At 43.9% G+C, this 144,179-nt stretch overlaps 1 protein-coding gene and 1 long non-coding RNA gene across 2 annotated transcripts; one reads left to right on the top strand and one right to left on the bottom strand.

Annotated features, from left to right (window-relative positions):
• The first annotated feature begins 1,294 nt into the window (after positions 1-1,294).
• Positions 1,295-84,810, top strand: LOC120225680 (solute carrier organic anion transporter family member 3A1-like). Its single transcript, XM_039223869.1, has 11 exons — positions 1,295-1,390; positions 2,395-2,486; positions 4,823-4,926; positions 14,751-15,014; positions 30,249-30,413; positions 35,732-35,930; positions 38,163-38,301; positions 51,682-51,857; positions 56,037-56,101; positions 75,444-75,686; positions 84,133-84,810. Exons 1-11 carry the CDS (start codon positions 1,295-1,297, stop codon positions 84,213-84,215), a joined length of 1,626 nt encoding a protein of 541 aa, XP_039079800.1. The 3' UTR covers positions 84,216-84,810.
• LOC120225679 lies at positions 58,703-74,949 on the bottom strand. Its single transcript, XR_005526855.1, has 6 exons — positions 74,272-74,949; positions 73,673-73,760; positions 72,753-72,891; positions 71,630-71,758; positions 59,536-59,603; positions 58,703-58,804 (listed from the first exon to the last, which is right to left on the bottom strand). It is a non-coding gene; the product is annotated as an uncharacterized LOC120225679 (long non-coding RNA).
• Positions 84,811-144,179: the final 59,369 nt, after the last annotated feature.

The raw sequence follows: 144,179 nt of genomic DNA on the forward strand, positions 1-144,179 counted from the left end.
TGAGCACTGAGTGTTATGTAGAAACTAATTTGACAATAAACTATTTGTAAAAAAAAAAAAAAAAAGCTACCTCAAGTCATGAAAAAAATAAAATAAAATCTTTGAAGATGAAAAAAAAGAAAAAATACATGAACATACAAAAAAAAAAAAATATCTTGTGGTGCCCCTGTGAGTTCATTGTGGTACTACCTGCCTCCCCAGGTTCCGCGGCACAGAGTTTGGGAACTGCAGATTTACACCAATCCGATTTACAGAGGGGACCTGTGTTCAGACCAGGACGCTGGAGCTAGATCCCCACAGAGGACATCCCATTCCCTCTGGGCCTTTGCTCAGTCTTCACGTGCCTAGGAAGCCAGGTGATCACCAGGACGTGCTGGCAGAGGAGGGGACTCTGAGCGGCCAGTCGGTCTACGCCCTGGTGTAGCTCGAGATGGCAGCTGCTTCCCAGTAGGAACCCTCTCTGGGGCCTGGCGTGCTCCCGGTGCCAGCCCCCCTCCCCTGCCGGTGGCTTTAGGAGACAGGCATGGAGGGTGGTAATATTTTGGAAAGAGGAGGCCTGAGGACCCACATGTAATTCATTGTAATAGAAGAGACGCAGGCATCCTCTATTTAGCTTTCAGTCAGACGCTGTTCTAAGAGCTTTATAAATAAGTGAAACATTAAATCCTTGGCACAGTCCTGTGAAATGGGTCTAATATCGTTCCCATTGTACAGAAGAAAAAGGTGAGGCACAGGGAAGTTCAGTATACCTTGCCCAAGGTTCGCAAAGCTCGAAAGTGGTGGAGCTAGGTTTTAAATACAGGGGGGCCATGATTCTCTTCCTGAACTGTCTCTAATGTCATTTTCCCCTTTGCGTGTGGGGGAAAGCTGGCTTGTGATCCGGCTGTGTGGCTTTCCTAGCTTTGGGTTGGGAGTGAGGTGTGAAACCTCTCTGAGATTGTTTCTTCTTCTGTGAAACGGGCACAGTAGATTACCTGAGTCATTGAAAAGGCTACAGGAGATTATAGGTGTAAATGGCTCCAGGTAGTAGGGTGGAATGGGCCCTTCACCTTTAGCAGCTTTTCTGTGACTCAGTTTCTCTTCCTCTCCCCTATCGCCCCTCCCCTCCAGTGTTGGTGACTCTGGCAGGCAGCAAGGGGCAGCACTGAGCCATGAAGCACGTCCTCTCCTGTCCTGAGGCAGTTCCTGTTCAACACAGGGATTGTGGATTTTAGCACTGGACAATCTTTTCCCTGTCCATTTGGGCAGAACATTTGAGGTGGTTTCATTAATAAGAATAAAATCGCAACCTAGGATGATGAATCGAAAGGAGAGCAAGAAAGTGCATTCAGAAGTACCCATCTGTAAGATCCTAGCCCGCCTCATGCCCTCTCTGGGGAACAGCATTCCCGTAAAGACCCAGGGTTGTGCTCTGCGATGCTGCCTTGATTTGTCTTGTTAGCCTAAGATATTACTGAAGTGGAAAAGGGGTGTTTCCTGATGCGTGAAGACACCCCCCACCCTGCCACCGCCCGCATCACTGCTGGATTCTTCCATGGAAAATATTCAAGAACTTGTATTGGAAGTTTCCTCGACATCTCTCTGAGGAGGAGCTGCTTAGAAGATGTGTCCAGAGGTTTTAGCTGAGTGGGGGGTAAATGCCCTTCATACAAAAATACATGTGTTCAGGGCAGCTGTGTGGCTCAGTCAGTTAAGTTTCACACTCTTGATCTCAGTTCAGGTCATGATCTTGCAGTTCATGAGTTTGAGTCCCACATCAAGCTCTGAGCTGATGATGCAAAGCATACTTGGGATTCTCTCTCTTTATCTCTCCCTCTGCCCCTCTCCCACTCTCTCTCTCTCTCAAACATTAAAAAAATTTTAATACATGTGTTCTCTATCTTCCAATTGTTTTTTGGAACTGGGTCCTATCAGGTTTCTCTGGCATTGTGGGAAGACTCCATCCTGTGGAAATGGAAAGCCACAGCTGCTCTTGGGCAGCTCCATCAGTTAAGCATCCGACTTCGGCTCAGGTCATGATCTTACCGCTCGTGGGTTCGAGCCCCGCGTCGGGCTCTGTGCTGACAGCTCAGAGCCTGGAGCCTGCTTCGGATTCTTGTCTCCCTCTCTCTCTGCCCTTCCTCTACTCACACTCTATCTCTCTCTCAAAAATGAATAAATGTTAAAAAAAATTTAATTAATTAATTAAAAAATAGAAAATGGAAAGCCACAATCCCAACGGCTTGGAAACCCTCGTCCTTGAGTGGAGATCTTGGCTGATGGAGAGGACGCCTCGGTGCATGGTGTCTCCACAGGAAGCCTGTGCCCACTGGAGCTGCCAGAATGGATGACTGGCCTGTGGGGGGCTCCCGTGGGCAGCCGAGCTTCAGGGATGCCCCTTCTTCTGTGTTAAAGCTTGCCACGAGGGCAGGAGGCCTGGGACCTGGGGTCCTCAGCTGTTCCGTGAAGACTGACCCGTCCGAACTCTCCACTGCCCCCAAGGGGGGGTGAGAGTAACAGAATAGTCTCCACAGCCTCTTCAGCACATCCATTGTTTCTTCCAATGATACTCACAGCTTAGTCCTTTGACCTATTAAGTGTTAGCTGTAATTTGCATTGCTCAATCGCTAGGGGAGGCATCGGTGGTTATTACATTGGTTGGGGGTTCCATTTAACGGGCATGAGAGAAGGCGTTATCCCAAGTGGTAGTGCGGTGTCTGGGGGGCTCAGAGGGTCTGCTAGGATATCAGCGGTGAGCCACATGGGTAGTTGCAGCGCCCTTGGCAGGAGAATTGTGTTGCTGTCTCCTGTGTCCCTTCCTTTTGGAACTACCTGAGCAGATGGTTTGCTCGCTGAGCCATCTTTTAGCGTACCAGTGACTGACCAGCGGCTCGCTTCTGCCTACAGCCTGGAGGAGAGGATGTCGCTCTTGCATTGGACACCCCCCTGTCCATGCCTCCACACCTGCCCCCTGGGGCTTTCTCCACATCTCTCCCTGCTTCACTTTCCTCCAGGGAATGGGCCAAGAATAGCTCTGGTCCCTAATTCTTTCCTGCTAATGAGAGCCTCCCCCGCCCCCAATTCTAGCCCATATCTAAAAGATGCCCATATTCTAGACTTTTCCAATAATTTCCCAAATGTTCTCAACTTTCTCCACTTGTTTATCTTAATCTAATTTGTGACAAATCAGAACCAGTGCACTAATAAGGTGACTCTTGATCCTCTCAAGATTGTTATAAACAGGAGTAGCTGTGAAATTGGGGGGTCTCTGGCTGGCTTCGGGAGAGGGTATTTTGAGACTCTAGAACTTCTATTTGAGACTCTAGAACTTCTAGATTGCTCCATATCACAGAGTAGGATTTCACCGAGAATGGAGTTAGCCCCATTTCCATGATATAAACCGTTCTCTTTTCATTCCTTCCTTTACCAAACAACATCCCCTTCTAAGCTGTCTTCAAGTGATTGCTTTGGGGTCTGGATTTCTGTCTATAAATGGGGAAGATGTGGCTTCCTTTGCCGAGTATGTATAAACCAGATGAGCTCCTGTCTATAGTGTATGTTTTCTCTCCATCTCTAAGACAGTGAGCTCTGGAAGGCTAGGTTCTTAACTGTTTGGTTCAATGCTGAATCTTCATTCCTCCAACTACTGCTTGGCTCTTAGAAGGAGCTTGATAAATATTGAGTGCATGAATGAATATTTGAGTGGTTGCATGAAACACTTGGAACCCATGACATCACCAAGAGAATCAGGATGAGTTAGTCTACCCCTGTGAGCAGACCACAGGTGCTCTCCACTGAGCTCAGGTTCCCTTTGATTGAATTCATCCCCAACCTTGCTCTTCATGTGTCCACGTGGACCTGTTAGCACCCATCTTACAGGCAATCTGCTTGGGTTGGATCAAGCCACGTATTGCTTGTCTCCACAGCCAACCAACTTCTTGAAGGAAAGGCCACTTTTTCACTCATATTATTATTCTCAGGGCCTTGGGAACTGTCATTGCTCAGAGAATGTTCTACGAAACTGCAATTTAGTTGAATAGATACAGCCTGTGGGTTTTCGTCTGGGCTTGGTACTTCTCCCAGAATGAATAAAAAGGTTTGTGCAAAATCCCCGGTTCCATCTCCATCAGATACTTAAGTTCATGTCTAGTACTGTCTTCTCAAGTCCTATGGAAAAGCTCGAATCCTGAAAAACTATTACAACAATAGATAATAACTCCAAAATATGGAGAGGAAGCTGCAAAATTAAAATTAATACATCTAATTAAATGTTCTCAAAGCGTACCATAATGTCAGCTCGGTTTTTTGCAAAATTTAATGCCCATAAACATTTTATTACATTTGAAAATAATTTGTGGTTTTGCCTTTTCTCACTTCCCAACAATTCTTGAATTTGTACAGTGAGTGCTGAGAAATCTTAGCCAACCGTAAATTAAATGAATTACATAAAGCCAAATAAATGTGAAAGCAAAATTATGGAAGTCCTTTCAAAAATGTTTACGACAGAAACAATTTAATGACAGACGTGGGTGTGTTTTAATTTGGTTGATACAGTGTGGGAGGGAGTCGTCTAAAAGTAAGTGCTATCAGGACCCACGAATATTTCAGAGCAACCTACCAAAAACCAGAGAACTCTTGCATAACACAGCTCCAGTACTGGGATTTTTTTTTTTTTTTTTTTTTTTTTTACTAATTCCTATAATGTCATTTGTATAATCAGATTTCCCATCTGATCAACGTGAAATAATATCCTTGACCTTGACTCTTTTGGTCATCTGCTGCTTTTTTTTCTTTTTCTTTTTTTTTTTTTTTTTTTGTAAATCTAATCTTTGTTTCATCTTCTTTCAGGAATCCTGTTCACGATGCTGGTATTTGGACCAGCCTGTGGATTTATCCTGGGCTCTTTCTGTACCAAAATCTATGTGGATGCAGTCTTCATTGACACAAGTAAGGAGTGTATCTCTACTTTTTACCACCACCTGGGAGTATACGCTCCATCATAAGGGAGTCTTCAACCTTTGGGTTCTAAAACCTTCCTACTAAGGGGCAGGCTCCGTGCATGGAGCTCTAGCTGCTGGCCCGGCAGAGGTCAAAAGAAAGAGCTTGAGGATTGGCGTCTACCCACAGTCTGAGTAATCCCTGGAGTTGATCTTCCTCCTCAAATCTGGATATTCCTCGTCTGTAAATTAAGGGTGACAATAATTATATCTGCCTTGTGAGGCTACTATAAGAATTAAATGAGAGGACAGAGGTGGAAACATCTGGCATTTTCTCCCCAAATGCTGGTCCATTAACGTATTTGAGAACCCTACTTTCTCCATGTGCTCTGGAAATGCAAGTGGACCCATGAGGTCAGTGAGACAGAAGATGTGAAACTTCTTTCTGTAAGACAGTGTTGTGGTGGCCTTTATGAGGAAACAAGCTGTACCTCAACACCGTTTCAAGCAACACTTACGTGTTCCTAGCAGGAAGAGCAAGGGATTTTTCAGTTTGCTCCGCACCCCCCACCCCAAACCCTCAGCACACTTTAATCTGACAGTGGGTTAGTTAAGATAAACTAGGTTGTACAGGAGTAACACACAGTTCCCAAATGTTAAGTGATTTTATTTATGTATTTATTTATGTAAAAAGTGTTTGTTTATTTTTGAGAGAGCACAAGTGGGAGAGGGGCAGAGAGAGAGGGAGACACAGAATCAAAAGGAGGCTCCAGGCTCTACACTGTCTGCGCTGAGCCCAACACGGGGCTCGAACTCACAGACTGTGAGATTATGACGTGCGCCAAAGTCCATCGCTTAACTGATTGTGCCACCCCTTAAGAGATTTTATGCAACCGAAATTTATTTATTGGGCACACTGCACACCCAGTGCAGGCTGGCAGTGTTGGAGAAGATGAGACTCGGCTCATCAGGGTCGCTCCAGGACCTGTCTCATGGAAGTTTTATCCCACCCCAGCCTGCACAGTTTCCCAGGCAGGAAACCAGGCTGTGGCGAGTCACGTACTTCAAGGTCTTGAAGCTTCTCCTTATATTTCAATGGCCAGAGCAAGTCATGTGGTACATTAGTCTTCTTGTGCTGTGTAGCAGATTACCCCAGACCTAGTGACCCCAAACAACAGACCATTATCCTGTTAACAGTTCATTTCTGTGGGTCTGGAATCCAGGAGCAGGTTGGGTGGTTCTGATTCGGAGTTTCCCACAAGGCTGCAGTCAGGATGTTGACATGGTCTCCAGTCATCTCAGAGTTCAGCTGGGGGAGGTTCCGCCTGTAAGTTCACTTCCAAGGCTGTTGGCAGGCCTTGGAGGATCCAGTTTCAGGCTCACATCTATGGGTCTCTCTACAGGGCTCCCTCATCAGAGTCCCCCCAGAGCAAACAACCCAAAAGACGGTGAGAGGGAGTGGCAAGGTCAGAGCCATGGTCTGTTTGTAATCTCCTCTCAGGAGTGACAAGTCATTGCTTCTGCATTCAGGGGGGTTGAAAGCAAGCCACTGGTTCTAACTGACACGCAGGAGAAAGGATGTGAATACCAGGAGTAAGATCATTGGAGGCCATCTTGGACACTACCTACCACATGTGGTCAGAACTCGGCTAGGAGCCCAGAACAGTGCACTCCATTTCTGTGCGGTTCAGCGAGCAGAGAAGCCATGATTCCTTTCTCTCAGAGAACAGAGTACAGGAAGCCATTCCAACTTCTCCTCCTCATACCAATCTATTGTCAGGATCAATAAGAGCTCAGTTCCTGGCTTCTCACTCCATCATCTCTTGGCAGTGCTAAATTTACTAATTCACCCCAAAGAAATAATGTGGTTTTAAATCCAATCAAGTTGCTTTGTGATTCACTCCATTAATCCCACTGATATATTTACTTGTAGCTAATGATGTTACAAATTTCCAAGTGGGGAGGGGAAAAAGGGATCAAATGCAGCTTTATTTACTTATTCTTTTAAGGTGCTGAGTTTATTCAGGAGGTGGTTGGGTGCTGCTGTTTGCAGCAGTTGGTTGACCCTTTGAACCCCACTCCTAGCAAGCCCGACGAGAGGAAGCCTGGTCAGAGAAATAACTCGTGGTGGGAGTTGGCTGCCATTTTGATTGCATGGATGAAAAAGCTTCCACCACTGTGGTAAAGGCAGCACAAGATAGGAATTGCCAAAGAAGATAAGGGGAGGGGATTGCACACCCTGTGCAATGGGGAAGCCTGCCTAGAAGGAGGGGCCACGTGGCCAAGAAGCATATTCTGCCCTCTGTGTGTAGACAGTGGTCCTTTAGATGAAGGCAAGTGGGTTACCAGAATCTCTAAGCCAGAAAGGATGTCAGACCATTCTGTTCCAACCCTTTCATTGTACAAATGAGGAACCTGAGGCCTAAAGGGGGACAGGGATGTACCCAGTCCAAGGGATGTATCTGTATAAAACCCATGTCTTCTGAGCAAGGGAGGCTCTCTGCTGGGAACGAAATAGCATCTCTTCTCTGTGCCTGGAATGACCAAGGGGTGGACCTTCCATTCATTCATGGTTCTCCTTGGTGTGCCATACATGCCTTTGCTCAGGCTGTACCTCAGCCTGGAGTCCTGCCCGCAGGCTCCGGCAACATCTGTCCTCATTCTCCTGGCCGGTGTGAAGTGACATCATCCATGGTTCTGGGCTCACTGGCAGTTTGAAGCCTCCCCGGATACAAGACAGATGGGCGCATTTCTAGTCCAGCTGGGCATCTTGCTGATGGCAGCCTACCCCCACCCCACCCCCATGAGTTAATAGCAGAAGTCCCATCCAGCGTGTCTGTAAGAAAGAGAGGGACGCACTGTGAGTCACCACCATCTTTTGTTTGCATCCTTTGCTAAGGGCTCTGGGGGCGCTGAGGCTGCTCTTTACCAGTAGAGGGCGGAAGAACATAACTTATTCTATTGGAGAGCAAGCCCCAATTCTATAGTTGCCTGCAATTTTGATGATTTCTAATCTCGTGACTAAAACTTGTTGTTCTCTCTGGAGCAGATTTGGGCCGTATTTTGAGAATGGGGGTCTTAATTCTTTAGGGATGAACCTGTTCTATTTTTTCTTCACCAGTGAAGACAGAGCCTCTCTTTAGGGCTATCCAAATGGAAGCATGAATGTAAAGGGCCAGGCCCACACAACCATGGGTTTCTGAAACCCCAGCTGAGAGCCGGGCAGGGGACTGGGGAAAGCAGTGGTCTAGAACTTGTGAGGAGGTGGGCAAGCCAGAGGCTCTCATGCAGCAGTTGGAGGAGAGAGCATGCCCTCCGTGCAGCCTGGCCACAGCTCAGGAGACAGGTGGAAAGGGAGAGAGCAGTGAGGGAGGCGGCTTGCAGTCTGTGTGGAGGGGAGGTGTTTGGTTGTAGGAACAGGCCACCTGCAGGGTAGAGAGACCCCGTGGACAGCTCTCCAGGAGGGCTCTGATGGCCACGTTGAGACACCAGGCTCCCTTTGCCCCTCTTCTTAAGAAAAGGTGCCTCTTCTGACAGCCCACGGAATGAAGGATGCTGTCTCCAGAATTGCTTTTTTTTTTTTAATTTTTTTTTTTAATGTTTTATTTATTTCTAGGAGAGAGAGAGAGAGAGACAGCATGAGCAGGGGAGGGTCAGAGAGAGAGGGAGTCACAGACTGAAACAGGCTCCAGGCTCCGAGCTGGCAGTCAGCACAGAGCCCGACGCGGGGCTCGAACCCATGAACCGCGAGATCATGACCTAAGCGAAAGTTGGACGCTTAACCGACTAAGCCACCCAGGCGCCCCTCCAGAATTGCTTTTGTAGGATGTCTTTTCATTTGTAATTTTCAAAAATGTTTGTTTATTTTTGAGTGAGAGACAGAGCATGAGCAGGGAAGGGGCAGAGAGAGAGGGAGACACAGAATCTGAAGCAGGCTCCCAGCTCCGAGCTGTCAGCACAGAGCCCGACGCAGGGCTCAAACTCAAGAACTGTGAGATCATGACCTGAGCTGAAGTCAGACACTTAACCGACTGAGCCACCCAGGCGCCCCATGTAGAATGCCTTTTCAAAGTGAAACCAGTTGAGAACCGAACCTAGAAAAAAGGAGGAGTTGGTAACAGAGTGCACCTCCTCTTAACAGTGGGCTTCGCAAAGGAAGATTGATAATGGCAGCCATGAACTGACCTCTAATGAAGGCTGTATGTATACATGGCCTCATATGAACCTCAGAACATTCCCATTGGAAGGTGGGTCCTGCTGTTACCCCACTTAACAGATGAGGTTCTCACGCAGTGATAATGACTTCTGAGCTCCACTGCTGCAGTCAGACCTCCGTTTAAATCTCAGCTCTGTCACTTCCAAGCTGTGTGATCCTGAGGGCCTTTCTCCTCATGGGTCTGTGCATGGGTGACAAGAGTTAATCATGCACAGCATGTAGCACAGAGCCTGGTGTATACCAAGCACACAGTAAGCGAGAGGTTAACTCATGTCCTCAGCTAGCAGGATTCAGACCCCAGGCTTCTGACTCCAAACTGGGCAGCTAGCGTCCCTGGAATGTCTCCAGGACTTTTGCGTGAAGGCTGCCCCCTTCCGTGGACAAAGGCCTCGCTGAGATGACCTAACCTGGTCAGCACATCCGTACAGACCCATCCGAAGGGGTGCACCAGCTGGTCCCCTATGACTACGTGGTGTTTGCAGCTGGAATAAGATGTGTCCGTATGTTTGCTTCGTGAAAAAGGTCAACCAGCCCAGAGCCTCCCACTCTGCCACTCTAGAGCTAGCTGCTGGATTCGTCAGATTCCTTCATGTTAGACTAATTAGCTCAACAGCTGGGATCCTGAACATTCGATGCCGCCCTCTACCCTCAGTGCCTCTTTGTCTCCAGTTCCTAATTTGGTCTGTAACTTAATGATACTCTTGGAATGCTTGAGTCCCACAGCAAAAGCTTCACAAAATAGGTTAGACACGTAGGTAAATGGACTGGGAACAAAAGAAAAAAACTGCTCAGAGAGCCACAGTGTCACTTACCCATCAGCGTGGCCCAAGAGTAAGAAGGCAGTGTCCCAAATTTGCTTTGATCTGCTCTTCTCACAGTCTCGGATATCCTCAGGGACTGGTTTGGGTGTTTGGTTCATTTTAAACTGGTTTGAATCTGTTCCCAGTGATTGTTCTCTCCTACCTACAGTGGTAGCCATTCTCTGAAGTGGGAGAAAATCTCAGCCCCATATGTTTACATGACCTTCAACAGAGGAAACAAACAGCCACAAAAGCTTGCTCAGCCTACCCAATGAAACCACGAAAAACACTCCAAATGTTGGATTCCAGGACATGGCAGGGTTAGAAAAATGGCTCTCGTAAAGCAGAAATCCTTCACGCCTATAGGCAGCTAGGCAAAGGCAGGCCTGGACTGTGCTGATCTCACGGTGGGTAGACCTCTCTGCCACGGCGATGCTTTGCTTCACTTATTCCATGCCTGGAATGACCAAGGGGCTGATGATGCCTGGGTAGAGCTTAGCCAGTCTGCTCCGAGTACCCTGAGGATGCCATGTCTTTGCTCGGGCTGTTAGCCAAGCCTGGGATACTGTCCCCACCCCATTCTTTCCAATGCCTTTTGTTTTCTTTTATGTTTCCAGTTTCATTGGCAATTAGATATATCAAGTGAGACAGATGGGTGCTTCTTGGTTTTGTGCTGGGTATCTTACTGACCACAGTCTTCCAGAAAACACTGACCCTGCTGTACAGTTTTTAAGATCAAGGTACTACAGGAGTAACTGGGTGGCTCAGTCAGTTAAACATCCAGCTCTTCATTTCAGCATAGGTCATGATCTCACCGTTTGTGAGATCGAGCCCTGCGTTAGGATTTATGCTGACAGCATGGAGCCTGCTTGGGATTCCCAATCTCTCTCTCTCTCTCTCTCTCTCTCTCTCTCTCTCTCTCTCTCTCTCTCCCTCTCCCCTTCCTCTCTCCCTCTCTCTCCCTCTCTCAAAATAAGTAAACTTAAAGAATAAAAGAAGAAAATAAGATCAAGATACTACATGGGGCCAAATTGAAAGAAAAGAAGCTTTCACCCCATTGCCCACCCACACCTAAAACAATACTTTCACTATTTCAAGCCTGCCCAGGATCACTGTTCTTTAAGAGCATGAATTTTTATGCCCTAAGCCTTTTGTACTAGTCAGGGTAGGCTTGGTTCTGCTGTGGTAACAAACACCTCCAAAATCTCAGTCGCTTAGAATAACACTGAAGGTTTGTTTCTCACTCTTGCTGTGTATACTGCACGTTTGCTCATCGTAACCTCTTGGGTACCATCTCAGGAGGGGCTTCCGTGCTTCCATGATCAGGCAGGGCAAAAGAGCATGGCAAGTCAGACACCAGCTCACCAGTGGCTCTCCATGGAAGGGACACGTGTTCCGTGTGCACATTTCAATGGCAGAATTCAGTGGTGCGTGACCACGCCCAAGTTCACCCTAAGGGAGACGTGATCCTCCTGTTCTCGGAAGAGGAGATCGGAATGAGGATCTCTGTGACCTCGCCCACCCTGTTCTTTGCCAGCCAACACGGGCAAGTCTCCCTCAGCTCTGGTAACACTAGCATCTGCTGACCCGTGATGACTGGCAGGCAGGTGAGGGGGTGGATTTTCTCCGTCCTTTCTGAAGAGGTGCCTCAGCAAAGACTTCTCACAGACTGGGTTCCAGTGTGAGTTGTCTTCCTGTGAACCCCAAAAATTGGGACTGAAACTCCACCTCCTAAGCCACCCTGTACCCGAGGGCAGTCCCTTGTTTCCCTGCCCAGTGCTTCAGTTAGTTGAGATGGAGAGGGAGGGAAATCAGTACTTCCTAAAATGGTCAACTGTGATTTTCCTAGATCTATGAAACCCCGCCCCCTCACCACACCTTCCTGCAGCCCCCGCCCCCTCTCCTGGCGCAGGTAACAGGCAGGCCTTGGTCTGACACATGTCACGCGCTCTCTCCTGTCTTACAAATTATGAACAAACACTGGCTTTCTGTGCACATGCATATACCTCCAGGGAGCGAGTTGACACATTCGCATAAACATCCACCTCCCAACCACAGCCCCTCTCCCTGGGATGTTTCCTCACACGTAGAAGAGACTCACTAACTTCCGAACTAAAATATGACTCTCTACGTGCTACTAATTTTGTTCCCGCAAACAACTGCCAGGATTTCTCTCTCTCTCTGCTGGCTCACATCTGCCAGCTCTCAATTCCCCCTTTATGGAGCCCATTGACAATGGAGGGAGATACCCGGACTCCCTTCCACATCTTCTGTTTTCATTCACTGCTTGGCAGCTGGTGAAGAGACACTGTTAAGTGACTGGTGAAAACATTCCTGCCTATACCAGAGGCAATCTTACTTCCTTTTCTCTTCTCTTGTTTGCATAAAGATCCTTTGAAGATCACCTTGGGTTTCCTCTTGCCTGTTGAAAGCATTCCCATACTTTAAAAAAAATCTGTTTCAGGGGCACCTGGGTGGCTCAGTTGGTTGAGAGTCTGACTTCAGGTCATGATTTTCTGGTTTACAAGTTTGAGTTGCGCATCAGGCTCTGGGCTGACAGCTCAGAGCCTGGAGCCTGCTTTGGATTCTGTGTGTGTGTGTGTGTGTGTGTGTGTGTGTGTGTGTGTGTGTGTGTCTGCTCCTCCCCCAACTCGTGCTCTCTCTCTCAAAAATAAAAAAATAAAGTTTCTTGAAATTCTCATTCCTGCAAATATACACGTACAAGTAGAAATAATAGGAGCTGCCGTTACAAAGAGCCCACTGTGTGTCACATGATTCCTGCTCCTTACCTCTATTCCTTGCAAGCCGTCTAGGTGGATGTCAGCTTTATTTTGCAAATGATCAAACGAAGGTTCAGAGAGGGTAAGTAGCTTGCCCAGCCTCACGTGCTAGTGAGTAGCAGAGCCGTGACTCAACCCGAAGCCTGCTAAGCTTATCCCCTTCTCTTCTCTGACGTGCAGCTACGCAAAAGCATCTGATCCAGTGTAATGCCCTAGGGGCAGCTGCTTGGTTGATGTCAAGGCCTTCAGAACAGAGACCACTGATGTCCTAAAGGCCAGCTTACCACCTGCTGGCAAAGTTGGTGGTCTTAGGCCCATTGCACAAAGCGTAGGAATTAATCATCCGCTCAGGGAGCCCAAAACAAAGCCTCCTACAGCCCTGAGGGGCCATGTAGCAAGTGATAAGGAGCATGGTCCTTGGCATCTGGATGCCTGTGTTCCAGTGTTGAACTCTGTGGACTTGGGCAGAGTACCTTAACTTTCTAAGCCTCAATGTTCATATCTGTATAAAATTGGGATCATAAAAGACTCTACCTTGTAGGGTTGTGGGGAGGGTTGACCAGAACAGTTAAGAATACACTCCGTATAGAGCCCCTGGGTGGCTTAGTTGGTTAGGCATCCGGCTCTTGATTTTGGCTCAGGTCACGATCTCACCATTTGTGAGTTTGAGCCCTGCATCGGGCTCTGAGCTGATAGCACAGAGCCTGCTCGGGATTCTCTTTCTCCCTCTCTCTCTGCCCCTCCTCCATGTGTGATCTCTCTCTCTTTCTCAAAATAAATACACATTAAAAAATATATATATACATATATACTCTGCATACTGCCTGGTGCAGAGTAAACCCTCGGTAAATGATGGCTGGGATTTTCATTAGCAGTAGCCGATGAGTCTTCAGGGAGAGAGTTTTACAAGTGGCGAAGTCCTTATCCGGCGTCTGTGGTCATTTCTCTTCCCAAGCCTGTCCACCCATCTGTTAGCTCTATATGCCATGCCCCTGTCTCCCAAGAATTTCCTTCTGTGCTCCAGAAGCATGGTATTATCACCAAAGCAACATTTCTGAGCAGCTCGTCTGGGAGTGCTCTATGAAAAGCAGTTGTAGAGAAAGACCAAAAAAAAAATCTACCAAGGGGTGAGCTATAGTTTGTCTTCATGACTTCAGCTGGAAAATCACAGAAGCAGTAGCACAGACAACCATAGCACATGCACACTGCCTTAAAGCATTAAGCTGGCTGCAAAGCTCTCTAATAAAGGACTGCCCCAAGCCACAGGCCACCACCAAGATTTGAATTAACCTATCCATTGGCAGTTCAGAAACAGGACCCTGGCCATAAATAATGGGCTAAGACTGTTGAAATGCCCAAGCACGTTGCCAGGGACTGTGCTGAGCACTTTATATCTGGGGTGGTTCATTTCATCTTCCCCACAAACTCCTTGTCATAGTCAACCTGCAGGTCAGCCAGCGAGGCACCGAGAGTTCAAATCCCCAGCCTGGGCTTCCTGCCGTGAGAAGCGGCAGGGTTTCACTCCAGGTGTCCTGGCTCTTGATTTCATCCCATGCCACCCCTTGTGATCTGGGAACCCGATTTAAGATGGGGGCTGGGGTGTGGAATGGCATGTCACACGAGCTGCCGCTTGAGGGGTCCTGGAGAGTAGACACTGTGTGGAAATATACCCTCAAATGGCAAATGCTTCAAATGCTTCCATACCTTTGTGCATTCTCCCGCTCACCTTGGCCGCGCTGCCAAGCCAGTCAGCCCCAGCCTTAATTCACAGGGTGTCTGGCTTCTCACTGTTTTTGTTTGGACTGATAGAAACACAGAGGAGACAAGAAAATTAAGGAGGGAAAGCAATCAGCCTTCAGCTTCGGGAGAAACAGAAGCACTGGTGTGGAACAAAGGGCTTCTTTGCTCGGCATCCGGTCCCCCCACAACCCCCAGGCCATTTCCAGAGCCCTCTCCTGTCTGTGCCGCTGACTTCAAAGCTCAGCCAGATCCTGGCCATGCTGCAGCCCCCCGTCCTCACTGCTTTTTCTCGTTGCAGGTAACCTGGACATCACCCCAGACGACCCCCGCTGGATTGGAGCCTGGTGGGGCGGCTTTCTGCTCTGTGGTGCCTTACTGTTCTTCTCTTCCCTCTTGATGTTCGGGTTTCCACAGTCTCTGCCCCCGCACTCAGACCCTGCCATGGAGAGCGAGCAGGCCATGCTCCCTGAAAGAGAATACGAGAGACCCAAGCCCAGCAACGGGGTCCTGAGGCACCCCCTGGAGCCGGACAGCAGTGCTTCCTGCTTTCAGCAGCTGAAAGGTAGCGGTGCCTTGAATGTGGCGGGGGAGGTGCCAGAGTGATGGGGTTGGGTAGGCCGTTGGGGGAAAGATTCACTCTCAGGACTGGGTGCTGGGGGGCTCAAGGTTCACTATATTTGTTCCCATGGTTTGCCTTCTCTGGTTCAGTGCTTCACTTTAGCCCTGAGAATCAATGACCTGGTGCTTCAAAAAACCAGTGTAACTGCCACTTAGCAAAGGGGCAGCAGACCAGTCTCCCCAGTGGAGACCCCAGGGGTCATCATAGCACCTGCTCCATCATAAACAGAAATGTCCATTGGAAGAAGGTTCTAGATCTCTCATGGCACCCTCAGACTCCTTCAGGCTGCCGGGTATAAGTGCATTGGAGTGGGAAAGGACTTTGGAAGTAGGGCTTCCTTTGCCTGCAATAGACATTCTTCAAAAGCCACGTCCGAAGTGCATTTCCTTTGCTCCATCCACTCCATGAAAGATGTGTTCCTCCGGAAAGAAGTTATTAACTCCATCTTAATAACAGAGTCACACTTGAGAACACGGCGAAACTCTCCTGGTTGTTTTTAAAAGAAAAAGAATATGCATCTCTTCTGACAGAAGGGCGAGACACACGCGCTGATGTGGAATGAGAATGAGAAGCAGCCCCCCGCCCTCGCCCCGCCCCCCTGGTCGTTTCCACGTTTGGTAGATTCTCTTCAAGGCAAGTGTGCTGCCTTGACACAAGCCGCTTGGTGTCTGTGGCGGCCCCCTCCCCACTGCCAGGTCTGCGCAGGGACCCTTAAGTCACAGGACCCCTTCATGGGGTTCCCTGGAGAACCTGCTGGGTTTTTGAAGCAGGCAGGATGGAGGCTGGGGCACTCCTTGGTGAGGCAGGGCCGGGAGGAAGGTGGAAGGTCGCCTCTTTGCAGGGGCCCGTCAGCATCGGTGGTCAGTTTAGAAATTGGGTGACAGTCGGGGCACCTGGTGGCTCAGTTGGTTGAGCATCCAACTTGGGCTCAGGTCGCGATCTCATGGTCGGTGGGTCCAAGCCCCATGTCCTGGCTCCCTGCTGTCAGCTCAGAGCCTAGAGCCTGCTTCGGATTCTGTGTCTCTCCCTCTCTCTCTACCCCTTTCCCCGCTTGCACATTCTCTCTCTCTCTCTCTCTCTCTCTCTCTCTCTCTCTCTCTCTGTAATAAACATTAAAACAAAATTTAAAAAGAAAAAGGAAATTGGGTTTCCAAGCTTTACCGAGCTTTTGTATAACGAAGCGCGCCTTCTCTGAAGATGCTTGAGAGCCACGGGGAGGAGCTGAGGCCGCCCTCTGCCCAGGCCCCTGCTCCGCTCTTCACTAGAGCTGGGACAATTAACTTCTCCACGCTTCATTTCCACAAGTATACAGTTCTAACAGCATTCCTAAGTGACAGTGTGACCGGCAGAATTAAAGCACTGCCTGCAGAAGAGCGTTTCCTAGTGCCTGTTCATTAGAGATTGGAAGAATGTGTGTTAATTCCCAGATGAGACTAATTAATAACCTAACGTGATGTCTGAATCCATGTTCTGGAATCGTTTCCACCCAAGGAGAAATTAGGAATTGCCCAAAGAAGGTCTTAAAAGCCAACACTCTGAGTTCCAGAATCCATAGGTAGATGAGAAGGCCACCTACCTTGGGTCCTCAGAGGGTGCCTTGACTTGGACCCCCAAGAAGTCTTCATAGAAGAGTCCCCCTCCCCCACTACCAAACAGCTGGTTAGAGGGTGTTGCCTACTGTTCCCCTAATGGCTCAGACAGCCACACAGAATATCCCAGTAACCAGAGACACAGAAATAAACAGGGCTGACACGAGTGGCCTTGCAGAGGTCATCCTGGACAGACCGAGCAGTGGCAGCCTTTATGGGTCTTTCCTTGCCCCAGGGTGATTGATTGCAAGAGCTCTGATGACGAGGGCTGCACCAGTAATCTCTTACCTTTAATCTCCAGGGGTGCAAAGATGAAAAGTACATGCCATCAAAGGACTCACCATCCAGCCTAGGGACAGACCAGCCAGCCGGCAGAGGCAGCCTAACATGGAAGGGACCATAGTAGTGGGCAGCAGAGGTGGCTATGGAAATATAGCGGACGGGCAGGGGAGAGCCCGCCTCCCGGGTCAAAGGCTGAGGGATGTCACGTCTTCAGAATTCTTGGGTTATGATCCAGTTGCTCATTAACTCCGTTTGTTCAATTTAGTCCGCATGTATTGAGCCCCTACTAGGCTCCAGGGACACCGTGGTAACCCAGGAAACCTCTGTTCAGGAGCTGGCATCGTAGTAGCGGGAGGCACGCAAAAGTCAGAGTTCAAGCAATGGCCGGGTGAGCGTTGGACATGCCATGGCTGAGCTATCCAGTATGTAGTTGAATAGACAGGTCTGAGACTCATTCTAGGCCATAGTGATCACAAGTTGTGCCCTGTGTATCCACGGGCTCCACTTATGATAATTAATGATTTTTAATTTAGAATCAGCAGTTCCCAGAGGCAGTAGGTCTGTTAATGTACCTAAAGAATGTCAGGAAAGGGAAAGCAGCGTGTCTAGAAGAATCCCCAGGAGCCAGGATTCAGGAACGTGAGCTATTAGGCTAATAAACAAATTTTACGTGCACAGCACATAGACGGGGGTCCATGGTGGTTTACATCCATCACATTTCCACGTGAGACAATGTTTCAGCCACATGGACATTTCTGCCAAAGCACCACGTGGTGTCAGCCAGTGCTCCCAAACTCTTGATCCCATTTGCAGCCTTGAAAGTCCCCGGAGTCTCCAGGAAGCATGCTGCATGTTTATGGGTACAGATAAGCTAAGTGGCATCACACGTGGAGGAATTAACGTTGCTCTAAAAATATATGTGTTGCAACTCCACATCTGTTTCATTTGAGCTTGCAAATGGGTTTCTTCAGCCATCCGTCCGTCCGTGTGCCCTGTCATGCCTCGCAGATAAGGAAGGCCTCTGAGAAGAGCTGGCATCATGCCAAGAGCACCCTCTCCAGCTTCTCTCCTGGGACTGCAACAGTCTCCCCGCTCCTGGGAGAGCCGTGAGGCTGCTCCTCTGGGTTCACACTCAGCTCAGCCAAAACTTCCTAATCATGCAACCTTGGCCATGTTGCTTTAGCTCCCCTTAGCTTTTCACCTAGGGTGTCTGGCTGATACTTCACTTATTCCTGTTTATAGATGAGGAAACCAAGCTCCAGGGATATAGGAGTTCAGGCCTGTGGTTCACTCTTCAGGGCGCTCTCCCCGCCCCCCTCCCCATCCCAAAGTGGGCTTTACTGAGGGTCTCCTTGCAACAAAGTTGTCCATCTTCGGGTTTGCAACTCTGATAAGAAGAGGAGAGACAGAGGGACACCTGGGTGGCTCAGTTGGTTAAGTGTACGACTTCGGCTCAGGTCATGATCTCACAGTTCATGGGTTCGAGCCCAGCATCAGGCTCTGGGCTGAATCTTTGCTCAGAGCCTGGAGCCCGCTTTGGATTCTGTGTCTCCTCTCTCTGCCCCTCTTCCTCTCACACTCTGTCTCTCAAAAATAAATGTAAAAAAAAATTTTTTTAAAAGAAGAGGAGAGACAGAAAGCCCAGGGTGGTGATCTAGAACTGTGTAGAGAAGCTCTTGCTCCTTGCACAGCCCAGAAGCCCCCAGCTTGTACTGACTGTCACATAACTGCTTGACAAAGCAGGCAGCAGGCAACCAAATGCTTGGGTTTGTTAAGCTCTAGCATCTTCCTGGGTGGGAGTCTGCAAACCCAAGACGCATTTCTGCATCTCAGCTGTGCCACCAAGTAGTTTTTTTCTTTGTGCCCTGTCTCTGACGCCCCTCTTCCCCAACCTTGTTCTTCAGAGCATTTTGCTGATTCATCTCTTCCCACCACCACCCCATCCCTTCTCTGTGCCGGGCACTGTGTCTACTCCTCCTCTCTATGCCAGAGCTGGGGCAGGGGGGCAGGCGGGACAGTGTGGCCTCCTGAATCTAGATGCTCAGAGTTTGCGAAACAATTTGGGAAAGTCTAGACCCAGAGGGAGGAAGGAATTCAGGAGGCTGTTATACACAACCGTAGTTTAATCACCAGCTAGTGTGTTAAATCTCACGTCTGTAGTTTGTGTTTTATTTGGATATTGTGTCTGGCGTCCGTTGCCCTAGAAGGGCTCTGATGGTTTGCATCCAAGCTCCTTCAACAGCCACAGGCTCTACACCTTCCCCATCACGTTCTGTCTGGTTCCTTGAAGACATCAGGCACGCTCCTCTTTTTTTTTTTTTTAATGTTTGTTTGTTTGCGAGAGAAAGAGAGACAGAGCACAGGCAGGGAAGGGGCAGAGAGAGAGATAGAGACACAGGTCCGAAGCAGGCTCCAGGCTCTGAGCTGCCAGCACAGAGCCAAACTCATGAACTGTGAGATCGTGACTTGAACCAAAATCGAACACTTAACCGACTGACTGAGCCACCTAGGCGCCCCTCCACTACTTCTTGTGCTACATCCTGGGGCAATAAATGGACTCTCTCTTTAAGGAAAGGTAGCATCAGCAGGTGCTAGCTGACTTTGCAACAGAGTGTACTTGAACTCCAGCCCTGCTTGCAACAGCACCGGCGTACCCTAAAACAGTGGGTCTTCTAGACAAGGCTGGAGGCTAAAAGGGAGGGAGGAACCCACTCCCTGTAAGCATTGGCACGTCCTAGCCCTCTGATGGGCTTTTTAGCTGGGATGAGTGTAACTATTCCAGAGGTTTCAAATCTGAATGGAGAGCCCTGCCTTTGATCACTGAAAGAGAAGAGCAGTCAAAAGCTGAGCGCTCTTGTCTCTATGCACTTCGCGCTGACTGCCAAGTGGCCTCTTCCCGTCCGAGAAAAATAGCTGCACCGGGTGACAGCAGAGAACAGCTGAGCTGGCAGAGCTCGGGTGCGGCTTCAGGCTCAGAGCCTTAAAAACCACCACCCCCACCCCCCAAACGAGGAGGATGGTTTCTGAGTCCCCCAAGCACTTGCAGGGAGCTCCCACTGGGCCCCGACAGTCCGGCTGAAGAACGTCACTAATCTCCATGCCGACCATCAAACCCAGAGCTTGGGGGTAAACTACGTTCCCAGGTTGCCTCTGTGTGGATGTTGCAGCCAGGAATGGGACCAGGTCCCCGAACTCCAGATCCTGAGCTTTTTCCACTGTTTCCCTCAAGGAGTCACTGGACTATTAATGCGCAGAGGAGGAGAGGGGAATCCGCCCGGGGCTGATTGCACAGAGACCCTTCCTGAGCGTTGGAGAAATGTCCCCTCTCTCTGTTCCACGTTGCGTCATTGCATTGAGGCAATGCAGTCCTCAGCTCCAATGGGCCTTGACTTTCAGGGGAGATGAAATCTGCCTGGTTGTTGCCTTCTCCACCTTCTGCCCTCCTGATGCCGTCTGTCGCTGGGTTCTGCTGACTTCGCCACCTGAATCTCACTCCAGCCTGCTCTGCTGTATCCTGCACTTCAGTCGGCCCTGCCCTGCACATCTGTTTGCACACTACACGGGTTGCAGAATGCATCTGATCCTGTGACCACCTGCCGCATAAAGGGACAGGGGTGGAGCCCTTCATGGGGCTTCCCAGCCTCTTCTCACACGACTACCGCCCTGTCCCTCCACGCCAGCCTCACTTCACCGGCTTCCATCCCCGGGCTTCCTTGATCCCCAGACTTTGCACTTGCTGTTCCCTCAGCTGGAATTCTGATCCCATCAGCAGGCATCAGCTCCCAGTCATGTCCCCAAGGACATTTCCCTGCCTTCCAGGGCATGCTGCTCGCCGTGTCACGGTCCTGACGTTACCATTGCCTGAGTGAGGATTCCTTTACTCTGCTCCGCCTCTATTTTGTTCCTGCTCTAGGACATCAGTGCTTGGTACACGGTTGATGGACAGAGGGATACAGGGATCGCTGGGCGTGCGCTGCCCAGCCCAGAAGTTTGCTGCCTTCCTTCAGCTGTCCTCGCCCCCAGCCCCCACCCGGGGTGTTGGCGTGTGTTTGATCCATGCCGGTGGCTCACAGGACCTCCACCTGTGCTGAGTGCCACAGCGAACCCACAGGTGACCTGCCCGTGTCGGGGAGGGGGCTGCTGGCCCAGTGGCTCGAGCGGACTTGCCCCGGTGACTTTGTGAGCCCCCTGGCAGGTGTTTGGGTCTGGGGCTGAGTGCTCAGCCCTCCCCACTCGCTGCCCCTCCCGGTGTTCAGCAGGGGCCCCGCATGCAGCGGCCTGGCCAAGGGACTTTTCTCACACCTCCAGCTTCTAGAAGTGGGCCAGGCTGCCTCCATCCTCTGCCAGCTAGCAGCCAGCTTCGGCCACGTTTCCCTTAATGAGGGGCCTGTGCCTTTGAGCATCACGTTATTGCGAGGAGCCGGCGATCTGAGAGCCCTTGGTCTGTAGGCGAAATCGCTGAGTATTTTTGATCCTGCCATTTGTCTCCAAAACTGTGTTCTCCCCTCGTGTGGGTTTCCCATTAAAATCTTCGTCCCTGGTTCTGTGGCCAAGGAAGCCATCCACCCTCCCACACGCTGGGAACCCCGCGCCAGCCTCTGGTTCGTACCCTGCCGTGCCCAGGACCAGTCTGGCCAGTGGCTTCATCATGTTCTGACCAGCGTTCGTGGAGGATGTGCTGGGGCGTTGGGTCTGTGAATAGGACACAGGTTTCAGCAAAGCCTCTTGATTCTGGCTCAGGTCATGATCTCATGGCTCATGAGTTCAAGCCCTGCATTGGGCTCTGCGCTGACAGCACAGAACCTGCTTGAAATTCTGTCTCCTTCTCTCTCTGCCCCTCCCCTGCTCGGGCCCACTCTGTCTCTCTGTCTCTCAAACTTTAAAAAAATCTCCAAGATGTGGGTGGGAGGGAAAGATCTGGTTTTGGAGAATAGGATTTAGAAGAGGTCGTGGTAGAATATAGTCCCGTGTCCGTTCCTACCTACATTTAGCAGAGTTCCTGGTATCTGAGGCCACTCAGTAAGATGCTGGCAAAATTATAATGAGTTATGGAGGGTCGTTGCCTTGCTCTCCTAAAGTGTCTGGATTATATGGTCATTGTTTTCCAACTAGGAATTTGATTCAGCATCACCTGTGGGGTTCTTGAAACATGCCCACACTTGGGCCGCACCCCCAGAGACTCTAATTCCTTGAGTCTGTTAAGGAACAGAGAGGTGGTGGGGCGCCTGGGTGGCTTAGTCGGTTAAGCGTCCGACTTTCGCTTAGGTCATGATCTCGCGGTTAGTGGGTTCAAGCCCCGAGTCGGGCTCTGTGCTGACAGCCAGCTCAGAGCCTGGAGCCTGTTTCAGAGTCTGTGTGTCCCTCTCTCTCTGACCCTCCCCTGCTCACGCTGTCTCTCTCTCTCCTAGAAATTAAAACATTAAAAAAAAAAAAAAGGAACAGAGAGGTGGTCCAGGTACCTGGATGTCTTTAAAGCTCTCAGGCAATTCCAAGTGAACCCCCAACTGAAAACAAATGCACGAGGTGGTGAGGGTCTTTTGGGGGGTTTCCATCAGAGTTGGTTCTGCAACAGTTGCAAATAAGATAAAACTTGAGGAGACCCTCACACGAAATAAGCTTGGGACAGTGTGTGACATGACCCATTTGGAGCTCCACAGTGACATTAGCCCATTGAAGGCTCTGAGAAGGTCTGCTGTATATCCAGCACTTCAGGAGCTAGCATTAGGGAGCCTAGGCTTAGAGACAGGCATTTATATCAACTTGGGTGTTGAAAGCCACCATTTCTCTTGTGAGCGTAGCTCTCTTTCCAGCCGTGCATTCTCCTACAGGCAGAGTTTTTGGGAATGCTGAATGCCACCACTGATAAGGCACATCATGCTGCCAGAAAGGTTCCCAGGGGCTGGCATGAAGTTATAAAAGTGGCGTTCTGCTTATAAAAGGCTCTTTATTTCCTTAGTCATTTTCTGCTTGCTGCCTCTGACACGGAAAGACACAACAGTTGGATCTTAGAGAGCTTCCTGATTTCCAGGCTGCTTTCTCTGTGTCTGTGGTCCTGTTTTTCTGACTTCACCTTCCTGGGAGTCACTGATTTGAAGCTAAAGGAGGTAGCTGTCCCTCTGGGGGTGCTGGGGCTTAAGCCAGCTAATGTGCCTCCCCATTAATCTTTTTCTTTTGGTCCTTCTTGGCTGTATTATAAAGAACTGAGGATTTAAAAAAGAATTAACAGAACTGATTGGTAGGGGCACCTGGGTGTCTCAGTCGGTTAAGCGTCTGACTTTGGCTCAGGTCATGACCTCATGGTCCATGGGTTCAAGGCCTGTGTCTGGTTCTGTGCTGACAGCTCAGAGCCTGGAGCCTGCTGCGGATTCTGTGTCTCCCTCTCTCTCTGACCCTCTCCCGCTTAGGCTCTGTCTCTCTTTCCCTCAAAAATAAGTAAATGTTAAAAACAAAAAAATAGAACTGATTGGCTCTGGGTTTCCCTGGCCAGTCCACACCCATTTGGTGCTTGGGTTTTAGTCTAAATATTCATTTCCTGCGCTGATGACTTCTTGTTTGTTCCCTCAAACCATGACCTTCTCCATCCACGGGACATGATACCTTCGACCTGTTACCTAAGACGGGTGAATGGAATCCTGAGAGCTGCTTGTCTCACAGACAAGGAAGCTCCCCTGGGCCCCTCAACAGCCCAGAACAGAGACTGGGGTACAGACTTACTGCAGCAACAAGGCCACAATGAACCCGAGGCAGCCGGTCTGGGGGCCGGGGGATAGTAGGCACTCGCTTCCAGAAGGCTGTCTGGACTTCCCCTCCCACCTGGACTTTTCCTCACCCCACCCAAGAGAATGATGTAGATACTTCTAGAATCAGCAATGGAATGGACATATTAGCTAATTTTTCCCACTTCCATCATGGCCCATGAGCCTGTGGAATGTGACCCCTGGCCTCTGTTTCCACAGTTAATGTTTCCTAAGAGATTGTGACAGTTACCTTTGGAGACTGCAGTTTGTTTGTTTATTGGATTCTTTAATCCATCTTGTGTTTATTAAGCATCTGCTCTCACCAGGCACGGTGCCCACATCTAGGGATGGGGCTGTCCCATCTCTCCGTGCAGGTGGCTCCTATCATGGGAGAGAGAGGAGGATCCAGGCAAGGATGTCCCAGGGCACACTGGTGCACAGAAGACAGCCTGCACGGTGTACAGGGGAACTATCTTGGTGACTTCAAACATGTGTGTCAGGCCAGGAAACTTCCTAGGATGCACCCTACCTTGGCTTTAATCGCGTGCCTCCATTTGTGGCATTTATTCACATCTTTGTTCCTTCTTCCTTCCCCTTTCATGTGGATTTGATCGTGACCCGATCCAAAGGTTGTGTACCTTACCTCCACGCTGCTCCTTTTACCTCTCCGTTCTCTTCTGCTCTTGGATCCTGTGTGCTGGGAACTGCTTCATGATGACTTATCTTTCAGAAAACCACTTTTCCGTTGATTGGCTTCCCCATCCAGAGACCTGGAGATTTAGAAGCGGGTTCCGGGGTGCAGGCAGACCTGAGTTTTGCATTCCGGGAGAGTGGTTTTTGCAGCAGCTCAAGCAAGCCTTGGTTTCCTCGTGTCTGCGATGAGATGGTGAGACCGCCCTGCTGTAAGAGCCATGGGAGTGAAATGAAGGACCCTTAGCACGTTGGCCATCTGACATGGCTGGCCCAGCAAGCAGTGGCTGTCACTGTCATAATTACCAAACAGCTGCACACACTGGCTCTGTCTCCCCTTCTTGGGAACATTAACCGTGAGTATTGACAGCAATGTTATGAAAGAGAAAGGAGGTCAAGGCCAATTTCAGTAGAGAGCCTGAGGGCTGGAATATCTGTGAGTCAAGTGCGGTACCACCGAGGCCCACAGTGAGCACTTCCCCGGGCACCACCAGTTCCGGGGAAGGGCAGTGGACAAGGACTTGTGCCCCCAACCCCCTGACCTGTCTGGCCTTGGGCATCGCCTTGGGAAAAGCTCTAGCAGCAGCTCCCGGGAGCTCAGCCTTCCCACCCAGTCACTTCCCAGCTCCATTTAGCACGTCTGCTCACACACAGGCCTCACACAAGTCCTCCCTCCACCTTGAGGGCTCTCTTTCTCACGTAGCCAAGGAGTACTTCCATTACATTAATGATCATCGTGCCCATCGAGCGCTTACCTCTGTGTCAGGAGCCCTGGGCCACATGCCATGCAGGCACGGGTCTCATTTAATCTCTGCAGCCATCCATGGGACGCAGTGGTGTGCTCCGGGCATAGACCTTCTCAGTCTGGAAGGTGGAATTCAGATCCCGGCGACCTGGCTCCTTAAACTGGGTCCTTGTTTTATACAGCCTCACTGAGTCAGACTTTTCTGCAGTACAGGAGTCTGCAAGCCTTTCTTCCTCTCATTTCTTTCCCTCCTGTCCTGTCCTTCTCTACCTCAAAAAAAAAAAAAAAAAAAAAAAGAGCCCTGAGTTTTTTTTCCCCAGCCCCAATTATTATTTCTAAGCATTAAGCTGCACCTTCGATCACTGGGGACAGTCTGCGTGCTCAGTGCTCTAACAAGGAGCAGCGTCTCTGAAAACCAGAACCAGATTAGCACCTTGGTTATGAGCACATTCTGTGACAGCAGGTGCCAAGGTTGGAGTTTCTGCTGTGCGTCCCTAACCCTTGGAGCCACTCTCTGCCTCAGTTTCCTTATCTGTAAATGGAGGCTGTTCCTCACCCCCAAGATCCCAGGTTTGTTGTAAGGATTATATGATGTGATGTGGAAGCAGTTAGAACAGTGCTTGGCACCCAGGTAACAGAGCGTCCATCCACATACCTTCTCCAAACCTGCCTTTTTCTCTCCTGAAGGACCTACAGGCTTTCAAGAAATCTCAATCCTACAGGAATGTCTTTCAAAAACAGCAGTGGAAAACCCATCTTCCCTGGAGAACTCTCCTCTGGTGCTGTTTGCAGCTCCGTACCAGCCTGCTGGTGATAGTACCCAGCTCCCGATGAGAGGTGAAGTCTTCCCCAGCTGGTGAGGCTGCCTCCCACCCCGGCTACCAGCCTCTGAGGCTAAGTCAGTAGGTGGGAAGCAATGGGCTAAGGGGCACCAGGGGTGTTCAGTGGCCTGGTGTGGCCTTGGTTCATTAGTTTCTATTTGTCTAGGCCACCTCATTAGCTACTGCCTCCTCAGAAGGTTAGAACTTTATGGGTTTAACAACCCATTTGAATGAAGAAAGCTTGAAATACTGGGATGGCCCTAGGATCAAGCTAATTAATACTCTTTTTCAAATTGGGTCTTTGGAGGGTAGGCTGAACCTTTGAAAAGTAATCTTTTGAGAGGGTTACAAGACTTCGCAGTAAAACCCTTGGATGGAAAGAAGAATCTGGGAGCAAAATAGCTTAATGCAAGAGGAATCTGTCATTTCTGGCAGTGAATCAGCTTGGTAGTGGGGAAAAAAAGAATGTTCTTCATGCAAATAAGGTCCACTGAGGCTTCTCTGGGCCTTCAGTCAGATGATCCTCAAACTTAATGATTTTCACGTCTGATTCAATGTGAAATTAGTCATTAGATATTAAGACAAAAGCAGGCAGTCCCTCCTATCTCAACAAAAAATCTTTCCCACTGAAGTGGAATTATCTCCGGAATAATTAAAATGGTTGCTGAAGTATGAAAACATTCCGTTAACTGGAGTTTCCTTTGTTGAGAGGTGCCCTCTCCTTTCCCCAAAGAAATTGCGATGGCCACGACCAAGGACAAGGAGATACCAAGACCCAAACAATGTGATCAAAATGAAATCCTGCTTGGCATCCTGTCTGAGCCAGAGAACAGAGTTCCCAGTTCGAGGATGCTGATGATTTCAGCTCTGTGGTGGACGGTCTGCACCCTAACAAAGGAGATGAAGCCTGCAGTGAAATCACGGCAGATGATTGTTTTCCTGGAATGTCCCCAACCTGCCTATTGATGGTTGGCAATGTTTTCCAGAGTTTAGATATCTTAATTACAAAAGAACACAATGATCGGGAGACAGTGTTTTTATCTGCCAAAGATAAGCAGCTGGGGGCTTTCATATTCGCTCATTACGAGGCGCACTGTGGTCGCTTGACATGATCATACCTCTCTACAGCATGAAGCTTGGTGTTCTGTGCCACGGCCAACCAGTCCCTCATCAGGGACACATTACCCCCATCCCAGTGTGCCACACACCATAGCACACCAGCCTTCACTTCTTATCAGTAATTTATGATGATGGACATCCAACGGGCTTTTATACATGAGGACAGATACCTAATTACCTTCTGTTTACACCCAATGGATTCAACTTCTATATTTGTTTAGCAGCCCACGTTCTTAAATATTACACAGTCAACATTCCTTTAAATATTTGTACAATTCTTAAAGAATAATGTGTAACCAAGGAAAATTTCTCAACGTTTTAAACACAGATTTTAAGCGTAGACACTAGACATTAATCTGAAATGACATTTCTAAAAAAGTCAGATTATCTGAAATGTTTGAAACCCTGCAAAAAGAAACAAAACACATGGAAAGGCCAGTGCCTTTGGGAAAAAAAAAAAAAAGGTGTGAGTGAATATTATAGATTTAAAGTTTCTGAGTGTGTGTGTGTGTGCACGTTCTTGTACATGGTTACACCATCCAAGAGTTGCCTTCTTAAGGTTTTAGTAAATTTTATGAGAAACTACTGCAGAAAAGCAAAGGCCACCAGCCCTGGTCATTTTTTTAGCTAGAATGTAGGACTGAGTTGCTCAGCCCACAGTGATTCTGAGTGTCTAGTCATCTGATTCCATTCCCATAAGAGCATTCTTTTTATTATGCCAAAGAATCTTTTAAAAAATTTTAATATTCATTTTTGAGAGAGAGAGAGAGAGAGGGAGAGGGAGACACAGAATCCAAAGTAGGCTCCAGGCTCTAAGCTGTCAGCACAGAGCCTGATGTGGGGCTCGAACCCACGAACCGCGAGATCATGACCTGAGCTGAAGTCGGACACTTAACTGACTGAGCCACCCAGGCGCCCCATGTCAAAGGATCTTTAAATCCTTCTCTGTACGTTTTCACTTTTGAAGCTTGGTATCTTCCATGGAAATGATAAATTTTAAGCTGTGTGTATCTGCCACTTCCTGACCCATTGTTCTGTCATGTTGATGTATTGAGCTTGTCTGTTAACATTATTAAAAACTTATGTAGCCCCTATTATTATTTTATTCTAATTAGTTGGGCCATTTAGAGGTTTCATCTCCGAGGAGATGAAATTGAGTCTGTGTAATTAGCTCTCTTCTTTAGGACAGCTGGCTAATTCATCACCTTGGGATGCGGTGGTAGACTCCTGGCTCACCTGTTTATTTTGTGTGACCATGAACACTGATTGGTTCTTCCTAGACTTAGAATAATACTTGCTTCATCTGGGACTCAATTTTATCTTTTCTGTTTACACAGGTGGAAACATGTATACTACATGCCAAATACTCTATATCATTAACACAGCAGGACAGAGTGTCCCGGACTCCACTGGCATACCACTTTTATAATTTTTTTGCTTTATCTGCTGACCACCTGTACCATTATTTACTTAAGACGTATCTCTAAATAGCTATAAATCTACTTATTTTAACCTGGCATCATTTTAAGCTCTGAGAGCCACAAAACCACACATTTGATATACCAGTTACATTTCAGTTGACTTTTTCGTAAGGACACAGTAAAATAATGGCATAAATTTTGAAGCCACAGGGTTGGGTTGTCCCTGTACCTGCAGCACCCCCTTGTATCCCGCCAGGATACGTCATCGTACCACAGTTGAGGAGATCTGGTAGAAGGCCAAATACCAAGGATTCTAATTGCTGGAGATAATCCAAATAATACGATTGCATTCAAAGAATTTAAAAAAGAGCAACAACAACGAATCTCACATTTTTTAAAGCACCCACGTAGGGAATCTTAAGTGGTTTATGAAACCGCTTACCTTGAAAAATATAGAGCATAATAAAATAAGATTGAAATTCATGACCTCAGTAAGACCTGCCTTCTGACTCTGGTGGTGGTAATATGGTGCATGAGCCACCACATGCTCTTGCCTACCATCAGTTCTCACCTGAGTCCTGGGCACCAGGCTGGGCAGGCAGCTTCTTCTAGGTGGGACTGGATGATGAGAAAAAGCTACCTGAGGGTGAAGGGACATATGTAGCAAAGTTCTGGGGGCAGAGCATCTCTGAAGAGGCAGAAGCCCTTAGTGCATAGCCTAGCATGGGGAGGGCCTGCTTGAGGCAAGAAAGACTGGGAGCAGGCAGGCTGGACTGGAGGGAGAAAGGGGTGTAGCAGGAAGGGTCATCAGATTGCTAAGAGGCAGATATGGGTCATCAGGGAGTTTTGAGCAGGATGGTAATTTGAGTTGATCCTACTGGCTACCATTTAAGGAATGATTATGTCAGATCAGATCAAAAGTCAAGACCCAATTGGTCTTGACCCCGGTTGGGCTGCTCTCGGAGTTGCCCATGTGAGAACTCATGGAAGCTTTTCCCAAGGAGTTAGCCATAGACCTACTGGAAAGAGGTAGGGTTTGACTCAGCATATATATGTATGTTTATATAAGCATAGAATTCCATTTCTTTCTTGAAACTTCTCAAGATTGAACATTTATATACATATATATTTTTTTGAGACAGAGAGTGAGTGAACAAGAGAGAGCATGCACATCCCAAGCAGGCTCCATGCTCTGCACAAAGCCAGATGCGAAGCTTGGTCTCACAATCATGACATCATGACCTAAGCTGAAATCAAGAGTCAGACGCTCAACCAACTGAGCCACCCAGGCACCCCAAGATTGAATATCTTTTCTTAACATACATAAATAGTTACAAATATTATCCTAGGTCTATTGATATATATGCTTAGATTTACTGATGTAACATAATCAAAACACTTACAATTTATAATATATAATTATTTTCATTCCTTTGAGAAACCCCAAATTCTTTTTGGGGGGGGGGAATGGAAGTAATTTGTCATTGCTTATAAAATACCTTACTGTTTCCAGTAAACCAAGAAAAGGTGTGGTATTGTCTCCCTTGTTGTAGTTGTTCTGAGTTTAAATGGCTAAATATCAGCCTATATTTTGAAGCAAGACTTTTCACAATCGTCGGTGACTTGCAGGTGCTAGATTTCAGTCTGAGCTATTGGGTGACACCCGCTACTGTTTACTGAGATGTGCAGAAAGCATGTCAAGAAGGGACGTTGGGGGCCCAAGAACCGGTGGTGCAGCATTGACCATGGTCCTCTGCTTGTCTCTCTCTGCAGTGATCCCGAAGGTCACCAAGCACCTGCTCTCCAACCCCGTGTTCACCTGCATCATCCTGGCCGCCTGCATGGAGATTGCAGTGGTGGCTGGCTTCGCTGCCTTCCTGGGGAAGTACCTAGAGCAGCAATTTAACCTCACCACCTCTTCTGCCAACCAGCTGCTCGGTGAGTCCGCCTCTTCATCCCCCGGGGAGGGCAGAGGGCTGCCATCATGCACATAACACTGTCAGATTCACCGAGGTCCACCAAAGAAAGAGCCCAGACTCTGCTGTTCCTTTAGCAGCAGTATTCATGGGCTCTGTATGTAGAAGGCATTTCAAAGTATATTCTTGGGGTCAGATTTGCCAAAAGGATATGATGATAAAGATATAGATGTAAATACATAAAATATAAAATGTATGAAGGAAGCCTTGTGACAGGCTAGGAGGTCAGTAGATTAGTGGGAACTGCAGAATTTGGGAGAAGAGAGGATGGAGAGGGGAGTCAAGATGTATCCTGAAAGGTTACAAGGCTTTGGCCAGGCATATAAAAAAAAGTAGGAATATTCTTGGCGGCACGAAACCCACAGTCAGAAAATATAGAAGTTGGAGGCCACGTACGCCCTTCCTGACCCCTGCCCATGGCAGACAAAATTCATGCGTCATCGTATCCCTTCTTCCCAAGTGCAAGCGTGGCCTTCCCATCGTTCTCAGTAGTAGCCTATAGGGATGCGCTCCATTGTTTGGAGTTGGCCAAGGTATGGAAAACCAATTTACCCTCAGGGGAAGAGCATTACTAAGGGGAAATTAGGAAAGTGGCCTTTTCACAACTGACAAGGGAGACGGGAGAGTTAAGAAGGACTCGCAGGTGTTTGGCTCAGACAGCTGGTGCTACCATTTTTGAAACCTGGAAACCTCAGAGAAGAATCAGATCCATGGGGAAGATTAGGAGATCACTTTTCAAGCTGCCGAGCGCAAGATGCCCGTGATGTATCAACGCAGCAACCCGGACTCAGCGGGGGCTCCAGAAGGAAACCCGGGTGAGGAATAGAGGTTTGGTTGCATCGGTGTATGGATGTTTGGAGGACACCAGAGTGAACATTATGTGATGAGAAAGTGGAGACATAGAGACAAAGGGTGAGAGACCAACTATGAGGAAAGAGAGGAGTCTGAGGGGGAGTCGCAGAGAAATCCACAGGGCATGGGAGTCCAGGAAGAGATGATTCCAAGAAGGAAGCCATTAGCTTCCTTCCATTAGCTGCAACAACCAGGACGCCCTTCTGCCTGTGTCAGAGCTCAGAGCTGCATCCGACAAGTGGCCGTGAGGAGACCATCCTCTGTGTGGAGAGCAGCCCACGAGAGGGAAGGCACAGTCTGCGACCACAGAACACTTTCCCACAGCTCAGGGGTGGAGCAGAGGAGAAGTGGCCCTAGCAGGTGGGCTATCGAGGGGATCAGAGTCAAGGGGATTGGTGGAGATGGTGCATTGCCAGGAAGCGTGTGCAGGTTGCTAAGCACAGGGAAAAGAGCCAGCACAAGGGAGTTTGCAGGACAAGAGAGGGATGTGGACCGACAGCCCCGACAGAAAGACTCCTCAAGCATGAGTGTGGCCACTGAGAATCCGGCCAGGACAGCCCTGCGTTTGAGAGAGATCTCCAGCCATACGAATAACCTTCTCTGGTAAGTAGAGGCGTCTGATCATCTGCTGAGGGGAACGGTCTTCTTCAGCACTCACTGTGTCTTTGCCTAATAGCCAATAAACAAATGCAAAGGTGCTAAGCCACCATGAGTCATCAGGAAAACACATTAAAACCACGCTGAGACACCACTGTGCATCCACCGGACTGATAGCACCGAATGTTGGTGAGGATGTGGAGCAACTAGAACTCTCGCGTGTGGCTGTTGGAAGTGCCCAGTAGTGCGAGCACTTGGGACAGCTCCTGGGCAGTGCCCGGTGAAGCATATTTTTACACTAGAATCCATCCATTCCACTTCTGGGCATGTTCCACCGGAAATGAATGGTGAAGTCCATTCCTTTGGATATGCATCTGTGACAGCATTCCAGCAGCCTTGTGCATAACACCGCCAACTGGACTCAGCCCAGATGTCTGTCGACAGAAGGATGAGTAAATAAATCACAGACTGCTCATGCAGAGTCTTCGCACAGCACGAGGAAGCAAGCATTTTCATACCTGTCTCCGTGTGGATAAATCTGACAGAGTCGAAAGGCGTCAGGCACCAAAGAGTACATTTATATGAGTTCAAAAGAGGAAAAGTTAATTAAAATGATGGAGGCCTTGATGATGGGTACTGTCTTTCCAGGAAAGGGAGGAGGGCAGCCACCGGGAGCTTCCTGAGCTGCTGGAAATGTTTTAAGCTTGATCTGAGCCGTGGTTACAGAGGTGGATATGGATGCAGGAAATCATCGGCTGTTCCTGTAAGCTTGTGCACTTCCCAGGACATAATGTATCTCAACTAAAAAATATATATGAAAAGCCTACTACAGTGATGGTGCTGGGTCATAGCACGTCTTCTTGGGGGCTGCTAGGGTTGCACAAGCCTTATTTTTTTCTTTTCTTTACTTTTTTTTTTTTTTTTTTTTTTNGCCTACTACAGTGATGGTGCTGGGTCATAGCACGTCTTCTTGGGGGCTGCTAGGGTTGCACAAGCCTTATTTTTTTCTTTTTTTTTTTTTTTTTTTTTTTTTTTTTTTACTAATAACGGTTTACCATCCACTTTGGCATTGTCACTTCCACACATAGTGGCAAAATGCAGGCAGCCCTTTAGTTTCTGCCTGACAGAGATAGGTACAGTGGATCTCTTTATAATTAAAGTTGTAACTTCTTCGTTATAACCTCGGGTGTCTCTGGTTTTGCCCTCTGGCAGCCGGAGTTTCTCCATTCCTGTGCTGCGGCTCTTTTTTTTTTTTTTAATGTTTTATTTATTTCTGAGAGACAGAGAGAGACAGCGTGAGCAGGGGAGAGTCAGAGAGAGAGAGAGGCACAGAATCTGAAGCAGGCTCCAGGCTCTGAGCTAGCAGTCAGCACAGAGCCCAATGCGGGGCTCGAACCCACGAACCATGAGATCATGACCTGAGCCGAAGTCAGATGCTTATCCAACTGAGCCACTATGGTTCTTATGCTCTGTTTGCATTTGCATGGTTGCTGGGTCGGGGCTGTGTTCTATTTCAGAACAGACTCCTAAGGTCTCTATCGACAAACAAATCAATAGTCTTCAGGGCAGAAGGTCAAAACAACAATCTCGCCTTCTTGCACCTGTGTCCTTCCCAGTGACTCTGTCAGAGTGCTTGGCAGGGGAGGACCTTCCTCTGCCATGCGGAAAGGCCACCTGCTGGCCCATCTGTCAGTCCGTCTGTCCGGCAGTCCACGCAGCGTGGGTGCTCTCTCCCTGTGTCCTGCTCAGAGCCTCACTCTAATCAGCACGGATCCTGGAGGGCTGGCAGCGGGGACAGAGAGATACTCGGAGCACCAGGCAAGGCCCGCATCAGAAAGTGCTTGGCTTCTGCAGACCCAGGGGATGGTCCCCCATGCAGTCATCGCTGGGTGTTTGTGCCTGGCTCTGTGCCACCCTTGAAGCCATCAACAAATGGGACAGAGTCCCGAAAAGAGCTACATAGATGATTAAGGCGCTGATGGCATGGATTTATGCGTGAAGATAAAAAGGACTCAATCTGCATAGGTTAACGTAATGAGGATAGAGTTTCGGGGAAGTTCTGATAACTGAATGCTAAGGCGGCACACACATCAGGGAGGAAGAGAAGGCTGATGATGGCTGGGAGGAAAGGCGCTGAAAGCCTGTTATTGCCATAGTTACCATCATCACCAGGTGACACTCCCTGCGGTCTCCGCTAGGAAATGAAACAAAGCACAGGCCTGCTCTCTGGGCGTGGGCATGGCCTCCCAGTGCTATTCACACGGATCCAACCTGCTCACCATTGCATTCATCCTGAACATAAGCCTTGAGTGTCCGCTCGGTGCTCAGCACCGTGCCAGGCACAGGGAATGGTGTGGACTGAGCAGGATGGGGAAGGTTCTCGGGCTCAGGGAAGCTGCATTTGGGGAGGGGGAGAGTGAATGAGTAACAACAGAACTGAAGATGAATGAAGCGGCTTCAGACAGTGGGGAGAGCCAAGAAGACAATAAAACAGGGTGAGGAATGATAGGGAGACCCCTGGGTAGAGAATAGGACCATTCTAGAAGGCATGGGCTGGGAAGGCATCTCTGAAGGGAGTACGGAGTATGCCAAGGGGAGACACAGTGCAAGAATGTTCCAGGACCGGGATCAGCAAGTGCAAAGCCTGGGGGAACCTGAATGGGCACGGTCCATCCCAGGGAGAGAAAGGAAGAACAGTGGGCATGGGGTGAGCAGAGAGAGGCACATGGGGGCTTGATCATGAAGGTCATTTCTATACCAAGAACAAGGGGAAACCAAGTTGATAGTCAAAGAGCATCAGATAATACAGAGATCTTTGTTTTATTTAAATATGACTTGAGCTATTTTCTCTTAGAGCTCAGCCTTCCTGATTATGTTTTTCTTACCCTAATATTAAGATTAATTTGCATTCCCTTAGCACATACCAGCTGGTTGATGTAGTCGATTGACCTGAGGTCTGTTGATTGGCAAGGAGGAGGCAGCCTGCCCTGGGAAATTGGCCATGTGCAATCTACATGGTGGATAAATGACACACGGTAATTTAAAGCTGAGTATTAGATGAAGCAAATCAGAACAAAGCAAAAACCCAAAGAGGAGATTGGAACCCTAGGATCCTTCGGTCCTTCTAAAATTCCACGAGTCTCTGAGAATTAGAAATAACAGGTTTATGGTCCTGCTGCTTTGCAGATAGCTCTGTTTATAAGAGAGGGGGAAGCTTTTATGCCAATTACTCCCCAAGAGTTACAAAATCTATTGATTTGATTGATGCTACTTCCCGAGGAGTCAGCCGGTTAAAATGCCATCTCCACGGGCTGGTGAGTCCTGGGACCTTTGTTTAAACAGCCGCCAGACCCTTCCGTGAAGCCCTCCTCGGCTAATGAGAAAAGGGGAGAAAATCCCCAAAGGATCTTGAGTCCCCTTTTCCCACATCATCTCAAAAATGCACAGAGAAGCACATCAGTGCTCCATGATCTTTACTTCCCTAAAACGCGTGTGCCTGGTCCCAGTCTGTCTGCCTTTGTCTCTTGGCTGCTCCCACGCCAGCCGTGTCTTTCCCATGAGGGTACCTCACTTAGCACGATAGGGGTATGTACTTGGACTCCTACTAACTGAGGGTTTACGTGTGTGTGTCCCCCAGTTTTCTGTGGGCTCCCGGAGGGCAGAAGTAAGGCCCTTTGTGGAGACCTGGGGGTGGGGGGAGAAAATAGTGCTGCCCTGAGACCACACCGGAAATCGGTCTGGGCGGGGCTCAGCCCCCAGCCTGGCACTATCGCCTGTTGCACGGACTGGCCCTGGTTCCTTGCTAACATCCCGGGTCCTCTGTTCTCCCAGGGATGACTGCAATCCCATGTGCCTGTCTGGGGATCTTCTTGGGCGGCCTCCTGGTGAAGAAGCTCAGTCTTTCCGCCCTCGGGGCCATCCGGATGGCCATGCTCGTCAACCTGGTATCCACAGCTTGCTACGTCTCCTTCCTCTTCCTGGGCTGTGACACGGGCCCCGTGGCTGGGGTTACTGTTCCCTATGGAAACACGTAAGTCCCGCAGATGTCTGTTTGCGCCCCTGCCTGCCCTGGGGGGATGGCTGGCCGCTTCCTCGGTGGTCGGGTGACAGAGCCAGCTTTGTCCCTGGTTACCGTCAGTGGAGGGTCCGATGATCTTCTGTGCATCTCCCTCCCAGTGCCAGAGAATCCACGTGGACCCTGTGGGTGGAGAGAGCAAGGCCGTTCCACTCCACAGCTGTGTCCCAGGGTGGCCTGGAACCCGCCCCGAGGTGGGGGGGGGGAACCATCCTCTCTTCACTCCCCACAGTACTCCTACCATGTTGAGCATTTGACTTTAGGAGCGATTAGAGATGATACAGAAAAATTTTATTTTAAAATTCATCTTAAGGGTGCCTGGGTGGCTCTGTCGGATAGGCGTCCGACTCTTGACTTCAGCACAGGTCATGATCTCAAGGTCCGTGGGTTCGAGTCTCTTGTCGAGCTCTGTGCCGTCAGCGCAGGGCCTGCTTGAGATTTCTCTCTCTCCCTCTTTCTCTCTGCCCCTTCCCCACTCATTCGCACCGTCTCTCTCTCTCTCAAAATAAATAAATAAAAACTTCTTAAAAATTCAGCCTAAAATGAAAGACAGACTAGATTTCAACCATTCCTGAAATTATCCGAAGCTATCATTAGTCTCCCTTAGTAACTGTAAGGTCTCATCCACCGGAGGTATTGATAAGTATGGGAGGGAGAAGGAGGTGGGGAATAAAAGGAGAAAAGAGGGACAAGTGAAGGAAGTTAATTCTTACGGGACACTTTTTTTCTAGTTATTATCCCAAGACTTTGACCTAGAATCCACAGAATTGCCCCAGAGGGAATTAGGGAGAGTCCAGCATCCATAGCTGTCTCCTTCCTGTGTGAGACTCTGAAGCTGCTTGGGGGTCAGTCTGGAGCATCAAGGGTGCAGCAGAATTAGCCTGCAGGATACCAGTTCCTCCTCACACCAGTCTCCTCCTCCAAGCAGGCCATCAGGCTTTCTCCTGAAGTCCTGTTTCTAGAAGATACAGGCACCCGCAGGGTCAAGCAGGCTGAATGCAAGAACACAGGTGGAGGCAGCTGTCTGTATATTCACGCATGGTCCAGGCAGTCGTGTGCCCCTCCATTCCCCTTTACGACCACCGTGGCCTCTTCTGCCCGCCCCACCCCCCAGACCTGTTTCCTCCCTCTCCCAAATATGGCACCTCCTGGCTTGTGCATGCCATAAATAACAGCTTTTGGAGAGAAAGACCGCCAGCCTTAAACTGTGCCAGCTCTCAAGCTGTAAACTTGTAGCGGTTCAAAGCATAGGGTCATACGATAATGAAGTTCTTCTTCATTAAAAAAAATTAAAAAAAAAAAAAAGCTCAGGGACTACAATCCAACTGCTAACGGTCCCCAGATTGGGAGAGCTCCAGGACCCCCTCCCCCTTTCCCATGAACAAGGTAGGTATATTTGATCAGGTGACTCAGCCTGGCTCTGCCTCAGTTTCTCTCTATCAACCCTGTGGGGTTACCCGGAGAATAAGTGAAATATAATCCGTGCAGTACCGTGAATAGCGCCTGCCACATAAATTGTCAGATATCAACGTCATCATCGTTACTATGAAGTGTTCTGGACCCTGGGAGGCTCAGCTGAAAATAACGGGCCTAGAACGAGACGCTGCCTCTCTCACGGAGCTAACAACGCCCACTCCGCCCTTTTCCTCTTTGCAGTCAGCGTGCTCTGGGTAATTGTGCCTTTAATGGTACAAAAGGAAATTTAAAATAACTTGTGTTCTTTTTCTCAGGAAGTTGAATCACACAGACAATAGTTTTTGAAGCCAGGCTAGTTGAGGCGGTGTTAAGCATCAGGAGGGTATGCCTGCTGGGGAGGGATGAAAGAGACCTCAGGACTGCCCCGAGGCGGGGAGAAGTCTGTGTTGGGCTCAGCCTGGCGGAGGTGCTGGGTCAGGGAAGGAGGCAACAGGGGCTGAGCTGTAGTGATCGTGAGCAGCATCTTGGAGGAGAGGCCAGCTGAGATAAGAAGAGGCTTCTGCCTCTGGGCAGAGGAAGCTCACAGCTTAGCACCACTGCCTCGGCTCAGCTCCCAGAGGTGGCGCTGGGCGGGTCCTTGTGGGACAGGGAAGGGGAGATCCTAGGAGCAGAAAGCAGTAGTGCCAGGTGACTCATCACAGCAAAGGACCCAGTGATCCAACTGAAATTGACCTTCCTCTGATGGGATTCCATGTTTCTGTTCTTTTCCAGCTCAGCGCCTGGCTCGGCTCTGGACCCCTACTCGCCCTGCAATAAAAATTGTGAATGCCAAACCGATTCCTTCACACCCGTGTGTGGGGCAGATGGCATCACCTACCTGTCTGCCTGCTTCGCTGGCTGCAACAGCACGGTATTGGTGATTTTCTGACGGGAGGGGATGGGGCGGGAGACTCAGGCAGCCCAAGTAGCTTAAAAGCCGTGGTCAGGGGCAGGAGTGGGCGACCACACATGTTCCATATTTTATGTACCTGCACCGCGACTGTTTCTCAGACTCCATCGCAGTCTAGTAGAGGACCCTCTGTCAGTAGAATGCGTAGACTGTCCAGTCGGTCAGCCTTTCCTGCTAAGTCAAATAGGTTTCCAGAAAGTGTCACGGAGCAACAGAAAGTTAAAAAAAATTCAAAGGAAGCTGTAGATATGGAGCCAGAGAAAAAGATTATGGTTCAAGGCACTCACAGAGGGTGTCCGTGGAATAACCCGACTCTACTGGTAATGAGCTCCCCATCACCAGAAGTATGTAAAGGAAGACTAGAATACCATTGATCAGAGAAGATAGATGTCTTCGAAACCTGAGACTCTCTGACACTAATTCAACCTCTTCCTTACTCGGTTCTCTTTGCCTTTTTATTCTCAACAAGATACCTCCCACCTTTTCCCATCCACCCTCTAAGCTTTTTTTTTTTTTTTTTTTTTTTTTTTTAAATCCGTCCTTCTCAGTATGAATTTTCCAGTTGGCCATCAGCCTGCAGTTTTCCATGTTCCCTGCATGAAAACCTGATGCTAAGGGACTGGTCACCAAGTCATGCTTGTCCCACGTTCCAGGTGTCTCTCACACCTGCCTGTCTTCTGCATCCACAACACCACTGGCCTGGTGCCAGCCCTCCTGGTCTCTCCCTTGGACAAGTGTGGCAGTTGCCCGACTGTCCTCACAGCTCCGGGTGGCCCCCTTCTGGCCCATCTTCTACACTGCAGCCAAAATGATTTCTGCAACACTGCAAAGGACCCCATGGAACGCTACCCTGTCACCTGTAGGTTAAGATCTAGGCAATACTTACCTGGCAGAGGAGATACCGTGATCAAGATCTAGGCACTGAACTGCCTTTGTAGGGGTCTTCAGCACATGTCTGTCCTCAGCCATTCTCTTCCGCTCTACTTCCTTTTAGTTTGTATTCAGCTTCCCCCACACAACGTATGTCTGTTCACACTTCTCTCCCCATTTGCCTACTCAACTGCCAATACACTACTCGAATTCCCCCTTCTCTGTGAAAACACCCCTTCCCTTCTTTAGCTTTGGTGTTCTTGTTTCTGTGGTTCTCTGTCCCTGTCTCTACGGCATGGTCCTCTCTCATTTCACCGCAGCGATCTGCTAAAAGCATTTGCCACCTGCTCTGATCTGCGAGTGTCCCCAAGGAGGACTGTCATCCAGAAGTGCTCTGTAAATGTTCAGGAATGCACAGATGAGGGGAAGCCTGAGCAAAAGGCTTGGGGGGCTGCTTTAGAAGAATTTAGAGTTGCAATTATTTGTTTCTTTTCCTTCTCACATCCTGTATCTTTTGGGAGCAGCAGTTTCTCTGAAGGAGGAGAAGTCGATCACTTATTTTCATCTCCAAAGATTTCATTTTTCTTTGCTCTTAACATTTAGATTCCTGGCCAGTTATTAACATTTTTCTATTGAGAAAATAAATCACTCTGGTGGAAGGGGGGAGTGGTGGTGGGGAGAAACTGATTTTTTTAAATTAGATGATAAAGCAATTTCTTTATGTGCCTGGAAATGCATTTTCAAAATGGATGGGGCCTTGTGAGTGGTTAAAATAAAAGTACAAGCTGTTCTTTTTCATGACAACAACTTTGTTAACATTTTAATATCCCAGAAGTTATTTAAATCAGCTCTGGTCTGTCCTGCTTTGGGAATTAAATGGACTCCGTATCCTGAGACCAAATAGGTCTCTATTTCAGAGCATTCACTGACCAAAAAAAAACAATTGTCTTAAAAATTGGATTTCCCTTGATCTTGCATGTACATGAGTCTTATTGACGAAGAGCCTAAGCAGGCCGGTGACTATTTCCAGCTGCTGAAACAGCACTGTGGGATGCAATTATTGTACAGTGAGCCTCTCTGCTTCCCTCTGGATCTGTCGTTCCTTCTCCAGACACCTGCCTTTTCTTCACATTGCTGGAGGCCTCCTGGCATCTGCTGGGGTGCAGGCAAATCAGAGAGGCTCTCCTCCCGCGATTACGAGTGAGAGATTGAGACAGCCCCGGGCCCCAGGACTGGATGGGAGTACCATTTCTCCTCCAGGGAGGCAGATCTCGCGATACCCTGCCTTCCAGCAGGTGACTGAGACCACGCCTATCCCAAAAAGGGGCCCTTGGGACAACCTTGCCTGAAAAACAACCATAACCGGACATCGCAACAGCAGCAAACTTTTCCAAGAGCCTGCGTGGGCCAGGCAACAGGCCTTCCGCATGTCACTCATGGTCCATGACGGCTTGGCCTAGAGTCAAAGAAATCTCAGGCCACCATCCAAAAATGAGCAGAAAGCAATTTCAATCTTTTAAATCTCTGCTGCAGTGTTTTGAGAGCATGCCAAATGGTGGATTATATTCCTGGTACATTCGCTCCCTCCTTCGTTCCCTCTTCCTGCCTCCAAGCTCTCAAAAAAACTTTTCCACAAACTGAAGGCTTCCTCATCCGTCTTCCCAATTTCCCTCTTTTTTCTTATTATTCCTTCACCGTCTGCTGGAGTCCTCTAGCTTTCCAGGTGTGAGTGCAGCCGTTCTGATACCTGCACCCCCAGCCCTGTGGGTATTATCTCCTCGATCCTCACGGCAGTCTGCGGAGGGGGGTGTTATTTTTACTCCCTGATTGCAGACGAGTCACTTGCCCCAGCTCACGCAGAGCATGGTGGCGTTGGCGTTAGAATGTAGATGGGTCTGACCCCAAACCCAGTGTCTTCCTCTCACTCTGTGACTTTCCTCTTTAGGATGCTTACCTTCTTCCTCCTTGAAAGGACTTCTTCATGCATGCGTGCGCTCTATACGCAAGACACTGTCTTCACAGGCTGCCCCTACTGCCTCTGAAGCCTCAACCTCCCCACTTCTCCTGCCTGTTGAGGAATGACCTGCTATGTTGGACTTCATGGGGTTCCCCGCGACACACCCAGCTCTCCCTTACCTCCAGGCCTTTGCACATGCTGCTCCTTTTATACCTCTGGGCCTTTACACGTGCTGCTCCTTGTATACTTCCGGGCCTTTGCACATGCTGCTCCTTGTATACCTCTGGGCCTTTGCACATGCTGCTCCTTGTATACTTCCAGGCCTTTGCACATGCTGCTCCTTTTATACCTCCTGGCCTTTGCACATGCTGCTCCTTTTATACCTCTGGGCCTTTGCACATGCTGCTCCTTGTATACCTCCGGCCTTTACACATGCTGCTCCTTGTATACCTCCGGGCCTTTACACATGCTGCTCCTTGTATACCTCCGGGCCTTTGCACATGCTGCTCCTTGTATACCTCCAGGCCTTTGCACATGCTGCTCCTTGTATACTTCCGGGTCTTGCACATGCTGCTCCTTGTATACTTCCGGGTCTTTGCACATGCTGCTCCTTGTATACCTCCTGGCCTTTGCACATGTTGCTCCTTGTATACCTCCTGGCCTTTGCACATGCTGCTCCTTGTATACCTCCGGGCCTTTACACGTGCTGCTCCTTGTATACCTCCAGGCCTTTGCACATGCTGCTCCTTGTATACTTCCGGGCCTTTGCACATGCTGTTCCTTTTATACCTCCTGGCCTTTGCACATGCTGCTCCTGGTTTGCCTCTGTGCCGTTACTCATGCTGCTCCTTTTATCAAGGAGGGTCTTCCCTTAAGCCCTTCAGATGCACAATAGTTCTTTATCTGCAGCTGAGAAGCCTCCTCCCCGCTCATCACTTCTTCCAGGGCTGCATTAGAACCTTGTCCTGATGTCCTCCTGAGTCCTCCGGCACTTGCTCTGTCCTGCAAGGTCAGACCCTCCTTCCCCTGTCGAACAGCTTGTTTACTCCTGCCTCTCTCTCACTGGGCTCCAGCGTCCAGCGATGGGGTTGGGGTTTTCTTGTGGACCCTTGCATTTCCAATGCCAGCCATGGCTCTGGCCCCAGGCTTCCTGAACACCTGGCTGGAGGCCCCGTGCTGTCCCCAGGGAGCCATGGGCGAGAATACTACTCCCTTGAATAGCATTTGGCAGCCAGTAGAATGGCTGGTACGGATCTCCATACTAAAGCCCCAGTCCTTGGTATGTCCCGTTCACCTGTAACTTTCGTCAGAACCTGTGAAAATTTTCCATAATTTCCATTAAATGTGACTACATCACCAATCACACAATTCTGATTATAGGGAAACCTGGTTAGCATTGGTGGCTTGCTGGTACTAGACTTTCCTTGCTGCCCTGGCTTAGCTTTTGTGTTTTATGTTCCTATGTCCTATCTCGTTGAGAGATCGCAATGGGCGTTTCCGGGATCGCGTTAAATGTACATTGCTCATTCATCTCCTTGCATCGGACTAGGAGGGGCTGACAGAAAAGAGCGTGTGTTAATTTCGTAAGCTTCCTTTGGCTTGAATATATTGTCCAGATTGTTTCTGTACCTTTCACTCTCAGAAGTAATTATTCCAACAGAAGGTGGGTTGGTGTGCTGCTGGAAGTCATATCCTTTTGATGTACTGAATAATTGACTCAAACAAAGGATTGTATCAGCCACCAGTAGAACGTTGGAAGTCAATACAAGTCCAGCACAGCAGTTTGTAGGCCGCTAATGAGAGATCACTAATCTATCCACCCCCCCAAGCAGGCAACAGATAGGTGTCGAGCACCTATTTGAGCAGAGCCCTGAGCCAGTTCTGTGCAGGGGGAGGGACGGGGAGCCCACTGTGGACGCATGCAGGTAGTTTATTGTTGACTATCATGGATCTCAGCCCTGCCTGCCTATTAGGATCACTTGAGAGCTTTTAAAATATGAAGCCTGAACCTCATCTTTAGAAACTCTGATTTCCTTACTGTGGGATAGGATCCAGGTGTCCGTATCTTTTTAAAGCACCCCTCCCCTAAATGTTTCTGGTACATAACAGAGGTTGAGAACCATCGTTCTGCTGTAGAGCATCTCCACCTCGGCCCTGCTGACGTTTGGGGATGTGTCTGTCTTTTCAGTAGCATCCCTGAGCTCCGCCCACCAGATGCCAATAGCAACACCCGCTCATTTGTGAAACTGGCAATGTCTCCAGATATTTCCACAGGTTGTGGCTGGGGGCAGAAGCCCCCACAGTGGAGAACCACTGCTCTAGGAGAGGGATGGGTTCCTATGTTCTTATCTTTCAAGAAACCGTGTCCAAGCTGACAATGAGCATCCAGCCTTCGACGTCCTTTTCGTTCTCACCTTTGTGTGTTCAAGCACTTGGGAAACAGCAGGAGACTAGGGGTGCTATATCTGCATAGTACAGAAGAAGCAAACAGTGTAGACACCCTCTCTGCCCTCCAGATGTGCTTACTGTGGCCTGAACCATCATTTCAATGGTCTGTGCATTTCCTAACAAATCTGGATTCTTGGCCTCTCTGTAAAAGTTGGACGAGAACTGACTTGGCCAAGGCGGCCTCACAGGGCAGCAACTGTGGCTGAAGCTGAGAAATGGTCAAACCCACAATAAGGCATTTGATCTCCTCTTAGCCATAGTCTCCCCCACTGGCTACCCCTTACTCCTGCACCAGTTTTCTTACCTGTTTCCTGTCTTGCCCTCAAAGGTCTGGAGTTTGCAAGCCGTCTCCTAGAACCTGACCCCATTTGTTGATTTCAAAGTCCGTACTCATTCAGGTGATGGCTTGTCAGAAGATGCAACTGTTCTGAAATAAAGCCCGATGAGGGCATTACCACCTGAAACCCTAATATATCTCAGGCGCTAGACTAGGCACTAGAAACAGAGCTGGGGGGGAGGGGTGCCTGGCAGGCTCAATAGAAGAGCATGTGATTTAGATCTTGGGGTGTGAGTTCAAGCTCCCATGTTGAGTGTAAATTTACTTATTTAAAAATAAGTAAATGAGATACCTGGGTGCTTGTTTGGTTAGGTGTGCATCTTTGGCTCAAGTCATGGTCTCGTGGTCTATGAGTTCGAGCCCCATGTCGGGCTCTGTGCTGACAGCTCAGAGCCTGGCCCCTGCTTCGGATTCTGTGTCTCCCTCCCTCTCTGCCCCTCCCCTTCTCACTTGCGCTCGCTCCCTCTTTCTCCCTCTCTCTCTCTCTCTCTCTCAAAAATAATCATTAATTTTAAAAAAATAAAGTAAAAGAAAAAGAAATCGAGTTGGAAAGGCAGGAGCTTATGTTTACTGTGAGATGAGATATAACGTATCGATAGAATTATATAGAAAGGAACACCCATGAGCAACAGCTAACCTATTAAGTGAAACGAGCATATTATAAAACAATATACAGATTATGATCCCTTTTAGTAAAGAAAGGGAAAAATCTAAATATTTGTGTATCGTTACATGGGAAGATCTCTACAGAAGATATACCACCAGCTGCTCACAGAACATTACCTCTGGCTAGAGGCTGAAACATTAATTTTCATGTTTCCTTCACATTTTCTGCAAACTCCTAAATTATCCACAATGAGCGTGCATCCCTTTTTCAATAAGGAAACAAAACTTTTTTTTATTATTATTATTAAAATAACCTGACAGTAAAGGATGGGTGGTTGAATGCTAAGAGGGATTGGTTCAGGGCGGGTGGGGCTGGGGGGCTGGCGCAGGAATTGGTTCAGGGAGGGTGCAGATGTTTCCCCCCCAGAGGAAGAGCAGTGGCAGGGAGCCTTCTCGTGAGGGAGGAGTGGGTGTCTGGCGGTGGCGAGGCACTGGAGCGACATTCCAGCGTGGACTGTGTGTGAGCGCGAGGCTGGCGGGGAGGCTTGGACTTTGTGATACAGGGACAGATCCCGTTTGCAGAAGAGAGAGACAGAGCGGGAAACACCTGATGCTCCCTCCTAGCACCAGCCACATTTGTGCCTTGCCTGCACCCCCTTCCTCAGGTGGCTGGGGCCCAGAGCATGGGCTTGCCACTCCCCCAAAGACCAGCCCTCCCCTCCCCTTCCTGCAGGAGATCATTGAGGCTCTGCCCGATGTGCTCTGGCTCCTGCGTTACAGGTGATGAGAGTGAAAGGTGAAGGTGCGGCTTGCTTTTGTCTGAGCATTTTTCTCCCTGGCCATTATCCTTCAGCCAGTGACCCTGAAAGGGAACAAGAGAGTCTATTTCTTCTTGTGGTTTTTCAATATCCCCTTTGCCAGGAGGCACGTGGGTTGTCGTGCGGAGCGTTGACGTCGCTACCTAAAAATGCCGGCTTGGGTTGGGCCAGTGAGGTGAAGAGTCTGAGCTGCCAAAGGACAGTAATAAACGACAGGAGGGTGTCTGAGAACCTCCACTGAATCGTGAAAGAATCTGTTAAGTATCTAGGACTCATAGGAGCACGCTGTCACTGGAAGGAAAACGTCCCAAACTCCCGAGGTGGTATGGCAGCCCTCTGCTGTCCCCTCATCAGGATGTGACAGCAAAGGGTCAGAGGTCTCACAGGACAGAGCACTGTGCATCCTAGCACTGTCTGCGACAAACTGTCCTTCAAAGCACAGGACTAGAGCCCAAGCTTTAATAGAGATTGCCATTTCTGCCTCATAACTGAATACATTACAGAAAGGAAACCAGAAAGAATATTCCAGAATTTGGGGGAATAACTCTCTACCTTTCCACATTTCACAGCAGACTTTCAGGACAAATAACCTCCTCACCCACCCCCATACCTGTCCCCTCGCAAGAGTCCTCTTTCAAGCCAGACACCAGATTTATTTGTGCAATTAATTGATCCAAGGGGAAAAGACGCAAACACAAACGACTTCATTTGCTGGTATTTTCGAAACACTGCAGATGTCTTTTTTTTTTTCTCCTTGTAAGACGAGCTGTCAAAATAGCATGCTTATGATTTCCTTCGTCAATAGAAAATTAATCTGAGATTCTAAAGAGTAATTTTTCTATTTTCATGGTCTCCAGCTTTATTGTAATTATTTATCCCCATCATTATATGTGAATAGAAACATTTCTCAGTCTAAATTAATGACTGAATGTGGAATAGAAGTACGATTTTCAGTGACTACTCTTCATTGATTTCTTCTTCCTTTTGTAATGTTCTGCAGTGGTTTTTTTTTTGATAGGTGATATATTTGTGTTGTTCAGAAATCAAAAAGTATAAAAAAGAGGGAGTGGCCTCTGTCTTCTGTCTCCTGTTCACCTGTTTTCCAGCCGACTATCTTGCCAAGTAGGTAATTGCTATGATTAGTTTCTTGCGCCTCCTTCTGGATTTTAACGCATATCCGAGGTCTTTCTTATTCCGTACCTCTTTGTTTGTAGGCTTTTTATTGTTAATAATTTATAGTGGCATTCTTTCCATATCCGTACGTAAAGAACACTCTTGTATCTTTTCTAGTTTTAACAGCTACATGGTCTTTCCTTGCATGGATCTGTTGGAGCCTGTTTAACCAGCCCCTGTGACGGGCATTCATGTCGCTGCATAACTTTGGGTCTTGCAGACACTGTTGTGGCTCATCTTGTACTTCTGCCATGTTGTGCCCGGGCCAGTCTGTCTGTAGGATAAGTTCTTGTAGAATTTACAGCTCCCTCCCCTTCTGTCCTCTGGGTCACCACTGGTCGCAAAGCTTTGCCCGCCCTCCTCCCGTGCGAGCACAGTGGTGGTCTGGTTATCAATATGCTGTTATCAGGATGCACTTACTTCCAGGAAAGCCAGATCCTGCCCCCACCTCCCGCCCCAATATGTGACGCCAGACAGAGAATGTTCCTGTGATGAAGGCGGCAAACATGGCATTCCTTCCCCCAGATTGGTGAGCCGGGAAGACGTTGCTTTGAAACGGGGATGGAAAATTGGACGTTTGCCAGGTCAGGAATGATGCGCCAGTGTCCCGGAGTCTGGTGCACTTTCTCAGGCCTGAAATATATTGGGGACCGCCAAGGAAAGCACTTGATTCGGGCCATGACTGTCTACAGGCGGCTTCTGAGATCCGTCTGCTCTTTGGACTGGCCGGATGGGACTGTTGTGTGCAGACAGGGTGAGAATTAGGATTCTGGTCTCTGCCATCTCCTTAGTCAAGTGGATGGTTCTGTCACATCCGGATCATCTCTGTATTTTCTAGCTTCGTGCTTCTTGGAACGTTTGCAAGTTTAGGGGTTCCCATGTAGATGCCTGGTTAATATCAGTGGAAGGAGAGCTGTTCCTCCACTTCCTTTCGGTTGAGGGTAGGAGTCTGAAAACCCATAGGTGGAAAGTTGTTTCTTGCAATGATGCAGCCTGGGCCTTGTGTTCTCGTCTGTGCTTCTTCCCACTGCATGTGGACATCTGGGTGGACGTTTCTTCCCAAACAGCTGCCTCTGCAGCCAGTGTCCCTGCAGCTCCATTAGGACGATATCCAGGTCCATCTCGTGCCACCTAAGCCCAAATGACGGATGCTTCTCCATCTCTTGCTGTGTGACCACGGCTTAGCATGTTCCCTTAGATTTCCCTCTTGGAGGGGTCACAGGAATGTCCCAGGTGCCTGCCCCCACCCCCAGACCATGGGACCACCCAGCGTTTCCTGGTCATTGTGTCAGACTGAGTCATCTGCCCAGAAAGGAGTCGTATCCATCTCCCTGCTCCGACCCTCTGGCTTACCTCCTCCCCAGCCTCTTCCATAGCTCTTCTCAAATAAGTTAAATCTGAATAAATAAATAAATACAGATTTGCCTCCAGCCTCTGGGAGGGACCCACCCATTTCCAGCCTCCCTCCTGGGCACTAGCCAGACGACATCTACATCAGTTGCGTGTCTGACTTCTGCTCTTGTGGTGTTAATGACCCTATGCATGCTCCATTTCTGTCCAGTAGGACTGCAGCTGCCCTTGGCGTGTTCTTGTCCCATCCCTTTCCCTGGCTTTGTGCACCTTCATCTCTGTCCCTTTGTCTTGGCTCAACTCTGCTGCCCACTCACTCCATTCCCAGGACATTGGCTTCATGGACCCATGCATCCCCTCCCCAGGCCAGACAGAACTGTGCAATCGCTGTCAGATAGTCTGAAATAACGATGTCTCATTTTTGTCCCATTCCATTAGAGCTGGAACACAGACCTAATCCAGACTGGGTCCATTTCAGAAGGGGATTTCTTAGAGCAGAAACGAGCCAGGCAGTTTTCCTTTCATGGTAAATACAATGCAGTCGAGGCCTAATCTGTGTATTGGGCAAAAATCTAAGACTGAGTCTTAGATTAGACCTATTGTAATAGGTCCCAATTACAGATTACTTCTTAAACAAAGCTTATCAATGACACGGTTTATTCACCAGGTTCTGATCCTGATTACTCAACTGCAGGACTCACATCACAGTCCTAAGAGGCTATGTGAGTCAGAGGTCAGTTCCTAGGGTAGTTGACTAAGCAAGACCATAGCCATCCCCATGGGGCCTGTTCCTCATGTATACCTGTGCATTCTTTGGGTCCGTGTTGTTTTTAGACCCCTACAGCTGAATCTCTCTTTTCTCTGAGGCTACGACAAGAATCAGAGACAGAAGGATCTGAGGGTTTGAGGAAGGACTTAGGATACAGTGACATGAATAGACCTTGAGATCTATTGATTTATTCAGTAAATAGCTGTTGAATCCCTGTTATGAGCCAGGCCCTGTCCTCTGGAGCTAAGGATAAATTAGGGAGCAAAATCACGGTGATGTCTGGCCTTACTAGCCTCAGAGTCACGAGGAAGATGGATCGGACGTGGGAGTAAGGGGCAGAGTCCACATTCCCACCCGGTGTCCAGAGACTTAATAGGGTTCCATGTCTCAGGCTAGAGATGCAGAGGGAAAGGATGTTGGGCAGGGGGAGGTGTGCCTGTCAGGGCTTGGTCAGGAAGCAGCACCCACGGGTATTTTGGAAATAAAGAATTGAGTGTAGGAAGTAGAGCTCACATGAACATGGGGGAGGTTGAAGAATTAAAATCTTGAAGGCTCAGAGGACCGATCTTTCCCATCCCCAGAAGCACCGGCTCAGATGGGTAAGAGGGGGGCTTGTGGGAAGATCCCAAGAAGCTGTGCTCATATGGCTGCTCTGTGAGATGAAAGGGGTTTTGGCCATGTCAGCAGGTGGACAGCCAGATCGGGAGAGGTGGGCCTGGGGGCTCTGCTGTCAGCAGTTCAGATGGGAAAATCCGTGCAAACGGATGCTAGGGCCAACTGGCACCTTCTGGGCACCTCTGTGGGCATCATGCTTGTGTCTGACCTTCAGAGTGTAGTGCCCTCTGCTTCACTTCTGCCTTCCAAATCACCTGTGTACCCCTCCTGTCCAGCTCTCACCCACGCAGGGAAGGGCATTCTAGGGAAATAGTTCCCAGCTGTAGATGGGGAGGAGTGCCAAGCTGACAGTGTAGAATCCAACTTGGGGCATTTGTTCCTGGATTCAGCATGGAGATGGCGACATGCTTGGAGTCTTGGAACGGGACGTAAAAAGTGGGTCTGGGACGGTCGTGGGCTGTGGAAGCCAGGGAGGGGAGGGGCTCAGAGGCACGCGCTCCTAGGGGCCCCAGTAAGAGAAAAGTGGACAGTGAGGTCAAGATATGGAGGCCCCCAGAGAGCTTCGCATGATCTGGCTCCTACATGTGGGGACAGAAGCCAGCTGGAGTGAGTGGGAGCTTGGAGGAGGAGATGGAGGTGGTGGGTGCAAACAGCTAGCAGAGTTTGGCTGCGAACCTGGGGTCTGGGGAGAGCAGGAACAGACTCCTCTCCTGGGCAGGAAGAAAGGTGACATTGAAGTTGTTAGTGGGGGAGCAGCCCTGCCTCCTGATAAACACAGATAAGGATTCATTGGCCATAGGCATTCTCAAACCATCTGCAAAGTTTTACCTGCTCTGTCTCAGCACCGTGAAACGCTCAGGACAATGCACATAAGACATGGTCTTCCCCCAGTAACCACGAGGTCTCCTCAGGAGGGTGGGGAAGGCTCCCCAGCGGGGTGTGGAGTGTGCCTTCCTTCTGGGGCTCCTCGGGGCTCAGGGCTGGCCCAGCCGGGGGAGGCCACTCAGGGGAAGGAGGTTTTACAGAAGAGCTAGGAAGCCCCCAGGGCAGAGGTATGTGGGAAGGGCCAGAGGGGCAAGATCTGAGCACCTCTCATGGGAATTAGAGTAAACACCGCAGGGTGCTGTAACCTGGCCACTTACACAGAGGCACCTGCTTTCGGCACAATGCTTAGGAAGAAGCATCCAGCCCCACACCACATCTGCCCACATGGATAAGCACCCCTGGGCAGGATGCAGCCATGCAGGGTGGCCCTGATGGGGTGGGGGGCTGGGGGAGGCGGGCACAGAAGGGCTTCTGGACATCCCTGAAAATATCCCATGTGACTTGATGGGATAAACCCCCCCCCATCTGTGCTCTGCTGTGGGGGAAAAGAGAAGAGGCCAGAGGGAGGGTGGAGATGGAGAGGAGAGGAAGAGCAACGTGAAAGCCAAAGGGGATGTGTTTGACCCTCAGGAGGATTTTCCTTGGCGTTTGCTCTGAAAGCAGAGCAGTCCTGAGAAGAAAAGCAATGAATCATTTATGATTGTTTTCATTTTGTATTCATTAAAGGTCTCTGCACTATTATTATTGAACCTTAATTGGCTCGGCGCCCGCGTGGCACTGCCTCTCCCAGACCCTGCCCCTCCCCTTTGCCATCAGAAATTCTTCTGATGATGATTCTGGGGCCAGACCTCGCCGGGGACCAGGGGCAGCTGGGCAAGAATCCACCCACGAGATCAAATGGAATGCAGCCACTTATTTTCCCCCTCCTCGGATCATGTATTAATAAATGTGTCTGGTTTGGGCTTTAGTTCGCTGCCTGCGATCTGCTCCCAGCTTCTGGCAGCTCTTAGCCCTCCTTGCTTCTCCTGCCACGTGAGAACTTTCCCATTAAGCTGCCTCCCCTCTTCTGGTGGCCCCCCCCAACGGGAGCAGCAACTGACAATGCACATTCTTTGTTCCAAGTGCCATACTAGGCACTGAATGAGCAACACCGTGCTGGTTACCTGATTTATTTCTTTTAATACACTTCATTGTAATTATAATGGCATAAAAGGGGACAAATTGGCAAGTAATTATAACGTTAATTTGGCAATGTTTTATCCTGCTGTGGAAGCATAGTTTCCTCTCTAATTGTGGGGGGGGGGGGGACACGTTTGTCTAGGGTAGAGCCTATTGAGGGATTCTTGAGCATGGACATGAAATACACAGGAGATGGGGAATTGGTTCTTCTCCCCATAAATATTCCTTTATTTGCATGTGTTTTGCAGCCTCCTTAAAAAGCTAACTTGTTTATTCAGGCCTAATTAATGGAATGCCACAGAATGCATAATTAGGCTGTGCCAGCTCCACCTGATGGATGGCTTTGGAAACTGGAGATGCCCCCAGTTCAAAGGACTCAATACTTCCGTTTCAGAATCTCACCGGCTGTGCGTGCCTCACGACTGTCCCGGCCGAGAACACAACCGTGGTTCCTGGAAAATGTCCCAGTCCTGGGTGCCAAGAGGCCTTCCTCACCTTCCTGTGCGTGATGTGTGTCTGCAGTATGATCGGGGCAATGGCGCAGACACCCTCGGTCATCATCCTTATCAGGTAAGCTTAGACTCAGGGACTAGATAGCCAGGCTCCCCTGTCGCCCTCCCTCTCCCCATGTCTTGCTTAGCTGCAATGCTCTGGGAGGTCCGAACTTCAGATGTTGTGTGAGTTTTACAAGCCAGCTTCCCCAGGTTGATAGGAATCAGTTACATTTGATAGGGACCTCACATGAGGCCAGAAAGCACGCCCAAGGGAGATGATACTTTCATATCCTACCAAGAATAGACCCTGCAGGTGATTTTGAATGTGGTCCTATGTTGATTTTTGCAGAGAGCAGGAGTGTTAGAGTAAAAGGAAAAAGGCATTGCACTAGCCAAGTCTCCAAGTCCAGCCCCTGTTCATCCACTGATGAGCCACATGACCATGGGCACATTTTCACTCAGATTTGTTTCTGAATTCGGGCCCAGGAGCAATGTCATTGATCCCACCGGCCTCCTTAAAGTGGTGTGGGTCACACTGAGGCCATGTGTGATTGCCCACAGTGACTGCTCTTATATGGAACGACCCATAATCTGGTCTCTCAGGACCTTCCCTGGGGGTGGGTGAGGTGCCTCAGTGGTGAGCTTTAGAGTCCTATTGTGAGTAACTTCTACATTTCCAAAGTTACCTAGATTTGGGTGAGGAAACTAGAAATGGAATGCTCCATCCACCCTGTGTCTGTCTTGAACCAGAGGAAGTGACCCCAAACACAGACAGACCCTCCTTACAGGAATGCAGCCATCTAAACAGACCAGGGCACTCCTAGGGGCTAGCAGCGAGCTGGAATGAGCTGCTTGAACGTGACCTGTACAAATGCACATTCCCAGCTGCTGTTTGCAGCTTCGCTCTCCTTCTCCCCATGTCTACCACATTTCCTGATCTCTGTTATGAATTCCTGAGGAAGAGCATTTCTCCAAAGTGCGTATGTCATCTAGAGGGTCATTAGCAAAGCCTTGTTAATGTGCAGAAGCATTAAGGCAACAATAGCAAATTGCCATTTTATACTTTCTAAACTTGAAAAATCAATTTTAAACATTATCACCCATTGCTGGCAAGGCTGTGGCAAAACTGGGCTGGGTAAAATCACATATGGCTGGTGGCATTGAAAAGCCTATCACTCCTTTCAAAGAAGCAATATAGCCTTGTGAATCAAGAGTCATAAAAGTGTTCAGATTTTTTATGAGGTAACCCTACCCCTTAACACTTAGGAAAATACTTCTCTGCCAGGAAAACAGCTTAGTGCAGGCAGATTTTTATTACAATGTTAGCTATAATAGCAGAAAAACCTGAATTGGGATAATGAATTAAATTATAGTACTGTACCATAGCTCAATGGAATAATGAAAAATTCTTAAGAATGTGAAAAGTACTTATGAAGTGAACTATTGCATTGAAATTCTGTACGGAGGTTGATTGTATATAGTAGGCATATGAACAAGACCCATCAGGTCCTAGGTACGGCTGTGTTATGGACAACTTACTTTTCATGATTACAAATTCCTCTGAAGGTGTGTTGTGTGAGTCATCCACAAAAGGCACCAAGATGCAGGAACAATGACCTTCACGACCATTAGCTGTGACGGGCCCCCTTTTGTCCTCTCCCCGTGACTTCTGTGTAAAACCCAGCTCACTGTTTGTGACTGGCAGACGGAACACAGAAAGTTGATATCTTAATCACTTCTCAATCTCAGCTTGATAAACAGCCCTTGGGGATTTTCGGGGAAATATTCAATTTCTTTAAATAGATCAGCAACAGATGGCCTACGTGACCTAGGCTGGGCCTCAGCCGTACACGATGTACATCACACGTATGTACCTATATTGACGGCCAGGGTAGTGCCTTATTCTGTCACTATCCCAGTCCATTTGGCCATCACAGATGTTCTACACAGGCACAAGGGCACAGTCTAAGCCACATTCCAGGTGTATTCCGGCCCTTGACCCATTCCAGAGCGATGGCCCCCCTGTAACCCGTGTAACGGCAGTGCTCAGAACATCCACAGGTGAGGATACAAGCTAACACCCACTGCACCACCCCCCTTCAGAGCCAGCACTGAGCTCCTGTTTTAATCACATGTTTACATCCTTATTGGCATTGCCTTTTATAGATGGGGCAGTAGAGGGCCAGAGAGTGGTTAAGCTATATTCACGAGGTCGTCAGCTAGTAAGTTGTAGACCTAAGAACCCATCCCTGGCTTTGCCGGGAACTTTCCATAACATCCAGACCTGAACCCTCCATTTTTCCATAAGTACATCTGAGAAGGAAGATTTCCCCCGTGAGAACAAGTTCCCCAACAGGATATGAAGGAAGATCTTAGTACCTTGCTCATTTTATTCCTGATGACATGATAGCTAAAAGGAAATCAAATTTCAAGTAACAAATATTCTAGCTCATTACACCAGCACATTTTCTTGAAAAGGAGAATATGCTTTTATTTGTCTTCCAATTCAATACCTTCAAGTGGATGTGCAAAAACCAGAACCATGGAGCCGATAATAGCTCCGATGAACTTGGATTTTGTAACATGCACATTCTAAAGAGAGCTGGCTGTGTTTCTGTCCAGAAACCTCGATCTCATCATTGACATTTTACAGGATCTGCCTTAATCAGCCAGAGTGGTTTCCCCATCACTCCACAAAAGTCTTACCCTACTTGTCTGTATCCCACTCTTTACAATTGAGAAGAAATGGGTGTTTCCCCAAGAATAACACCTTTTTAGTTTTCACTGAAAATCTTAGAAATACGGCAAAGATTGTAAAGCCTACATCTATGTTCACTACAGTTTGACGATGTCTTTTGGTCCATTCTACCAACAAGCCAATGACATGCCCACTGAGGCTCAAACCAGGTAGTAGCTCAATGGCTGGATGGCATTGGAGATTTGGATGAATGACCCGTGGGGTCATGTAAGAATATAATTCTAGCTAAAATAAATACATAGATAGATAGACTGATAGATCATTTATCTATCAATCAATCAGTCTACTAAATCCATGGATGGGTTATATGTTCTGGGTACTAGATATCCTAGTGGATTTAGACATCCTATTGTTAACTTTGTTTCTAACATTTATTTCCTACAGAATTGACTGCCTATGTCCTCCCTGTATTGCATGGGTCTTCCTGGTCTTTCAGCCATATTGAAATGCTTCTGGTGTTTACCAAGGCTCAGCCACACTGGACTGGCTCTAGGCCTAACTAGGTCCTTTCAGGGGTCATAGTCATGTGCTTACTTCCCCATTTCCCCTAGGGACTCTTGATAGGAATGAGATAAGGGGAAGTTTCTCTGCCACTGGTGTCCAGGATGACCTGAAGCATATGTGCATGTAGTCAGTGAAATACCTCTCCCTTCATGTTCCCTCACCACCCCACCAAGAGATAGGGCTGATCCGAGTCATGAGTGGGAGACGTGCCCACCCATCCACCCACTTAAATGTTACTCAACACATCATCACTGTACTCACAATGAACAAGTTACAGTCCCTAGCCTCAAAGAGGACAAGCATTGAGTTAAGACTGGTTTCAAGAGTAAGAGGCATTATGGAAAAGATGTTATCAGCTGTGAGGGCACCCTGTCTAGATTTGGTCATCATTTCTAAACCCCATCTACTGTCACACTTATCTTAGAAAATGTTACCCTCTGAGAGTGTTGTAGAAAATGTGCGAGAGGATTGTTCTAAGGGACTATTCTAGATAGACCAAAGCCAAGGAGAGTGAGTCCATTCAGAACAAAGAACCATGACCAAGGGGTATTGAAACTGGATACAGCCAAATGGATTATTCTGCAAATGGTCCGTCTGGGGTGACAGACCGTGATCATCTGGTTGATATCACAAAATGACCCGAGAAGGACATGGGTGTTCACGGCTCTGGCTGTTTGAAAAGCGTTAAGAAAAATGGTCTTCCCAGTTCCTCCCTCCCCAGTATGTGTATTCTATCAACTTAGGATTGTTGATGTTTGTCCTGGCAAAAGCAAAATGCCTTTAAATGAAGACTTTAGGAACCATATTTGCATGTGTTCCTCCCAATGACAAGATTAGACTTAGTATTAAAAAAAAAAAAGGGGGGAAAGAAAAAACCCTTAATTTCTAGAGAATGGCTCTGAGGGACATCAATGGATGACTCTGGGGGTCTGCTAATTAAAGAGGACTGATAAGAATCTTTTTCTTTTTTCCTTTTCATCTCTTTGCACGTAGGACAGTCAGCCCTGAACTCAAGTCTTACGCCCTGGGAGTCCTGTTCCTCCTCCTTCGTTTGTTGGGTATGTATGCTCTCCTTATTCCCTCAATAATGAATTGGATGCTTATGACCAGGTGAGTAAATATCCACGAATTTGTCCCACTTCTTGAGCTTGTCTTTTTTTCCTTCTATGAGGTATAATTAGTAATAAATGAGAAATCTTAAGTCTATAAATTTTGCTTAGCATTTAGACCTGTGCACTCTCTGGATTCTGCAGAGTTTTCATTTATATAAGCTCTGTCTTTGGGCCACACTGGATTCTCACCGGCATAAGGAGGAAAAGTGATGGCCCCAAAGGGAAAAACATTTGATGGTGTAACGTGGCTCCCTCATTAAGCAAACCCGAGCAGCTTGTGAAATGCTTCATTTATGGGCTGCCGGCTGGGACAGAGAAGCGTTCCGACAGTGCCTCACAAATGGAAACTTTGTGCCCTTTAAATTTTTCTAAACTGATTGAGTTTATTTACCTTGGGTTTCCAGGATGGGGCAAATGTGACCTTCACGCTATAGAGGCTGTGTTCCAGGGTTTGGTGTGGATAAAAAGAATGCAGTCTAAGCCTGATATTTTTAAGTTGAGAAAACAGAGGATGGGGATATTCCATGGTTCTCCCTGGGTCCTGGGGCCACACAGAAAAGGCTAACCAGGGAACCCAGCTGCGACCCGTCTCCCTTTAGACTTCTGTTGCTTTATGAACATCCCTTTGTCAAGGCCAAGATCAAGACAGTCACTTTCTTTTCCTTCAATAATGGTGGTCTTCCTTATGGGCATTAAATGGTAAATAAATGTGTGAAAGGAGAGAACCATGGCCTATATTTTCAGTGTAAAAATTAAACTCCTCATTTGAATATGTAACTGTGGATGAGCACAAAGACTGAGAAATGTATATGGAAATGTTTGTGAAAAATTGGCCATTACCCAAATGTCCAACAGCCAGGAATTAGTTACATCCATTATGATCTAGAATCCCAGTAAGATTTATGTTCCCTTTTAACATTCTGAAAAGTATTTATAGACTTGGAAAGGGCACATGACATTTGGAAGGGGACAAGGTCTATAATATACTAAAGTGTTTTTAAAGAAAAAACATGGAAAAATATTGGAAAGCTAAACACGAATATGCTAAGTTATTGTCTTTGAATAAAGACGTTATAAATCATATATTCTGGAAGTTTTAAAATTTTGAATATATATGTACCTATTACTTAAATTTTTTTAATGTTTATTTTTGAGAGAGAGGGAGACAGAGTGTGGGGGGGGGGGAGGGGCAGAGAAAGAGAGGGAGGCACAGACTCCGAAGCAGGATCCAGGCTCTGACCTGTCAGCACAGAGCCGTGAGATCATGACCTGAGCTGAAGTCGGACGCTTAACCAACTGAGCCACCCAGGTGCCCCATATGTGCCTATTACTTTTATGACGAGGTGAATTCCTGTATAATTGGCATATGGAAGAATATGAAGGAGCCATTCATAAGGTCCTTCCTGGAAAATGGTAAGTACAGGGCCTGTCACCTCCTCACTTCCCTTCTCCGCCTGTAGCCAAATATTTCTAATCAGTCGCCATGGTCGGTCCTCCTGTACCCAGGACAAGGTCTCAGAATCCTCATGACAGTTCTCAATCCATGTATGTAGGTACACACTGGGAGACTTGAGTGGCATTTTTATCTTACTTTGATTTTGTGGGAAACAGAAATTCTCTAGGTATGAAGATACCCAATTAAGACAAGTTCAGTAGGAATTCAAACTAAAATATTTAGGCCTTCCCGCAGCTTGTAGTGACTTGTAGAATTCCATAACCACAGGGTAATCGTTAGGTTGATTTTTTTTTTTCCTTATCCTCGGGAAGGTAAGGATCGTAACATGCATGGTAACACCTCAGCCCTGTCACCCTGACTTGGGCAGATAAATAGGTAACATGAATATGTAACATCAGGTAGCAAGTTGGGGACCCTTATTTCTGTAAATGGTGAAACCATTTTGCATACACATTCATTTAAGAAACGTTTATGGAGCACACTCGGTGGGCTCAGATCTCCATTGACCATACCCAGGTAAGGGGGTGTAGCCCTCTTCCTAGCAGTTGTCTTGTGAGGTGGCCGGGGAAGGTGGGGATCCCCCATCTGTGGGGTTTCTCTAGGGAAATCTGCACCTCTAAGCAGATGCTAAAGACTCAATATAGCAGGTAAAAAAACAGTGACCCTTCAGAATAATTTGATAGCACAAAAGGAAAAAAAACGCTTGTAAAATATTTCCGAAATGTTAATAATGAAAATTAGAGGATACTTGAAGACAGAATGGAAAATTATAGAGCTCGTATAATGTGACACTGTTAGGATCATTGTATGTTGCCCTCAAGCACTTCCACTATTTGTATGTCTAACCCCAGGGATAATCAACCAGGCATTATCTACAGTGGTATTTTTCAGCTTCTGTGACTGATCTCCAGCAAGAGAAGTTTTATATTATGGCCCAGTACACACATACATATGCATTAATACAGCTGAAACAAAAATTTCACACAACAAATATCCTTAATATATGTGTGTATTCTTTTCTATCCTGTGACTTTTACGAAGTTGGTCATGACACAGTCTCTTGATTTTGTTGCCCACTTATGGGTCACAAATCACAGTCCAGAGAACTCTGCTCTCGCAGGATATGACAGCTTCATCTTTTACTTGAAAGCAGCTTCTCAAAGAAGTCTTTGCAGTTGGCCTGATTCCATTTCCTGCAGCAGCACCCAATAGGATTCCACCAATTAATGTTAACGAGGGGTCAACCAAGCAATCAGATTCCGTGACATTGTCGGCCTTTGAGTTTGGCCCTTATGAGTAATGAGAATTCAGTAGAGCATCACAGTTTGGTGATGGCATCAGGACAGGTGCAGTTTGGGACACATGGAAGAGCCACCTCACCTGGCCTTGGGATGGGGGTAGGGGTGTGGGTCTGAAACTGTGATGTGTACCTTAGACATGAGGACTGAGCAAGAGTTATATAGATGAGTGAGGAGAGAGTGTTTTATATGGAAGGACTTACAGAAGTCCAAGCCCGGGTGGAAGCACCACATTTGGGGCCACGGGAAGCCCAGTGTGGCTAGAGTGTGCAAGGCAAGCAGGGGCTGGCCAAAGATGGGACATGACCTGGAAGGGTTGCTGCCTTGTCAGTAGCTTTGACCTTCATCTCTAAGGTAAATGAAGTCACTGATGGTCTTTAGGAAGTCACCAGATTGTTGTGCATTTGAGGAAAGCTGTGCGGACAATGAGAATGTAGGGATTGATCTATAAGCTGCTGGTCAGAATAACTGATGGCCTGGCCTGGGGAGGAGAGGGTAGAAGAAGAACCTTCAAGGCCTGGTCTCTGAATGAAAGTGTACTCGCCAGAGTATGTAAGAGGGAAGATATCACAGTGACAGCTCCTTAAAAAGGCTTAGATCACATGATAAATGGAGACATTACTTACTGAAACAGGAAGACCACGAGGAAGAGTGCTTTGGGAGTAGCACAGGCCAGCGCTGTCTGTAGAACTTTCTGAAATAATGGAAATGCTTTATATTTGCATCATATGTGGCTATTGAGCACTTGGGTTCTATAAATTTTAATTACTGAAAAATTTAACGTAGCCACATGTGGCTAGTGGCTTTTGTATTGGACAGTCTCTGATGTACCACCCTCAGTGAGGCAGAGCGTGAGAACATGGGGCAGCATGAGACCAGTCTTTCCAGATACAGTAAAACCCTGGTTTGCAAGCATAATGCATTGCAGAAACATGCTTGTCATCCAAAGCAATTGTATATCAAAGCGATCTTCCCCGTAAGAAATAATGGAAACCCAGGTGACTCATTCCACAACCCAAAAATATCCATATAAAGATGATTAAAATATTGTAATATAATACAAAATAATAAAGAAAATACAAAACAAAGAAAAAGAAATGAACCCGCACTTACCTTTGAAAACCTTCGTGGCTGGTGTGAGGGAGACGAGAGAGGAGGGTTATTGTGTAAGGCGACTTTCACTGTCCCTAACAGATGTTGACTATAGTACAGTATTAATAAACTCTTGTCATAGACTATTGGATGTCACTTGCAATAGGCAGCAGAGGAAAGGGTCTATATCTGCAGGCAGCCCGACCTAGAATGAACCAAAGCATTCCTAGGTTTACTCTTGTATGGAAAAGCAAAGGACTGTCCATAGTTGGTTGGAAGTGACAAAAAAAAAATACACTAGTTCCAGTTGTGGGCACCTTCCAACGTTTTGAAAAAAATTGCTGATTTCTGCCACCAAACACCGCAGCCTGAGACCGAGCATCTGAGCATGAGAGACTATCACCCACAATCCTGCAGAGAGAGGTAGAGAGAGAACCACTGGCTCATCTGTGATCATGTGATGTTCAGCATCACGAACTACTCCTGTCGGAAGACATCATTCATTTTTCAAGTAAAAATGTATTAGAAATTTTTCCTCATCTTATGGAACACTTGCAGAACAGGTTACTCTCAATCCAAGGTTTTCCTGTACTTAGTTGCGAAGAGTATAAGGAGAGAGGGTAGGACCCAGAAGTGATGTGAGATTATTTTTTTGTGTTGCTTTAAATGCCAATGGAAAGGATTTGATAGAGCAGGGGTCAGTGTGGCTCAGTGAACTTCCCCAGCAGCCTTGGAGTCAAAGTGGGAATGTGGTTGGTAGTATCAACAGCAGGTGTGGTGGAAAGAGTGTGCGGCAAAGAAATTAAGGATGACCAGAGTGGGTTTAAATGCCCTATGGTACGTCAGCTGGATAAGGAAAACCGGAAAAAGCCCAGGATGTAGAACTTCACTGATGTCTATGGAGAAGCCCAAGGCACCCAGGACAGTGGCAGAAATTGAGAAGGACACTGAGCTGGGTCAGTAAATTCAGAGGAAACTGAATGGTCTACTCCGAGCAGAATTCCTGATGCAGTCAAATCCATCCCTTTGCAAATGCCCTGATCACTGCTTTTCTCTCTGGGTGTTGGCAAACCATCTGCCTGAAGGCCTGATCCAGAATCTTGCCCCTGGGGTCTGCTGTGTGTTGTGGATGTTACGCCAAGTTAAATTAATGGAAACAAATACTCACTTAGATCCTGCTACCTCCAAGACATTGTTCAAGATGCTGCAAAGAATGTAAAATACACAGAAGGCAGCACTCTGCCCTCATGGGGCCCCAGTAGAAGAATGAAGCAGGTATGAAGAATATATAGGGCTAAAAGGGGTCTGGACCTTGAATTTCAAGGGAAAAGGAGATTTTACTTGGCTAAGTAGTTGCCAGTGTGGAGCAAATACAGTTGAGACAAGAGTGGATATACATGGAGAGTTCTGAGTTAGGGAGATCCGCCTGGCAGCAAGGTGCATGGAGGTTCTGTAAGGTGTAACACAACCAATCAAAGCATCGAAGGGAGAAGCAGCTAAGCAGAGTAGAACAGTGGGATTAAAAGGCAAGGACAAACGGAACCGTACGGTGGATGTAACATCTATTGAAACCCCTCACCCCACAACTGACTGTATGAAAGCAAAAGAAAATGAACAGAAGTGCAAGGGGCAACAGAGGATTTCAGCCCCAGTGACGGGGCGTATGGAAAAGCCTTTCATAGAGCGGGAGATGCAATCTGTCAAGTGTCTCAAGGGTGTTGCTGGGGCTGGGCTGGCCACCACAGCGTCTCCTCCCACAAATGTCTGCTCTTAGTTTTCAGAGCACCTGCTAAGCAAAAGCGTGGAGAACCTCAAGGTGCCCCCTCTGGACCCAGGTGTCATTCCTAAGCAGAATGTCCCTGGGTCTTGGGTGATTGATGAAGTACTGCAGGAGTAGCACATATGGGAAGCTCATCAAACATTTGCCGAGCTCCTCCCATGAAGTCGTGAATATAAAGAAGTTCTATGGGCAAGCGGGAGAAATGAACCCATTACATGAGTGCTTTGGAAGAAATCAGCACAGTGTGGCAGGAGCCCTGGACAAGGAGCCATGCACGCAGCCGTGAGATGATCGGGATGGAATACCGTGGGTAGAAGGCATGGAAGACCCCTCCTTCTCATCTATGCCTCCATTTGCTTATTCAGCAAACATTGTTTAAGCAGCGATGGGTCCGACATCCTGCAGTGCCGCCATCACCCAAGATCTGCTTCCCTCTCTGCGCTCAGGTGTCCTCACAAAGTCACCGTGGACCCCTCTACAGTCAGACACAGCTGGATTGGAGTCCAGCCTTGCCATTACTGGCCTGTGGGCTTGAGTAGGGTATTTAAGCTCTTTGAGCCTTAGTGACTAAGTTGGATTCCAGGGATGAAATGAGAGCAGAGTAGCACTACCCAACTTCTCCGATCCAGTAAAAGTGAATGTCAAGTGCCCATGAGCAAAATGCTGGCCAGTGCCCAAAGTCCAGGCTCTTTCTTGGCATTGCTGAAGCAGAGAGGATCTATTTTTTGCCAACCCCCTCCGTAGCTTGTGCTCGACAGGACTATAATTCCATCAGGCTGAAGCGGGATTGCACGGTGACTTCAAGTCTTGGCAAGTAAGCTGGAGAGGAATGGATATGTTTTGAAATGTAAATGGCAGAGTAATTTTCAGCTTCCATTTTGTCCCAAAAAGGTACGTGACTTTATTTTTCTTACAAAAGCCTTTAAGTTCACCTTTAAAGTTTACACCAAAGAATATAAATAGGCCCAGCTCTTTCAGCCGGCGGAACTGAAGTAAACAGCCGAAATACAAAACCAGGGGATTTAATCTCCATTAACGGATTTCAGGAAAACAGAAACCCTTTCCTTGAACAGCACCGCAGTTTTTGCATTGAAGTATGTAAATATATGTGGCTGCAGTTTGGGCCAGAGTATAATAGGAAGTAAGAATTTAATCCTTTTAATATTCTCTGTAGTCACACATAAGAGCATGGAGACTCTGGGTACCGTCCGCAACCTACTGTGGCTTCCCGATGTCCCCGTGATGGGGCAGTAGTCATGCCTACTCCATCGGTGAGTTTCTCCTCAGGAGACATAGGGAGAAGGGAAGAAAAAAAGAGAGAGGATGCTATTGCAGCCTCCAGGGAGGAGAGTGTCCTTCTAAAACACAATTTCTAGAATACTATTCCATCATCACCCGCCCTCCTCGTTCCTTAGGTAAGTGAGGGCGTAACGGAATGAAGATGCTCTGAGCAGGAATAGGCCCTTCACCTTCTCTACTTGGCCTCCCTCCTGGAAGCAGCTGATGATCCTCCAAAACACTTATTCTTATGACATGAGGGATTCTTGCCAGTTGGGGTTATCCTCGGAGTCTTGGTTTGAAGAGTATTTTGCAACTCTTTCTCTGGAGATGGCGATGTAAAAGAGGGCACGTCTCCAGGTGTCCAGAGAACAGGAACAGAACCAGATATGTTAAGAGCCCACTACACATGGGGCTTTCACAAATGCCATCACATTCAATCCGTATAAAAACTCAATACAGGAAGTATTGAGAAATACAGAAAATGTGCCCATTTTAATAAACAATGCAACTGAGATTCAGTGAAGTGGCTTCCCAGGGTAGCAAGTTCCCAAGTTGGAAGCCAGAGTCCGCTATTTCCACTCCCAAAGCTCTTATTTCCTCCCCACCACTGAGCAACCTTCAGACGTGAGCTCTCTCTCTGAAAAAAGCAACTGTCCGCTCTTTCCCCTGACAAGTATCTGCCAGTACTGCCTGAGCTGTTCTCCAAAATACTGAGTTTGCTTACAAAACTGTCTCCCAGTCTTCTCGATGCATTATTAACCCTGGAGAAGGCACTTTGCAAAGATCAGAACCTCTTTGTATGTGGGTTTCCCCCTCCACACTTTGCAAAGATCAGAACCCCTGTGTGTTTCACCTCTGAAAGCTTCAAAACCAGCCTTCAGCAAGCCATTTATTCCCAGGAGCTTAGCAGGAGGGTAAATAAGATGTTTTCCGTAGCCCTGGAAATCCCTGATAAGAAGCCCTAAAACCTTCTCTTCAAGTCAACAAACTTTGAATTAGTAAGAAGGAGATTATTGGGTTTGGGGTTTTGAAATGTCAATCCTGGGACAAATAATTAATCTCTCCCAGCTTCAGTTTCTCTGTCCATAAGATAGGGGGCGTTATAGGGTTACGGATGGGGGCTCATAATACATTTAGAGTGCCCCCACACAGTGCCAGGGAGAGGGGGAAGTTAATAGACAGTAGTTATTGTGTTAACCCTAAAAATAAAAGTTATTTACCAGCAAAAATGGGTTTATTCAGGAATAAAAAAGAATTGCAATTTGGGATATGCAAGCCATTGCAACACCACAGACTGGTCCCATTGTAAACAAAGGAGAGGAACATTATTTTTTTTTAATATTTTTATTTATTTCTAGGAGAGAGAGAGAGACAGCGTGAGCAGGGAAGGGTCAGAGAGAGAGAAAGATACAGACTCCGAAATAGGCTCCAGGCTCTGAGCTGGCAGTCAGCACAAGAGCCCGACGCGGGACCCGAACCCACGAACCGCGAGATCATGACCTAAGCGAAAGCCAGACGCTTAACCGACTAAGCCACCCAGGTGCCCCAAGGAACATTATTTTATAGAGAAAGAGGAGGAAGTTGTTAGGGGTTGTTTTAAACGAAAGCATGAGTGCAGAGTGGTGATGCTTCCTCAGTGGCTGAGTTGCTGAGATCGTCAATTTCTTGTAGGAGACGCAATGTACTTCATTCCTTCCTGGGACCTGTAATTGATGATTACAGGTTCTGCTGGGGCCTATAATTAACAGTTCTTGCTGTAATTGACAGAGTAGGATGGCTTCCCCATATTATCTTCCCCCAATCGGTGTCCCTTTATTAATTTTCACATGTCCCCCCTTTTGATCAAGATCCGTATCCAAACCCATTACTGAGCAAGAATTCGTTTTTCACAATTCAGTGGCATTTTTGTCCCTCAGTGCCAGGAAGAGTCTTTTCTGGATGTCCCATCACTTGTCCATGGAAAATGTACAGATGGGAAACCTGCTGAGATGCATTCGAATCACAAGGACAGGTAATGGAGACATCTCAGGTACTTGCATCTATAGTCCATATGTATCAAGATGGTAGGTGCTAGGGATCATGTCCTTATTGGGTATGGCATTTTTACAAAGGTTTGACAGGCAGTAAGTACAGAATCCAAAGTAACATGACCATTCCCAATTATGTGAGGGTTTTAAAACAAGATTCTAGATCCGACAGTAGCCAACTAGAAATATTTCTTGGTACTTATTCCCACGTAGGGAAGGAAAGTCCCTTGTATGGAAACAAACCCCAGAGTCTCATGTGCCTCCTGGGAATCCCATGGGAACAGAATAGTGGATACTGCAGGAATGTCCTGGAGGAATTAACTGGGTGTATTTGGGAAGATACAGTGCAGGTATAAACATGAAGCAATAGCTGGCGAACTTTTTGCAAAACAGCAAAACTTCAAAGATGTTGAAAACAGCACTGTTACCTCAGAACTGCTAGAACTTAGGTATATTACTAATAATACAGTTAAGTCGAAAATTCAGAAGCAGTGAATTTGGGGGGAGACTTCAGAGGAGTCTGTTAATGTCCAGATGAAAAAGACTTCTGTGAACCCCAAACCTTCTAACAGGTCTAGTCCAGAGATGTTATAGATGTCATCTGCTCCGGGGCTGGGAAATCTGGACTTTCAGGTCATCAGGTGGTGTGCAGGTCCAGGCGGGCTTTGGTGCTCTCGTTAGAGGGTTTTATGAATGGATCCAGGAGTCTGTTCTCTGGTGTTTGGCAGCACAGGGTTGGCAGGCAGTGCCTGACTGGCAAGGCTGAACAGAATCTTCTCTGTTGGAAAAGACACCTCCGGAAAAAGGTCAAGGTTGCAAGGTGTGAGGCTCAAGGTCTTTGTCTCCCGGTACTACATGGTGAGAAGACTGAAGCATGGCTGTTTTTATAGAATCAATTAGGCTTCTACTGTATGGAAGCATGCCTTTTATCAACGGTGGGTCAAAGTGCTACCAAACCCAAGTCAGGCTTCCGGTCCCTGAAGATGCCAGTACTCAAGAGATGAGGTTTTGATTGGAAACGAATATATGCTGTATTCAAGAAGCTGGCCACCTGGGGAGAAGGCAGGCCCTTGTCCAAAAGCCAACTCCAAGGTTTCTACCTGGCCTGGGGGGGTTATCGGGGTGTAGGGTAATCCGCAAAGGGAGTGCAGTGGCCTGCCAAATCCCGTCGTGTACAGACTCGATGATGCCAGCTACAAATGCCTGGGGCTCTGGTACATGTTTGTGACGTGCAAGGGTACTGCGTCCCACCAGAGGAAATCATCTGCATGACTATATATATATATATATTTTTTTTTTTCCTAAAAATATTGCTAGGCTAATCAGAAAACCGAGAAGGCTTCAAACAGACGTGCTGGCTTCTGTGGCCTGGCAGAGTTCTGGTCCTTCTGTGCTCCAGGCTAGTGGTCTGCAGAGCTCAGAGTAAATTAATTCTGCTGCAGACCAAGGGCCTTAGGTCAGCAAGTAAGGAAGGTATTAACCCTGAAGACCGGCTGGAGTGCAGCACTTTGGACATGCTGTGACCATCCCAACAAGGGTGGATCTGAGATTTAGAAGGACCAAGAGCAGTGCTCTCAGCCAAGGTACTGGAGGGTCTCTTCAAATTCTGCCAGTTGAACGTCCATTAGCACCATTAATACATTCGGTCCCTCAGTACCCAAGGACCGAGGGCAGGATGCACAGTGGAAGTGTTGTAAAACTGGCCAAACAGCACAGACTTGTCAAAGCACCTGACCGGTAAAACGGATTCCCTGATCACTGTGAAGTTCAGCCCCCAGGTAGGAATATTTTCTTCCAACAGAGTTTTAGCCACAGAAAAAAAAACAGTGGTCTGTCTGCAAGAGAAAGCTTCAGTCCAGGGAGAAAACCTACAAACCATGACTAAAACTATCCAAGAGATGGAGGAAACTGAAATTTACCTGCCAAAACGTGCTTGGCCTATTGGGTAATTTAAAGAGTCTTAGGGCATTGCAAACAGGTTTCTCTGCATTTTGCGTTGTGGGATGAGGGTGGGATGAGGCAGGTGGGCACATTTTTGGCCTTAATATTTCCTCAGGGTGCCTGGGTGGCTCAGTCAGTTAAACATCTGACTCTTGATTTTGGCTCAGGTTATGATCTCGCAGTTCATCAGATCAAGCCCTGCAACGGGCTCTGTGCGGACAGTGTGGACCCTGTTTAGGATTCTCTCTCTGCCCCTCCCCCACATGTGCATGCATTCTCTCTCTCTCAAAATTTTAAAAAATGTATTTCCTCACCAGTATTGGTTCATAACTGCTGTCATTTTGTTAGTAGACCAATGGTTTAATACATGTGCAATCGTAAGTGGTGGGAATTTTAGAATTTCTGGTAGGGGTGGAGTGTTAGTTGGTCCAAACCAGAGTTCTCTCTCTTTTTGTTGAACCAACAATTATTAGATTGCTAGTCCTGCTTTTCATTTTCAGGGGCCAATTGCTGAGCATCTCTGGTCAGTTTTTCCAAATGATTGTGTGGGAGAACATCCCTTTGGACCAAGACGGGGGTTTGGCTATTGGTTTCTCTAAGAGCCGCATTTTTGGTGGAAATATTAGCAAGGTGGTTTCCTTTGGCCTCTAGGGAGTCGGTTCTGGAATGCCCTGGAACCTTAATAATATTCCCAAATTGTGAGCTATGCCAAAGGCTAACTGGATTATCAGTTTCATTATTATTTGAGGTTTTACCCTTGGCTGAGGTACAAGTATGAAAGTTGGGCCAAAGGAGCCAAAGGTAAAAGGGACCGCCAAAGTGACTTCAAAAGAAGCTGCAGTGGTATTATATACCCATCACATTTACCATTTTCATCCTTTAAATAAGCACCATCAGTAAACCATGAAAAATCTGCATTGCTTAGAGGAATTTCCTATACATTGTTACAAGGAATCCGACGGGGATCCGTCAGTATTAAGCAACTGTGAGAGGTCTGGTCTGGGACGAAGGCTCAGAGAACAGCTGGGGAAAGGTCATTGAAGCGAGAAAGCTGGAGGAGGATGTCCTAGGAGGTGAGGTGACAGGCTGCAAAGTAGTGAGTGTGAGGGGGAATTTAAGACTCAGGCTTCCGCTGCCCGGGGCACAGGATGCTTAGAGCGGGTCCCGTGGCCTCAACTAAAAGGCAATGGCAGCAATGACTCTGAGGAGAGGGTTATCCCTGTGCTACACGGTCATGTTGCTGATGATGGTCCCATGTTCCGGTGGGGACTTGAAGGCATCCCCTCCCCTCTCACATATAAACAGGGAAAGGGGAAGTTGATAATTAGGACATCTGAGAACTGGGAGCCTTTATTCCACTTTGCTTTAAAATCTCAAAAGCTGTGTCTTCCTGATCTTTCCAAAGAATTGGGTCAAGTTTGTCTTTTTTTTTTTTTTTTTTTTTTTTTAAGTAAGGCATATAGAGGTTCAGTCAGCCGTAAGAGAGAAGTTTGGAATCTAATTTCAACAATAGCCGGGCAGTCCCAAAGAAACGTCATTAATTGGTGCTTAGTTTTAAGTTTTGGGAGTTTCTAGATGCCATGAAAACTACCTGGATTCCAAATGTAGTCCTTATTTCAAAACTGCAATTTCTATTTGGAGACTTTTTAAAAAAAACTTTTGTCTACTGTTGATTTTTGAGAGAGAGAGACAGAGTGCGAGTTGGGGAGAGGCAGAGAGAGAGGGAGACACAGAATCCAAAGCAGGCTTCAGGCTCCGAGCTGTCAGCACAGAGCCCGATGTGGGGTTTGAACTCAGACTGCAAGATCATGACCTGAGCTGAAGTCGGACGCTTAAACAACTGAGCCCCCCAGGTACCCCTCTCTTTGGAGACTTTATGTCCCTTTAAGGCCAAAAGTTTTAAGCAGGTAAATGCTATTTTCTGTAAAGAAGTTTGAGAAAGGGAGCAGAGAAGGAAATCATCTCTGTGGTGGAACAAACATCATCCAAGTCAACTTGTAAGGTTTGTGAAAAGTAAGAAGGGCTCTCTGTGTAACCCTGGGGCATTACTTTCCAACTATAACCAAAAAGATCCTTCTCAACTAGAATACTGAAAAATGCACTGCATATTATTAACTACAGTGAGGATTTGCTTTTAGTAGGAATAGATGTCAGTAGCATTCAAAGGTTGGAAAGAATAGAGTACTGAGGAATAATAACATTTATTGCCTAGAGGTCATGGACAAACTGCCATCTTCAGCCACTGAGTTTTTTCACAAGTAAAACGGGAATATTACAGAGGCTAAGAAGGCCTTGGACCCTGTAATCATCTATTATGGGTTTGATGCCTTGAAGGACTTCTTTGTTTATAGAGTATTGATTATTTCATGGGAGGTTTTGAGGGATCTATTTGAATCTTGTTTAGAGGTGTACTGTGGATTCTGGCAATATCAGTTAAAGATCTCCCCCTAAAAAGGATGGTAACTGATGCATTAGGGAACAAAGGATTGGTGTCCCCAGACTCAGCTCTAGTGCTGTCAGAGACGGAGCAAATAATAGGTGTCAAAGGGTCATGTTAATTCACAAGCTTGGCTACTTTGATTACCACTGTCAGGTCCTTTGGGAGAAAGAAATTCTGGCATGATATTTTTCTAAAAATCTCAGCCCAAAAAAATAAATGAGAAAAGGGTGAGTAGCCCTCAATGGACCTAAACAAGAGGGGGTAGACTCAGAGATGGGAAACTGCTGAGGTTTATGAAGGCCCCCCCACTATCTGAACTGGTTTAGGACCCGAGATGGCAGCTGCCGTGGATTGCGGGCTTGAGCAACCGAAGTGCAGTTCTGAGGATGAATTTCTTTGTCCTTATTGACAGCCAATCAGGAGAGTGGTTTCTCTGAGCTGATCTGCAGTTCCTAGGAGCCCCGACACTGGGGAATTAAGAGGACGTTATAAAGGCTGCAGGGGCCTGCAGTGCTTAACTTTGTCACAGTCTTTTTCCACGGTCCTGGCCCTTTGCAGTAATAGCAGATATTAGGGGAGGGTTGGTTGTCTCTAGAGGCATTCATTTGCCAGCACTGAAAATTGAGAACTTAAGCACTCTTTTTGTTTTAGAGGACTCATCTAGAGTATAAGTGAGCTGGCCTGCCCAGTTACGCGGTTTCCCACTCCATGTGGTCCTTTTAACAAAAATAAATATCCGTGTTCAGCCCATTAATAAATCGAGGTTAGGGGCACCTGGGTGGCTCAGTCGGTTAAGCATCTGACTTTGGCTCGAGTCATGATCTCACAGTTTGTGGGTTCGAGCCCTGCGTCGGGCTCTGTGCTGACAGCTTGGAGCCTGCTTGGGATTCTTATCACCCTCTCTCTCTGCCCCCCTTTCCATTAACGCTGTCTCTTTCTAAAATAAACATTAAAAAATTTTTTTTGAAAAAATAATAAATTGAGTTTAATGCTACCTGGGGAGATTCCATATCTAAAGGAAGACCAGAATTTTCTTTAAAGATAAGATTGTAATATTCACGAACAGGTTCACCAGGCTTTTGCGTGCAAGCCTGAATTTTGTTCCAATCAAGAGGCTTAGTAAAAGCTACCACCATCTGTTGGTAGAGTGTTCTTAGCATCCTGCCCAAAGTGAGGGGTCTGTTTCACTAACTCTCCTTCAGGATGTTCCCAGTGGGCTAATTTCATCCAGTGTTTGGCCTGGCCCTCACCAACAAGCATGTGTACTAATAGAAATCTGAGAAACCAGGTTGGTCAATTTGAATAACTATGTTAAATTCTTCAGCAAACCTTACAGAAGTCCTCAGCCACGTTAGGAAAGTCATTAACTATGGCTCACAATTTGGCCGTGTTCCAGGGAACAGAAGCAATGTGGAGTTTGTTTGGATCCTCAGGCAGATTTTAATAGGTCCAGGAGAGGAGGGGACAGTTCCTTCAGAGGAAAAAGGCAGGTTCCGTGAAAGGATTAGCCTGAGGGACCATAGGGACGTGAGGAAGCCGGGCAGGGAGTAAAGGGAAGATGGCACCAGAGATGGGATCCAAGCCCAGAGGCTGAGGCTGTGAGACAAAGTGGACAGAGAAGGGGAAAAGTGGTCTCAGCAGCCCTTTTTTCTTTGTTTGTTTGACTCAGCTAGCATATATTCTAGATTCCTGATGCCATCTAGAAGCTTCAAATTACCAATCAATACAGGCATCCCATTCCGTTGACAGTTTTAGAGCCAGGTCTGTCCAATTCAGTTTTGAGAAGAGTAAATTTAGGAAGAAGGAAAGTTCCCCACCGAAGGTCCAAATTACTTTTCATTAAGGTGGTCCATTTAGTTAGAAATGCACATGAAAAGGGACCACAGGTTTTGAAATATAAAACCAGCTGGGGTCCCAGACGGGGGGGAGGGCACTCTCTAAAGCAGTTTGATAACTGGGACCCCATTTCTTAGAGGTTTGTTCTCTAGAGAAAAAAATTCTAACTCCACAGTTTCACCAGAATGACCTGGTTCCAAAAGGAATTGGGATACTTTACCAAAGGCCAAATGAGTATTCTCAGAACAAAGCCTTAGATTGCAAATAAAGTCCGGGGATCTCAAAACACAGAGCGGAGTTTGGAATCCAAGAGGAAAACTGACCTTCAAAACTCCGAGGTCAGCAGGAAGGCAGTTCACTCGACTCTGGGCACAGCACCTGTTTGCTCACCAGCTCCCGAGCTGTTGCGGCTCTTCTCTGGACCTCACCTCCTATCACCAAACAATGGTAACCTTCAAAATAAAAAGCCCATTGACGCACCTAAATGGCTCAGTCAGTTGAGCATCTGACTTGATTTTGGCTTTGGCTCATGATCACAGGGTCGTGGGATCAAGGCCCACATGGGCTCTGCACTGAGCATGGAACCTGCTTCAGATTCTCTCTCTCCCTCTGCCCATCTCTCCCCTCTCTAAAACCTCATTGTTTTACCAGCAAAACCTGGGTTTATTTGGAAGCAGAATTGCAACTCAGGGCATGAGGGTACACCAAAACCATAGACAAGTCCTATCATAAAGGAGCGGAAGGTTACTTAATGAAGGAGGAAGTCAGAAGGGACTGTTCTGAATGAAAGTTCACTGGAGAAAAGCAAGAGTGCAGGGTGATGACAGTTTCTTACTGGCTGAGTTGCTGGGGTAGTTGATTTCTCCTAGGAGATGCAACCTACATCTTTCCCTCTTGGGGTTTGTTATTGACACTTCTTCTTGCTCTATGGCTCCCCCTTCTGCCCTCTCTAATCTATGTGAGAGCAGTTTCCCATCATTAACTTGCACCACTATTACAGTACTCCTGTGAGAGCCCCCATTGGTGTCTGGGGAGGCAATATCTTGCAGGGACAGGCCGAGCTTTTATTTGGTCCACCTGAGTGATAAACAGAATATTGGGTGGCTGCATGGGAGTACTAGCCATCAGGTGAGTTCTAGAAGGACCTTTAATAAAAGATATCCAACCAGTTCTTCCTCTCTGGTATTCTCTGCACACCTGATAGCCAGAGCTCCCCTTTGGGAATTTTAAGTCAATATAAAGATGAATTTGGTGGAAAAGCCAATCTGTTTTTCTATTCAGAAATATAAAGGGAACCTCATAAAAGTTATGCTTAAAGTATTAAATCCAGAGTTTAGTCTAAACTAGCCCCCCAGTCCTCCATATAACATGAATAAGTTAACACGAACTCTGGCTCTATGGAAAGACCAGATTTGTGCAGAACACCTCATTTGTGACAGAGCTCACCTTGACCCTGGCCGGAGGGGCAGTATTCGCTCCATTTTAAAGATCAAGAAGCTGAGGCACCGAGCGATCCAGCAACTTGCCCCAATCCCAAGGCTTTCGATGCAAGTTCCAGGTTCTGTTCTTCTCCATCACAGAGGCTCTGCAAAATATGAAAAGCTTCTCTAGGCACTTAGCTTTCTAATTTCTCTTTGAAGGCTTTTTCCGAGTCCTTCCAGGCTGTGTCATCTGGTAATGGAGCCTGACAGTAGGCAAGATAAAACTGACACCATTAGCACAAAGAAGTATGCCCTACTTTAAAGATAACACAATATTTTAGAAACTGTCACACAGCTACAGATTCATGAAGGAGTCACATCTTGGCATTTTTGAGGGATATTTTGGTCCAAGCAAGTATTAAAGAATGGCTCCTTTATATTGTAAATGTCCTCTGATGTGCTTAAAATATGACCACGATTGCCCAATGTGGATTTGGCTGCGACTCTTCCGGTCCCTCTGTACGGGGAGCACAGAGCCCCTGGGCTGTCTGTCCCTTCCCACGGCAGAGCTGTTGACAGAGCCCTCATAAGCCACTCCCCACTGCGCCCTGACAGGTGGGGTAGGACAAAGTGACCTCAAGAAAGTCAGAAGGAAGAAGAGGGAGGAACATTTGGGGGCTCTTGCAACCTCATAAAACCCAGAGAAATAAGTGAATGGATGCAAGTGATGCAATGGGGCCATAGAACAGCCAGATGTGTCCCATTTTCCCCATCTATCAATTTAAAGGAGCTCCCAATCTCCATTTCTTTACCTAAATGATGTGGAGTGTGACTTAGTTTCTCTTAAGTGGTTGGCTGGGCAGTTAGTCCCTTGGGCTCATTTTCTGTTACTTGAAAGAGGGCTTTTGTTTCGGGGTTGGGGGAGGGGGCTGGGAGAGCACTCACTAGTTGGTGAGGAAGGCCTCAGACCCTTTAAGGCAGACGATGCTGGAATTATAGGAGTTTCCATTCGGAGACCAAACAAACCTAGAAGCTGCAAAGAGGAATCAGGTTGTTGATTTACTGAATCAAGCCACTTGGGCAGTTTAATGAGGTTTCGACTAAAACTACTACCCTGGAATTTCTGGGCTAACAAGGGACCGAGCGGGGAAGTGCTGAGGCACCTGGGCTTGGGGAGGCCAGAGCTCTGTCCAACCTCATTAGCACCTGATGGGACAGTGCAGGCCCCGCACGCCCATCCCAGGCCTGACATTGAATCAGGAAGCATGGTTTCCCTCAGTAAGCCTTTCCCCTCACCGGCCGCCCTCAGAAAGGAGGGTCTGCAGCGTATGTGATACAGGTGTTTTAATTCCGGTGATTGTGAATGGCCATCAGGGACTCATGAACCACCTGAAATATGGGTGTGGTTTTTGTGGGTAGAAGTCATTTTCTGGACTAAGGATCTAAATCTCAGCAAATTCTCAGAGGGACCTTCCTTAATAAAGAGTGAAGCTCTGACACCCCCAGGGCTGACCCTGGAAAGAACACTCCAGATAGCAGGATACCCCAGCAACGTGATCTCCACTTTCTGCTTCTGAGGTCTCTCCCTGCATGATTGGCACCACATTCTGGCCTTGGGGATACTTTTTTTCTGAGGCAATTAATCTGTATTAATGAGCCATTCATTCATTTCCCATCGCACAGATGAATCAGTTCCCCCCAGCCCCCCCCCCCCCCACAGGCCAGAATCACAGGGGATGACTTCACAATGCTGATGACTGGGCCACACACCAGACATTCTAACTTCATTGTTCTAGGAGGGAGCACCTTGGATGATTCTAATGTGCAGCCAGGACTGATAACCTTTGAGCTTGGACAAGGGACAGAGACACAGAACTGAACTAAGGAGAATAGTTTTTTATCTCCTCTGCCATTTTTGATCACTGGTTGAAAGCGCCTGAAATACTCTAGTGTGAGGGTTTTAATTTTAACACTGGTTCCCAGCTCAGAATGAAAAGGATTCAATGCAGTGGTTAATATCTAGGGGAAGGGAAATTGTTAGCATGCATGCAGATGCTTTCCATCTTAAATGATACACACCTATATATGTATGTGTGCATATTATACATGCTTGTGTACATAACACGTGTACATGTATGCATGTGTGTATACACACACACCTACACATACAAAGGTTAAGTGCACTCATGTTCAACTTCTGTTCCTTTCTGGTCCCAGCTCCCTCCACTCAAACGCAGCCTTAGAAACCCCACCCAGGAACATAATACAGAGAGCACAATACCTCCTTGCACTTCCCTCTATGAAGTTGTACTTCTCTGACACAAAGAATGGTCCATTCGGGGAAAATTCTCTGCTCCTTTCTCAGCGGATGATAGTAGCAAATGCCATTTATTTTGTGTTTGCTCTGTGCCGGGCACCGTTCTCAATGCTTTTCATGGGTCCACTTAGTCCGTCTTCACAGCAGTCTGAGCAGAAGTGCTCTTATCCCCATTTTGCAGATGAGAAAACTAAGGCACAGGCAGCTTAAAGACCTTGCGCAGGTTGGGGCAGAGCTGGGATTCGGACTCCAGTCTTTGCAGCCCTGTGCCATCGAGCCACCCGGTGGGACACGGTGGGGCACACCATCCCCGGGGTCCTGTGGGGAGAGAGGACCGGGGAGGCCAGCCTGCAGAGCCTGAGGGTGAGCATGACTGACGTGTTCTTTCCCCCCTCGCAGGCTTCATCCCCCCTCCCCTCATCTTTGGGGCCGGCATCGACTCCACCTGCCTGTTCTGGAGCACATTCTGCGGGGAGCAAGGCGCCTGCGTCCTGTACGACAACGTGGCCTACAGATACCTGTACGTCAGCATCGCCATCGTGCTGAAGTCCTCTGCCTTTGTCCTCTACACAACCTCGTGGCAGTGCCTGAGGAAAAACTATAAACGCTACATCAAAAACCACGAGGGCGGGCTGAGCACCAGTGAGTTCTTTGCCTCTACTCTGACCGTAGACAATCTGGGGAGGGACCCTGTGCCCGCAAGCCAGACCCATAGGACAAAATTTATCTATAACCTTGAAGACCATGAGTGGTGTGAAAACATGGAGTCTGTTTTATAGTGACTAAGGAGGCTGAACTCTGTATTAGTAATCAAAGGGTCATTTTTCCTAAAAAAAAAAAAAAAAAAAAAAAAATCTCCAAAAAAAACAACACAGTACAAACACACACACACACACACACACCACATACACACAACACGACCTTTGTCCTTTTTCTCAAAATCAGAGCCAGACAGGATTCAGAATAAGGAGAGCATGGGATCATGTGTCTGATGTGCAACCGGCTGGGGCCCAGAGTCTACTCTTTGAAGGCACCTCATGCTTTTTCGGGATGCCGACCGCTACAAGCAACAGGCACTGCCAAGTTCAGGGAACAGTGGCGGCCCAGCTTGGAGGATGGACATTTCTGGATATACATACACACAAAACATTTTTTTAAAAGTCTACTAAAAAAAAAACACAAGTTGACAACATTGCCTGGATAAACACTAGTGACACACCTCCACGCGAGGGTGGGGGGGGCGTGCAAGTCAGGGGAGCGGGAGCCCCCCTCCTCTCTCTAACTTTTGCAATATGGGTCACTGTGTAGACGACTCACCCAGTCTGCATGTGGTTCAAGGCCCCAGAGTTCTCTCAGCGATGCTAATGGGTGATCCATGCTGGAGTCTGTAATTGGCACCTCTCACCAGCTCCATGTTCAAGACTGAGGGCCCAAGGGGGAGCCGGGCGTGGGGGGCCAGCACCTCACCTCCCCCCACAGCACCCTCCCCCTCCCAGCCCCACAGAGTGACCTCAGGAAGCAGTGGGACTCACCTGGCTATGACTGACTTTGCTCAGAGCCGGTGAAACCCAACACAGTCCAAGTCATTTGCTTACATTTGCCAAACATTTTGCCACTTAAAAAAGATGCAATGCATATGAATTTCAAACTGTTGTATGTATAATCCTCTAATACTATTTTTAACCACTTCTAAAATCTGTGTTAACTCTTCAAGTCACTGACACAGTTCTCTAGGCTGAGTTTATTATGCTGGTTGCTTTTACTTTTCTCCTTTTTTTAATGCACCAAAAATATAATGTGATTCAAGGGATGCAATTAATCTATTGTAATTTTTTTTTTATCATTTGATCCTCATTCGGATATTCTGCAAAAACAAGGATACACAGTATGTTACAAGAAGAAGAAAAAAAAAGCTTGGAGAAAGAGTGTATATGCAGCCTGCCTTTAAAAGAATCACATTTGAGACACCAGGAGATAATGTGATGAATTGCAAATTCGCCTTCTGGCTTTATTCCCCATGATTCAGTGATCGCTGTCACGGGAAGCCCTTTTATATTCATGCTTCACATTCTGAGAGGCGTTCTTTTCAACCCGTGGAGGAGACACACTTAGATGTGGGCTGTGTGGATGGGTGGGGTGCTTCTGGGGCGGTCTGTGACGGTGAATGGACCATAGGACCGTGGAAGCTACCGCATGTCCGATGCATTAACGTGTCTCTGTTTTCAGGGTCAGTCTTGAACAAAGAGGCCTTGGTCTGTTTCGAAAGTGGCTAAACCTCCAACAGCTAGCGAGCAAACCTCATTGTTTGGGATGAGAATCTTGGGGAAATCTCTTGCATTTAAGCAGCCTCAGCCTCATAAGGTCACGTCCATACCGGGACAGAGCTTATGAGAGCGCGTGCACACGCGCATGCGCATGCACACACATGGCCCAGTTAACCAGTTAATGTACCTTTTGTGATTCTTCTTTTGTCTGGGCCACTTGGGGCCCTGGGGAAGCTCTCAGGGGTTGTTCGGTTGGCTGTTTGCCTTTTCACCTCAGACACGTATTTGCAGTTCACCCGGAGGGTAACAAAAGAGTCAGGAAAGCAGAGTGGAGGCTCTGGAGAGAGGGCTGTTGTGCCAAATTTCCAACATGCATCATAAATGTGGCAGTTTGAGTGACAGCCCGAAACCAGAGAAAGCACCACCCAGCAAGGAGGACCCTTGTCCTCCTTGAGAGAAGCTTACGTTGTGGTGTGGGGCCACCGTGATCAGCTCGGGGACAGGATGCTTCCAAAACACTCCCCTATGTTTACTTTTAGTCGGTGAGCACGGGGACACTCATCAATGTGTTAACTAGTAAAAGAAGGGATTGTTCTCAAAATGATTCATAAAATGTGTACTATGGGGGTAGGGTTGTTCTGAAACGTATTGCTAACAGGCCACTGCCATCTGCATAGCTCTCCAGAACTCAGTACGCACACAGTGAGGCCCGATGGCCTAGTGTTTTCATGGGGCCATTTGTTTAACAAAGAAAAGAAAAAAGGTTTTTTGAAAACTCTTTGCATTTTTGGATTTTTTTTTCCACCTAAAATTTTAGGATGAATGAGAGGTTAGGATGTAAAAAGGAAAACACCACCAGGGTTCAGTTTTGTCAACAAGGAAGTATGAACCGAAAGCCCTCTATTACAAGATGGCTCTGAACTGTGTTATGTCACCTTTTAGAGTTTTAATTTCTCTCCTACTACAGAATAGAAAACCTAGTCTGGTTTTAGTTTTTTCCTTCTCTGCTGCAAAGAACCATTGTACATACAGCGTTAGGTCCGGCGCCTCGGTTATTTGTTTGGTTTTGAATGAATGAAAAGATTCCCTGGTAAGAACTCCACTGGACTAACAGAAAACAAAAATGTGAGGGACAGAATAAACCTAGAAAGTTAATGCTAAGCTTCTCTCTCTCTCCTGCTACAAACTCCTCCACCATCTTGGTCAAACGTGCCCAAAGATGGATGAAAAAGTCCTTCTTTGCTGCAACTTTTGACAGACTTTTGTAACTCCTACATGTATAGGCCAAGAAGTTTTTTGACCAATATTATTCCTGTGTATGAAGTAAAGACATTTTGTAAAAGAGGATTTCCCTCCAGGGGATGGGGTTTGGTGTGCACTGACAGGGAAGACCAGTGGCCTGGTCCCTTCCTTCATGCCTCCACAGAGGAAGGCTTGAAAGCGCCAAGGCACCCCAGGGATGCTGCGACTCCAGAAGGCCACAGCATGTGGGCTTTCCTCACAGCTAATGAAGGAGCAAGACAGGCTTCCACTCACGGGCCCCCCTAAGGAGTTTGCTAGTAGCGCTTAGCAGGCAAAATAATAAGGGGAAGCCAAGAGCTTCTAACGAATCCTTTGACAGACTTGTTAATGTCTTCCAAGTAGGGAGGAGTGTGCTGCTCCATAAAAACTACTTTTCTCGCCATCTTACAGTAGAATTGCTTCCTCTAGCGATGATTAAAAATCAAGTTAGGTCTACACATTTTAAAGTGGTGTCTGTCATTTAATACCTGCTTCCACTTCTCCAGTCATGACGTACAGCTACCCCTCAGATACAGCAAGATTTTCCCATCCCTTCCCCTTGGAAAGCTGCCACTCCAGAAGGCCAGAGCCCACAGGCTTTCCTCACAGCTAGTGAAGGAGCCAGAGAAGTCCTCTAAGGTGAATCAACAAAATGTTCCATACAGGGGCAAGCAGCCAGTCTCTGGGATGACCACCATACCACTCCTGAGGAACTTTCTCAGTAAAAGGATTCAGTCATGGTTGCTAACCACCGTCCCCACCCCCACCCCCCCCCACCACCATGACCACACTTCTGGAGCAGGCCATTTGTTGAGCATGTAAAATGGGGAAAAAATAAAATACAACACTCAGTCACTCACTGAGAAATCATCTGAGGAAAAGTCTTTGTTGGGTTCCGTGAGCCTGCAAGCTGGGTTTTTTGCTGCATGCTGTTCAGGTCCTTATAAGTATGGAGTCTTCTCCACCCAGCTAGGCCTGCCAGATTGGACCTTAAGCACCCTTCAGCAGCGTTCGGCAATACAGGTCAGCGTGTAGAAATCCGTGTGGCCTATCATACAGTCAGGAACAGAGGGAGAAGGACAGGATAAACTTGTACCATTTGGTGACATTCCACTTGAGTGTTGTTTGTGTATTCACTTGGGTTTGGTTTGAATGAAGGGGAAAAGCCACACGAACCATTTTTCAGTCCAACAGAATATGTGAGGTCTTGTGCTGTTCTTATCTGACCATTGACGCCTCAGGAGAAAGTTCAGACATGCAGTAGGGGCTTGATTGTTGAGCCCTCTCCGCAGCCTGCTCTCAACCATGATGTGTTGTTTCCCTGTAGGTTAGAATCCAGGGCAAATACTTCAGATGTACCGTGTTGTCCAAGAGAAGGTGCTAGTGAAATGAAGTCCAGCCTGGAAAGTTAATTTGGAACATAAACCTAGTCCTTTTCCTCTTGCTGCCCATCTTCTTGTTCATCATCCCCTCGCTTCTAACTCAGTCTAAGTTCTTGAGTTCTGAACAGGTTCAAGGGCCTAATCCCTTTGAGCAGCTGTCCCTGAACGATAGCCTTCATACCCAGCCCCTGTGGAAGATTATGGTTGCCCAGTGGTAATTCGGCAAAACAGAAGGATCTCTAACTGGTAGAATATGCAAGAAGATATTCTTGTTCAGAGGTCCCTTAGGGGGCCTGTTGCCCCATATTACACATGGAGTCAACACTATCTGCACGAACAGCCACCCAGCCACACCTCCCCTTTCTCACGTTTGTAGGCGACCTTGGAGTGCCTGGTCATCATGGCAGGAAGGAGTTACAAAGACTAAAATAGCAAATTCAGAAAAGCAAAGATTGTCCTGTACCTCAGCCAGCTGTGACTGCTCTGGGGACAGAGACAGAGTTCCTACCTCTCAGAGACCATCAACATGGTAGCTCAGTTTTCCTTTGTACGGTTGGTGTCATTTGCGGGATGTATTATGTGAACTTGATATTTTCTAAAGATGTATGTAATCGCTCATTCCTTTATTAAGATTTTGGCAATATGCCAGGACATGGACCAGATACGAAGATGAAAAAGACATGATTCCATCCTCCAAAAGCTCACAGTTCAGTGAGCCAGACAGATCTGAACACAAACAAAAAAGCAATAGAATGATAATATTAAGAGCCCCGCTCTGACTGGGCCCGAGGAGGGCTGATAAATGGTGGTGGTAAGTTTGGCCTCCTGGCATCGAGAATCAGGAAGGTTTGAGAGAGAGAAGTGGTCCGGAACTAAGAACTAAAGAGCAGCGGGTGTCCACCAGAGAGATGGGGGAGAAGGTCACCTCTACTGAGAGGGCCACCAGAATAAGTTGACACACTTTCTGTAAAGGGCCAGGTGACAAGCATTTGAGGCTTTGAGGGCGTATGGTTCAGACCACTGAACTCTGTTATAGCATGAAAGCAGCTCGTGTGTAAACAAATGTGTAGGTTGTGTTCCAATAAAGCTTTATTTACAAAGACAGGCAGTGGCCAAGGGAAGTTGTGTGCTGAGGTCTGAAGCTGCACAGCATGGTTGTGGGGAGGGGGGACTCTAGCAGCCAAGGCTGCCATAGCATGTGCCAAGTCATGCGTTGGCGGGGTCCTGCAGCCAGGTGCCCATCCGCCCTGATGTTACCACAGGAATCAATGCAGGTAGCCTCATTTTCCAGGAATGAGGTGAGTACCCCGTCACTGTCAGGGTTTGCAATTGAAGGTAACATCATCTTTCTCTCTGTGGACTGAGGGGAATTGAAACTCTAGGATCTGATCTGCATAGTTCGATCACAATATTTGTCCTTTTCTCTTAGGCGATAAAATGCAGATGAGAGGAGGAAATGTAGGAATGAGTGAAAAAAGAGTGAATTGAAATAGTATTTCGCATCCCTTAGTACCAACACAAAATATTGGCACTATGAAGCTAATAAATATACCGGGTGGAATAATTGGAAAGCACTAATAATAACTAACGAGAGCTAACATTTACCAAGCACTTACCGTGAATCAGCATATTATGCATATTAGCTCATTTAACCTCAGCAATAGCCCTTTACTAGCATCAGTTTACAGGAGAGGAAAATGAGGTAGGGAAGGCTTCCAGGATTGGCTCAAGGCCACAAAGTAGAGCTAAGATTCAAACCCAGGTCTGTGAATCCAAAGCCCATGATCTTAGCCTTTACAGGTATCTCCTGCATATACTGGGCAAGATGTGAGGCCCCCACCCGCTCTAGTAGGGACGGCCTCAACAGGAAGACTCTGGCTCAAATGGACTGTGGGTTCCACACACTCTCACATGCCCCCTGATATAACAACCAGCATACCATGACAGGTGTCTTCCAGGGACTTCCATCCTTCTGGTGTTATTCCTGGTCTTAACCACAGAGCCCAGTGATCAACTTCTATGGGGTGGTATAGCAAAGGCAGACAGGTAAGAGGGAACAGGAGATTCCTTCACTCTAATGCATTCTCAGATGCCAGAGAGGCATTCTCAGTGCTGCTCATCAGCTTCAGTGGGGAGATGCCACACACCCCTCCCACCAGGCACTGCCATGGTGCATGGCATCTACCTCAGGAGTTTGGCCCTGGCCCAAGGCCTTCAGACACACCAACACTGGTCACTGGTTGGACATGTCTTGCTCTATTATCAGATATTAGGCTTTTAGGAAGAGAGTTGCTAGACGTTTTTATTTTTGCATTAATGATTCAGGCCAGCAATCAGTGGTTGATGATTAGCATAAATTCTGAATATTTTTCCATAAGGCAAAGAGATTGTCTCCTGGTATGAGCAAATGGAATAGTGAATTTTCTGGAGGTTTAACATTCCTGTAGGTTGAGATCTTGCCATCCCATGAAGTCCCCCCAAATAATGTTTTTCTTAAATTCATGCTAACTTAATAGAAGAGAGCACTCATGGTGATATGTTCATCAAAACGGTTCGATTTTATAATCTAAGACCATAAGATGAATTGGAAATGTGCAATGTAGGAAGTTGCATTACAAAAGGAACCCAGCTAACACACAGATTAGTCCAGTACCTTAAAGGAGGAAGGGGTTGGGGAGCTCACATTTAAGAGCCTGCTGCCCACAGGCCAGGTACCATTAGGCACTATCCCAGGTAGTGCACCCAGCAGCTTTACACCAGGTAAAGGTAAGTATAATTTTTTCCACTTTTACAGGTCAGGAAACTAAGGTTCTGTAACTGTAAATCCAAGGTTCTGTAAATCCAAGCCTCTTAAAGTCACACAAAGAATTAGAAAAGCCACTGCCTGGTCTATCTGACCCCAGAACTGGTGCTCTTTCCATTATGCCAGGTAGCCCCCAAAGTGAGCATACAGACCTGCTTCAGTGAGGCCAGCAGGGCAGTTCTGGGGGGAGGGAGGGTTATCCCACAGAAATCTATATTTCATAGAGAAAATGAGCCAAGAGCTGGAGATGAGAACCTCTTCAAAAGTTTGCCTGCAGGCACAGGGATCTAAAATGATAAAAAAAAAAAATTAATAATTAAACAGAGATCTTTAAACACACCCCTCCTTCCTTCTTCCACCTTAGCCACATCGGGAGAAGTGTCCCGGCCACTCATCATCCTCTACCTTATTCATTCTGGGCGCCAGAACCCACCCCAGCTCTCTCCTATCCCACCCTCCCCAACTCCCTGGCCCCCAGGCTTCCAGCAAAACCCAAGGCCACTTGACCCTCTTGAACATTGGGGAAGGATGCTCCCAACCACCTCCGAACACAGGGGCTGCCTTCCCTCAGCCAGATCCCAGCTGCAAAAAAACGAGGACAAGAGTGACATTTCCACACTGTCACCTTTTTGTACCACCGGGTCAGAGTCTTCAAGAGGACAAGTTAATGAGCAGGGACTTGTACGGCCCCACTGTGCTTATCACTGAACAGCAAAGCTGCATGTCCTGCTCAATGAGACCTACCCAGCTTGTAAATCATCACAGGGACTAGCGGAGTTTTTAATGCCTTTTAAGTGAAGCCACAGTATCTATTTGGGAAGTGTGGCATAGGCTTAAAAACCCCGCTCCGGTGAGGAGACCGTGTGACTCAGCATGTGGTGAATCCTGTGGCTGAAAAGAAAACAAAGCGTCCAGGAAGCTGGAGGACAGAGCATGACATTATGACGCCAGACGTGTTCTCTGGTGCTCAGCCGCATCTTCAGCAAAAGATTGTGGTGACATTTGGAGTCCCAGAACACAAGGCTTGTCACTGACTTATATGAGATGAGGACAAGTTAATGACTGGGATACGTCTTACTCGTTCCCATAGAAGAAACATCCAGTTGAGTGTTGGTATAGATACATAGATAAATACGCCTCTCAGAAAGACGTGGCCTTCGCCAAAGGCCTTTGGGCTTGGAATCTGGCTGCTTGGGGTTACATGGAGCAAAACCCAGTATTTCATTGCATGGCTTCTCTTATCCATACCACCTGGAAAGCCCTGATGCTATTATATAAGCCTTTAAAAAAAAAATAGGAAAACCAGAAAAGACCGATCTCTTTTTCCTCTTGGCTCTTCTTCCCTCCTCCCCTTTTAGGCACAGAGTACCAAGACATTGAGACTGAGAAAACCTGCCCCGAGTCACATTCACCTTCAGAAGACTCCTTTGTGAGAAGCTGAGGGCCTGGCCCTCATCCTCCTCCAGAGAACAGCCCGCCACTATCCACAGACCTCGCAGGCCTGACCTAGTGTGCTCTGCCCTGCCCAAGAACCCAAGGGTCCCTTGTGTGGATTATCTGGCCAGTGTGTGGTCCATTTAGGCCCCAAGCACAGGCCTGTGATGAGGGCTAAGGAGGTGGCTGTGGTCAGGAGTCCTCCAAACCCTTGGAATAGGGCATTTTTCCCAGGTTGCCAAAGAGTAACGTTGACCAAGTGTGCAAATTCCCCTTAGCCCTTCCCTCCCTTGGCGCCTGTGGGGACGTCCTGCTGACTCGCTTTAGAAACCCCCCTTCTTCAGGATGCTTCTCTGCTGGGGGGCTCCAGCGGCTCTTCCGAAAAGCCAGTTGAGGCTGGGTTACAATGAGGGGGTGGCCAAAGTGACCCTGTTTCACAGAAGGGAGGGGGGGAAAAAAAGCACATACTCAATAGATTTTGAGTGTGGTATTCTGTATTTTTGCAGCTTATATTTTCCAGATGAGCAGTTTAGAAATATGTGATGTAAAGTACACACTGTACATTTGCTGAAAATTATATTAAAAGCACTATTTTAATTCTTTCTCTGTCTCATGCTGTAATCTCTATTCTCTTTTTTTCCTCTTGTGTTTTTGGGGTAGAACGATTCTTACAAAGACTCTTTTGCAGAGTGTTTCTGGCTGTGTGTGTTCTATATTTGTGGGCTTTGAGTTGTTCAAGACAGCATGGGCTTTGGAGCCAAAATAGTCCTGGTTTCAACTCCTCACCCCAGCCCTTGGTACTGGTGTGGCGTTGAGGAAGTGAGCTGACGCCTCTGAGCCTCAGTTTTATCACTTTTACATTGGAATATTGACATCTGCTTTATACTGTTGAGATAAGATTTAAATGAGGTCACGTGCAAAGGCACAAAGCTCCAGCACAGAACGGTCACTTGATAAACAGTCATTATTAATTGCCACCCCAACCTCTTGGAACAAGATGCTCCATAATGCCGATACAGTTCCTGTCACTACATTTCATGGCCTGCACTATCGCTGTCTGGCTTTCCTTTCCAATTCTCCTACTGGGAGAGCTGGGAGGGAATGGCTTCCTCTCAGGATAAACCCACAAGTATTTGGTGGAGGCTCAGTGTACGAGTGAGTGAATGAATGAACAGCCTCAGATGCATCAGCCTGTGGGGCTTTGACTTCCATCCCTCTCCTCAGAGGCAACAGCAGTATTTGCCTTCCCTCCTCTAGGGCCACACATACCCCTATCAGCCTCACTCCATGGATGGGGCCCCAGTTGTCTTCCCAGTCTTTACCAGGACTCTTTGTAATTGGCTACCTTCTCCTCCACATCCTTAGTTCACTGGTTGCACACCTACCACATGTGGACAGGTTGGTCAAGTGATGCCAGCCACTGATGTGCCTCTTACATTCATTACATTGCTGGCCAGATTGGAGCTCCAGAAACTGGTGCTTGCGTTTTGTTTTCTGGGTGAAAGATCTAGGCTACCCCACTCCTATGGGGCCAGCCCCAGTAACTTTCTTCATATACCCTTCCAGCCTGGATCTTGCCCTCAACAGCTTCATCCTTTGTAGGTGAGCTGACTTGAAATCAAAGCTTGTCAAGCTAATGTTACTGGAGGATTGCACTCACCTCAGCCCTACGTTGTCTTTTCACTCAGGACTCCGTGGCATCACAAAAGAGTATGCTTGAGCAAGTTACCTTCTCTGAGGCCTGATTACCCAGCACATTGGGACCTTGAGGACTCTTTGCTAGCCTACCCTTGCTATATACGTGATTGTTTATTGTTTGCAAAGCAACATGATTTATTTTCTCCAGCATAAAGATCCCATGAAAATGCAATTTTAACATTCTCCTTCCTGACAAGGAAAGATGCTGAAGCAGCTCAAAAATTGGTTAGTGGTTCCTTCTGAGAGCGGGGCTTCATTTACACTGGAAACTCAACAGGCGGCAGAAGAGCAGGGAAGGTCTAGTGCCTGTGGTATTTCTGCTTTCAGTCCAAAATTTCACATTTGTGTTTCATCTATGGCCCAATTTCTTTTCTCTTGCTACCTTTCTTCCCATAAAGGTGGTCAATTTATGGAAAGCTTATTCTCCGTCCGTTTTATCTTAACTTCACAAAGATCTATTATTTCTGATTTGGAATCAGATTCATTCTTCAATACTTGAGTAGGTCCATAAGAGATCTGGTCATACAGGTTGCTTAACCGACTCAGGGAGAACAGGTGGCTTCGACTCACATCCAGCCGTCAGCAATGTCCTCTCGACCACTATGTCCAAAGGGGCTTTGAACCACATACCCCTGTTGTCCATCTTGATCCCTATTTGAAAATCCAACTTGACCCTTTTCTCAGTCTTTATGAAAGGGCTGGTCATACATCCAAGCATTTGGCTCAATCAAAATAAAAACAAGATGTTTCTGTGCCCTTAAATATGGATTCAAAACTACTAGTACACCCAATTTACAAAGAACCTGTCTTTTTTTTTTTCTTTTTAGGCTTTCCTACTTCAGGAACTACGGCTATAGAACTATTTCAGTAACTCTGCAGAGAAATGTCTATAGTTAACACACAGGGCAGAAACTCACTTTTGCTTTCCAGAATATACTTTTAAAAGTATAAGCTTGGAGCCCCATATCAGGTTCTGCCCTGACAGCATGGAGGCTGCTTGGGATTGCCTCTTCTCTCTACCCCCCTCTCTGCCCCACCCCTGCTCTCTCTCTCTCTCAAAATAAATAAACTTTGTTGAAAAATAAAAATAATTTTTTAAAAAGTATAAGCTTCCTGAGTTTCAGTGTTCCCAGATATGAATTGTACAAACATGCATTTATCGGATCCCCAAAGGAAGGCTTTTCAGATCTTCAAGAGTGTTTCAATGGGCAATCCTACCTCTCTGTTCCTCATAAGGGAATTAAGGGGGTGGGGGTGGGGAAAGAAAGAGCACAAAGGCAGAGTGACAAATGCATTAGTTGTTTGGCCTGCAAGATAGGAAACACCCCCAGGGACCCAAACTTGCCATGACAGAAGCCACTGGCCTCCTTTGGAAAGGAGACATTTGTCTATGAAGTTCCTCATCACCTGTCACTGAGAACTTTGCCACAACTCACAGGGGCAAGTGAAATGTCTTCCCAATGCAGTGGAATTGGAAAGCCTCTGTCCTCAGTCTTTATGCCCAGTTTCGCAATGGGATTCTTTCTTTCTCCAGATTCTTAACTTACCCCCAGGCCTAGCCTTCCATTTCTTTGAGGAATTATATATCAAGGCACCTATATTTTCATAGTAAAATCAGTGCTTAATATAAATTAAAAAAAAAAAAAAAGGAATCCAAAGAAAATGGCAGTTACTTCAGTTATCGCTAAGATAATCATGGCCTATATCTTTAAGTTTATGCAAATAATTAAACATTACAATGCCATGCGAGCAAAGGAAACATATATATCTTGAATAGGAAATTGGAGATAAGACTATTTAAATGTCAGCTCTCCCTGTGAATGTGACCCTTGAAGAAGCATAGCATTCAACCATTTCTTCAGATGCTATCAGATCAACCATTTCTTCAGATGCTATCAGATCAACCCCCCAAATATCAGAGGCGGCTACTGGGGAGGTGAGCTACGGGACTCAGACCCATGCTGGGGTGACGACAGGATTAGCAAATATTTGGTGGCCCTCACTCTGACTAGGTCCCTGGGAACCTGAGCACTGGGGAAGATGGTTAGTGGTTCCTCCATGCTTTGTGTATTTCAAACTGAAAATAGTAGGCTCCCCATAGCTGGGAGCGGTAGGGGGGACAGGATGGATTTATGTAAGAGCAGCTACCAAGTTTACATGTCAGCTCAACTGTTTACTAGCGTTGCCAGGTTGCAAGTCAAGTCACCGCTCCAACCCTATCTTTATGTGGCTCTAAGACAGGAAGGTTTCAGCCTGCTTGGCAGAGACATCAGGAAAATTCCATACGTGTACAGCCCAGAGTCAGTCCCAGTGGGATTCAAGAAGTATCAAGTTTCATTGAGAAGCCTCATCCTTGGCCATATAAATACAAACCAGCTTCTATTTACCAATATTTGCTACTACTTTGCTCTTTGGAAACCTCCTTCTTCACTGGGTGGCTGCTCCCTTAATGACTTCTCAGTCAATTCCTTAATTTTTGAGTCATTTTTAGTTGTTAAAATTTCACTTCTATATCTGTCTCCTCAGGCAAGGGAAACAAAAATAAACTATTGGGTCTACACCAAAATAAAAAGCTTCTGCACAGCAAAGGAAACCATCAACAAAATAAAAAGGCAACCTACTAAATTGGAGAAGATATTTGCAGATGATATATCCAATAAGAGGTTAATATCAAAAATTATAAAAACCTCACACCAATTTTTACACCAAAAAAAAAAATTCAATTAAAAATGAGCTGAGGACCTGAATAGGTATTTTCCCAAGAAGATATACAGACGACCAGCAGACACATGAAAAAATGCTCAACATCAATCATCAGGAAAAGGCAATCAAACCCACAATGAGATATCACCTCACACCTATCATAATGGTTAGTATTAAAAAGACAAGAAATAGCAAATATTGATATCAAGTGAGGATGTGGAGAAAAAGGAGCACCCATGCTTTTTTTTTTAATGTTTTATTTATTTCTGAGAGAGAGAGAGACAGCATGAGCAGGGGAAGGTCAGAGAGAGAGGGAGATACAGAATCCGAAACAGGCTCCAGGCTCTGAGCTAGCTGTCAGCACAGAGACTGATGCGGGGCTTGAACCCACGAACCATGAGATCATGACCTGAGCCGAACTCGGACGCTTAACTGACTGAGCCACCAGGCGCCCCGGAGCACCCATGCTTTACTGTGGGGAGTGTAAATTGTTACAACCACCGTGAAAAACAGTATGGGGCTTCCTCAAAAAATTAAAAATAGAAATACCATACAATCCAGTTAATTCCACTACCGGATACTTACCCCCCCCCAAGAAAAAAACCAAAAAACACAAATTTGAAAAGATATATGCACCCTTCTTGTGTGTATTGCAGCATTATTTATAATAACCAAGGCATGAAATTAATCTAAGTGCCCATTGACAGATGAATGGATAAATATATGGTGTGTGTGTGTGTGTGTGTGTGTCTGTGTTGAAATATTACTTAGACATAAAAAAGAACAAGATCTTGCCATTTACAACAACATGGATGAAACTAGAAGATATTATGCTATGTGAAATCAAAGACAAATACCATATGATTTCACTTATATGCAAAATCTAAAAAAAATAAAATAGACCAAAACAAAGCAAAACAGACCCATAAACACAGACAACTAGAGGTTGCCAGAGGGGTGGGGTGGGGAGATGGGCAAAAAGAGATGAAGTGAGAAGACCAAGATTCCAGTTATGGAAAGAATAGATGACCAAGATGAGAGGTACAAGGTAGGCAATACGTTGCAATGATATTGCAATAGTATTATATGGTGACAGGTGGTAGCTGCACTTGAGGTGAGCACAGCATAACACATCCTTGTGGAATCACTATGTTGTGCACCTGAAGTTAATGTAACATTGGGTGTACTTCAGTGTTGTTGTTTTTTTAAAAAGTGCCTTCGCTACCCTTGAGAACTCCAGGCACACCTTCTGTTCAAGCCCTCCCCGACAAGAACAGGTCTACAGACCTGTAGCTCTGGGGGCATGGAAGGAAGGGGAGTTTGGTCTGATGTCTTGCTCCACCTTTCTCTTCCTTGCCCAAATCCACCTCCAGACCAAGGTGTGGAAGTAAAGAGAGAAACCCCATTTGCTTCCTGGGCTCTGGACTCCAGCCCATGACTAAGGTTGCTGCCATTCCTGCTGACTAAGTCCCTTCTATGAAGTGCTGGTGTGGAAGTAGCATGCCCCAGAGTGAGCCATGCTAAAGAAGGATTTCTTCCAAGAAGCTCCTCTGGACTCTGGGGCTCCCTTTGGAGAAGCGGGGCTAACTTCAGGAAGACTTTCAGCTGCCAGCCATGGGCTTCGTTCTCTTGCAGAAAGCACCTGCTTGCCCTATACTGGGTTAGTCCCTGAGAAACCCACTGTCCCCAGCATCATCTTCCCTCCTAGTCTGGTCTCCGGGTGTTAGGTAGGAGCCAAGCCGTTATCCCCATCTCCTCAGCTGGCTCTGACAGTGAGAGGACAAGTCAGCAAGCCATGTACCCAGGGTACAAGGTGTTAGCCTCCCCTCCTTCATACAACCCTGGACTTTGGCCGTCCCCTTCCCTCAATTTAAAGGCAGAAAACCAATCAATGCCTCTTTTCAGAATCATTACCTCTCCCCCCTAAAAGGTGACCTCTCAGCCCCTCTTCAGCCCTGTGTGTGATGGAAGGGGTATAGATGAGATATGGGGAAGGAAAGGAGATAGCAGAGACAACTTTTCTTAAGAGAGAACACCCTCAAACATTTCTCCTGACCTGCCCCTCCACGGCCTCATGCTACCATTATCAAAAGAGGAAGGCAAGCTACCTGGTGGCCCTGATGAGAGATGACACTCCCCCAAGAGAAGCCTCCAATTTTTCATAATTGAACATCCATCTTGCTCTGAGCTCTCACCACTTTCTAGCCTTCAGGTAGTTAATTATTTGTAGATTTCACACTTAATGAAAGAATATTGATCCAGGGCCTGGAGTGGAGGCCTGTGCCCTATGAGGCCCTGTGGCAACAAGTTCCAAGGAAACCCTGTACTCAATAAATTCGCAATTTAGATCAAAGAAAAACAAGCCTCCATATAACAGGATGACCTTTATGACACAAGTATACATCGAGGCACTATTGTTGATAAACAGACACCTCGATGGGAATTCAGAGAGAGAATCCCTAAGGATCAGAGCAGAGGGATGAAACATTCTCAAGGACATGGGGTATGCAAAGGCCTCAGAGGGAAATGTTCTCACTTAGGACATGTTCTTCACTATGTCCATCGGAATGGGTTTCTGGAAAGAGGCAGGAAGCAGTTGCAGAGGTAAAATCTCTATGAACAGATATGAGGATAACCATAACAACACACCAACTACTAGGCTAAATTCTTTACAGATGACACCTCCTTATTTCGGCCTCATAAACACTTTATGGAAAAAAAAAAACTTTCATTTCTGTCCTGTTCACCTCAGTTTGAATCTTGGTTTCTCTACTTGCCATCTATGCAGCTATGGTTTTCTTGTTAATAAGGTGAAGGTAATCATGTCCCCTTTGTAGGAGTATCATGAAGATCCTGTGGAATAATGTGTATAAGGCACTTAGCACTGTGCCTGGTATCCAGAAAGTGTTTGAGAAATTTAAATGCTCTTCCTTGATTTTAGCACGTAGGAAATCTGTTCCCTTGTATTACCAGGTATCTGGCCAAGGCTGAAATTTCTAACAGTACTAACCTGCATGGGTAAATAATTATAACAGCAATTATCTCCCTGAGGACCATTATTTGCCATCACCATTTGTACCCACTGAAATTACACGCATTAGAAGCAGAGTCGCCCATTGGCAGATAAACGTAATTAAATTGGAAGAATGACATCAATGGCTAATTGTATTAATAAAAGAAATTTATTCCCCAGAGGTATTTCAGAAATGCTTCTCCAAGCTGGATCATATTTTTTAAAAGATTTTGCTCTGAATTCAAATTATGTATTAATTTCTTTCTCCAAATCAGCATGCATTCAACCCTTATAAACACCATGTACCTCTAAGAAGCTAGGACTATGATGGTTTTATAAAACACACACACACACACACACACACACACACACACACACAAATTCTCCTGATCTTTCTGTAAAATAGATCTATAACAGCATTTTGTGAGGAAGTCAATTCAGCAAACATTTCAACTGGATGATATGTTTCCTGGGTTGAGAGTGTTAAATAATGGGAAGGGTCTCTTGGGTGGCTCAGTCTGTCGAGCATCCAACTCTTGATTTTGGCTCAGGTCATGATCCCAGGGTTGTGTGATCCAGCCCTGTATCAGGCTCTGTGCTGAGCATAGAGCCTGATTAACATTCTCTCTTTCTACCTCTCCCTCCCTCCTTCTCCTTCTCTCTCTCTCTCTCTATCTCTCTCTCTCTCTCCCCCCTGCCTCCCTATTTAAAAAAGCATAAAGGGCAAAGGATAGAATATAATGTGGTCACCTCACCAATTTAAATGATTTTTTTGTCCTTAACTTTCCAAGTATCTAATGGTCGCATGCAGATCTGGATCAAAATAACTTAAAAAATTGAGTTTACAAGTGATTTTATTCTTATGAATTCCACAACTACTAATGATAGTGGGACCCAAATATGTGGATCCTGACAAAGGAATGTTCTTTTTCTGTACAGGTCCAATACTCGGATTGTTCCTATAGCTATGAACTCAGGTATATGTTTTCATTTCTAAAACCTTGCCTAATGTTTATCACTCCAAAAGTCTCAATTGGTATCTGTTAGTTAAATGAATTTATATACAGCTCATCATTTATGAATTTGGATGGCAATCTACATTGGGGTACCTTTTAGGTACTTGAAATATGTCTGTAAAGTAGAGATAAGAAAGGCATAAAACTTGATTTTATCACTGGAAAAAATCCAGAAGAAGAAAAGTATCTTTCCCAGTAATCACAGAGGAAAATAAAACCATATGGTTATGATTTCTGAGATGATTGTCAGAGAGGGTCACAAGCTTTTACTGGTCTGGAAGAGCAATTCAATCGCTTTTACATTTCCATACACAAAAAAAATTTTCATAAAAAACTATTGCAGAAGTAAAAATGGGCACGTCTGATATCTTACCGCACACTTGAAAATGTCCTCAGAGTCTACACTATAGTTAGCTTTGAGAAGTTCAGGCTACACTGAAATGTACCATTAGACCAAACCAAATTCATTGATTATCTAACCTGATAAGACTAAAGGTGAAGTGCAACCACATCGATACTATCCTCAACCCTTTTGAATACCATGTAATGACCTTTCTAAATATTAACCAGAAACTGAAGCTTTTAGAATTATAAAAATTCTTACATTGTCATTTTTCTTCCTTTCTTCCCAATATAAGATCATCTTTTCTATAGACTAATATGAATGGATGGCTCATCTTGATGATTAAGTCACCAATGGTTACATGTTGTGTTAGTAATGGGGGAAGTTGATGTCACCACTTCTCTGCCTGTGTAGGCTCAGATTCATGGTCATCCTTTATTGATAAAAATCTGCCCATACATTCTGTCTGGAGTATACTGGGTGTAGAGACATAGTTCTGTTCCTTGAGCACTGAGGAATACCCCTTAGTTTTCAAATTTCTAAAAGAGCAAAATGCAAAATCATAGCTACAGAAAAGGCTTTACTCAACCCAGTTCATTTACACAGGCTTTATTACTTCATACTTAATAATAATCACAATAATAATGCTGACTCCTTTATGAGATAAGCATTCAAAATCTATAAAAATGCCAAACAGAGGGGCGCCTGGGTGGCTTAGTCGGTTAAGCGTCCGACTTTCGCTTAGGTCATGATCTCGCGGTTCGTGGGTTCGAGCCCCGCGTCGGGCTCTGTGCTGACTGCCAGCTCAGAGCCTGGAGCCTATTTCAGTCTGTGACNTGCCAGCTCAGAGCCTGGAGCCTATTTCAGTCTGTGACTCCCTCTCTCTCTGACCCTCCCCTGCTCACGCTGTCTCTCTCTCTCGCTCTCTCCTAGAAATAAAAAAAAAAAAAAATGCCAAACAATAAAGTGCACTATCTTAAAAAAAAAAAAAAAACCTGTGAAACCATTTTCAAAGACAAGTAGTAACTCAAAAGATAAAGAGCATTGCCATATGCCAAGACTGGATGGATCAATACTTGGAAAATGTAACTTCTCCCTAAATAATTTCAATGAAATCCCCCAAGAAAATATGAATAGGAGTTTCTATGGAAATTCACAAACTGATTGCAAAATTCAAATGGAAGTGTTCAAGTAAAGCCATCATAATTCTGAAAATAAGAAGAGCAACACATGAACAGTAGCTGTCTCAAAAATCAACATGTTAGAAAAAAACTCTAATGCTTAAAAAGGTGTGGCATTTGCACAGCCCCGAAAAATAGATCAAAAGCTCAGAATAACATCCATAAGCAGACACATATATAGAGAGAGAGATGTAGAATATATTAAAGGTAAGCATTTCAAATTACTGGGGCAACACAGGACTATGGGAATAATAGAGACAGTTTGGAAACAAATTTAACTCATTGCCTCTCACCAATGAAAAATAAAATCGTACATGGTTTACATAGCTAAAAAATCTTTCAAAACTGTAAAGGATTCAGGGAAAACAGGAGAACACATTTATGGTTTGGGGCTTTTCTAAAAAGATCCAAAATTTTAAAACCCATCAATAAAAGGATAAATCCATTTCAAAATTAAAATATCTTGGAAGAATCAATATTGGTAATATGTCCATATGACCCAAAGTAATATACAGAGTCAATGTAATCCCTAACAAGATACCAATAGCATTTTTCATAGAGCTACAACAAATAATTCTAAAATTTGTATAGAACCACAAAAGACCCCAAATAGCAAAGCAATCTTGTGAAAGAAGAACAAAGCTGGAGGTCTCACAATCCCAGATTTCAAGATATACTACAAAGCTGTAGTAATCAAAACAGTTTGATCCTGGCATAAAAATAGACACATAGGTCAATATAATAGAAAACCCAGAAATAAACCCACATGTATATGGTCACTTAATCTATGACAAAGAAAAAAGGAATATACAATGAGGAAAAGATAGTCTCTTCAATAAACGATGCTGGGAAAGTGGACAGCTCCATACAAAAGAATGAACTGAACCACTTTCTTACACCACACACAAAAATAAACTCAAAATGTGTTTAAGACTTAAATGTGAGACATGAAACCATAAAAATCATAGAGGAGAACATAGGCAGTAATCTCTTTGACATTGGCCTTGGCAACATTTTTCTAGATCTTTCTCCTTGGGCTAGGGAAACAAAAGCAAAAATAAACTATTTGGACCACACAAAATAAAAAGCTTTTGCACAGTGAAGGAAACCACTAACAAACAGTAAGGCAACCTACTGAATGGGAGAAGATATTTGTAAATTATATATCTAATAAGGAGTTAATATCCAAAATATGTAAAGAACTTATACAACTCAACACCAAAAAAGTATGATACAAAAGTTACATTTCTCTACACTTACTCTAAATAAAGGGGTAGAGTCAGAGGAAGGGGATACCATGGCATGGCAGGATTTGGGTCTTCAGGATGCTGGGTGATTAATAATGGAATTCCTAGCCACCTCCTAATCTTTTCTCCATCATGACTTGCATGTAGCACACGGTTGGATGCAGAGCTTTATTCCCTTTTCCTGACATCCCCCATTAAAATTCCACTGCCTCCATTGGTTTAACATCCTTCAACATCAAGCACAAATATTGTATAGAGCCAGAGTACTTTCTAGGTTTAACTCATTAAACTTAGCTTTTTGCCAATTAGTCAATATCTTTTTCACATAACAATTCCTATGTGATTTCTTACCCATCCCATATATTCCCAGAATGATCATGGAAAGGCATCTTTCACATTTAGGCTTGCCCCTTTACTGGAGTCTCACAGGCAGAAGCTGGGCTGGAGGAATCTTAATGTACCAGCAGGCTCAATGGTGAGTCAGTGGAGATGCCACTGATCTATATCCAGCCCCTTCCACTACTCTTTCACCAAGAATGATAGTTTCCCACTAGATCCCACAACCCTTTGCTTTCCCAGCACTTACACTCACTGTTTTAATCATGTTTAGTTCATGTTAGGTTTCTTCTATGGAGATATATTCAGTACAGGCAATATCCATGTCTTGTCTACTTCTTTAGCTCTAACAGTGGTTAAAATAACACCTATACATACAAAAGTGCATTAAGTATTTTCGAAAGATTGTTTTGTTTACTTTTAAGAGAGAGAGAGAGAATAAAGCAGGCTTCAGGATCTAAGCTGTCAGCACAGAGTCTGACACAGGGCTCGAGCCCATGAACTGCGAAATCATGGCCTGAGCTGAAGTTGAACAATTAACCAACTGAGTCACCCAGGAGCCCTGATTATTTTTAATGCACTCAGTATGTTTCCTGTCCAGTAACCTAAAAAGGTAGATAACATGGTCAGTGGGAAGGTCTGATGCCCAGAGCCATTCTAACCACATACGTCTTCCATGCTTGACTAAATGTCTCCTAAGACTACATGAAGAAAATCAGAACTGAAAATATCTGGTCATTTCCCATCTGCCTTATTCAATCTAAATTCAGTCAGTCCCTCTGAACTGATAATCCTTTATACTTAGACAGAACTTTAGAGTTCCCACAATTTTTCTATCATCAATGTGATCTTTCTTGATTCTCCAACAACACAAAGAAATAATTGGAGCTCCAGGGGTTAAGTGGCTTACCCAAGGCTACCTACCTAGTAAGTGACAGAGCTGGAATTAAGAGCCTAATATCTCTTCCTCTAAGACTTCGGTGTTTTTCCTTCCTACTTCTGTCTTTGCAGGGAAATCAGGACTCTATTCCTGATCTGAGGTATAGGTGAATATGGGACAGGATCAGTACCCAACCTCAGTTTGGGGATACCAAGATTGCATTTTCAGGTAGGTTGGATTACATGGATCCAGGGAGCCATATAAGATTTCATAGACCTTGCAGTAATGGTGGACGGTGTATCACTTCTCAGTCCATCCTTCCAGAAGACAACTGATTCGTCCATCTGGCTAGAGTGGAGCACTTGTGTCAGGTGGCAGGCAGGGTCTGGGATATGTTTAAGGTTATAATTCTTCTCTGAGCTCTAGAGAGGGAAATGCATGCCCTTTTCCCAAGGTCTGCATTTTCCAAGACACTGAGTATAGCCTGTATTATTTATGAATTCCCTCTGAATCTATCCAGTGCAAACTTTGCAGAATGGGCCACTCCTCTAGAAGAGTGAAATCTACAGTCTTGTCTCCCTTTTCTCTCTGCTGAGGCCCATTTAAGGAATTAAGGTCAACTCACCTTGACCACTTAGAGCCTGAGGAACTGTACTCCCCTCTCCTCCAGAACTCTCACTGGATGTTGGCCAGCATAAAAGTGCTGGGGTCACATCACCTTAGGTTAGGCAGATGGAGGAGATACTGTACCTTAAGCCCAATGAATGTTCGACTCTCATGGGAAAAAGTTTGGGATTCCTTCTCCAAAAGACCCTCAAGCCAGACCCCAGAGATTTCTTCTGAAATCACTCCCTCCAGGCACAGGAAACCACAGCCCTATTTGAGATATCCCAACAACCACCAGGGTAACCCAGGTGCAGCCCTAGATGTGAGGCAGTTTTTACAAATTAAGCAGGACATTTCTCATTACACCAGATGGCAAGGTCAAATGACCTGCAGTCAGGAAGCCACTGCTGTTTTTCCTTCTTACTGCTCTACCCTAAAAATGTAGATTATCCCAGAGAGCAGCTGAGAAATAAAAATAGCAGCTATTATTTATTGAGGCCCAATTATGTAGCAGCCACTGCCGTAAGGTGTTTTAAAATTATCCACACAATCAATTTTATAAGGTAGGTAAATATCTCATTTTTCAGAAAAGGTAAGAGGTCCTCAAAGTTCCTGTTAAAAATAGGGGGAGCTGGAATCCAAGTCCCAACCTCAGTGACTTCTGTCTCCACTAGAGGGCGCTGGCCTCTGCTTTTCGAGTCTTGGAATGCCATCAGTTGATGGTTTTGATGGGAATGGTAGATTCTGGGGATAAATAAAGTATTTAGGTTCTGAATGGAAAGCCTTCTATTCCAGTTTGACTGGGACAACCAGCCCTTGAAAGGGTTCAATAACATTGTCCACACAAGCCACCATGTTGTTCACTCTCTTGTGGGCTCTGTTAGGCATAGATGCCTTGTTAGTCTTGAGATGACAAGTCTTGTTAGTCTTGAAGTCACTCAGATTTCAGAGAGATTATGACATCAGAAACAGCTTCAGGAAGAACAGACAAACCCCTTGGGTGACTATCCACCCTGAGGCTTCATGACGCTGGCTTTCTCACACTGAGTAGCAAGTGTCAGAAATGGTAAAGCACCATGGGGAGCAAGAAGTGTCAGCAAACAAACACACAAAAACAAAAACCCACCGCTGATTGAATGTGGCCACATCCAGGGAAATACCAGATCAGAGATAACTGACAGAATTCACTGTGTGTGTGTGTGTGTGTGTGTGTGTGTGTGTGGCTGGCTGTCTGTCTGTTACAGGGGTGGGGAGGAGGAAGTGGTCAGTGGTCATTAGCAGGAGTAGAGGCAAAATCCACAACTCTGATCAATAGAGCTTCCAGCGATGATGGAAACGCTCTATGTTGCACTGTTCAATACGGGAGCCACTAGCCACACATGGCTTTTGAGTATTCAAAATAGGGCTAGTGCAACTGAGGAGCTGACTTTTGATTTAATTTGATTTTAATTAATTTAAATTTAAATAATTACTTGCAACTAGCGCTACTATATTGGGGACTAGAGCTGCAGGCCCAGAACGTCACATGCCCCGCTTGAAAATGAAGAGGCCAGGAGGCGTGGTCTCCTCCTTCTGCAGACTTTACCAGTTGAAGGGCTGGAAAAGGTCCATTGGCAACTATTACTGATTCCTCAAGAAGCCACAACCACTACCCCTTCTTCTTATACAACAATAACATCAACAACTCTGTTGCAAGGTACAGAGGCTAAAGTAAGGCCAGTGTTACATCTCCTTGTCCTCATCACTGAGCTCTTCAGAGCTGGCACCATTTGCAACCACTTCCACACTACTCTTCTGAGGAATTCCAGCTGCTCTCTACCATTCCTGGAGGCCCTAAGGAACTTGCCAGACTGTTTCACGGTATTTATGCCTAAAGAAAAGCCAAGTGGCCATATGCATTCTATTCCTCCCCATGCCATTCTGGTCTCAAGGGATCCTGCAAAGCTTGCCAACTCCCCAGCCTTCACTTTAGCAGTAAGACAACTACTCTTGAAGCATCCTCTGACCTCCCTGGGGCTTCTATCATTAAATGACTCCATCCCAGAATGATTGGAAGGAACCCAAGTTACCTCCTTTGAACACCCTCCAATTCTCTCTTCTCCCATCTGAGAAGATTTTTATTTCATGGGGAGGGGAAAGAGAGATATTACTTCTGTGCAATCACCATCCTTCAAGACCTTGGAGTTTGATACTCAAACACCCAAGCTTTCAAACCATTCTCTCTGCTTTTATGATCTACCTAAACTACATTGAGGCAGTAGATACTTTGCAGAGAGAGGACTAGAGGGTTTAAAAAGTGGGGTGTGTGTGGACAACTAGAAACATGTTGTATTGTTAATCCTGCAAAAATATTCAGGCATAGAGATTGAGCCCCTAAGCTTACAGAGAATCTGCAGCAAGATTTAGAGATTCTCTGTCTCCCATTTCAACCTCCATATAACCCATATCTGAAAATATATCCCTCAACTTTTCTTGAAAGAAAGAATACATTAGAATTGAGAGCTCCTTTCACTATCTTCCCACATCAAGAGTCTGGCCTCACATTTGATTGGATTTGCAGGCTGAAGCCTGGCCATGTTATTTTCCTCAGGACCCACTCAGGATTGCAGTCAGCTCAGACTCTCCCAAGCCAGTGTGAATTTTGATGTAGTGGAGTTCATTGCCAACCAATGGTCTCCAACTCCCCCTGCCCAGTTCTGCTCCTCACTTCCATTTTTCCAAGATCATAAGGAGCCATGCTGAGTGTCTGTGCCTCTGGGAATGAGACAAACTTAAATCCCCCCCACCTTTGTTTTCCATGCCAGGGTAAAATAAGCCCCCACTGGTTTCCAAGAACCATTTCTGTTTCTAACAGTAGCCATGTCCTATGGAAGTTGAAAGGCATCTCCATGATCTAAGACTCTACATGAGACCAGAATGGAGTATCACGTTCTAATCCCTCCATGAGAAAAGGAACAATTAGCATTCCCTGGATAGAGGTCATTTAGACTAGAACCAGTAGAAATGATAGATCCAGAAGAGGATAGAAGCCAAGAGTGAAATACTACAACACTGAGGAAATGCACATTTTCCATCTCTTTCTTGAGTGAGTAGCCTCTTATAGAGGTAAAATCATAATTAACCCAAAAAATCAAGAATAGTTCAGCAGCCATTTTTTTGACCAAGAAGTTCTGTGCTAGGCTTGTCCTCAGGAATGTGCATCTAGCAGGTAGTCTAAGGTCAAAAACAGTTAATGGAGCACAAAGCAAAACAATGGAAATTCTTTAAACTGAACATATAGCATCGTATAATCATCAATATACCATTCACCCAGAAAATTCAGTGGGAGCTAAAATATAGTCTCAAACAATTTAAATGTTTAACTCCTCCATAGAGTTGTCATTTACTCCTTAACTTCCTTAGCTAAAATTTACCATGCATAAAATCTATAAACTCTTTGCGAAGTTGTTTGCTTGTTTCTCGACTTCTAAATGAAACGACCATTCTGATTCTGGAGAGTGCCACGTTCTCAAGGGGAAGGAGGGGAGAGGAGACAGGGGAGTCGATGCCCAGAGGACATCGAACTCCATGCAACATGAGCCAATGGCAATTGTGATTCCTTCAGTCAGAGAAGAAAAAGGATAACCCATGTCATGGAGTGCCTTCTCTATGTCACACGCTGCCTGAAGCTATTCCCATAACTTCTCATTTATTTTTCCTAATGTCCTGGGAAGTATTACTATATCTATGTGATAGAATAATGCTTTTGAAATATTGATGAGCTCTTCCTTTTGTGTTTGCTTTTCTCTCTTGGCCTTTTCCTCCTTCAACGAGGTAGGCCATTTTGTGTTAGTTGCTTTAAGGAAGGCATATGATAACAGGTAGCAGAGAACAGAGCCATTTTAAAAGCCAAGGCCCTTTGGAAGTAGGAATCACTCAAGCCTGATAGTTGGTCTGAGTAATAGAAGCCACTACCCCCAACTCAAAACCATCCCACCAACTAAAAAAGTGTTTCCCAGGTTGGGAAAAGGAGTCAGAAAAGAAGTAAAAAGAGGCACATAGGGTGTTGGGGGACCCTGTTAAAGTGGTCTTATGCCCTCCTCCTTGGGCTGACTCATAGTAGATATAAAAATCCCAAGATTCATTTCTTGGATGGATAAGATGACTTCTGTCTGATTTGCTGGATATTGTGGCAGGGAGGTCATTCAGATCCAGGGAATGGGTTACGTGATGTGTCACGTCATGGTGTGCTGGAAACGGCTAGCAAAAGCTGGTCCTTGATAAATTATCAGGACTTTTGTGAGCTGATGGCTAAATCATTAGTAGCTAGAAATCAGCGTGGTGGGAATATTTACATCCCAGAAGTTGTCAAATGCTACAAATCAGGAGTTACTTCTTTCCATCTTCCATCCCTTAGAGCTAGTTGCTAAATATTTACCAGCACACCACTGGAGGTAGAAGATGACTTAGGATCAGAGAATGGCTACCTGTCCTGTCCTCCCAAAAACTGCTAAGGAGGAGAGAACAGAGTTCCAGATGGAGTCTCCAGGTAGGAAACTGTCTCTGGCAGCTGCATGGATAGACCACAGAGACTTGCACAGCGGGAGGACAGCTCTGTAGGTGCATTGACTCTTGGGGTGATACTGTTTTCAAATAAGTCAGCCAGAACATAAATACAAACCTAGGGGAAAAAAACTCACAAGAAATCCCAAATGATTTGATAGTACATGTCTTAGGTCATATAGAATAGGAATTCAAAATGTAAATTACATTTATAGAAAAATAAAATTACATAGATCACACACCTGATTTTGTGAAATTTGTACCTGCTCCATCTATTTGACAGATAAGAAATGTGAGGGTTGGAGAGGTTGTCTCACCTCAAAATCTCACAGTGTGTATCTGGCTCCCTGATCTCTGCTGCTTTTACTACATGGAAGGAACCAAAGTTAGGGCCAGCAGAACTGGGAGCGCGGGAAATACCACCCAGATCTGATCTCGGAAGCAAGGCCTAAGGCAGGTACAAGCCACAAGACAAAATAAAATCCTTCTTAAGTCCCAACTGAAATCAAGAATAAGCTCCCATACTTCTTGTCTAGTAGAAGAATAAAAATGCATTAAACAGGGAGATGAAAAGGCTTCCTTTGAGCTTAGTCAGGTTTTGTTAAATAATTCAGGAGCTGGGTTTGGTGAAGGGGTGGGAAGGGGGGATTAATCCAGTTGAAGACAAAGGGAATGAAAAGGCAGGAGGTCAGCGACCAAGGAGGGGGAATGTAGCCATGGCCCCATGGGGAGGAAGAGGCACATTCAGTAGGAACCAAGCAGCAGGCTAACGGGTTCTCTGTGTGGGGCCTGAGCATAACTGGGGCCAGCTCTCAATAAGCCTTTGAGGACAATGGATGAATGAGGTTAGTATGAAAGGACAACTGTATCCCTACTTGATGGCCCAGAGAAAGAATGTACAATAGAGCCTGAAAACAGTATATCATCTTTCAGGGCAAGGTATGCACTCACTCATCCATCCTGCCTTGCCTCCTCCCAAGCACATGCCTACCACTGAAATGAACATAGTCCCATAGTCTAACCAACATCAGGACAAGGGAGTCGATCAGAGTTCAGGGACCAGGCCCTGGAACATTCTAAAACTAAGTAAATGGAACAGCCCTTCCAGGAAAGCTTCTTTTTGGCAACTCCATCCTTTACACAAAGGAAAGCATCCTGGGCCTTGGCTCACCTAAGGAGGTGGCCATACCCTGGCCTTTGTTGTCCTGCTGCCAGGGTCTAAGTCCCCCTGAAACTCTGCCTCTGACCTTTGGAGGTACACTTCAGCATATAGTTTCTCTAACTAAATAAAGTGCCCCAGCTATTCTGGTCATTAAGGTTATTTTTATTTTTATTTTTTTCAGTTTCCTGGCTTTTATTTAATTTATTGTCAAGTTAGCCAACATACAGTGTGTACGGTGTGCTCTTGGCTTTGGGAGTAGATTCCCATGATTCACCGCTTACATACAACACCCAGTGCTCATCCCAACAAGTGTCATCCTCAGTGCCCATCACCCATTTCCCCCTTTCCCCCACACTCCCATCAACCCTCAGTTTTTTCTCTGTATTTAAGAGTCTTTTATGGTTTGCATCCCTCTCTGTTTGAAACTATTTTTCCCCTTCCCTTCCCTCATGGTCTTCTGTTAAGTTTCTCAAATTCTTGAAACATATGAGTGAAATCATATGATGTCTGTCCTTCTCTGACTTATTTCACTTAGCATAATACCCTCCAGTTCCATCCACATTGTTGCAAGTGGCAAGATTTCATTCTTTCTCATTACCAAGTAGTATTCTATTGTATAACCACAGTTTCTTCATCCAATCATCAGTTGATGGACATTTCAGTTCTTTCCATAATTTGAGTATTGTTGATAGCACTGCTATAAACATTGGGATACATGTGGCCCTATGAATCAGCACTCACAAACATATGGCCAACTAACCTTTGACAAAGAGGAAAAGAGTATCCAATGGAAAAAAGTCTCTTTAGCAAATGACACTGAGAGAACTGGACAGCAACATGTAGAAGAATGAAACTGGACCCCTTTCTTACACCATACACAAAAATAAACTCAAAATGGATGGAAGACCTAAATATGACACAGGAAACCTTCAAAACCCTAGAGGAGAAAATAGGCAACAACTTCTCTGACCTCAGCCGCAAGAACTTCTTCCTCCACACATCTCCCAAGGCAGTAAGTTTATTTTTAGAAGGCAAGGTAGTACTTCTCATCTCCTGGATCCCAAGCTGGTATCCAGGTAAGGCTGGGAGGAGGAACAGTGTGGGACTCTCAGCTCTGCCTTCATGGGAGCATAAAATCCATTCCAGATTGGAGGAACCAAGTGATGACCCAGGTCCCTGACCCCCATCCCCTGGACCTCAGACAGAGACTGAAGTGTTCTAGGCACCGCAGACTCCCTCTGAGCTGCAGGAGGGAAAGGCAGAGGACACTTTCATCTCCACTCACATTTCCCCTTCTGCATTATAATCATTGGGTCCTCTTTCTTCACCTAGATTGTAAGTACATTAAAGGGAGGGGCTCTGCCTTCTACTCTCTAAATCTCAGTAAGTGCCCTATTAATATGTATATAGTTTGATCCCCAAGTCTAGTAAGAAATGTCAATATTCTAATTGTTCTCACTACCTTAGTATTACAGAGGAGCATGAAAATTGAAGGCAGGCAGCAGAATGCAACAGACAGCTTCCTCCAAAGTAGGACACAGTTCACTAATGGCCCATGAGATGTGGTTAGGTATAGCATTGCCTAGACAGGAGGAAGAAATAAAATTGGTTATTTACCATGGTAATTGGTTGATCACATTGGTTACTGAACATGTGGTACACAGACATGTCATTAAAGAACACTAAATCAGGGGCTCCAGAGTGGCTCAGTTAGTCAAGCGCCTGACTCTTGATATCATCTCAGGTCATGATCTCATGGTTGTGAGATTGAGCCCCTCATTGGGTTTCTCACTGAGAGTGGAGTCTAACTGGGATTCTCTCCCTCTCTCTCTTCCCCTCCTCGACTCAGGCATATGTTCTTTCTCTCAAAATAAACATGAAAAAAAGAATACTAAATCAGAGTGGGAAAGCCAATTCTTTCTCAAATTTCTTTCAATTCACCTGCTTAGGTTAAAGACAAAGTCTCTGTTCAGTTCTGGTGTGTCTCTAACACTTCAAACACCTGCCAATCTCTCATTTAAAGCAGCTGTCTTAGAACCAGTGCCTTTTCAGGCAACAGTGCCTAGATAAAATTAACACTGTCATATATTTATTTTTACAGCAACCTTATAACTTTGGCAAGAGATACAGGTTTCCTATTTCCAATGATGATAAGATTTCACTTTTTTAAAAAAAAACTTATAAAAAGGAGTGGTTTAAAGAAAACTAGTAAGGAATGTCACAGATGGAGTGCTGATATTGCAAAAAAAGAAAGTGAAGGTGTTACTTGAGTGATAGCAGTTTGAGGATATGACATACATCATACTAGCAAGATAGAATTTGGATTCAGAAATGCCCTCATCCTCTGTTGTTACTTCAAGAGCCAGGGAGCCCAGCTTTATGCCTCATCCAGGCAGGCGCTGTTTTGTCCTTGATGGCAATGCCCATCAAGGCGCAGTTTTGTCCTGAGGGATGAAGTGTCAAGTGCACCACAGTTAAAGCCAAAGCTCCCATGTACACGGTTTTGATCTAGAGCAGAGAACCAGTTGGCTTGTGGCATTTCCCTGATGGTGGATTTTGACCTAAGAGTGGGCATGTGTAACCTAATTTAGCCCAATCACTTGAAAACAAAAGACTTATGTCAAAAACAAAGCTAGTGGCCATTTCCTTTCTCTCTCCTGGGAATAAGAACACACACAGCCCCAATATCTCTTGGTTGCCACCTTACAACCAGGAAAGAAAGAGTTTTAGGGGGAAGGCAAAGCGGAGGACACCAGCACAGGGAGATGAAGAGCCCACGGCCTTAATAGCGTCAATGAGCATTTCATCATTCCATGCCTAGATCCTGACCCAGTTCTGCATGACTTGTTAAGAGAAACATGCCCTTCCTTACTGATTAAGCCAGCTGGAGCTGGGGTTTCTCTTGCCTGAAGATCAAAGTCCCTACTGATTCCAAACACTATGAGGAGTCCCAGAGGACCTGGATACCCTACATGGTGCCAGTTAATGATCCAGAGGTGGGAGAAGAGCAGATGGCAATCTGTGACTTCCTTCACACCATTCGGCAGCCATTTCTGCCATTCTGCTTCTAAATCTTGACTCTCCTTTTGGAAGAACACTGCCAAAGAGGTTGGAGCATTCAAGTAACCCAAACGGATGGGGACAGGCCTCCCTGGTAAGATAGGTTCTAATCCACCAGTACCACCACAGACCATCATGAAACTTCATCCACAAGGCTCACATTTACCTTTCAATTTTGCCTGGACCTCACTGTGTTCTCTTCCTCCACCATCTCTGGCAGTGAGCAGCTCCCCCTTCCCTTTGTAGTCAATCTTTGTCGTCTAAAACATCTAAAAGTGCCATAAATATGCCCCTCATCCTCCTCTCCATTCTCTTAAGTATTGTTTTCTAACTTTTAACTGTTATTTGCTTCCAGTCCAGATCCTCAAGCAGCCAAGTCCTCTGCAGTTAAAACTCTTTCCATTGAACATGGTGACAGAGAGTTCTGGAAGAGGCTGGGCATTTGAAATCCCCTGATAAGCAAACACTGAGGGCCCACAGGGCACCCAATAGAGAAGGAGCTCAGTGAAGCTCACCGTTTGCTCTCACATTGGCGGTTCTTGCAAGGCTGGTCCAGCCTGTAATCAGGAAACCTCTGCTCTCAATTCAGCTCTTGCACCAGCTAGCCAGCCATGAGTGATCTTGAGCAAGTAACATTCCCTACATGGCCCTTAGTTCTTCCTAAACTTTGTGATTTCATGGCAAAGATGGAAAGTGATCAGCAGATCCTAGAATGAATCAGGGAACATTCCGGGGATACAGACCAAGGCAGGGCAAGCAGGGAATTGCAAAAGTAGGATTTTGTTTGAAGTTTATTCGTTCCTGCATCCCAGTGACCTCACGATCAGGCTGTTCCCTCAGACTCCAGCCAGGTTTATCCCCCTCCTTTTCCAGAGGAGCAGCCATGGGGACCATGCAAGAGATGTTCCCTTTGCTATCTCAGTGGGATGTACTTGCACATGCCATAGACCTTAGGACTCCCTTTAGATGCATAACAAAATAGGCTTCTAGGAGAGGGACTCACTCAGCTGCAGGGAGCAGTCCTACATTGAAGGGAATGAGGAGCAGTGACTTTAGGCTGACAGTTGTGCTTGCTACATGTCACAAGCTACCACGTATTTCCAAAGAAGATTCCCCCAGATTCTCTGTGTGCCTGGCCTCACTTAACCCTCACCACAGATCTGCCAGGGAGATGTCAGCTTATATGCACACAACTATGGCCCCACCAGCTGCTAAATTATTGAAATAACACCATGACAGTTGTAATAAACTGCCTCTCCCTTTGGCCCCCTGAGCACCTTGCCACCAGCTTCTTGGGTCCCAGCAAATAAAGACTGTAACTTGGCATTAATCAAGGCTTCCAGATTCCAGAGCTTAAAACATGTGTTTTTGTCAGTGTCTGGCTACTGTTGAATATTTTGAATATTGTCTTTGATGCATAGTGCATATAATGTATAGATTAAATAGATCAGGGGTCTACAACAAAGTTTGGTTGCTAACCCCTAAGAGCAATGATAAATGGATAAATAAAATATGGTATATATCCATCCTATTCAGTCATAAAAAGAAATGAAGTACTGATACATGCTACAACACAGATGAACCTTGAGAACATTATGCTAAGCGAAAAAAGCTAGACACAAAAAGTACATTAGTAGAATTCTGTTTACATGAAATATCAAGAAGAGTAACACCTATTGAGGTTAAAAAAAAGAAGCGGGAGGCTGCTAGGGGCTGGGGGGAATGGGGTCTCTTTTTGGGTAATGAAAATGTTCAAACATTGATTTTGGTAATCAAAGTAAAACTGAATATACTAAAAGTCATTGAATTGCGTATTCTTAATGGATGAATTGTAAGATATGTGAATTAAAGTGGTTTTAAAAACTATATGATACAACCTCCAGAAATCTTTACTAAATTAAAATTATACATACATGCACACATATACACCATTGCATTAACATAGTAGCTATAACACAAATACAGAAACTAGACTTCAGTAGGCTGAGATGAAAAATAGAAATTTTGTGTATCTTTTTTATCCATTCATTTATAGATAGCCATGTGGCCTGCTTCCATAATTTGACTATTGTAAATAATGCTGCTATAAACAGAGGTGCATGTATCCTTTTGAATTAGTGTTTTTATAAATGTGGAATTTAAGAAACAAAACAAATAAGCGAAAGAAACGGAGAGAGAAGCCAAGAAACAGACTCAATTGTAGAGAACAAGCTGCTGATTACCAGAGAGGATGGGGCGGGGCGGGGGCGGGGGGGGGGGGCCGGGGAGAGGGAAAATAGATGATGGGGATTAAGGAGTGCACTTGTTGTGATGAGCACAAGGTGATGTATGGGGCTGCTGAATCACTATACTGTACACCTGAAACTAATAACACTGTATATTAACTATACTGGAATAAAAATAAATAGAAATTTTAATATTTTTTTTTAGTCTGTGACCCAGTGGACTGCTTTTGGAAGCCCTTGCTCTAGAAGAAAAAGCTAAGGCTCCCAAAATTTGGAATCTCTTTCTTCTTCTGAGAAGAGCAGGCAGATTCCAGGGTTTCCCAGAGGTTGAGGAAGATCAGGGAACACTGCTCTTTTTATTTGTTTGTTTGTTTGAGGCTCACAATGTATCCAAAAACAAAGAAATGTCAAAACGAGGTTAAAACACAAAGAAATATCTTAATGGTTTACATTTGAAAAATAAAGGCTTCTGACATTTAAAAAAAAAAAACAATGTAATACAACTATGCCATTCACAGGATAATTAGATCTTTTTAGAAAAAATTAATTCCGAGCACACAGCGGCAGTGGAACAATGATGGAGAACGGGAGGTGTGTATTCATGTCTCCAGTCGCCTCAGTGTCTGGGCGAGTGTGCACTGGGCCACGGTGACTGAGGCCCTGATGTGCGTGTGAACCACATTAAATGGACGCTGGGCTCCCGCAGTGCTGGCTTGTGGGGCCAGCACGGGAACCACAAAGTGGGGAGGGAAGTGGCCCGTGGAACCTCCTTTGTGCCTAACAAGCAGTCATTCTGCAGGACTGTGTATCCTTCAAAGGCAGTAATTAGGAAGCAAAGGCAGGCAGAGGAATCGCTGGAGGAGGAGCCACCAGTTCAACTGGGAGGGGGATTATGGAGTCTCCTGGAGGCAACGCAACTCATTAATACACAGCTGGCAGCAGGTTTCCTGTCGAAGGTCGACTTTTTTTTTAAAAAGGTATTTTTTTCTTTTACCAATAGTACAATAGCAGTGAGCAAAGGAAACTCTAATAGCCCCTCCTTTATGTCTCCGTTTGCCCCCAACATTTCCAAAGCCACAGAGCTCTAGAAAAAGGCTGGGTCAAAGACTCCCTCCTGTCTCAGTCCCTGGAAATTGAGTCCCTTCTTCATTTGGAGCCGCCCACTGGTTGCCATGGTAACACAACATCTGCTACCCAACTCTGCTCCAGCGGTCACTGGGTTTGGCATCCTCCAAGCTGTTGCCAGTTCTGTGTTTTGCCTGATTTGCTACTCTGCTCCCCAAGGATTGCATCACACTTTTTCAGCAAAGGAACATTTATTCAAAAGGCAGGGTTAGGGAGAGAAGGGAGGCTAAATCTGTGCAAACTGCAATTCTGAGAAAGCAAGCACTCTTGCGTGTGGGGCCATTAACTCTGCCAATCTTTGGATTAATGTGCTGCATCTGCTGATCTCAAATCCTACTGCAAGCCATCCTCCTAGATTTATTTTATTAGCATTTGTTCCTAAGGAGCATACATTATTTATTAAAACTTCTATAAGACACTTAAAAATATATAAATTCCATGCTCATCTCCCTTATTTTCTCATTTTAATATATTTCAAGTTTAATTGCTTGTCTGCCAGTCTTTCTATACCAATTATTTTTGAAAATGAACAATATAAAATTTAAATATAGGTTTCCTTGCCTACCACTTTCTCCTGTTATTCCAGGTAGCATTTTTATTCCCACTTCTCCCTGAAAAAACACAATTTGTCTTGCTTGTTTTAATAGTGACAGCTCTCAGGCAGTCTCTTAAGAAACTGAGAGGTGGTGGGGCAGCTGGGTGGCTCAGTCGGTTGAGCGTCTGACTTCGGCTCAGGTCATGATCTCACGGTTCATGGGTTCGAGCCCCGCATCGGGCTCTGTGTTGACGGCTAGCTCAGAGCCTGGAGGCTGTTTCAGATTCTGTGTCTCCCTCTCTCTCTGACCTTCCCTTGCTCATGCTGTGTGTGTGCCTCTCTCTCTCTCTCTCAGAAATAAATAAAACATTAAAAATTTAAAAACATAAAGAAAGAAACTGAGAGGTGGAGTGGTACAGCCAAGAGAATATATACTCTGGAATTAATCACAGGAGATTAAGATTGACCTCCCAGCGAGGTTGATCAACTTATCTGATTTTACTTGGGACTTCCCCAGTACTGAAAGTCCTACATCTGGGGAAACCCTTCAGTCCTGGAAAAATTGAGATGACTAGTTCCCATCTTCCCAGATTCCTTACCCTTTCACTGTGTGTTCTCAGGAGATTTCCTTCACCTTTCTGACACAGTTTTTCTTATTTGTAAAATGAAAATGAAAATAAGCTCCTCCTCAAAAGGTTCTGGTGAAGATTATATAAATTAGTAAATAAAATGCCTAATCCTAAAGCAGAAGCCCATGCCCAGTAGCTATTATTATCAATCTTGGAATTAAAACTCGAGAGATAATCGTATATCATTTATCCAATTTACAGCTAAGAAACTAGTTTGTTTGGATCATCTAGTCTTTTTTTTTTTTTTTAAGGCTGGGAACTTGGCCAAGGCTAGGATAGTATAGGTGAGGTGCCGAGAGCTCAATATTTAAGGAGGAACTGATTCTCAGGGTCATGCAGGTGAAAACTTTCCTGTGAATACAAGCAAGGTGCCAACCTGCTCACCTGCTTGGGGGCATCTGGGTAACACAGCCAGGCTAGAAGAGATAGTCATCTGACTTAGTTAAGAATGTCACAGTCTCTACTAGACAGATTCTCCATAGTATCTTTGGTGACAATTAGTTTCTAATAGCAACAGTGTTCCTAAGCCATCCAGAGCTGTTACTGCTGCAAGATACTTGTATTCTAAGCATCATTAAAACAAAGCAGGGGGAAAAAAATCTTGATTCTCAAGAGAGCTTGAGAAGCGAATCATTATAGCCAGCCACTTGCCAAACAGCATTAAATTTCCTTTTATTGTTAACAATATTTTATGGAAATCTTTCTCAAAGATATCACATATTTCCATGCCTTTTTCTTTCTTCTAAATTGTACTCTTTACTTTGAAATAATTCAAGGTTTGCATGCAGTTGTAAGAAATAATGCAGAGATACCATGCAAAACTTCAGTACAATATCACAGTCAGGTTATTGACAATAATATGGTCAAGATACAGAAAATTTCCATCACCACAAGGACCTCTTATGTCAACCTTTGGTAAACACACCCACTGCCATCTAACTCTCATCCACTCATTAATCCCAGGAAATCACTAATCTGTTATTAATTTCTATAACTGTAACATTTCAAGAAGGTTATATAAATGGAATCATATACTACATAACATTTTCAGATTGGCATTCCCCACCACAGTTCTCTGGAGATTCATCTGGGCTATTGAGTATGTCAATAATTTATTCCTTTTTATTCCTGAATAACTTTTCATGGTGTGGATGTACCACAGTTTGTTCAACCATTAACTTTTTGAAGGATATCTGGGTGATTTCCAGTTTTTTAATATTTTGAATAAAAATACTGTAAAAACTCATGTACATTTCTGAAAGAAACTTAAAACACACCAACAAATGGAAGATATCCTGTGTTCATGAATTGCAAGACTTAATGTTAAGATATCAATACTACCCAGTGTAACCTCGTAATTCAGTGCAATCCTATCAAAACCACAACAATTTTATTAGAAAAAAAAAAAGGAAAAAATCCATCCTAAAATTTGTATAAAATCTCATGGGACTATGAATAGCCAAACAGTCTTGAAAAAGAACAAACTTAAATGTAACATACTTCCTGACTTCAAAAGCTGTGACAAAGCTATAGTAATCAAAATCTTAAAAACAAACAGAGAGACCAAAATACACACAAAGAACAAAAGAACAGAATAAAGATCACAGAAATAAATCCTTGCATATATGGTCAAATACTTTTGGACAAGAGCACCAAGACGATTTAACAGGGAGAGGACAATCTTTTTAAAAACCACCATTGGGAAAACTGGATATCCATATGTGTGAAAATGGAATTGGACTTTCATCTTACACCATATAAAAAATTAACTCAAAATCAATCAAAGCCCTAAATATTAGAGTTATAATGATGAAACTCTTAGATGGAGACAGGAAGAAACTTCTTAACATTGGACTATGACATCAAAAGCACAGGAAACAAAAGAAAATACAGATAAATCGGAATATCAAAATTTACAACTATATGCAACAAAGGATACAATCAACACAGTAAAGAGGTAACCTATGGAAAAAAATACTTGCAAATCATATCTGACAAAATGACTAATACACAGGATATAAAAGGGACATCTACAACTCAACAACAGGAAAGCAAACAACTTAATTAAAAATGGGCAAAGGACTTGAAGAGCTATTTCTCCAAACAAGGTATACAAATGGCTAATAAGCACATAAGAAAGAACTCAAATCACTAATCATTAGGGAAATGTGAATCAAAACCACAAGATACAACTCCCATTAAGACGGTAATTATTAAAGGGGCTCCTGGATGGCTCAGCTGGTTAAGCGTCTGACTTCTGCTCAGGTCATGATCTCACAGTTTGTGGGTTCAAGCCCAGCATCGGACTCTGTGCTGACAGCTAGCTCAGAGCCTGGAGCCTGTTTCAGATTCTGTGTCTCCCTCTCTCTCTGACCTTCCCAAGCTCACGCTGTCTGTCTCTCTCAGAAATAAATAAAACATATTTTAAAAAAGATGGTATGGAATACTACATGGCAATGAGAAACAATGAAATCTGGCCATGTGTAGCAACATGGATGGACCTTGAGGGTGTTATGCTGAGCGAAATAAGTCAGGCAGAGAAGGACAAACATCATATGTTTGCACGTATAGGAGGATTAGGAGGAACTTGACGGAGGAACAAGCGGGAGAAGAAGGGCGGAAATGGTGGGGGAAAGGGAGAGAGGCAAACCATGAGAGACTCTTGAATGCTGACAAAAACTGAGGACTGATGGATGTGGGGGGGAGGGGGGGATGGGCATGGAGGAGGGCACTTTGGGGATGAGCACTGAGTGTTATGTAGAAACTAATTTGACAATAAACTATTTGTAAAAAGAAAAAAAAAGATGGTAATTATTAAAAAAAATAGAAATAAAGAAAAACAACAATGTAGAAAAACTGGAACACTTGTGCACTGCTAGTGGAAATGGGAACTAGGCAGCTGCTATGAGAAACAGCGTGATGGATCTTCAAAATTTTTAAAAATGAAATTCCCATATAGCCCGCAATTTCACTTCTGGGTATATACTCAAAAGAATTGACAGCAAAACTCAAACTGATATTTGTTCATAGCAGCATTATTCACAATAGCCAAAAGGTAGAAGCAACCCAAATGTCCATTGCTGAATTGATTAAACAATATGATAGGAATGACATCACCAACATGACACCATAAGTCATTGCCGACTTAGATCCTTCTAACAAGAAAAACGCTAACACCTTTTCATGCACAATTCTTGCACAAGATGCCACTGAGAAAATCCTAGAATATGGTGTGCTGAAGCACCCCTCTGCACCACAGAGACCAAGACAGATCACATTAGAGGGGTAACAGGATCAGCTTCATGCTGATTAAAATGCTTCTCTCCCAGGCCAGTGCAGCATCACAATAAGATGTTTCTTCTAAGACTATAGTACCTCCAGTAAGAAAAGAAAGCACAGGGTGAACATCCAGTTCCCCCAGAGTGTGGACCACTTCGTGGGAGCCCCAACTCCAATTTTACTCCATGGGGACTATAAGAGAATCTATGGAGCTTGACTACTGGAAACCTGACTGTAGTGGAGAAGGGAAAAGAAGTTTCCAACAACCAGCATTCAGATCTTGGTAGACTGAGTTCCTACAAGTAGCACCCAAATATTAGTCCAAGCCACTGGTTTTGCTAATCTGCAAAATCGAGTCAGTGGTGCAACCTGACCAAGGAACTCCTATCTCCTTGACTTGAGTCATCAGATGAAGAGCCTTTTGTGGTCCCTAGAGACCAGTCTGCCCATGCCCAGGCAGAGGAGCTAATTCACAGTCCCACCAACTGCTGAGTAGCTGCCAGCCCCATCTGACCAGAAAGACTGGCTGGACCACCTGGAAACCTCCATAGCCCAGTAATGCTCAAGCAGAATACAGCAGGAAGAGCTGAGTGGCCACAGAACAAAGCCAGTAGCCCCATTCATCCAGGGAACATGGGGTGTGGGTTACCTGGGGTGAAGACCACAAACAAAAAATCTTGCCAACCTTAAAACTAGTTCTCCCACTCTCCCTGGGCAAGGAAACTGATCTGTAGCCCTCACTATAGCTAAATACAGCTGTCAGCCAGCCTGATCAGGGAACCTAACCAGAACACTCAGAAAACTATGAAGCTCATCCAACAAACTGCTTATGGTGGCACTTAAAGAAAATGTACAGCCTATGGCTATCTCCATCTGCAGAGCAAAATCAGTGGCCTTGTTCAGCAAAAGAATTTACTGAATAATTTTGCCTGATCCTGGTCCCCAAATAATGAGCCATGCAGGTGCTGGGGACTGTCCCAGAGTATGAAAGATAATTCATAACCCCAGCTGAGTATAGTACCCAGTACCAACTGCTTAGGAAGCCTAACTAGAGAACCCAAGTAACCATAGAGCCCATTATACAGTCCTTCACTTATGTCGGGAACCAGAAATACCAACCCCTGACCTCAGTGCTTGGGCAGTGGCATCACCCGAAACTGATGGCAAGCCCTCCCCCCATCCCCAATCCAAGAATATTACCAGCAGACACATTAAAAAATCCAAATCGACCTGCCTGGTGAAGAATGGTCTCTGCCAAAGTGAACCAATGAAGTCTGGAAGAAGAGACTGCACTCAAACGCTCAGATAGCAAGATAAAGAATAAAAAAGTTAGGTAAACATGACAACACCAAAAGAAACTAATAAATCTCCAATAAGTGACCCTAAAAAAATGAAGATCTATGAACTGTCTGGCAAAGAATTCAGACTAATCCTTAAAGATGTTAAGTGAACTAGAAGAACACACTGACAACTAAACAAAGTTTTGAAAAACCTAAACAAAATGAGAAGTTTAACAAAGAAGTAGAAACTCTCAAAAAGAGAGAGGGAGAGAGAGATCAGAGCTTAAAAATACAACTTAGCTGAAGAATTCAGTAGAGAGCTTCAAAAGTAGACTGGACCAGGCAAAAGAAACAGTGACCTAGAATATATAACATTTGAATTATCAAGTCACAGTAGCAAAAATAAAAACAAAACAAAAAATGACAGAGTGAAGATAGTCCACAGGGACTTATGAGACATAATCAAAGGAAACAGTATCTGCATTATGGAAATTCCAGGAGAAGACAAAGAGAAAAGGACAAAAGGAATATTTAAGCAATAATGGCTATAGCCATAAGAAATTTATAAAAGGAAAGAATTCACAAATAAAAGTGAATGTATAATAAAGATAGCACATTAATCACTTACATAGCCAGTTTGAAGATTAAAACACAAAAGTAGTAAAATCAACTTGATCTATAAAAGTCAGTAGGGGGATACACAAAATAAACATATATAAATTATAACATCATGTACATAAAACATAGAAAGAAATAAAAATTTAGTGATTTTAGAATGTATTGAAACTTAACAATCGATTTAATATAGATTGGTATACACACAAGATATTATATACAAATCTAATGGTAACTAAGAATCAAAAGCCAATAACAGATACACAAAAAAAACTAAAAAGAATACAAGCAAAATTCTAGAGCAAGCTATCAAACCATGAGAAGAGAGCAAAAGAAGAAACAAAGAACTACAAAAACAAGCAAGAAAACAATTAAAATGGCAATAAGTACACAACTAATTAGTTACTTTAAATATAAGTGCACTAAATGCTCCAAACAAAAGACATAGGGTAAGTGAATTAAAAAAAAAAAAAAAACAGATCCTTCTATACACTGCCTACAAGAGACCCACTTCAGACCTAAATAGAAGTATAAACTGAAAGTAAGGGATGAGAAAAAATATGTACCACACAAATGGAAGTTAAAAAAAAGGAAGAAAAAAAAGAACTGGTGTGGCAATACATATATCAAATAAAATAGACTTTAAAACAAAAACTATAGTAAGAAACAAGGAAGGTCATTACATAATGATAAAGGGAACAATCCAACTGTAAACATCTATGCATTCAACTTAGGAGCACTGAAATACATAAAGCAATTATTATTTAAAATTTTTTTCCTTTATAGTTTATTGTCAAGTTGGTTTCACTAAAGCAATTATTAACATAAAGAGAGAAAGTGACAGTAATACAATAGCAGCAGACTTTAACAATTCGTTTTATCAATGAATAGATCATCCAGAGAGAAAATCAAGAAAACAGTGACTTTGAATGACACATTAGACCAGAAAGAACTAATAGATACATACAGAAAATCCCACCCTCAAACAGAATACATGTTCTTTTCAAGTGCACATGGAATATTCTCCAAGATTAGTCACATGATGAGCCACAAAATAAATCTTAATAAATATAAGATTAAAATCTTCTCCAGCATCTTTTCCAACCATGATGGTATGAAAGTAGAAATCAGTTATAAGAAAAAATCTGGACAGAATAAATACATAGCGGCTTAATATTCTACTAAACAATGAATGAGTCAACCAAGATATCAAAGAGGAAATAAAAACAAAGAAATGAAAATGAAAGCACAATGGTCCAAAATCTATGGAACACAGAATAGCTCTAAGAAGAAAATTTATAGTAATACACTCCTACTACAAGAAACAAACAAAAATCTCACATAAATAATCTAACATTACAACTATAAAAAGCTAGACAATAAAAAGCCCAAAACTATCAGAAGGAAGGAAATAATAATGATAAGAACAGAAATAAATGAAATAGAGGCTAAAAAAATCAATAATTAGGAGATGGTTCTTTGAGAGGAGGAAAAATGATAAACCTTTAATAAGACTCATCGAAAGAAAGAGATAGGACTCAAATTAATTCAGAAGTGAAGGAGAAATGACAATTGACATCAGAGAAATGCAAAGGACTATAAGAGACTAAGGAAAATTGTACGCAAATAAATTGGACAACCTGGAGGAAATGGATAAATTCCCAGAAAGATATAATCTAAGTTGAATCAGGAAGATATAGAAAATTTGAATAGACTGATTACTAGTAATGAAATTAAATCAGTAATCAAAAAACTCCAACAAACAGAAATACAGGACTAGATGGCTTCACAGCTGAATTATACCAACACTTAAAGAATACCTATTTTTCTCAAACTATTCTGAAAAACAAAGGAGAAAGGAGAACATCAAAATTTATTCTATGAAGCCAGCATTACCCTGATACCATAACCACACAAAGACAGAAAGACAGAAAAGCAAGACTACATGCCAATATCTCTCATGAACATAGATACAGAAATCCTCAACATAATATTAGCAAATTGAATTTAATACATTTATATTTTTAAGTTTATTTATTTTTTGAGAGAGAGTAAGAGAGCATGATTAGGGTAGGGGCAGAGAGAGGAGACAGAGAATTCCAAGCGGTTCCAGGCTGATAGCACAGAGCCCCATGCAGGGCTTGAACTCACAAACTGAGAGAATATGGCCTGAGCCCAGATCAAGAGTCTGTTGCTTAGCTGATTGAGCTACCCAGGTGCCCCAGTGAATTTAATACATATAAAAAATCATCCACTGGGGTGCCTGAGTGGCTCAGTCGGTTTTAAGCTTCAGACTCTTGATCTTGGCTTGGTTCATGACCTCACAGTCATGAGATCAAGGCCCATGTTGGGCTCTGCGCTGAGTGTGGAGCCTGCTTAAGAGTCTCTTTCTCCCTCTGCCCTCCCCAACTCAGGTGCGCCTCTGCTCTCTCTCAAAATAAATAAACTTTAAAAAGGAATGGTTCACCAAGAACAAGTAAGATTTATGCCTTAGATGTGAATCAATGAATGCGATACATCACATTAATAAGAGAAAGGATAAATACCATATCATCTTAATAGATGCAGAAAAAGCATTTGACAATATACAACATCCATTCATGATGAAAATTTAAAAACTCTCAACAAAGTGGGTTTAAAGGGAACATACCTCAACAAAATAAAGGCTGTATATGAAAAACCTGCAGCTAACATACAAAATAGGGAATAATTACGAGCTATCCCCAACAAGGTCAGGAACAATACAAAGATGTCAATTCTCACCACTTTTAGTCAACTTAGTACCAGAAGTACCAGCCACAGCAATGAGACAACAACAATAAAGGCATCCAAACTGGTAAGAAGTAAAACTTGAATGTTTTGCAGATGACATGAAACTACATATAGAAAACTCTAAAGCCTCCACCAAAAAACTACTAACTGATAAATGAACTGATAAATTAATTCCGTAATGTTGCAGGATATGAAATCAATGTGCAGAAATCTGTTCCATTTCTATACACTAATAATGAACAGCAGAAAGAGGAAATTAAGAAAACAATCCCATTTACAGTTGCACCAAAAACAGTAAGATACCTAGAAATAAATTGAACCAAAGAGGTGAAAGAGATATACTCTAAAAACTATAAAATACGGATGAAAGAAATTTAAGAAAACAAAAATGAATGAAAAGACATCCCATCTCAGGAACTGGAAGAAAATATATTGTCAATATTACCCAAAGCAATCTACCAATTCAATGCAATCCCTATAAAATACTGAGTGCATTTTCACAAACTAGAACAAATAATGCTAAAATTTGTGTAGAACGACAAAAGTACTTGAATACCAAATTAATCTTGGGGAAATAAAGCAGAGCTGGAGGCATCCCATTCCCAGATTTGAAGATATACTACAAAGCTGTGGTAATCAAAACAGTATGGTACTGGCACTAAAAATAGACACAAGATGAATGGAATGGAATAAAGAATCCAGAAATAAACCCAGACTTACCTTGTCAATCAGTTTATGACAAAGGAGACAAGAATATAGAATGTGGAAAAGACAGTTTCTTAAATAAATTATGCTGGTAAAACTGTACAACTTCATGCAAAATAATGAAACTGAACTGCTTTCTTACACCATACACCAAAATAAATTCAAAATGGATTAAAGACCTAAATGGGAGATTTGAAGCCATAAATATCCTAGAAGAGAGCACAGGTACTAATTTCTCTGACATAGGACTTAGATATTTTTCTAGATATGTCTCCTGAGGGAAGGGAAATAAAAGCAAAAATAAACTATTAGAACTATATCGAAATATAGAACTTCTGCACAGCAAAGGAAATAACCAACAAAACTAAAAGGTAACTTGCAGAATGGAAGAAGGTATTTGCAAATGACATATCTGATAAAGTGTTAGTATTAAAAATCTATAAGGAACTTATATAACTCAACACCCCAAAAACGAATAATCCAATTTAAAAATGGACAGAAGAACAGACATTTCCCAAAACAAGACATGCAGATGGCCAACGGACACATGAAGATACTCAACATCATTCATTATCAGGGAAATGATAATCAAAACTACAATGAGATATCACCTCACACCTGTCAGGGTGGTTAAAATAAAAAAACATAAGAAACAACAAATATTGGCAAAGATGTGGAGAAAAAGGAACCCTTGTACACTGTTGGTGGGAATGAAAACTTGAGCAGCCACTGTGGAAAACAGTATGAAGTTCCCTCAAACCATCAAACATAGAACTACCCTATGATCCTATAACCATATTACTGGGTATTTACCCAAAGAATATGAAAACACTAATTCAAAGGAATACATGCACATATGGATGGTGCTAGAGAGTATAATGCTAATTTAAGTCAGTCAGAGAAAGACAAATACCATGATTTCATTCATATGTAGAAGTTAAGAAACAACAACAAAACAAATGAAAAAACAGAAACCAAGAATGACTCTTAACTATAGGCAACAAACTGATAGTTACCAGAAGGGAGGTGGGTAAGGGGATGGGTAAAAGAGGCAATTCACTTGTCATGATGAGCACTGTGTGATGTGTGGAATTATTAAGTCACTGTACACCTGAAACCAGTATAACACTGCATGTTAACTATACTGGAATTTAAATAAAATTAAATTTAAAATTTAAAATTTTGGGGGGCGCCTGGGTGTCTCAGTCAGTTAAGCGTAGAACTTCGGCTCAGGTCATGATCTCACATTTCATGGGTTCGAGCCCCGAGTTGGGCTCTGTGCTGACAGCTCAGAGCCTGGAGCCTGTTTCAGATTCTGTGTCTCCCTCTCTCTCTGACCCTCCCCTACTCATGTTCTGTCTCTCTCTGTCTCAAAAATAAACTATAAAAAATTTTTAATAAAATAAAATTTAAAAATTTTTAATTAATTTAAATTTTAAATAATTTTTTTTACAAAACACAAAAATAAACATAACTCAGTAGATTTGAACATCCCTATAGGCCAAATGGAACTGACATTTATAGATGTTTCATCCAACAACTGAATAATACACATTCTCTTCATGTACACATGGAAAATTTCCTAGGATAGACTACATTTTGTGTTAGGTCACAAAATAAGTCTTAGCCAATTCAAGAAATTGAAACAACAAGTATTTCCATTAACCAATGGTATGAAACTAGAAGTTAATAACAGGAGGAAAACTGGAAAATTCATGAATATAAGGAAATTAAACAACACTTAAAAATTTTTTTCATGTTTGTTTATTTTTGAGAGAGACAGAGTTTGAGCAGGGGAGGTGCAAAAACAGAGGGAGACACAGAATCCAAAGCAGTCCCGGCGCGCCTGGGTGGCTTAGTCGGTTAAGCATCCGACTTTCGCTTAGGTCATGATCTCGCAGTTCGTGGGTTCGGGCCCCGCGTCGGGCTCTGTGCTGACTGCCAGCTCAGAGCCTGGAGCCTGTTTCAGAGTCTGTATCTCCCTCTCTATCTCGCAAGAGCACACGTACGCTGTCTCTCTCTCCCTCCTAGAAATAAATAAAACATTTAAAAAAAAAAAAAAAAAAAAGAATCCAAAGCAGTCTTCAGGCCCTGAGCTATCAGCCCAGAGCCCTATGCAGGGCTTGAACTCATGAATCGTGAGATTATGACCTGAGTTGAAGTCCAATACTTGACTGAGCCACCCAGGAATCCCTATATAACCCTTCAGAACCATTAATAGATCAAAGAAGAAATAAAAGGAGAAATAAAATACCTTGAGACAAATGAAAATGGAAGTATAATATACTAAAACCTAAGGGATGGAGCAAAAGCAATTTTAAGAGAGAAGTTTATAGCAATAAATACCTACTTTAAGAACAGGATAGACCTCAATCCCACCACCTACCTCAAGGAACTAGCCAAAGAAGAATAGAACCCAAAGTTAGCAAGAGAAAGGAATTAATTAACTAAAGAATTAATTAATTGGGGGCGCATGGGTGGTTCACTTGGTGAAGTGTCCAACTTCCACCCAGGTCATGATCTCATAGATCCTGAGTTCTGGCCCTACATCAGGCTCTGTGCTGATACCTGAGAGCCTGGAGCCTGCTTCAGATTCTGTGTCTCCCTCTCTCTCTGCCCATCTTCCCTCCCCCACCTTTCTCTCAAAAATAAACATTAAAAAAATAATATAAAAAGAATTAATTAATTGGTGGACACCAAAGGGAGGATGTGATGGTCATGGAGAGAGGTTAGGAAAAGACTATCACACTGGGGAGATCACACAGGGAAAATGAATCCCCATAGCATTTGGTTTTGAAAATCAGATGGGCCAAATTTTGTGACTTCTAACAAACAGTGGGACTTAAAGCCTGGAACTTAGAAGTCAGTGGGCTCAACTCTGGGAGAGTCTGGAGGGCAATAAGAAACTGAGTCCCTGCCCTTAAAGAGCCAACAAAACAAATAGCCCCTTGGAGATACAGCATAGAAGCAGTAGTTTGAAAAACATCTGGGGCACACCAGAGGGGTAGTTACTTACTAAGCTCAGAGTTTGCCAAGGAACCTTTCCAGGAACAAAGATGGCAAGCACCATTTCCCTCCCCCACACCCCAGCGTAAACACACAGCAACCTGAGGGAACCAGCACAGTACAGACATTCACTACTTAACTTGCTCACCCCAAACCCCACACCCTCCAGTGGGGCCTAAGTCCTTGCATTGTGGGTCCCCTCGCTGAGGAGACCTGCACAAACCATGCCAACCCTGCATCTCCCAACTATGCTCTTGGTGGGCCATTGGTCCTGGTGTCAGCACCTTGTCACCTCCTACAGAGGGGACACATGCCTTGTTAAAACTGCACACCCTCCCCCAGTCTGTTTACACTTTGTGGAGCAGTCCCAGCTGGCTCTGGTCTTAGCAGCAGGTGTACATGCCCTGTGGAAAAGAACCACAATGTACAACTTGTAGCCCCAGTGCACCTGTGTTCATGTTGTGGCACACCCTGCCTGGTATCCATAGCTGCACATCTCTTGTGGAAAAGGACCAGCATCACTTTGTTAAAAGCGTGTGCTCCACTCACTACTTTCAAGAGCAAGAGACTTAGCTGACTTTCCTAACAAACAGAAACAGAAAGTTAGGCAAGATGATGATACAGAGGAATATATCCCAAATGAAAGAACAAAACAAAATCACAGCATGGGACCTAAATGAAAGGAAGATAAGTAATGTATTTGCTAAAGAATTTAAAGTAATGAATATAAAGATACTCACTGGACTTGAGAAAAGAATGGAAAATATCAGGGAGACACTTAACAGACAAAAAAAAAAAAAAAAAAAGAACCAGTCACAGATGAAGAACACAATAGTGGAAATTTAAAATGCACTAGATGGAATGAATAGAAGGCTAGAAGAATCAGAAGAATAAATCAATGATCTGGAGGACAGAATAATCAAGCTGAACAGGTAAGAGAAAAAAAATTATGCAAAATGAGAATAGACAGAGAAACCAGCAACTCCAAATTTAATGACATTCACATTGTAGAGACCCAAGAATAAGAGAGGGAAAAAAAGGGACAGAAAATGTATTTGAAGAAATAATAGCAAAACTTACTGAATTTGGGGAAGATAATAGTAATTCAAATCCAGGAGGCTCAGAGATTCCACAACAAAATGAACCAAAGGAGGTCCACATTAAAACACATAGTAATTAAAATGGCAGAAAACAATGATAAGGATTTTTAAAAGCAGTAACGGAAAGAATACAGTTACATACAAGGGAAACCCCTGAAGGCTATCAGCAGATTTTTCAGTAGAAACTTGGCAGGTCAGAAGGGAGTGGTATAATATATTCAAAGTGCTAAAAGGAAAAAATATGCAGGCAAAATCTTGCTCTATCCAGCAAGACTATCTTTCAGAATAGGAGAGAGAGAGTTTCCCAGACAAAAGCTAAAAGAAGTTTATGACTACTACACCAGCCCTGCACAAAGTGTTAAAGGGGACTCTTTGAGGAAAGACCATAAGTAGGAGGAAGAAAAATAGGGAGCACGAAAAGGTAAAAAAATAAAATAAAATAAGGGTATCTGTAAAAACCTGTCAAAGGATTCACAAAATAAAAGGAACCAAAGAATGACGCCATATACCTAAAGTGTGGAGAGGAGAGGAGTAAAGAATGTGTTCAAATTCAACCGACCAACAACTAAAGATGGGCTGCTATATGAAGATATTAAATATAAACTTACTGGTAACCACAGATCAAAAACCAGTAATAGATATGCAAAAAATAAAGAGAATGGATCCAAGTATATCGTTAAAGTAAGCCAACTTACGATGAGAGAAGAGACCAAGAGAAGCAAGGATCAGAGAAGATCCACAAAAACAACCACAAAGCAAATAATACTATGGCAATACATATATATGTCTATCAATAATTACTTTGAATGTAAATCGACTAAATACTCCAATCAAAAGACAGAGTGACAAAATGGATTTAAAAAAAAGAAGAAGACCCATCTATATGCTGCCTTCAAGAGACTCACTTCAGACATAAAGACACAGGCAGATTGAGTTTGAGGGGATGGAGAAACATTTATCATGCAAATGAATGTGAAAAGAAAAACAAGGTAGCAATACTTATATCAGACAAAATGGACATTAAACCAAAGACGGTACCAAGACACAAAGAAGGACGCTATAAAATCATTAAGGGGACAAACCAACAAGAATACTAACAATTGTACATATTTATTCACCCACTATGGGAGTATCCAAATACATAAAACAGTTAATAAAAAGCTTAAAGGAACTGATAGCTAGCAAAACAATATTAGTAGGGGACTTCAATGCCCCACCTACATCAATGAACAGATCATCAAAACAGCAAATCAATAAGGAAACAGTGGCTTTGATGACACATGGACCAGAGAGATTTAATAAATACTTTCAAGTGCACATGGAACATCCTCCAGAATAGATCACATATTAGGTCACAAAACAAGTCTGAACAGTTCACAAAAGATCAAAGTTATACCATCCATCTTTTCTGATCACTGCTATGAAACTAAAAATCAACCACAAGAAAAAATCTGGAAAGAACACAAATACATGGAGGTTAAATAACGTGCTATTAAAAAATGCATGGGTCAAACAAGAAATCAAATCAAAGAGGAAATCAAAAAGTATGTGGATACAAATTAAAATAAAAACAACAATCTAAAATCTTCAGGGTGCAACAAAAGTTGCAAGAGGAAGATTATAGCAATACAGACCAACCTTAAGAAGAAAAATATGAAACAATCTAACCTTACACTTAAATGAGCTAATAAAGGAAAAACATACAAAACCCAAATCAAGCACAAGGAAGGAAATAATAAAGATTAGAGCTGAAATAAATGATATAGAAACTAAAAAACCAATAGAACCAATCAATGAAATCAGGAGCTGGTCTTTAAAAAGATCAACAAAACTGATAAACCTCTAGCCAGACTCATCAAAAAAGAAAGAAAAGAGAGAGAGAGGACTCGACAAAAAACAGAAATGAAAAAGGAGAAATAACAAGTAATAGCATATAAATATAAACAAAGGATTGTAAGAGAATATTATGAAAATTTATATGCAACCAAACTAGACAACCTAGAAGAAATGGATAAACTCCAAGAAACATAACTTACCCAACCTGAAACAGGAAGAAATAGAAAATTTGAACAGACCAATTACCAGTTATGAAATTGTATCAGTAATCAAAAAACTTTTAACAAACAAAAGTCCAGGACCAGATGGGTTCATAGGCAAATTCTACAAATCATTTAAAGAACAGTTAATAGGTAGTCTTCTCAAATTTTTACAAAAAATAGAAGAGAAAGAAAAACTTCCAAATTCATTCTATGAGGCCACCATTATCCTCATTCCAAAACCAGATAAAGGTACCACAAAAACAGAAAACTATAGGCGAATATCTTTGATAAACATAGATGAAAATACTCAACAAAATATTAGCAATGCACATCTAACAATACATTTAAAAAATCATTTACGATGATCACATGGGATTTATTCCCAGGATGCAAGTGTGCTTCAATATATGGAAATCAAACAACATGATATGTCATATCAATAAGAGAAAGGATAATCTCTATATGATCATTTCAATAGATGCAGAAAAAGCATTTGAAAAGTACAACAACCATTTATGATTAAAAACTTTTAACAAAGTAGGGTTAGAGTGAACATGCTTCAACACAGTAAGGGTCTCATATGAAAAACCCACAGCTAACATCATACTCAATGGTGAACAACTAAGAGATCTTCCCCTAACATCAGGAATGAGAAAAGGATGTATACACTCACCCCTTTAATTCAAAATAGTACTAAAAGTCCTAGCCACAGTAATCAGACAACAAAAAGAAATAAAGACATCCAAATTGGTAAGGAAAAAGTAAAACTTTCACTATTTGCAGATGACATGATACTATATATAGAAAAATCTTAAAGACTCCACCCAAAAACAACTGATAAATGAATTCAGTAAGATTGCAAGACACAAAATCACTTAACAGCAATCTGTTGTATTTCTATACACTAATGAATGAAGCAACTGAGAGAAATTAAGAAAATATTCCCATTTACAATTGCACCAAAAATAATAAAATACCTAGGAATAAATTTTAAAAAAAATTTAGTGTTTATTTATTTTTGAGAGAGAGAAAGACAGAGTGCAAACAGGGTAGGAACAGAGAGAGAAAGTCAGAATCCAAAGTAGGCTCCAGGCTCTGAGCTGTCTGTACAGAGCCTGACAGGGTTCAAACCCATGAACCACAAGATCATGACTTGAGTTGAAGCCAAATGTCAACCAACTGTGCCACCCATGCACCCCAGAATAAATTTAACCAAAGAGGTCAAAGGTCTCTACTCTGAAAACTATAAAGCACTGATGAAAGAAATTGAAGATGATACAAAGAAATGGAATGACATGCCCTGTTCATGGATTGGAAGAACACATAGTTTTAAAATGTCCATACTACCCAAAACACTCTACAGATTCAATGCAATCTCTATCAAAACACTGACAGCATTTTTCCAACAACTAGATCAAATAACACTAAAATTTGTGTGGAACCACAAAAGACCCCAAATAGGCAAAGCAATCTTGAAAAGGAAAAACAAAACTGGAGGCATCACAACTCCAGATTTCAAGTTACATTACAAAGCAGTAATCAAACCAGGATGGTACTAGTACAGAAATATACACATAGATCAATTGAACAGAATAGAAAACCCAGAAATAAACTCACAATGATATGGTCCATTCAACTTTGACAAGGCAAGAATAGGTAATGGGAAAATTGAGCAGAGACTTCAACCAAGTGGTGCTGGGAAAACTGAATAGGTCCATCAAAAGAATTAAACTGGACCACTTTGCTACACCATACAAAGAAATAAATCCAAAATGGATGAAGGATCTAAATGTGAGAGCCAAAACCATAAAACTGCTAGAAAAGAGCATAGACAGTTACTTCTCTGACATAGGCCATAATCACATCTTTCTAGATATGTCTCCCAAGCAAAAGCAGAAATAAACCATTGGGACTACATCAAAACAAAAATGTTCTCACAGCAAAGGAAACAACCAAAAAATTAAAAGGCAATCTGCAGAATGGGAGAAGACATTATTTGCAAATGACATATCTCATAAAGGGTTAGTATGCAAAATCTATATAGAACTTATACAACTCAATGCAAACAAGCAAACAAAACCACCAAATAACCCAATTAAAAATGGGCAGAAGACATGAACAGACATTTCTCCAAAGAAGACATACAGATGGCCTAGAGACACAAAAAAATATATCAACACCACTCATCAGGGAAATGCAAAGCAAAACTACAATGAGATATCACCTCACACCTGTCAGAATGGCTAAAATCAACAATACAAGAAACACCAAGTGTTGGTGAGAATGTGAAGAAATAGAAACCCTTATACACTGTTGGTGGGAATGTAAATTGAGGTAGCCACTGTGAAAGACAGTATGGAAGTTCCTCAAAATGTTAAAAATAGAACTACCTATGATCCTGTAATCACACTATTGGGTATTTACCCTAAAAACATGAAAACACTAATTCAAAGCAATACATGCACCCCTAGGATTATTGTAGTATTATTTTTAAAAGCCAAATTATGGAAGCAACCTAAGTGTCCATCAAGAGATGAATCGATAAAGAAGATGTGGTGTATATACATACAATAGAACCTTATTCATCCATTTTTATGGATGAAATCTTGCATTTGCAACAATGTGGATGGATCTAGAGAATATAATGATAAGTGATATAAGCCAGTCAGAAAAATATGTATTACTTCATTCATGTGCAATTTAAGAAACCAATAAAAAAAGAAAAAAGGAAAAGACATGAATCAAAAAGCCAACTGTAGAAGACAGATGGTTCTTAGAAGGGAGGTGGGTGGAGGGATGGGTAAAATAGGTGAAAGGTTAAGAGTACACTTATCGCAATGAGCACTAAGTATAGAGTTGTTGAATCATTATATTGTACACCTGAAACTAATATAACACTATGTTAATTATCCTTGAGGGTTTTTGTTTTTGAAAGGTTAAATAAAAGGACAAATAAGGTATGACTTCATTTGTATGAGGTGCCTAGAGTAGTCAAACCCATAGAAGCAGAAAGAAGGATGGTGGTGCCAGAGACGAGGCAGAGAAAAAATTGGGAATTATTGTTTAATGAGAATGAAGTTTCAGTTTGAGAATATGAAAACAAGTTCTGGAAAGGGACAGTGGTGATAGTGGCACAAAAATGTGAATGTGCTTACTAATACTGAGATACACATTTTAAAATGTTTAAGATGGTAAATTTTACATTATGTATATTTTACTACAATAAAAAATATACAGGTTTTTATAATAATGAGTTTTTACTTCTGATAAATGCCTTGGAGTACAAATTCCAATTCATATGGAGGTGGCATTTTTAGGTTTTTAAAAAACTGAGATTTTTTTCCCCCCAGACTGGCTATACTATCTTCTACACCAGAAATATTTAAGTGATTTATTTTCTCTGTGTTTTCCACCAGATTTGAGGTTTTTATTTTTTATTCTAACCATTTTAAGATGCGTAGAGTGATATCCAATTGTGGTTTTGATTTACATTTCCCTAAGGTAAATGACTAATGATAACTCCACGTGTTTGGCATCTGTATATCATGATTGATGAAACCTCCATTCACGTTTTCTCTTATTTTCTTTTTTTAATGTTATTTATTTATTTTTGAGAGACAGAGAGAGACCAAGCATGAGCAGGGGAGGAGGAGAGAGAGAGGGAAACACAGAATGTGACGCAGGCTCCAGGCTATGAATTGTCAGCACAGAGCCCGATGCGGGGCTCAAACCCACAAATTGTGAGATCATGACCTGAGTTGAGGTCAGAAGCTTAACCAACTGAGCCACCCAGAAGCCGCTCTCTCATTTCTAATCAGATTTCTTTTTTTTTTTTTTACTGTTGCCTTTTAAGGATTCTTTATATATTCTAGATACTAATCCTTTGTAAAAATTATGGTTGGTAATTATTTTCTCCCAGTCTTTTTATCCTCCTAATATGATCTTCTATGGAGCGAAGTTTTTAATTTTGATGAAGTCTAATTTACTAACTTCTGTTTTATGGCTCACGCTTTTGGTGTCAGATCTAAGAACTATTAGCCTAACTCTAAATCACAAAGAATCATTTCTGTTTTTTTTCTGAAAGTTTTATAGTTTTACATTTTATAGTTAAGCCCATAGTCTATTTTAAGTTAATTTTTGTATAAATTGTGAAGCTTAGAAAGTGGTTTAATTTTTAATTTTCTTTGGATAGGGAGGTTCAGTTGTTCTCATGTTCCTTGTTGGAAGGGCTATCCTTTTTTCACTGAATTGCTTTGAAATTTTATCAAAACTTATTTGGGTCTCTGTATGGGTTTATTATTGTGTTCTTTATTTTCTTCCATTGATCTATGCTGTCTACTCACTTGTTAATGTCACAGTTTTAATTATTGTGGCTATATAATAAGTCTTGAAATTAGGTAGACTGATTCTTCCCATGTGTTTCAGAAATATTTTTTTAGCTAATGAGTTCCTTTTCCATATAAATGTTAGATTAAAATAGTCTACATTAACAAGAATCTTTCTGATACTTGATAGAAATGGTGTTAAACTTGTATATCAATTTGAAGAGAATTGCAACCTTACTATGTCATGTACCAGCAGGTGATTTATTCAGATCTTTTATTTCTTTCAGCAGAGTAGTGTAGTTTTTAGCATTCAAGTCCTGCATATATTTTGTTAGATTTATCCTTAAGTATTTCATTTTTTGATTCTAAATTGTACTATATTTTAAACTTTGGTATTCACATATTCATCACTAGGATATAGAAATACAATTGATTTTTGTGTGCTTATCTTTTATATCTTACAAACTTCCTGATATAATTATTAGTTCTAGGTTTTGATTTTTCAAGTTTAATATTTAAATATTTTTAAAGAGAGAGCAAGTGGAGGAGGGGCAGGGAGAGAGAGGGAAAGAGCTAATACCAAGCAGGCTATGCACGGACAGAACCTGAGCTGATATCAAGAGTTAGACACTTAACCAGCTGAGCCACCCAGGCACCCCTAGAAGGTTTTTTAAAAAATTGATTTCTTGTGGGATGTCTGGGTGGCTCAGTTGGTTAAGCATCCAACTTTAGCTCACCTCATGATCTCATGGTTCCTGGGTTTGAGCCTTGCACTGGGCTTGGTGCTGACAGCTCAGAGCCTGCTTCAAATTCTGTGTCTCCCTCTGGTCCTCTCCCACTGGTGCTCTGTCTCTCTGTCTCTCAAAAAATAAATGTTAAAAATTTTAAATAGATTTCTTGTAACTTTCTATATAGATAATCATGTTTCATGTTTTCTGCAATTAGAGGAAATTCTCCTTTTTTTTCATTTTTGAAATATCTTATTCTTTTTTCTTTATTTCCTTCTTTTTCTTTTTCTTTTTTTTTTAAACTTTATTGCATGGATAGAACTTCCAGAACTAAGTTGAATAGAGTGGTGAGACAGAAACAAAGAAAGACATCCTTACCTGACTTAGACAATTGATTCAGTCTTTCACCATTGAGAATAATGTTAGCTGTAGGTTTTCTTAAATAAATGTTCTTTATCAAGTTGAAGAAGTTACACCTCTGTTCCTAGCTTTGTTTTTATAATGATTACTATTATAATAGGCTTCTCTTCTTTAGCCTATTAATATGGCAGATTTTATTGATTGGCTTTTGTATGTGAAACAGCTTCTATTTCTGGAATAAGTCCTGCTTAGTTGTGGTGTATGATTCCTTTTTTATATTGCTGAATTCTGTTGCTAAAATTTTGTTAAGGATTTTTACATTTATACTCCTCAGTGATATTGGTCTGTAGTTGCTGGGTTTGTTTGGTACTGTCTCTTTCTGGCTTTCATATAAGTTTAATATTAACTTTATAAGATGAATTAGGAAGTGTTCCTTCCTCTTCTGTTTTGTGGAAGAGATGCTGTGTAATTGGTGCTCATCCTTTAAATATTTTATGGAATTATCCAATGAAAGCATCTGGGCATAAAGATTTATTTTTGAGATTTTAAATTACAAATTAAAGTTCTTTGATGGTTATAGAGCAATTTAGTTGATATTGGGAAATTATATTTTAATCTAAATTGTTGAATTTATGTGTGTACAGTTGTTTGTGGCATTCCATTACAATGCTTTTGATGTTTGTAGGGTCTTAAGTAACATTACTATTTCATCCCTGATAGAGGGAATTCATGTCTATTGTTACTTTTTTGAGGAACCTCCACACTGTTTTCCAGAGGGGCTGCACCAATTTACATTCCCACCAACAGTGTAGGAGGGTGCCCGTTTCTCCACATTCTCGCCAGCATCTAGAGACTCTTGAATGCTGAGAACAAACTGAGGACCGATGAGTGTGGGGGGAAGTGAGGGGTGATGGGCATGGAGGAGGGCCCTTGTGGGGATGAGCACTGGGTGTTGTTGGAAACCAACTTGACAATAAAGTATTTTAAAATAAAATAAAATAAAAGATTTTGCCTTAAACTCTAAAAAAAAAGAGGTAATTCATGTCTTCTTTTTGTTGTCAGTCTTGTTAGAAAACTGTCAAGTTTATTGCTGTTTTCAAAGAAACAGCTCTTTATTTCATTGATTTTCTCTATTATTTTCCCATGTTCATTTTCATGGATTTCTCCTTTTACTTTTATTATTTCTTTACTTTTGCTTGCTTTGGATTTATTTTGGTCTTTTCTAGGTTCTCAAGTTAGGAGCATAGATTATTGATTTGAGACTTTTTCTTGTCTTATATGTGTTTAGTAGTATAAATAACACTCCAGCATGGCTTTACTGGGTCACACAAATTTTGATTTGTATTTTCATTTTCTTTCATTCAGTTTTTAAATTTTCCTGAAGATTCCTTTTTGACCAATGGATTACTTAAATGTGTGATGTTTAGTTTCCAAATGCTTAGGATAATTCTGCTTTTTGCAATTATTCCTACTTTGATTCTATTGTGGTCAGAGAACATGCTCTGTGTGATTTGCTTTTAAAAATTGTTGAAATTTGTTTTATGAGCAGGATATGGTCTATGTTGGTATGTTTTCATCTTCTTGATGGTTTCTTCAGTATAAAAAGCATTTTATTTTGATGTACTCCCAGTTATTTTACTTTTGTTTCCATTGCTTGAAAGACAGATCCAGAAAAATATTGGTAAGGATGATATTCAAGAGATTACTGCATATGCTTTGTTTTAGAACATTTATGGTTTGAGGTCTCACATTTAAGTTTTTAATCCATTTTGAGTTTAGTAGAAGGAGCATGTTCTGTTTTTTTTTTTTTAATGTAGCTGTCCAGTTTTTCCATCACCATTAAAGTTTTTTTTTTTAATGTTTATTTCTTTTTGAGAGACAGAACATAAGCAGGGGAAGGGCAGAGAGAGAGGGAGTCACAGAATCTGAAACAGGCTCCAGGCTCTGAGCTGTCAGCACACAGCCTCATGCGGGGCTCAAACTCCTGAGCCGTGAGTTCATGACCTGAACTGAAGTCAAATGCTTAACTGACTGAACCACCCAGGTGCCCCTTCCTATCACCATTTTTTGAAGATATTGTCTTTTCCCCATCGTATATTCTTGCTTTCTTTGTTGTAGATTAATTGGCTGTATTTATGTGGGTTTATTTCTGGATACTTGATTCTGTTCCTTTGAGTCTTTTTTGTCATTACCATTCTGTTTTGATTATTATAGCTTTGTAATATACCTTGAAATCTGGGATTGTGATACCTCTGGCTTTGTTCTTTCTCAAGATTTCTTTGGCTATTTAGGATCTTTGGGGTTCCATACAAATTTTTGAGTATACTGTTCTAGTCCTGTGTGCTATTGGTATTTCAATAGAAGTTGCATTCAATATATAGATTACGTTCAGTAGTATAGATATTTTAACTATTAATTATTCCAATTCCTGAGTATCGTATTTCTATTTATTTATATCATCTTTGCTTTCTTTCAGCAGTGTCTTATAAATTGCACAGTACAGGTTAAACTTATATCTAGGTATTTTATTCTCTTTGAATTGTAAATGGAATTTTTCTTTATTTTTCCTTCCTACTATTTTTGACAGGTGTATAGAAATGCAAAAGATTTCTATATATTGATTTTTGTCTCCTGCAACTTTACTAAATTTATTAGTTCTAACAGTATTTTGGTGAAGTCCTTAGGGTTTTCTATATGTAGTATCATGTCATCTGCAAGTAGCAACAGTTTACTCCTTCCTTTCTTGCCAGATAGCTGTGGCTAGGATTTCCAGTCCTATGTTGAACAAAAGTGTTATGAGTAGACATCCATTTATTGCTTTCTGTGTCTTATTTTCTGTTTCTTAATCCTGTCTTCTTGTGGCTTACTTGAATATTTTCTAGAATTCTACTTTAGTGTTTTTGAATATATCTTTAAATGTTTTATTCTTTGTTCTAAGGGTTCCATTACATACACATAAATGATCAGTTTACCAGTAACATAATTTTATAATACCAATGAAATATATAAATCTTACTTCCCTTTACATTTCTTTACTCTCCAACATTTATAATTATCTTAACTATCTTCTCTACATTTAGAACTACATCTGCCAATGTTATAATTTTTGCTTCAGCTACCAATATAAATTTAGAAAACTTGAAAGGAGAAATAAAGACAACTGTAATTATCCTGAATTTTGCTGACCATATTCTTTTTTTCTAATGTTCCAAATTCTTTTTTTTTTTTGAGAAATTTACCTATTCTTTTAGGGTAGGTGTGCTGGTGACAATTTCTTTGTTTATCTTGATCTGATAATGTCTTGCTTTCCCCTTCATTCTTATTATTTTTTAATGTTTATATTTGAGAGAGACAGCATGAGTGGGGGAGGGGCAGAGAGAGAAAGAGAGAGAGAGAGAGAGAGAGAGAGAGAGAGAGAGAATCTAAAGTAGGCTCCAGGCTCTGAGCTGTCAGCACAGACCCTGATGTGGAGCTCGAACTCACAAGTCATGAGATCATAACCTGAGCCCAAGTCAGACACTTAACTGACTGAGCCACCCAGGTGCCCCCGCTTTCCCCTTCATTCACAAAGGGTATTATCTCTATATATAAAATTCTGGATTGACAGTTTTTTATCTCAGTATTTGAAAAGTTTTATGTCACTTCCTTTTAGCCTCCATGTTTTCTGATGAGAAATGTGTTGTCATAATTGTTTTCTCCCTGTATTTAAGGTGTTTCTCTCAAACTTATTTCAAGACTTTGTCATTAGGTTTCAGAAGATTGACTAGGATGTGCTTGTTGGGTATTTCCTTAACCTTTTCCTGTTTGGGGTTCTCTCACCTTTTTAAATATGTAGGTTTATGTCTTTTACCAAATTTGATAAATTTTCAGCCATATCCCCTTGACTATTTTTTAAGCCACACCCTTTTCCTCCTCACCTTCAAAGACTCTGATAACAGAATATTACCTCTTTTGCTGTAGTCCCACAAGTCCCTGAAACTGTTGATTTTTTTTCAGCCTATTTTCTCTGTGTTGTTCAGATTGGGTAAATTTTATTGTTCCATCTTTCAGTTCACTGATTGTTTCTTCTGTTCCCTCCATTATGCTGTTAAGCTGATCCACTGGTCTTTTTATTTTGGTTATTGTACTTTTCAGTTCTAAAATTGTTTTTTTCCCTTTATGCCTTCTATTCCTTTGTTGAAACTTTTGTTATTGTTTCAAGTGTGTTTGATTGAAGCATTTTATGATGGCTGCTTAAAATTCTTATCCTATAATTCTAATATTGCTGTCATCTTGATATTGGCATCTATTGATTGACTTTTTAAATTCACCTTGAGATCTTCCTAGTTCTTAACACAAAAAGCAATTTTCAATTTAAACTGGTGCTTTTTGTGTGTTACCTTATGAGCCTCTGAATCTTATTTAAATATTCCACTTTAGCTGAATTCATCTGATGTCAGTCTCACGGGGAAAAGGAGGAGAGAAGGATGGCTACTTTGTTACCATCAGGCAGAGGTAGAAGTCCAGGTTCCCCAGTTGGTTTCCATTGACACCAACGGTGAAGTCCTCATTATTTCTGATTGTAGGTGGGAATTTTATTTCCTCTCTAGGCCTCCATTGATACTTTCCTTGCTGGAAGGGGTAGGAGTGTCTCATCATTGCTCCCTACATGGCCTCCACTGACACCATGCATGTTTGGGTGGCCTCTTTATCACTGGATGGTGGTGAAAGTTCTTACTCTCTACTAGGTCTTCTCTCATAGTATCTCAACAGAGAGATTAAGGGGCATTGCCAGATGGGAGTGGATATTGGATCCACTGACACAATGTGGGAGGGGAGCCTTCTTAGCACTGACAGGGATGAAAACCCTGACTCCCTGCTTGGCTTCCTTTGATACCATTCCAGTAGAGATGTTGTGCTGCCTCTTTACAGCCTGGTGAAGGTAGAGGTCTAGGCTCTCCAATCAGTGCTGGCTAGCAGAGATGGGAGAACTGTGATACTTTGCTGTACTAGAATTGTTAATGTTCCAATTTTTTTCTTTGGTCTTTGGACTAGAGAGACTAGGATTTTATTAGGCTTTATTGTTTTCTTTACTGGTTAGCATTTCTAGGTTGCTGGCTTCTCCCATGCCAAGTCTGAAATATATCAGGCAAAATGAAACTTAATGATACTTCTTGCCTTTTGTTCTTTGAGTCCCAAAGGTTCCTCACAGGCCTATTCCTCTCCCCTTTCCAGAGTTTTATTATGTTTGTTTAGTATATAATGTCCAGGGTTATTGTTTGTAGTTAAAGGAAGGAATAGGAAAAAGTCTATTTGCTTTCTGAAAGCAGAGGTCCCTGCCTTCTTAAACAGAGGTGGTCTCCACAATATATTGGAAAACTATTATTTATTATGGGATTATGGGAACTATCCATTATTAGATCTGTTTTACTACCCACAGGATCTAATGAACAATTTAATAGGCTTGTTTATCCCAACATGAAGGATCCAAGACCACTATGCCATGGGGATTCTTTTTTCTACCTTTTACAAGCATTTATGATTATTCTTTAGAAATCGGATCTAAATGTATTTAAAACCTTATTCAGCCACTCACTACTGTGTTATCTGGGGCAAGTTACTCCTCTCCTTAAACCTCCATTTTCTTTTTTTGTTTTTTTTTTTTTGTTGTTGTTGTTTTTTTTTTTTTTTTTTACAAATAGTTTATTGTCAAATTAGTTTCTACATAACACTCAGTGCTCATCCCCAAAGTGCCCTCCTCCATGCCCATCCCCCCCTCCCCCCCACACCCATCAGTCCTCAGTTTTTGTCAGCATTCAAGAGTCTCTCATGGTTTGCCTCTCTCCCTTTCCCCCACCATTTCCGCCCTTCTTCTCCCCCTTGTTCCTCCGTCAAGTTCCTCCTAATCCTCCTATACGTGCAAACATATGATATTTGTCCTTCTCTGCCTGACTTATTTCGCTCAGCATAACACCCTCAAGGTCCATCCATGTTGCTACACATGGCCAGATTTCATTGTTTCTCATTGCCATGTAGTATTCCATGGTATAGATAAACCACATCTTCTTGATCCATTCATCTGTTGATGGACACTTAGGCTCCTTCCATTAAACCTCCATTTTCTTATCTCTCAGACTGTTGTATGCTACTTTTCTGCTATAATTGAGCCTATGTTTCAATGCCTAGTCTACTTCTGATTATCTGTGTCTAAATCACCATGAACAGAGGAAAACCTCAGATTAACTATGAAAAGCCATTTCTAGGACAGACTCTTCAGTGAGTAATGGGCATGAGGTTAGCTTAAGGCCATCCTTAGTGCTCTTCTTTGTTCCTAGATAATATAATGGCACTTTCTCTATAACCAGGATGGTGTCTTTTAAAACCACTTATAGTTCTTTTTTTTTTTTTTAAGGCTTATTTATGTGCATAGCTTAGGCATCTTTTTTAAGTTCAATGTATTATTTCTGGGATTTCTGTATCACTTAATTTTTTTTGTTTATTTATGTTTGAGAGAGAGAGAGAGCGCACACAAGCAGAGGAGGAACAGAGAGAGAGAGAGAGAGAGAAACCCAAGCAGGCCCTACACTGTTGGTGTGAAGTCTGATGCAGGCTCGAACTTATGAACCATGAGATCATGACCTGAGCAGAAATCAAGAGTCAGACACATAACCACCTCAGCCACCCGGGCACCCCTTGTTTGTTTTTTAATATCCCAATCAGGAAGAGGAGTTAGATACAAGAATGGAATTGATTTAAAAGTTTCTGTGTGAGTTGATTTCTGTGACTTCTGAAATTTCCTGCTTTCAACCACTACATTATTCAACACACAACTGCATTAGTTAGAGTATGTTAAAATATTGCAAAAATGGACACTATAAACACAACAGAAGTCTATTTTTCATGCACATACAAGTCCAAGGCAAATATTCCTAGCTAGCAGTGGTCTACTTGTAATGATTCAGGGATTCAAGCACCTTTCACATGTAGCTCTAGCTAGGACCTCATAAATATTGGCGTACACCTATTAAAAGCAGAGAAGAAATATGGAGGGTGCTCAGCTACTTCTTAAAGGCAATTACACTGGAAAGAACTTGTGGGGAAATGTATTCTAGTCATGTGCCCACCTACAATTTTCTTACTGAGGGAAGAGAAAACATATTGGTGGACACAAATATAAATTTTTTCCCCTGGAAATGTTATGCTGTAAATAATCACCTTGCCTTTTTCCATGGGTTACTTGAAATTATAAGCCAGGGAGAAAAGGCCTCCACAGAAATCAACCTTGATAGCACAATGATCTCAGACTTCTAGCCTCCAGAACTGTGAGAAAATAAATCTCCATTGTTTAAGCCATACGGTCTGTGGTATTTTGTTATGGTGGTTCTAGCACTGATACATAGGTAATTTAATCAGGAAGAATTAACAAATCTAAATGTGTATGTACTTAACAATGAAGCTTTAAAATTTATAAAGCAAAAGTTGATAGAAATGAATGGAGAAATTTTTAAAATCCACAAGTATACCTGGAAACTTCAACACACCAATTCAGTAATCGATTGAACAAGTAAATAGAAAATTAGTGATGATATAGAATACCTAAACAACACTATCAAACATTTTGACCTAATAGGTATGGATAGAACCACCCAGCCAACTACAGTAATATACATATTCTATATGTGCACATGGAACTTTAAGATAGACCACATCCTTAAAGCATTTCAAAGAACTGAAATCATACAGAGCATCTTCTCTGATCAAAACAAAATTAAATTTGAATTTTATAGCAGAAATATAGATGGAAAATTTACAAATACTTGGAAATAATACATGTTTCTAACTAGCCCATGGATAAAAGAGGGAGTCTCAAAAAAATTAGAAAATGTTTTGGGCTTAATGAAAATGAAAATACAACATATCAAAATTTGTAGAATACTGCTAAATCAATGCTTAGAAAAAATTTGTAGTAAAAATATGTTTTTTAAATTAATTTATTCAAATTCAAGTTAGTTAACATATAATGTAGTATTGGTTTCAGGAAGAGAACCCAGTGACTCATCACTTATATAACACCCAGTGCTTATCCCAACAAATGCCCTCCATAGTGCCCATCACCCATTTAACCCATGAGCTCACCCACCTCCCCTCCAGCAACCTTCAGATTATTCCATGTATTTAAGAGTCTCTTACAGTTTGCCTCCCTTTTAAAAAATTTTTAAGGATGTTTATATATTTTTGAGGGAGAGAGAGAGAGAAGAGAGGGGGCAGACAGAGGGAGAAAGAATCCAAAGAAGGCTCTAGACCATAAGCTGTCAGCACAGAGTCTGTCACGGGGCCCAAACCCATGAACTGGGAGCTCAAAATCATGACCTGAGCCAAGGTAGGATGCTTAACCAACTGATCCACCTACACGCCCCTCCCTCTGTTTTTATCTATTTTTCCTTCCTTTCCTCTACGTTCATCTGTTTTGTTTCTTAAATTCCACATGAATGAAATCATATATTTGTCATTCTCTGATTGACTTATTTCACTTAGCATAACACATTCTAGTTCCATCCATGTGTTGCCTATGGCAAGATTCCATTCTTTTTGATCACTGAGTAATCCAGTGTGTGTGTGTGTGTGTCTGTGTGTGTGTGTCCAAGTTATGGGCTCTTTCCATAATTTGGCAATTGTTGACAACACTGTTATAAACATTGGGGTGCATATGACCCTTCAAATCAGCATTTTTGCATCCTTCGGATAAATACCTAGTAGTGCAATTGCTGGGTTGTAGGGTAGTTCCACTTTTAATTTTTTAAGGGCTCTCCATACTGTTTTCCAAAGTGGCTACACAAGTTTGCTTTTCCACCAGCAGTGCAAAAGGGCTCCCCTTCTCTGCATCCTCGTCAACATCTGTTGTTTCCCCGAGTTGTTAATTTTAGCCATTCTGATAGGTGTGAGGTTGTATCTCATTGTGGTTTTGAATTGTGTTTCTCTGATGATGAGTGATGTGAGTAACTTTCCATGTATCTGTTAGTCATCTGGGTATCTTCTTTGGAAAAGTGTCTATTCAGGTCTTCTGCTGATTTCTTCACTGGTTTATTTTTGGGGGTGTTGAGTTTGATAAATCCTTTATAGATTTTGGATAGGTCATTTGCAAATATCTTTTCCCATTCCTTCAGTTCCTTTTTTTTGTTGTTATTGGTATGTTGATTATTTCCCTCACTGTGCAGAAGCTTTTTATCTTGATGAGGTCCTAAGAGTTCATTTTTGCTTTTGTTTCCCTTTCCTCCAGGGACATTTCTAATAAGAAGTTGCGGTGGCTGCGGTCAAAGACATTGCTACCTGTTTCATTCTGTAAGATTTTATGATTTTCTGTTCACATTTAGGTCTTTCATCCATTTTGAATCTATTTTTGTATATGGTTTAAGAAAGTGGCCCAGTTTCATTCTTCTGCATGTCGCTGTCCAGTTTTCCCAGCACCATTTGCTGAAGAGACTATCTTTTTCCAAATGGATATGCTTTCCTGCTTTGTTGAAGATTAGTTGGCCATACATTTCTGAGTCCATTTCTGGGTTCTCTATTCTGCTCCATTGATCTATGTATCTGTTTTTGTGCCAGTACCATACTCCCTTGTAATACAGCTTGAATTCCAGAATTGTGATGACTCCAGTTTTGGTTTTCTTTTTCAACATTACTTTGGCTATTCAGAGTCTTTTCTGGTTCCACAAATTTTAGAATTGTTTGTTCTAGCTCTGTGAAGATTGCTAGTGTTATTTTGATAGGAATTGCATTGAATGTGTAGATTCCTTTAGGTAGTACAGACATTTTTTGGAAGAACAATATTTGTTCTTCCAATCCATGAGTATGGAATGTTTTTCCATTTTTTGGTATCTTCTTCAATTTCTTTCATAAGCTTTCTAAACTTTTTAAAATTTGTTTAGTGTTTATTTATATTGGAGAGAGAGAGAGAGTGCATGAGTAGGAGAGGGGCAGGGAAAGAGGGAGATAGAACCTGAAGCAGGCTCCAGGTTCTGAGTTGCACAGAGCCCAATGCTGGGCTCAAACTCACAAGCCATGAGATCATGACCTGAGCTGAAGCCGGATGCTTAACCAACTGAGCCACTCAGGCACCCCATCTTTTATAAGCTTTCTATAGTTTTCAGTGTGTAGATATTTTACCTCTTTGGTTAGATTTATTCGTAAGTATCCTATAGTTTTTGGTGCAATTGTAAATGGAATTGATTCCTTAATTTCTCTTTCTGCTGCTTCATTATTGGTATACAGAAATAGAAATACTTCACAAAAAAACTGCTAGAACTGTTACATGAAGTCTGCAAAGTTGCAGGATATAAAATCAACATACAGAAGTGGGTTGCATTTCTATATACCAATAAAAATGCTTATATTAAAGAGGTCTATAATAAAGAGCAGAAATCAATAAAATTATTAATAGAAAATATCAATACAACAAAAATTTGATTCATTGATCAATAAAATTAATCTCTAGCCTGAACGAACGAGAAAGAGAAAACAAATTTTCAGTATCAGGAATGATAGAGAGAACATTACTACAGACATTAAAAAGGTAATAAAGGAATACTGTTTACAACTCTATACTTATCAGTATGACAATTTAGATTAAAATGACCAATCTATTAAAAGACGAACTTTCAACAAACATTCCAGAAGAAATAATAGTACTATGCCTACAATAAATTTTTAATTAAAAATTTTCCAGTAAAGTACACTTAAGAAGAAAAAATATCAATACTACATAGTCTCTTACAGAAAACAGAAAATCAGAGGCAACTGCTCAATGCATTTTATGAAAGCAACATTACCCTGATATGAAAATAGATTGAGAAAGCACAAGAAAAAAAAAACCTCATACCACTATCTCCCAAGAACATAAGCACAAAATTCCTCAATGAAATATTAGTAAATCAAATCTAGCAATATATAAAAAGGATAGTACTTTGTGATCAAGTGTAGCTTATTCTGGGAATACAAGATCGATCCAACATTTTAAAATCAATCAACATACATCATACTAGGTTAAAGAAGAAAACCATATGGTCATAAAAATGGATGAAGTAAACAAAATTAGACAAAATTCAAAACCTATTCTTGATTAAAAAAAAGAAGAGAGAGGCTGGGGAGATGGTATTATAAGAGGACCTAAACTCACCTTATCCCAAAGATAAGACTAGGAAACACTCACATCAGTGTAAATAACTCAGAAAATGACCTAAAGACTGGCAGAACAAACTTTGCAACTAAAGGTAGAGAAGAGGTCACATCAAAGAGGTAGGAAGGGCAGAGATGTGGTGGAGAGTAAAACTGACTGGGGCAATCCATGGGAGGGAGGGAGCATGGAGAGGAGAGAGAAACTACCACACTGAGGAGCCCACACAAGGAAGACAAATCCCCATAACATTTGGCTTTGAAAGAGAGAGGGCCTACCTTTCATGAATTCTTACAACTGGCAGGACTTAAACTCTGGAACTTTAAAAATCAGAGGGTTCAGCTCCAAGAGAGCCTGGAAGACAATAGGAAACTGAGTCCCCACCCTTAAAGAGACAGCACAACAAACAGCCCCAAGGAGAAGAGCATAGAAGCAGCAATTTGAAAAATGCCTGGGACATACAAGAGGGGAGTTACTTACCAATCTCAGAGTGTGGGGAGGGACTTCTCCAGGAACAAAGGAGCTGGCAGACACTATTTCCCTCCCCCATTTGCCAGGGTAAACACAACAACCTGCAAGAACCTGCACAGCACTGGCACTCACTACTTAACTTGCTTACACAGACTCCCACCCCCACTCTTTGGCGAATCTGCCCTTTCCAATTACATTTGCTAAGAGTCACCTCCCTCAGAAGATCAGGCACAAAACTTGCCAACATTGTGTCTCCCAGCTTGTGGACTTTGCAGGGCGTTGGTCCTGGCACTGGTGGTGGCAGCAGAAGGAAAGGGCCCCACCGAAGACTGATGCACACTTTGTTAAAATTGTATGCCCCACCCATGGACAATTTGCAGATCCACCCCAGCCCAGTCCAAGCAGCAGGGGCTGGTTTTATTTCTTAAGAACACCAGTGCCCACCTTGTTAAAAGTGGGTGCCCCACAAGTCTGGGGATCAAACACTGTTCACAACAGGCAAAGAGAGATACTGCAGACAACTTGACTGAAGGAAAACATGGCCAGGGCACACCAGCAGGGCACATGTAACACACATAAGAGACGTCTCTGAAGCGCCAGATTTTATTGAACAGGGGACACTGCATTGCAGGACAGTACAGGACCTCCTCCTTCTCCTTTTTTTTTAAGATTTTATTTTTTTAAGAGTTTGTTTATTTTTGAGAGAGAAAGAGAGCACAAGCAGGGGAGGAGTAGAGAGAGAGGAGTGACAGCACAGAGCCAGATGCAGGGCTTGATCTCATGACCATGAGATCATGACCTAAGCCAAAATCAAGAGTTGGATGACTAACTGGCTGAGCCTCCCAAGTACCCCAAAGAGTTTATTATTAAGTAATGTCTACACCTTATGTGGGGCTCAAACTCACAACCCTTAGATCGAGAGTTGTATGCTGTACTGACTGAGCCAGCCAGACACCCCAGGATCTCTTCCTCCTAAGGCCATTACTTTCAAGAGCAGGAAATGCTGATATTTCAAACACACAGAAACAGACAGTGATACAAAATGAGGAGACAGGAATATATCCCAAATGAAGGAACACAATAAAACCACAGCAAGATACCTAAGTGAAACTGATAGAAGTAATATGCCTGATAGAGAACTTAAAGTAATGATCATAAAGATACTTACTGGACTTGAGAAAAGAATGGAGGACATCAGTGCGACTCCTAACAAAAGGGTAAAAAAGAACCAATCAGAAATGAAACACACAGTAAATGAAATTAAAAGTGAACTAGATGGAATAAATAGCAGACTAGATGAAGCAAAGAAATGAATTAGTGACCTGAAGAATTAATGAAAAGTAATCAACCTGAGCAGGTGAGAGGGGAAAAAATTATGCAACATCATAAGAATAGACAGAGAACTCAATGACTACATCAAGTGTAAGAACACTTGCATTATAGGGCTCCCTGAAGGAAAGAGAGAAAAGGGAACAGAAGATTTATTTGAAGAAATAATAGTTGAAAAATTCCTAATCTAGGGGAAGAAACAGATGATGAAGACCCAGGAGGCCCAGAAATTCCCCAACAAAATTAACCCAAGGAGGTTCACACCAAGACACATAGTAATTCAAATAGCAAAACGCAATGATAAAGAATTTTAAAAGCAGCAAGAGAAAAGAAGACAGTTACATATAAGGGAAACTGAATACATAAAGCTATGAGTGGATTTGTTAACAGAAACTTTGCAGGCTAAAGGAGAGGGGCATGATCTATTCAAAGTGCTGATAGAAAAACATCTCCAGCCAAGAACACTCTATTCACCAAGGATATCATTCAGAATAGAAGGAGAAATAAAGTAT

The sequence above is a fragment of the Hyaena hyaena genome, unplaced genomic scaffold, assembly GCF_003009895.1.
Source record: "Hyaena hyaena isolate Hyena2069 unplaced genomic scaffold, ASM300989v1 scaffold_1475, whole genome shotgun sequence".
Taxonomy (NCBI): domain Eukaryota; kingdom Metazoa; phylum Chordata; class Mammalia; order Carnivora; family Hyaenidae; genus Hyaena; species Hyaena hyaena.

Coding starts and splice junctions, on each gene's coding strand:
- LOC120225680 (XM_039223869.1), top strand. CDS start 1,295: ATGATGAATCGAAAGGAGAGCAAGAAAGTGCATTCAGAAGTACCCATC. Junction 51,858..56,036: donor TCGGTCATCATCCTTATCAG/GTAAGCTTAGAC, acceptor CTTTGCACGTAG/GACAGTCAGCCCTGAACTCA. Junction 56,102..75,443: donor CCTCCTCCTTCGTTTGTTGG/GTATGTATGCTC, acceptor CCCCCCTCGCAG/GCTTCATCCCCCCTCCCCTC.